Source organism: Puntigrus tetrazona, chromosome 20 (genome assembly GCF_018831695.1).
Source record: "Puntigrus tetrazona isolate hp1 chromosome 20, ASM1883169v1, whole genome shotgun sequence".
Classification (NCBI taxonomy): Eukaryota; Metazoa; Chordata; class Actinopteri; order Cypriniformes; family Cyprinidae; genus Puntigrus; species Puntigrus tetrazona.
In genome coordinates, this window is record NC_056718.1 from 9636471 (window position 1) to 9780649 (window position 144179).

General features: G+C 36.9%; 10 protein-coding genes across 16 annotated transcripts in view; 3 read left to right on the forward strand and 7 right to left on the reverse strand.

The window, feature by feature from the left end:
- The window catches only part of opn7a (opsin 7, group member a), a 21305-nt gene extending 9946 nt beyond the window's left edge, over positions 1 to 11359 (forward strand). The window contains exons 3-6 of the mRNA XM_043220110.1: positions 4061 to 4223; positions 5423 to 5550; positions 5914 to 6248; positions 7952 to 11359. Coding sequence (XP_043076045.1) covers positions 4061 to 4223; positions 5423 to 5550; positions 5914 to 6248; positions 7952 to 8620 — 1295 coding nt within the window. The 3' untranslated portion in view covers positions 8621 to 11359. The remainder of the gene's footprint in view (positions 1 to 4060; positions 4224 to 5422; positions 5551 to 5913; positions 6249 to 7951) is intronic.
- A 7841-nt stretch (positions 11360 to 19200) lies between these two features.
- LOC122325171 (E3 ubiquitin/ISG15 ligase TRIM25-like) lies at positions 19201 to 22223 on the reverse strand. Of its 5 annotated transcripts, none has more exons than XM_043220112.1 (6): positions 21613 to 22223; positions 21271 to 21366; positions 20931 to 21152; positions 20694 to 20850; positions 20013 to 20077; positions 19201 to 19883 (listed from the first exon to the last, which is right to left on the reverse strand). In XM_043220112.1, exons 1-6 carry the CDS (start codon positions 22189 to 22191, stop codon positions 19695 to 19697), a joined length of 1308 nt encoding a protein of 435 aa, XP_043076047.1. In that variant the 5' UTR covers positions 22192 to 22223; the 3' UTR covers positions 19201 to 19694. The 5 variants fall into 5 exon arrangements, with proteins under 5 accessions (XP_043076047.1, XP_043076046.1, XP_043076048.1 ...); XM_043220111.1 differs by having other exon boundaries at positions 20931 to 21164; XM_043220113.1 differs by having other exon boundaries at positions 20009 to 20077; positions 20931 to 21164.
- A 446-nt stretch (positions 22224 to 22669) lies between these two features.
- LOC122325172 (tripartite motif-containing protein 65-like) lies at positions 22670 to 29329 on the reverse strand. 3 transcript variants are annotated; one of them, XM_043220118.1, is made up of 7 exons: positions 29194 to 29329; positions 24850 to 25322; positions 24257 to 24352; positions 23913 to 24146; positions 23623 to 23818; positions 23496 to 23540; positions 22670 to 23253 (listed from the first exon to the last, which is right to left on the reverse strand). In XM_043220118.1, exons 2-7 carry the CDS (start codon positions 25222 to 25224, stop codon positions 23138 to 23140), a joined length of 1062 nt encoding a protein of 353 aa, XP_043076053.1. In that variant the 5' UTR covers positions 25225 to 25322; positions 29194 to 29329; the 3' UTR covers positions 22670 to 23137. The 3 variants fall into 3 exon arrangements, with proteins under 3 accessions (XP_043076053.1, XP_043076051.1, XP_043076052.1); XM_043220116.1 differs by lacking the exon at positions 29194 to 29329 and having other exon boundaries at positions 24850 to 26664; XM_043220117.1 differs by lacking the exon at positions 29194 to 29329 and having other exon boundaries at positions 23659 to 23818; positions 24850 to 26654.
- Positions 29330 to 29829: 500 nt separating this feature from the next.
- Positions 29830 to 43756, forward strand: b4galt6 (UDP-Gal:betaGlcNAc beta 1,4- galactosyltransferase, polypeptide 6). The gene is made up of 9 exons (XM_043220119.1): positions 29830 to 29962; positions 32652 to 32768; positions 34261 to 34374; positions 35657 to 35778; positions 35869 to 35985; positions 36523 to 36710; positions 38069 to 38191; positions 38393 to 38494; positions 39660 to 43756. Exons 1-9 carry the CDS (start codon positions 29848 to 29850, stop codon positions 39805 to 39807), a joined length of 1146 nt encoding a protein of 381 aa, XP_043076054.1. The 5' UTR covers positions 29830 to 29847; the 3' UTR covers positions 39808 to 43756.
- A 619-nt stretch (positions 43757 to 44375) lies between these two features.
- Positions 44376 to 47442, reverse strand: ttr (transthyretin (prealbumin, amyloidosis type I)). The gene is made up of 4 exons (XM_043220129.1): positions 47296 to 47442; positions 46045 to 46184; positions 45293 to 45428; positions 44376 to 44894 (listed from the first exon to the last, which is right to left on the reverse strand). The coding sequence occupies exons 1-4, from the start codon at positions 47377 to 47379 to the stop codon at positions 44787 to 44789; spliced, it is 468 nt and encodes a 155-aa protein (XP_043076064.1). The 5' UTR covers positions 47380 to 47442; the 3' UTR covers positions 44376 to 44786.
- A 7211-nt stretch (positions 47443 to 54653) lies between these two features.
- On the reverse strand, positions 54654 to 64068 carry si:ch73-74h11.1 (desmoglein-2). The gene is made up of 14 exons (XM_043220518.1): positions 64038 to 64068; positions 62703 to 62845; positions 60245 to 60403; positions 60006 to 60144; positions 59732 to 59901; positions 59503 to 59637; positions 59223 to 59408; positions 58338 to 59044; positions 57950 to 58092; positions 57540 to 57761; positions 56434 to 56673; positions 56231 to 56349; positions 55810 to 56136; positions 54654 to 55499 (listed from the first exon to the last, which is right to left on the reverse strand). Exons 1-14 carry the CDS (start codon positions 64066 to 64068, stop codon positions 54654 to 54656), a joined length of 3567 nt encoding a protein of 1188 aa, XP_043076453.1.
- Positions 64069 to 65428: 1360 nt separating this feature from the next.
- zmp:0000001074 (desmoglein-2) lies at positions 65429 to 75004 on the reverse strand. Its single transcript, XM_043220090.1, has 14 exons — positions 74905 to 75004; positions 73056 to 73178; positions 72130 to 72285; positions 71732 to 71873; positions 71462 to 71631; positions 71231 to 71365; positions 70060 to 70245; positions 69446 to 69840; positions 69072 to 69214; positions 68644 to 68865; positions 68219 to 68458; positions 68004 to 68125; positions 67638 to 67919; positions 65429 to 67396 (listed from the first exon to the last, which is right to left on the reverse strand). The coding sequence occupies exons 1-14, from the start codon at positions 74956 to 74958 to the stop codon at positions 66266 to 66268; spliced, it is 3501 nt and encodes a 1166-aa protein (XP_043076025.1). The 5' UTR covers positions 74959 to 75004; the 3' UTR covers positions 65429 to 66265.
- Positions 75005 to 76796: 1792 nt separating this feature from the next.
- On the reverse strand, positions 76797 to 88946 carry dsg2.1 (desmoglein 2, tandem duplicate 1). Its single transcript, XM_043220063.1, has 14 exons — positions 88679 to 88946; positions 86546 to 86674; positions 85438 to 85599; positions 85180 to 85321; positions 84188 to 84351; positions 83810 to 83941; positions 83529 to 83714; positions 82297 to 82688; positions 82071 to 82213; positions 80928 to 81149; positions 80301 to 80555; positions 79577 to 79704; positions 79199 to 79462; positions 76797 to 78837 (listed from the first exon to the last, which is right to left on the reverse strand). The coding sequence occupies exons 1-14, from the start codon at positions 88730 to 88732 to the stop codon at positions 77824 to 77826; spliced, it is 3387 nt and encodes a 1128-aa protein (XP_043075998.1). The 5' UTR covers positions 88733 to 88946; the 3' UTR covers positions 76797 to 77823.
- A 10764-nt stretch (positions 88947 to 99710) lies between these two features.
- Positions 99711 to 110724, forward strand: dsc2l (desmocollin 2 like). Its single transcript, XM_043220046.1, has 16 exons — positions 99711 to 100014; positions 101697 to 101799; positions 102570 to 102760; positions 102851 to 102964; positions 103114 to 103269; positions 103369 to 103510; positions 104445 to 104599; positions 104708 to 104842; positions 105041 to 105226; positions 105724 to 105971; positions 106341 to 106483; positions 107638 to 107859; positions 107980 to 108216; positions 109630 to 109745; positions 109829 to 110113; positions 110225 to 110724. The coding sequence occupies exons 1-16, from the start codon at positions 99973 to 99975 to the stop codon at positions 110435 to 110437; spliced, it is 2688 nt and encodes an 895-aa protein (XP_043075981.1). The 5' UTR covers positions 99711 to 99972; the 3' UTR covers positions 110438 to 110724.
- A 2621-nt stretch (positions 110725 to 113345) lies between these two features.
- Positions 113346 to 114913, reverse strand: si:dkey-5n18.1 (uncharacterized protein LOC570444 homolog). Its single transcript, XM_043218587.1, has 2 exons — positions 114418 to 114913; positions 113346 to 113639 (listed from the first exon to the last, which is right to left on the reverse strand). The coding sequence occupies exons 1-2, from the start codon at positions 114898 to 114900 to the stop codon at positions 113460 to 113462; spliced, it is 663 nt and encodes a 220-aa protein (XP_043074522.1). The 5' UTR covers positions 114901 to 114913; the 3' UTR covers positions 113346 to 113459.
- Positions 114914 to 144179: the final 29266 nt, after the last annotated feature.

Sequence of the window (144179 nt, forward strand, 5' to 3'; positions counted from 1 at the left end):
TGTATTGTGTTTTGCCTTTGCACCAGTGATAGATTAATTTATCCATTAATTTAGCAAATTGCATCCTTAATTAAGTAATAAAATATATTACATCTCGTTAATCATACTGTTGATGCTGAATGCCTGAGGTCTGTGATACTGAATGTTACAGATACAGTCATGATCATTGCTTTTGTCTTAACAAATGCAGTACTGTATGCCGTCAGCCATAATTCATTTGCTGTTTACATGCATCTTTTTGATTAGTTTAAGTGCCGACGTTGCAGTTATGAGGGGCTGCACTCATGACCCTCGCTAAAACTCTCACGCACAGCGCACATTTATTGATCTAGCCAACTGTCTAAACTGAATTATACAACCAGAAGAGTTTCACAGCTGATTTTTCTTTTTGCCTATTTTTAAATGTGCTGAGGTTACGGCCACGATGCATCTGGACGTGTATAGAGAAACCGAAATATTCTAATTTCAAATCAACTTTCTGTTCATCAAAGAAAAAATATTAAGCAGAAAAACATTTTCATAATTATTAATAACAACCATTATTAATAAGTGAGCACCAAAAGTAATTTACACTAATAATCAACATATTAGATTGATTTTTAAAGACTGGAATAACGGACGAAATTTAGCTTTGCCAAATTTATATTTATGCATATTTATTAATTATTAGTAGTATTTTTAAACCTGCAGCTTATATAGCTTAACAAGATTATTTTAGTGTTTTTTAGTAATACTACCATACTGTTTACCGCGTCACACACACATAAACCACACTCACACACACACAAAGGATCAATTACAGCTGTCATGTTCACTTAGACATGCACACAGAGGCCCTTCTAAATAAACTAAAAAATAAGCTGAGCTGACTGTAAAGCTAGGAGATACAACAATTTTAAGAGCAAATTTGCACTTGCTGTTTTGACCTTGTGTATTTGCATATGTGCTCCACGTATTGTGCCGGCTCTGTGTGTGTGTGTATTATATGTGATTTTCCTCTGACATTCATTCTCCTTTCAACAAAGACCTCTGCAAACATTCTTTCTCTCTGATGAAAGCTTGAACTGAAAGTAACGCCTAGACCTGTGCACAAAGCTTGAACGCAAGTAGGCATTTTTCATCTTCAGATTGGTTTTTTGTGCGCTGTCCTCAGTTTGCTTTGATAGAAAATCAAAATACACTGTGGATCTCTGCAGTGTTCGTTAATTATTTATGTGAAACAAACTGTCTGTTTAGCCCTACAGAACATCTTGCAATCCTCCTCGGTCTTATTTATTTATTTTTTATTTACTATTACTGTTCCTTGCGTAGCATAGCGTGATTAAAATAATTAGACATGTGGTTGATGAAAGTGTTCACTTTCAGCATCATAATTACTGATGCGTTGGGTGCAGAAACAATGGAGGTGGATTGAGTGCCAGAACACTTGTGTGCTAAATGCTAATTGGCTTTTTCAATTCGACATACAGAGCAGTGACCTTCTCCTTTATTCTGCCTCTCTTCTGTCTTGCTCTCTTTTATTCACCATCGTTGCCTCTGTACCTTTCCTCTTGTCCGTCTTCCTCTTCCTTTCAGTGATAAGACTGTTGTTTATATCAGGCTGAGATTAGCACCTCGTTATATGGCTCGATGGACTATTTGATTCTGATTTGCACACCACTGAACCATCAAATATCTGTGTACAGTGGCTGCTGAACTGTATATTTTTCTGTTTTCTATTACACCATTGCTACTTCAGCGTGTCTTGCGTTACTGACCATAGAGTTTTTTCAAATGGCGACGGTACATTTCGTGAAATAATTAAATCAGGAATTGAAACATTAAACTTTTATAGAGCGCGAGTGATAGTTTGCCTTTTTTTATCGAACTGCCATTATCCATCTCTCAGCATTTTCTCATTTTTTAAAAAAGTTTGTCAGAATACATCAGTGGAATAACGTAAGAGACATTAGCTGTGTTTCCATCCGCCTGTTACACAGCACTGTTCATAAAATGCAGGGATCCACCGAGCGATGATATTTTTGAAGTAACAAAAAGTAATTCAAAAGATTTAATGACAGATGAATGACACTGCTGTACGAGCACCAAACACCGACTGTAAGCCTAAACTGGTTCTTCAAATCTGTTGTTCCAGGGTCGACAAAAATGTTGATCTAGGAACACGTCGAACTCAGCAAAATCAGGTTCTGCAACAGAACTCATGCATTATGCATTAAAGAACTCGTGTTACATGCACTAAAGCTGAAAGTCGGCATGAAACGGAGCTTGAGATTGTCCTTTGTTCCTTAGTGTGATGTACATCCCAGTGAAATGGGGATAAATGTGAAAAAATGTAGGGCGGGGCTTGATTTTTTTCCTACAGTAATTGATTGGATCGTTGAAAGATTGTTGGCGTTGTTAACAAAAAGGAGGCTGATTTGAGCACATCGATAGTTATGCCCCTTGCTCCATCGCTTGTAACCAGAAGAGAAGATGCGTCATCTTGAGGGGAAGGGGAGATTTATGTTTTTGATTAAAGATTATGAGGGCACGTGAATTAAAAAAAAAACCCAATGAAGTGCACGTTATATAACAAACACTAAAGTATTCCATTCAGAAATAAGACGTGTCCATTTTGATTTAATGCTGACTGAAATTTATCACTATACAGTATTAAAGCAAGGTCTGGGCCGACCTTGATGACCTCTTACACAACCTCTGAAGCTCAGGCACTATCAGTGTAAATCTGATGAGATTTCCTGATAGTATTTCAGCTTTATGATCTAAAGGGAGATTTTTCAGAAAATTCTTGTCACAGGTTTCTTAATATAACTAAATGCACGTTTATGATGTAATTCCTATTATAATTTCATAAATCATAAATGTTATCCGTTCTTAAGCTGACTTAATAATAATGAAATCTGACTGCAATATTCCTTTAAATTGTTGTTATGCAAGAAAACTGAGAGCTCTGTATGATCTATTCTGTGATGTAGGATTCTGTAGAAAAGGCTGAACATTTATACAAAACTTACCAGTATAATATCAATCCAAATATTGTTAAAAACTAAAAAAACAAAACAAAACAACATTTAAAACTGTTTAGTGCGCTGTTTCTGGAGATAACGTTGTCATACACCATGACATTTAATAATTGTCTTCAATTATTATTATGTCTACAATTATGTCTTCAATCACTCTTGTTTACTGTGGCTCGCTCAGCTTTACAAAACAGAATTTGCTTTCAATTGTTTCATGATGCTACTGTTTTATCTAGGATGGCCAAAAAGTCATGCAGTGTGTTTGCAGTGCTTAAGGCTAAAATAACTTATACCTAACCAATTTAGGAGAAAATGAAGATGTGAAGAGGACTCCTAAGTCACTGTAAGACCAAGCCACAAACTATCCTAAAACCACTGTTGCCGTATTGTCGTATTAAGGCTATCCCAACTCCTCCTCCATTTTTTGTTGTTGCATGTTTTACTATGAGCCATGATTATTCCACTCTGTTAATTAAAAGTTTATATTCACTCATTTGTTTACAAGAAGCATACAGGCTTACAATTAGGTGAACATATACATATGTATTATATTGTTTAATTGTTGACACTTATTGCAATATTTTAACGATCTAAACTTAAAGTCTATGGCGCACGCCAAGGGGGCACTGTCCAAATCCATTTTTGCTATTTTAACGACTGGAAAATGGTCTGTGCTCTAGGGCGCATTGGATGGATTGTCCCTATTTTCTTAATAAGTAATGGATGTTTTTTGGGTGTAACGTGCAATAAACCAATCAGAGATGCATCTCCCATTCCCTTTTAAGAGCGAGATGTTATTCTCAGTAAAGTCTTCTTGGAAGTATGACTCCATGGTGTTCATTGCTCTACCCTTTCTGCCTCATAATTTGACCAAAACCCATCTGCTATCTGCTACTGTTTCACATTTATCAAGAATTTACAAATGAACATGGGTCAGTTCCAGTATGTTGGTGGATGAAAAATGTACCTTGAGAAAGGATCTTGTGGAATGTATCACCCCACCATACCACATATTCATCTCACATTTTTTGGTTTTGCAGGTGTTTGTTCTCTCTGTGGAAACAGTATGCTGCTGTATGTGTCCTACAAGAAGAAGCACCTCTTAAAACCAGCCGAGTTCTTCATTGTTAACCTGGCCATCAGCGACCTGGGCATGACTCTCAGCCTCTACCCCCTCGCCGTCTCCTCAAGTCTCGCACACAGGTACCCCAAAGAAATCTAAACTAGGAAAAAGAGAGGAAAGAGTGAACGGTTATGGACTAGCATGCAGGCGCCCTGCAGAAGAGTTTCAAGACCCCTACATTTTTTATATTGGTTTATCTTTAGTCTGTAAAGGTAGATTTTTCTTCGCTGTCCCTTTCGTTCTCTTTCTATCCCTCCGTATCCTGTGCACATATACGTAGCTGTCATTTAGCTTCAGCTTATCACGTTTCAAAGACAAAATCGTTCATATAATCCAAACCAAAAAGGAACACACTCATTCAGTTCAATGCTCCATCAAGACGAAACCGGCCGGTAAACGCGAAGATAATAATGATTTGTGGACACATGGAAAAAATGTGGGAGGCAGGCTGAATCCAAGAGGCTCCTTTTGCACTGTGTCACAGATAGAGCACATGTCGCACATAAATCCAGACCACAGCCATCAAGGTTAAACTGTCCTTCACTTCAGACTGTGGTAAAGAATGACAATTGCAGTCATTAGTTTATGTGACTTCATGCTACATCTGAAATGTACCGTAAGTCAGTGGTGTACCCAAGACTTTGTCCCTTATTTATGTCTTTCTCTTTTTGTCTGAGTGATGGATTGTACATCAGGAAAGAGCCACAAACCAACCCAAGGCACATTTGAATCCTTTGCAAGGGGGAATGTCTATTTAGGGAGGCCTTTGAAACGCTTGATCACATATTTGTAGGTTTTGTTCGATCAACACACTGGAAAAAATGCAAATGATCATTTAATTGTGCATACGCTGTTGCTACATTTATCTGTTGTGGTTGACATCAGGAGATGTGTGTCCAATTAAACAATTTAGCTTTCCTATTTAATCTATGCCATTTGCATTACTTCCTTTTTAATACATTTTAATCCTTGTTATATGATGTTATTTTTTTTTTTTTTTTTATTTATTTATGTTTTTTTATTTCTTGTTTTTCTTTCACCTTAACATAGTTATTTAAAGCGATTTGAATGATCAAATGTGCTACGTATTTAAACATGCTTTGATTTTTTAATATAGTGTAGTGGCGCGAATGGAGAATGCTGTTTTTAAGTACATTTGAAAGGGAAAAGCGATGATTTGGCTGACATGAATGCATATTAAGAAGGACTACTTTGCAAAGAACTACTAAAGATCCTTTTGGTCTTGCTTTTTCTTACTGAGTGCTGTTTCTGTCTGCAGATGGCTTTATGGAAGGACAGTGTGTGTGATCTATGCCTTCTGTGGTGTTTTGTTCGGAATCTGCTCTCTGACCACTCTCACTATACTCAGCACTGTTTGCTGCCTCAAAGTCTGCTACCCACTTCATGGTAACCTACTTAAATTTTTTTATTATGTTAAGTACTCTCCACAAGTGAAAAAGTGACTGAATTGCTATTGTTTTGACTCTTATAAACAGTTACTTGTTATGTACCTTTCTGAATTAATGCTCTGATAGAATGAACGAACAGTGACTCACTTACAAGTTACTTTTCCTTAAATGGAATTACTGTTTTATTTTATACTACATTATTTTACACTAATACGATGATTGGTTGGGTTGAGAGAATAACTCAATGACTTTCTCAGACACTTGTTTTGTCGCTGCGTGAATTAGAATGAACGATTAATTGCCTCGCTTTTACAGGTAACATGTCTTGAAATGAGATTACATTATATGTGTTTATCTGTAGGTAACAGGTTCACTTATGAGCACGGTCGTGTGTTAATAGCATGTGCATGGGCCTACGCGCTGGTGTTCGCATGCTCTCCCCTCGCCCACTGGGGTCAGTATGGTCCTGAACCCTACGGCACAGCCTGCTGTATCGACTGGGCCTGGTCCAATCACAACTCAGTCGCCCGCTCCTACACCTCTGTGCTCTTCATTGCCTGCTACATTGTGCCATGTGGCATCATCATTGTCTCCTACACACGCATACTGCTGACGGTCCGAGAGTCCCGCAGGGCAGTGGAGCAGCACATCTCAGCGCAGACGCGCATGGGCAACATCCAGGCCATCATCGTGAAGGTGTGTTTTTTTATTATTATTATTATGCAAGGGAAGAATGCGAAGCGTTTATACGTGCGAATGCAGAATCCCTTGAACCAAACATATAAGTAAAACGCATAGGCTAAGCAAAGAATGCAACTTGACTCTACATACATTTAGGTAACCCTGTAATTAGGTACCTTACTGCATGTTTCGCCACAGTTTTAATGTCTAGAGAGTGACGCTAAAACACACATTTGTTTCATAGGTGACTGTGCCATGTTTTTATTACATTCGCACTGGTACGTATTGCAGAGTTTTTATTATGCCACTTGAGGCATGCTTTGCATCAGTTCAGAAAAAAAGATAACAAGTGGGTGTCGCTAAAGATTAATGCTCTTTCATGTTGGAAATATCCTCTACCAAACCCAGGGTTACAATAGGGTTACAGATGCAAAAGTAATGTAAAAACATATTCGCTGATGCGGTCATGCAGTTTTTGTGGATTGGAGTTGTGTTGTTGAACTGTAGTTTCATTGCAGAAATATATGTAGAGGCACGTATTTCCAAGGAGCCTAGGTTGAAAGAACATGACAACATTTAATCTGCCAAATATCAAGATTTGTTATCTTTAAAAAATCATCATTATTTAGAAGTAATATGCTATTTTCTGTCTTGTTTTTTATCCCTGCGCAAGTAAACACCTAGTGCTACGGCTGACTAATGATTGTGTATGTTTGACAGCGTACAGTCTGTATAAATTTCGGGTTGAGTATCGGTTGGGTTTTTTCCGATAACGCTGACAAATCAATACTTTTTAAACATTTCCGGTGGCTACACAGTGCCTAAACTGATGCATTGGCCTTTAGTACTATAAACACATGAACACATGAAACACATGTTTCGTTCATACTGAATCCACCTATTCAGTCAGTCACAGAGGTAGGGGAACTCCACTTCTTTTTATAGTCAGTCGCTGTAACTGAGTAAAGAGATAAACAATTTGAATGATAAAACGAAGACAATAAACATTCGACTGCTACAATGCATAGTTTATCTGTGTTATTCAAGCCATCTATCTATGTATTCTTTTCACATAGATATGGAACATATTTTATGCCTTGTTCTGTGACAAAAAGCATCACACCACAAAAGGAAGCATTTGACTGGTGTTGTATAATTTAATAATAAGCCATATGTCTATCTGATGAAGGTTCCTGTGTGATTTGTTCAGGCACTATACCGAAAATAGCAACTAAGCAACGCTCAACTACATTTAATTTTTAATGCATTTTCCTGTCACACATTACTGTCACAATATTACTAAAATCACAAAATATGGAATCTTGAGACTCAGACATTTCCAACAATATGTGTCAACGTTTAGAAAAAAGTTTGAATTATAAAATACTGTAGTGAATTTTGTATAATGTAGTACACTATTGTAACAACATGTAGCATATAAAAGTAATGCAAAAGCTTGACAAAAGATTCAAGTCTGTGCTCTCTTTTATGATTAATTTAAAAAAAGTATGAATTTCATGGAATAAAACCCAATCTTTTGAACAGTAACGTATATATATATAACCCAATATTAATAATTTGTTTTGAGAGAGTGTTGGAAGAGCTGCCAACATGAGCCCAACATACATAATCCATAATGTTAGAACTGATATACCATGAAGATCCTCACGAGGTACCACATGAAGCCTCTATCATGCTCTTTCTGTGTCTTTCTCCAGCTGAGTGTGGCGGTGTGTATAGGATTCTTCACCGCATGGAGTCCATATGCGCTAGTGTCTATGTGGGCGGCGTTTGGCCATTTTGAGGACATCCCGCCCCTGGCCTTCGCCATCCCCGCGGTTTTTGCCAAATCCTCCACCCTTTATAACCCTCTCATCTACCTCTTGCTCAAACCCAACTTCCGCCACCTCCTCTGCAAGGACATGCGCTCCCTACGAGGGGTTTGCATGCACTACTGCCTGTGCCAGTGTTTTCCGCACTGGAGCTACCGCCCATCGCTAGCCCTCAATCTGCGGCCCCTGCGGCGGCGAGGCCAGTCCATCTCCGAATCAATGGGGGGGCCAGTAGGTCTGTTTCACTGCCCTTGCGAGAGGTGCAACGACCCGTTTGAGCAGTTTAAGCACTACCCACGCCGCTGCCCCGTCAACGTGAACACTGTGCAGCTGTCTCTGCAGGACAGCACCGAACCCGAATTGGAGCCGGAGCTGAAACGAGAACCTAGAGAGATAAAAGAACGCAAACCAAAGAGCCAATCAATGGAGTGTAAGAAATCCGTACGGGTGATTGTGAGGGGGCGGAAATGTTCCGAGATCGACAGTCTGGAGATCACTTTGGAAACGGTGCCTGCTCACGGCAAAGCTGCCAAAACGGCAAACTGTAACACCTGAGCCTATGCATGGGTGCGTGTGTGTATTCACCTGTCTGGAAATCGACTTTCACGTATGCCTCAATTAAGACCCTGACAACAAATGACTTTCTGAACAAAGTATTGTGTGTGTTGGTTTGTCTGTAATGGAGTGCAATGACTATTTTTTAAAAGTCTTTTTTTTGAAAGAAATAGTTTCTTATGAACAACTGAAACAATGTTAGCGTTTTTAACTCATCGAAATTTTAAATGAAGTCACGTCTTAGCTACCAGCCGAGGGACTGAACACATATGCATTCTTGAAGTCGCTTTGGTAAACATGAAGAGTATGTTTTTACAGTACAGCTGTTGTAAAAACCTCCTTTCAAAGCACTTTTTACACGTTCTAAACCCCAGGTAAATGGAATCCTGTGTTGTTTCATAATGCTTATAATTACCTGATGATGATAATTAATCCTGGGTATTCATATGCTGTCACCATTTATTACTAAACCCCAGGTTAATGTTCTTATTTGCATATTTGCAATTTCAGCGTCATTGATTTAATGAACATAGCACTCAACCTGTTTACATTACACCTTTCGCATTGTGCTTTATATTATATAATGCAGACTGTACGATTAGGTTTTTCCTGAATGGACTCTCTTCCTCGCGAGTTTTCTATTCATATTATGACGATAGGCGCAAATGACAGAAACAGTGGGTTTGGCGTCAGGTCCTGGAGAGTCATTAATCACTCACCCCCATATCGTTCCAAACCCGTAGGGCCTTCGTTCATCTTCACAACACAAACTAAGATATATTGATGAAATCCGAGAGCTTTCTGACCATGCATAAAAACCAATGCAACTGACACATTGAGAAGCCAGAAAGGTAGTAAGAACAAAATTAAAATCAACCTGGTCTCATAAAAATATGTACATCTGTGCACTTTTCGTGCAACATAGTTTTTACACCGGTTCAATATGTGAACCCTGGTACATTTTTTAATGATAATATATATACGTATTCAGAATTAAAATATCCGTGGACTGTTGCTAAAAGTTAATGCTCTATCATGTTAGAAATATGCCCTACACCAAATCCAACCTTAGTCTTAACAAATGCAAAACACATTTGTTAATGCAACAGATTTGAATTGTTTAGTTAAACGGTAGTTACGCAGGATTCAAACCAGAGCTCCTTGCCTATTAAACACGTGTATGTACTCCTTGAGCTACCAAATATACCTACTCTCTATGAAAACCCATAGATATGTCTCATGTAACGTTCAAAAGCATCAGTTTTCCAAAATCCCAGCATATTAGTATTGTCACAACATGATATTCTTCAAGTAAAGAATTTTGTGCAAAAATTACGCTTTATTAATTGAAACTTTGTCAATTTGTGTGAAAAGGAATAAAAGGTGTTAGAGTTTTACTGCCTCTAATGTTCGTTTCTTTTGGAACCTGTAGTGATATGTACTTGTACATATTTTGCGTCTCGCTAAAAACGTGCACTCAGGTTTTTTTTTTTATGCCATGAGACCAGGTAGATTAAAATTTGAATTTGAATGAAGCTTTGAGAATACTTGCAGAAAGAAAACAAAAATAACAATTTTTCACAACAAAACCCAGTCATGTTTCAAGGGGGTCCCCAGGTAAAAATGCATTCTGGAGGTGAAACACGTGGTTTTCTTCCAGCTTCCACTGGTTAAATCTTAATTTTAGGGGCTAAATATCACATTATTAGGGTCGCTTAATCTCAAGAAAACATGAAAAACATCCTTGGCAGACTTCTCAACACTGATGCTGGCTCATGCTGAAAGATATGAAATGTTGAATAAAGACTTTTTTCGGAGTTTTCTTTGTTCACAAAAAGTATTCTCGCAGCTTCATAAAATTACAGTTGAACCATTGATGTCACATGGACGAATTTAAGAATGTTCTTACTACATTTCTGGGTTTTGAACCGGGTAGTTGCTTTGCTCTCTATGCGGGATCACAACGCTCTCAAACCTATTTAAAAATATCTTTGTGTTCGGAAGATGAACGAAGGTCTTATGGGTTTGGGACGGCATGATTTTTGGATGAACGATCCCTTTAACTGCGACAGAATCAAGTGTACAGGATTGTGCGATAACAAAAAGGCAGGATACGACAATGCTATTTTCAAAAATCGTTCAGGTGAATGCATCTCTGGAGACAGGAAAGCTAACATTGGATTTAGACGTATAGCTTGATGCCTAAATATGTATGTTTTCTCTGATCATTCAAGATATATGGTGCCAACAGTGTGGGGTTAACATAACAAAAGCATCAGAGCAGGGTTTTACAATACCAGGTAAAAGGAAGTGTTAACCATTCTACTTAAGGATAAGTGTGAAACATTACTCTACCTGGGGGTATAATGATGTTAACCTAGGGTTGAAAGGCCCTATATGAGTGACTAACTGATATGCTTACAATTTTGACTATATTAACTTTAATTAAAATGAAAAAAGATGTTATTGGCATTAGATGGATGTTTTGTGGGTCACACTCAAGAATCTGTTTCAGAGCTATAGATTCAAATAGTTGAATGAGACTGTATGTATTATTGAAATATTTAATTTTTGTTTCTGACCCACATAAGAAATTTTGGAAAGCCTTTAAAATAACACTGATCTGAGATAAATATAAAATAAAACTAAAAAAAAGCAAAATACAGTTTAATGGATGGTATAAAATATTTATGACAGGCAAAATCTTTGTTGTGTGTATCTTATGTGATTGCTACAAGATTCTGGGTGTTTGGGATGTGACATATCGTAAAAAAAATTAAATTAAATATGAATTATATATATATATATATATATATATATATATATATATATATATATATATATATATATATATATATATATATTCATGCTACTTGTGCGTGTTGGATCACTTAAATGATCATACAGGGAATTGGTTTAAATTTTAATTTAGATTTATTAATTCACCGTTGTACATATTTATAATCTCTCTGTTATAGTCTTTGTACAAATTGTATTGTACTGCCAGCTTCATTCAGTGGCCAAGGAAGAGCTCATTTATTTAACATGGGCTCTTAATGTAAGATGTGCCATACACTTTTTTTCTTTATTCAAATATGTTTTTGCTTATTGCTATTTATTTACATTTCTTGCATTTGTTTATCTGTAAATTGCATTTTTATTTTTTTAAATCACATATCTGGGGAAAGTAATATCGGTGTAAAATATAATTAATGCTCATACTTTAATTGCTTAAGTATTTAATTACTTAAGTTAAACCCTTTAATTGTGGCTAGCGTCTGAGTGATATTTATTGCATGATTGAAGGAGTTCTCCGTGTTCTTGGTGCTGCTAATGAAAAGTTTAAACTTGGCTCTTTTTTTTACTACACCTGCAAAAACTAAATCTAAAGTTGTTTTTCTAAAGCTAAACTGAAAGTAAAATAAAATGGAGAAGAAATTGATATATAATGCATTTCTTTTCTTTTTTTCAGCGACGCAGCCAGCAGGTGCATACAAAACACTCCCACGCAAATAAAGAATACCACAAAAAAAAAGGAGTAAACATAATTATTTCACTTAATTAACTTTAAACGTATCTATTTCAAAGCTAAAACGTACTAAGAAGCCAATAGATATTAAATATGGCTGGTAGATACGGATACTGAAACAGTGGCAAGCTAAGATTTGGCAAACCAGATGTTGCAGATGTTTCCTGCGCTCTTTTGAATTGCTATTTTAGTAACCTTGCCTTTGTTCTTAGCATCTCTCATCTTTGTTGGCTGACAGCTTGCATGTGAAAGCTAATAAAAGTGCTTTTGCCGGTGAATTTCAGATGACTATACTCGGCCATGAACGCTTTAAGCAGTGAATGTTTTCTTCATAATCAACTATATTGTCAACATCTAACATGCGGTTCTTACGCTGAGCTATAAAGTAACCTTACGTTTTAATGACCATAACCATCTGTTAGATCTTGACAAGTGAAAGCGTAGTCAAATGCGTATGAATTTCATGTATAATACCTGCATATTACTTAAATTCTGCATTCGCTCACCCTCACAGCATTACAGAGCCAAATTAGGATATTTTTAATAAGATCTGTAAATATCCCTCCATTAAAAACAAGGTAACTTGAGATGCAATCACTTAATCATATGATGAACGCATTTAATGCAGTCTTTTAGTTGGAATGACATAAGGGTGAGTAAATGATGAGATGAAAGAAATACAGACTCATTTCATTTCAGCTTCCAGATCAAGTCCAGTTTCATCAAATCCAGTGCGACAAGGCCATTTCTGTATAAAGCTGCTAAGTAACGATAAGGCTTTCCATATACCGTTTGTAATACTCAAAATCTGCAGAATATCTCTGCGAAGTTCTAAAGATGTAATTCGCTGTAATCTTAATCCTGCCATATAGGCCTGTGCTGTTAGTCCCTGACACCGCGTTTCATTCCTGACACATTTCATTCGAGTTATGACAGTAAAACTTTAATGTTGAGTGAGAGCTGCGTCGACACTTCACTGCTCGAATGAATCAGCAATTTATAACCTATAAAGACTTTTAATTGCACTTATATTGGATATGGTTTTATAATCAGTTAACTTAAACTTTAAGGCAGTTGGCTTATAATGTACCATAAAGACTCTATTGTGTGTGTGTGTGTGTGTGGGGTGCAAAGCAGATGTCTGAACAACAAACATCGAAAGACGCTGATGTATATGGATTTAAGGTATCATCGCCATGGCAACCAGGCTGTTTATCCGCATGTGACATTTCTTGCCGAAGCAGTGGGATGAGAAGCACACACACACACACAAACCTGGAGGTAGGCATCCTGATTCAGTTTCTATTTTAAACCTAAATCAGGGAGTTTGATCTATAAAATCTATTTGGGTTCATCTGTTTGCATTTTTCTACATTTCAAACCTTTTTCTCCACCGTAACACCGTTTATATTACACAAAATGCATGTAAATTAAATGAATTACAACACTGACTGTGGTTCTAAAAGTGCTGTTGAACACTAAAGAGTGACCCAGATATTCAAATCATTACAGTGCGTGTTTGACAGCGAGGAAGCAGACGTGTGCTCGTCCAGTGGTTGTATATTAGCAACGTGTGTGTAAATGTGTTTGCTGGTGACTGAGAGACAAATGTGCGTCATTGGTTCAATTGATAAAATGCTCTCAACAGCAGCACGTGCGCTTGAGCAGCCCACACACCTCCAGGAGGAAATCTGCCAGGAAATATTATCAAATGCATAGCCCACACAGCGTTTATAGATCTTACAGAAATGATAAACATGAACTATTTTAATATCTTTATCGTGACCCGGCAGTTTCTTGACAGCAAGGTTAGCTGGCCTAATTATTGCTCCCTCCTTAGACAGTCATTTTAGTCATGATCTAAGGCATAATGTTATTAACTGGCAAAGCAATCCCAGAATGCAGCATGCTCTGTGAAATTGGTGAGATTGATTATAATTGTATTCATTACAGTTACATTACAATCATAATTTTATTCGCTAATAAAAAGTTAAACTAAAAAAGTGTAGGCTATAAAAAGTGTCATTTAATTAATCAGCCTATTAGAAGTTTTTAAGACCATTGTAGTATCTTAGCAACATAATAATAGAAGAGATTATTGAAATTGATTACATGCTACTGAAACTTATAGATCAGTGGAAGATTTTATTTATCTATTTTTTAAAGAGAGCACTCGTGCTTCTTTTAATTCTATTCATTTATTGCTTTGTTCGATCATAGAAACGATCAGGTAAAGGTTGTTACAACAAAACACATTATCAGCTATGCTGCTTTTTCAGTATTAAAACGTAGCTTAGTGTAAACCTTTGCTAAACTGATGCGTTTTGGTGCATTTCAACATCAGCGTATTGAGTTTTAAATAGTAAACTAAAATGCAACATTTTTTTTCCATTGCACGTACAGGTTCTTTTCCTCCACACTGAACCATGATTGCCTTTTTGTCACAAAAGAATAACAACTAAGCTGATGTATGATGGAAAATGTATTTCGCTATTATAAATACCTCTTATGCGCAGAGGGGATAACATCTCGATTTGCATTTTTAAAGCGAAACTTTTGACCCGCTCTCGCTCGTGCATGATATGCTGAAAAAGCAACGAGAAACGTCGTCGGTATACCTCACATTTAACAACAAATAAAGGCCGCGAGGCAGATTAGCTGCTAGGTTTTGAAGCAGAGTTAGAAATGAAACAGAACTGAGTTACAGTCGCGACGGGCAAAGGTTGGTCATGAGAGCTAGAAATGAACGCGTCGGTGATGTTCAAGGACGCGAACTGATTAACGACGTGCGTGCGTCAAACAGTGACGCCGGAGAAAAGTTATAGAGAAGGGCGAAGGAGAGAAGGATGAAGCGACAGGAACGGGGATATTTTTAGAGCAGCATTACCCCCCTGTTTCTCGCTGCCTCACGTGAGGCTAAATTTAGATCGGCTGTTGGCGACAGGAATACAAAGCAGTTTAACACAGAGAAGTCCACACACTCATTCATTAAAACGTGCTCTTCTGGGCAGAGCTACGTGGAAGCGAGCCATCAAAACACGTCTCGTGCCCGTGTAAGTCATTTAACAGCTTGCTTATTTGTGTGTGGTCCCAACTCTCGCGGGAAGTAGCTACAGCGTCTTCATTAGTAAGGCTAGGCTACCGTATGTATCTTCATCAAGTCTGCCTTCCTTTCGTCCATAATCACAAAACCACAACCACAGTCGTGTTACTGTCATATTGTTATTGTTTTTATCAAGTTGAATCGTTTGCTCGTTGATCGGTTTTCTGGCATGCGTGTACCGTTTAATATAAATAATAGTTTCATATAAATATGAAAAAAAAAAACGCAGAGATGTCATCAAAATACTTTTACTAGCGTCATTTTTAGAAGCTTTAAAAAGCTGTTATTTCACCTGGAGCAGGTCGCCCCCTCACGGACACCGCCATATTAACATAACATGACCAGCCTTGGCTACAAGCCACAGTTGTACAAATATAACAATATGTGCTTGACAAAGCCAAGCATGCCTTTCAAACTAAAACCGTTGGCCATCAAAACCCAAAGACACTTCTGAGATATTGTTAAACAGAAGAAGAATGACATTCTCAGCTCTCCTCAGCACAAAATAATGTTGTTTTAAAAAAGTTTAATAACTTTTGAACCGATGATCTAGTCTTGTAAAGAGGAGAGTCTCTATAACAATATCTATTCTCTTTTGTAGTTATCGCATTCTAGAACATGGTTATGTTCTGATCAGCGTTGATTTGTCAAAACCTATGCATTTTGTTCCATACAGGGATGATTTTTTATGCTTAATCCCACGTCATTTGCCAGATTTGAACCACCAATTAGTTTCTTCAAACATAAAGAGAAAGTAGGTGCGTCACGCATGCATCAAAACAAAACAACTATTTTTTTAAGGGTGTAAACAAAGAAGAAAATAGAAGAAAAAAATCAACTATAGTATACAGGAGATAATAGATCACTTATAATAATTAAATATAATGTTCTAAATATTTTACTGTACAATTTGTATTTATTATTGTTTATTTAATGGATAATTGACCAAAAAAAAAAATCTGAATCTGTACAAAGAAGGGCGTGACGTCCTGGGTGGGTGACGTCAGCGACCAGGGAAGCATAAAGGAATGAGTGGCGAAGCCGGCGTCAGCTTTCTGTCATTCAGATCGCGCTCTCTGTGTGTCTGTCTAATTTCATGTCCTGTGAGTCTTATTTATTGTTGTATGTCCCACACAAGCTGAAGACTAGGGCAAAAGGCCGAGGGCATTGCATGGCTTGCCTCGGAGAGAGCTCGCTGTTCGCTCTGCCAGTGTCTCGCTCTACTCCCAGAAGGCTTTCTTCTCAAGGGATTCCTCCACCAGCGTTCCCCGCGTTGCTAGTTTTGCTACCACCGAGGTGGAGCAGTCGCTGCATTCGCGGGGATCGCAGAGGGATCTGATAGATGAGATTGAGATGATAATCCCTATCTGTTTCTTTTCTGTCAAGAACCCTCAATCGCCCGGTGTGAGGAGTAAGGCAATGCCACGGGTTGAACAGACACTCGCGAGCTCTCTGTCAACCAGCATGGCTTTGCCTTTGCACCACAAGACATTATGTCTTATACTGACAGTTTGGGGTATAAGTACTCGGTAGCGGGTCATGCTAGTCTGTGTCTGCACACTGCAAGATGTGTCAGAGGCGTACTAGATAGACTTGCTCAAAGAGCTGGATTACGTGCCTTCGGTCTGTTCAGTGAACATAACGCTGAGACTATGACTGTCGGCAGACGCATTGGTACACGTGTGCATGCAGTGGCATTCCTTTGTTCCCCACCGCTTTCCAGCTCAGGGGTCTGCTGGACGGAGTAGCTCTCAACAAGTACCAACTCCTCATATCAGGAGGCTCATAAGAACTGTGGCACAGGACGTCTGAGGGCAGGTCCCTCTGGGTTAGAGCGGCATCCACCGCAGTCTTCGGTGCCTGTCTCTCCCCAGTGCCCTCGGCACTGCACCCAACCTTATCTGAAAAAAAAGATTTGAGGTTGTGGAGCGTGCCACCACCGAGGGAGTCTCATCAGCAAATGTGTCTCAATGGGTCCTGTGGACTGTAGAAAAAGGTTATTGAATCCAGTTTGAGTTTCCTCCACCAAGTTTTAGCAGCATTACGCCCACTCTGGTGGGCCTCAAGCAGGCTCTGGTGATGGAACAAAGAGTAGTAACTCTCTTGAGAAAGGAAGCCATCAAGGTGGTTCCTACTCAGGAAAGGGAGTCCAGGTTCTACAGCCGGTACTTCATAGTTCCCAAGAAGCATGAATGGCTAGGGCCCATTTTAGATCTCAGGCAACTGAACAGCTCAGTCAGAAAGCTGAAGTTCAAGATGCTCACACTGAAATAAGTTGTGTCACAAATCAGGTCAGAGGACCGGTTTGTCTCAATAGATCTAAAAGATGTGTATTTCCACGTATCCATCCATCCTTCTCACAGGAGGTCCTTCTCACTTTCCTAGACAGAAATTCCTGTCAGGAGGGATCTCCTCTCACAGGCAGGGGGCACAATCTGTCACCCCCACCCAGAGTTGTGGAAATTGTGGGTGTGGCCCCTCAGAGGTCACAACTCGTAGCTTCTTTTCTCCCAGCTGATGGGGTAGAGACCTTGCTCTAACCCAGAACTCCCTCAACAAGGAAAGTGTATGCCCTGAACTGGAATTTCATGGTGCAGAGTTCACCAGCAAGACCCAGTTAAACTGCCCGTTTGGTACAGTTCTGGAGTATCTGCAGGCTAGAATCTTGGCAGGGTTATCCCACTCCACATTGAAGGTGTTGAAGGTACGTGTGCCAGCTTTATTGGCTTACCTCTCACCATTCGGTGGCAGGACTGTGGGTAGACACCCCCTAGTAATACACTTCCTCTGCAGTATGCTTCCCTGTGTGGGACTTGTCTGTGGTGCTTGAGGCTCTCTGTGAAGACTGTATCTCTTCTGGTAATATCCTCTTTAAAAGAGTTGGGAATCTGTAGGCCCTTTCAGTGGCCCCTCTTATTTCGACTTTGTGCCCAGTCTGGCCAAAGCGTTTTTGTACCTTTGTGTAGGGTATGTTCCTAGGTCCCCTCCTCTTATACCACAGCCCATCATGATGTTTTTAGGAGTTCCAATGAGAATGTGCCAATACAGTGTTCGTCTACTGCTAGTAGCCCTATTCTGGCCAGGTCATGTATGTTTCTTGAACTTGATTTCCCTCCTAGAAGGCGCCATTCTGCACCCCTACCTGGAGTTATAGAAACTGTGGGTGTGGCCTCTGAGGGGGGCACAGCTCAGAGCTTTTGGTCTCCCAGCTAGAGACCTTGCTCCAACCCAGAACTCCCTCAACAAGGAAAATGTAATGTGAAAATGTTTTTCACTGAAAGGTGCATATAATAATATTGTAAATGGCTATCTCTAAACATTTCTAAAGAAAACAAATGGAATATTTGGGACTGATAGACTGAAGTTTCAAGTTCTCTTGTTTATTATCATATATGGCACTTTATGCCGACTGCTGAAATGGTCTGAAAAAAACTAAGAAGGTGCTCCCCAAAAAAATATTGTAGCTGTGTACACAGGAAGATACTAAGCATATCAACAAAACTAACAAGAAAAAATGCAATCGTATTTTAATGGGAGTTTTAATGGAGAATGGAATTAAAACACAAACCACATGCAAAATATGTAAAAGCGGTTTCAGTTGTACTCAAAATTTGAAATCGAACTGCTCTCCCGTTGCCTCCTGTCTAAAACATTCATTCCCAAAATGGACTGCAGCATGTAACCTGAACAGCTTTATTAACTAGCATTTATTTTAGTATTTAGTAATTCTCAGTTTAATCTTTACGTATATTGATTGTTGTGCTGCTTCTGCTGTTTCCACAGGAATGGCTTCTTCCATTAACCTTGGCACAAATAGAACTTAACAGGGGCTTTTCAGACTGAGTTTATGGAAGTGCAGTTTTTGCTGATTGAGCTGATTGAGCTGTTTTAACCTCTGTTCCTTACAAGCAGTGAAGATCAAGGACAAATGTATCTACTCTGCTGAAGTGGGTTAGCTTTGTGGTGATTTATTAAAATATTACAGAAGGATACACAATGTTAACAAAATTAAATTTATTCTGACAATTTATTACACTAATCATTTACATTATGTATTACAAAAAGCAGACAACCTGTGAATAATTAAATGGCCAATTAACATTCATTGTATGGATAAAAAAACAACAACACAAGACTTAAAAAATATTATATATTCCACAAAAGATAGAAAGTATGCAGGATAAAATAAATGAGCATAGAAGAGCTTATTTCCTAAAAGTTGCCAAATGTCAAATTACAACTTTTTCATTACTAAATATTGTAATTTCTTAATGTATATTAATATGTCTTTCATCTGGCTTTTTGCCCTTGATATAAAGTAGGTGGGGACAAAACTGTATCAAGAAATGCTCTGATATCTCATTGGAACTTATTTTGTGACTCCACCAAGGTACACTTTATAAAATACTGTATTTTGTCATAATGCTGGAACTGTGTAGGGTCTAAGATAAATCTATAAATCTGGCCTTATCGCAGGCCAGCAAGAGCTGTGCATGTAAACCTCTAGTGATTGTTGGATCCTTGGAGGGGAAACTTCCCACGCCGTACACTGTGATCTGAATCCCGCTCAGGGCAAAGTACAGGTGGAGGGATTTTAAACTTTCGGAGTTTAAAAGTATTATACTGTGACGCTGTGGAGAAAAATCCATTTCATTAAATTATGTGTAAAATAGTCAAACAAGCAGTAATCAAAGCTGCAAACTTTGTTATAGAAAACCAACCAAAGGCATGACCCATGAGATCTTATTGATCATACCGACCAGTGTGCATCCGATATTGTGCTTTCTATTCCAGTGGTTTTTAATCCTGAAGCTGCAACTGTACACTGCACACAATAAATGATGTCCTATAAATCAGGGCCTGTATTTACAAAATATTTGATCTTGGCACTGAAAGTTCTCCTAAATAGCAGGAAATGTTTTATTTGTGTCTTGATATCAACAAATGTTTATTCAGGAATAGAGAGAAGTCTAAGCTATGGGTTACTAAGATGTATGCAGAGATGCACGTGTGGAAATATTGTAGAGCATGATTTTATGATGCCAGATTCAAATATTTGAAAAATAAAAATGTTTATTGCCACAATAAAATAAATATTTTAAAATGCAGACTAAGAGTCACCTATTAAACTATATATATTAAGCTAATATATGCACATGTAACAGGCTATTAGATGAGGTAAATTCATCCCCTCTACACCCTTCCCCCAGCCTGTAGCATCAAGGTCCCAGCTCTCAGGCAGTTTTCAGAAAATCTAGAACCTTCTGTTCCCCACAGTTCAGAAGGACATGTGTTAGGCTCATATGCTGTAGAGAATATGGCCCTGTATGAATATGACACTGTATATATATATATATATATATATATATATATATATATATATATATAGAGAGAGAGAGAGAGAGAGAGAGAGAGAGAGAGAGAGAGAGAGAGATTTTTACCTGTACGAGATATCTTTTCTATCTCCTCTTTGCAGAAATGCTGGATTTTTTCTTTTAACAAAGAAATTGATTTCCCTACATCTTCAAAATAGAGGATAGATGTGTCTCTGACCTTAGGCCATTTTAAATATGGCATGACAAGCTCTTTATGGAAACTCTATAGACAAACAAATAGACAAATGATCAAATAAAAAATGAACAAAGTCACACAGTCCTGTTTTTCTCAAGCTCCGTTACCTGTAGGAAATGGATGTGATCATCTGTTTGTAAAAGCTTCTCCAGTTCAGTGTTTCTACTCTTCAGATCACCAATCTCCTGCTCCAGTTTCTTCATGCGTTCTTCAGCTCGACTCACTGCAGCTTTTTCCCGATCTCTGATGATCTGTGTGACCTCAGAGCGGCTTCTCTCAATGAAGATGATCAGTTCATTGAAGTTCCTCTCACTCTCCTCCACTGCTTTCTGTGCAGAGCACTATTAGGACACGTTACACACCTTTTGAACTGTTGCACTTTATGCAGGATTACTGTCCACAAAACCTATGGCTCCAAATCATGAAATGTTTCTATAAGTAACTCACCTTATAAGTCTTCACATCCTCTCTCAGCTCCTGAAGATCTGCCTCGATCTTCGGGATTTTCTGCTTTAAGATGTTTTGTATTTGCTCCAGGTTTTTCTGTTGAGGAAAGAAATGAGCTAAAAATATTAAAAATAAAGTTTATTTCTCATAAATATTTTACTATGTAATGTGTTTTTTTTTGTGTCACATTACACGGATGCTAGATTTGCTTATGATTGCCCTAAGAAAATCAGTTTAATAAACTGCTCATTTAAATAAGCAATTTAATGTCAGTTTAGTAAACCCAGCCAGTCTTATCGCAAGAAGTCAGTGATCAACAGTAATAATCTTATTTAGTAATACCTGTCTCCTCGTCCTTTCTGCTAGAGCTGTTATAGTGTCATGGTTTTTATGTTCATCCATTGTACACAAGTAACAAATACAGCTCTTGTCAGTCTGGCAGTAGATTTCCAGTTGTTTATGATGTTGAGGGCAGATCATCTGCTGCAGTCGTCCGGTGGCATCGATCACTTTGTGTGGTTTACCTGAACGAAATTCTTCATGACGGTCAAAATGAGTCTGACAGTAAGACTCCAGACACACCAGACAGGACTTGACGGCTATGTGTTTTGTTTCAGTGCAGATGTCACACTCCACATCTCCAGCACGAGCGGGAACAGGAGCTTGTAGTTTAGTCTTCTTCAGTTTCTCCACCATTTCAGTCAAGATGGTGTTTTTGCCTAAAACAGGCCTTGGAACGAAGGTCTGTCTGCATTGAGGGCAGCTGTAAACTCCCTTCTGATCCTCCTGATTCCAGCAGTGTGTAATACAGCTCATACAGAAACTGTGTCCACAGGGAATGGTCACTGGATTCTTCAGTAGATCCAGACACACTGGACAGGAGAACTGGTCCTGTTCCACCAAAATACTGCCTTCTGCCATTTTACTGTGAGAGACTCAAACAACAGCATAACAAGTTATGTGGCAGGTCCTTTCCGTGTTGAAGGGATTTCCTGGTTCGTAGGGTGTGGCGTCAGGATTATAATGTGCCACTAGATGTAAGTCATTTTGAAAAGTTATTCACACACACAATAAATATATATATATATAAAAAGAGAAGAATTCAATGTTTTTTTGTTTAATCTCAGAAGGTTAATCCCTGCCAGTACATGTTGTAGCCAGAACCCAGGTAGAATAGACCAACTGTACAATTGACTGAACTCTTCTGATAATCACAGTGAATGTATTTTTCTGATCAGTGGTCACTGATTTTTGAGCCAGTTCAGTTTCGATGATTCAATGATTTCTTTCAATCAGATTCATTTGGAAAGTTCACTGCGTGGTCTGGATTGTTTGCACTGGTTTCTCACTAAGTAAAACGCTGTATGACTGGATATTGCACATAGAACAGATCAGTAGAGCAAACGAATAAGAAATCTTTAATAACCACATCAACCAGCTTCACCTGCACTTACAAATAATTCATCTAAATAGAAAAACGACGGCATTGGCAAAAGATTACAAGACCAAAACAGATGACTAAATTTCTACCAGTTCTCTAGATAGATAATTGCATACATAGATACATAAATGCCTAAAGATATGGTAAATATATTTCCTGCAACATTTATGAAGTTATACAAAGATGATAATACAATGAATAAATATATGTAGATTTCCAACATTAAAATAGGAATATACCAGTAATACATTACCAGTAAGTACATTTCTAAAAAAATATTCTTGTGCTTTTAAACTAAATATTAATTTTAAACAAATATGCATGTGCTTCAGCTATGAACTTCCATTAACACAGCAGTTGAGCAGCGTGACCTCTGGAGGGTCTGACACACGATCCTGGTAAAGTGGAGGCTCTGGGTCGAGACTTTTATTCCATGAAATGCCAGTACTTTGAATCTGATAAGGATCTGCTTTGTGACCATACATTTTGGGGACGACCAGTTGGAGACCCTGACATCGGGGCCCGGGACCGTTGCTGTGGTGCTGTAGAGGAAAACAAACATACTGTATTATGTCACGCTGTCATGAAATAGTATAGTTAAAGCTTTCAAAACAAAGCCCCTCGATGAAAATCCTGAAGAAAACGAAGATATAGATTTACTCTCAGAGTGGGGCAGCTAATGCATGCGAAGGATCTCATTAATCACGATGAAAAAAGGCTGCATGTCGCATTAAAGGAGGTGCCAAACATCATGATTGAAGTGCATTTTATGAGTAAAGCTTACACTGTATTCTCTCCTCAGAAGTGGAAATGATCTGAATGTCTTGCACTATGGAAACCAAAAAGTGTTATTTTTACATGAAGAGAAAACTCACATATAAAACAAGATGTAAAAGACTTCCAAACTCAACTGTATGTTGCATGTGATGATTCTTCAGTGACTTTACCTGTACAAGATATCTTGTCTATCACTTCTTTGCAGAAATGCTCAAGATTCTTCTTTAGCAGAAGGACAGATTTTACCACATCATTGTACAAAAGGTGAGAACTGGCTGTGATTCTGGACACATCTGTAGTTTGTGGAGGAACAGAGCAAGACTCGACACTCTACAGAAACCCATGCAAAAAAAAAAATAAAACATTATAAAGGCTGATTGAGACACCAGTAGATCATTGTCCTGTTTTTCTCAAGCTCCGTTACCTGTAGGAAATGGATGTGATCATCTGTTTGTAAAAGCTTCTCCAGTTCAGTGTTTCTACTCTTCAGATCACCAATCTCCTGCTCCAGTTTCTTCATGCGTTCTTCAGCTCGACTCACTGCAGCTTTTTCCCGATCTCTGATGATCTGTGTGACCTCAGAGCGGCTTCTCTCAATGAAGATGATCAGTTCATTGAAGTTCCTCTCACTCTCCTCCACTGCTTTCTGTGCAGAGCACTGTTAGGACACGTTACGCGGTGAGCTTCAGTGGGACTGGTCTGACCTCCTCGCTGCTTAGAGGAGAGTTTTAACCGAACATGTAACTTTTCCACCAGTTGCCAACTCACCTGATGAGTCTTCACAACCTCTCTCAGCTCCTGAAGGTCTTTCTCTCTCAGCTGGATTCTCTGCTGGAAGTCTCTTTGTGTTTGTTCCAGATGTTTCTTTGAACAAGGAAATAACCGTAAATCTGAGAAATGTGGTTTTCCGAATTAAAAAGTTTTTTCTTTGGTTACGCAGTATTGTCCTCTAAACAATTCAGACTAAAAGGTTACTTCAGGAAAGTCAACTTCAGTATTAGCACCAAAAATATGAGCAGAAACCATTACTTTAACTTGACAGTTTGTCATATTCATAAAACACAATATTTACTTAATTACTTAACTTTACCCCAATTTTTTTCATCATAAAAGAGAAATCATTTATTTAGACCCATCCAGTGTATTGTTGGCTAGTACCTGTGGGACTTATGACTTACTTTTTGTGGTTCAGGGTCACACATATGATACATTTCCATACATAAAGACTATATTAAAAACAATTTTATTCAAGCGATCAGATAAATACATAGACTATTTATTTATTGTGATATTAAAAGACCACTTTGCTGTGCAGAACTATTTTTATAAACAAGCAAAAATTGGTCAATTTTTGTATTTACCTGTTTCTCCGTCCTCTCATCTAACGCTGCGACAGTCGTGTGGTGTTTGTGTTCATCCACTGCACACAAGTAACAGATATACTTCTGGTCAGTCCGGCAGTACATTTCCAGTTGTTTATGATGTTGAGGACAGAGCGTCTGCTGCAGTCGTCCGGTCACTTTGTGTGGTTTACCCGAACGAAATTCTTCACGGCGGTCAAAATGACCAGCAGGAACGGCAGCTTGCAGTTTAGTCATGTTTAGTTTCTCCACCATTTTGGCGAACATCACATTCTTACACAGGGCAGGTCTCGGAGCGAAGGTCCGTCTGCACTGAGGACATGTGTACAATCCCTTCCAGTCCTCCTGATTCCAGCAGTGTGTAATACAGCTCATACAGAAACTGTGTCCACAGGGGATGGTCACTGGATTCTTCAGTAGATCCAGACACACTGGACAGGAGAACTGGTCCTGTTCCACCGAAATACTGCCTTCTGCCATTTTAAGATTACAGACCAAACCACACAAACAACAGCTCAACAATAACTAACGCTGCTGGTTCTTTCAGCTGAATAGTTGAAACAGTTTCCTCATTCTGTATACTGTTTACTGCAGACGCGTTCAGGAAGTAAATAAAAACTGGTTTAAAAGGGCGCTGCGTGGTTTTAGGGAATTTGAATGTTTCGTTTTTTTTATTACAAGTGAAACTGAAAAAATTTGCCCAGTGAATTTGATTTGAGCTAATCATGCTCTTGTGAGAATTATATATACAAGATATTTTGCAGATGCAGTTTTTATAGCCAGTAGCCTATTAATAAAACTATCTAGGTTATTTCAGACTTTCGGGGTCAAGGTAGGGTCGGATAGTTGGAGAAAGTTATCTAGCTGGTTTATCTAGCCCCAGCTACGTAAAACTAATTTTACAGAAAAATCCTAGGCTGAAAATGATTGATTTCCCTAACAATTTGATCAAATGTGTGCCTGTTCTATTCTGATCACAGTCAGAACCGTGATTCACTTCTTTTAATGAGCAAATCCTTCCTGGATGATTAAGAAGACAATTTAATTCGGTAAACTAGTTGACATACTTTCCCATTACTTGCATACGGCTGCGTTTCTTGTAATCGTCCCTTCCAATTTATTACAAAGAATCTGGGCGCAAAAAAGCAAAGGAAGAACAAAAAGTAAAGTGTAGGAATGAAATATAATGTGAAATAAGTGACAATGGTTAATTAGAGAGCCTAATAAATGATCTTTGGTGGCAAACCCGCGAGTGACACTTGAATACGTAGCTTATTATTATACATCACGTTGATTGCTGCTTATTTTCGGAGCTCATCTTTCAGAGTGTGAATTTAATTATGCACCTGCGGAATCAGTTATTGAAGAGTTATTAGACTAACGACCTTATCATGTGATGCAGCCTATAATATGAAGTTGTTTGGAATTCAGATCAGGCTGCGGGCAAAAAGACTCATTTTATTTTATGAAAGTTAGACCACTGTCTTTTCATATTTAAAAGCTTTGGGAAAGCAGGTCCTTCAGGAACCTTATTGAAAGATTTATATTAGCTACTAAACCGTATTGTTTGCATATATCACTACTGAATTACCCCTTTAGAGATTTTCCTAGTTAAATGCATATATTTATCAGTATGGTGACTTGCCTTTTCCTGTCAGATTTATAAAGGAAATGACGGCATTGATTGGTTTGATTGAAGTTGAAGTAAATGCAGCAAAATCTGACCTCTTTGAGGGTTATCTAGCATTAGTGTGCATTGTCTCCATCTAAAGGTAAGAAATTGCCATTACAGTGTTCAGTTTCCAGCTGAACTTTGATAGACTATAGGCTGTCAGACTCTGTTTTTTAAAAAGACTGCATATAAAATTGCATAGACCAAATTATATAGTAAAAAGCACATATTTATAATAATAAAAACTGTACAATCATATATATATATATATATATATATATATATATATATATATATATATATATATATATATTATTATTATTATTTTTTTTTTTTTTTAAATGTGCAAACATTTATTAATCAGCGAGAGCTTAATTAATTACTAAAGCTATTCATTATAACTACTATCTATTTATTACATACGGACCGCTACTATGCTGTCCAATTCTATTAATTTTTGAAAAAATCTTTTTTGAGGCTGTGGAAAATAGTGAATGACTAGAGATACCATGACTGTGTTGTGATCTGACTAATGCTCTAGTGAACTAGGACTATTTAAGAGGCTGTTATCAGTCCTGTCTTATCATGTTCTTCCCAGTAAGATAAGCCTCAATTACTCTGAAGGGACTGTAAATAGCTTTAGATAAAAAGCTTCCACCACACTGTTATAACCCAGTTCGGATGTTGTTCCTTTCCTGTGCAATGCGTGCATTAAAAGTCATATCGCAAAAGAAAAAAAAGCAGCTCATGGCATTTCCCAGGTGTCCTTTGGTTTCCATTTTCACCTTGATCTCCAGTGGTGTGTCAGCTGTTAAAGGCACTTTGCCGGCTGGCGTTCTTCCAGCAACCCTAAAAGCCTTGTTTCTGAAAAGATGAAATCTGGAGCATTTTGTTTCTAGGACCTTGAAATGACCTTGAATGAAAATGGGATGACAATTTCCTTGTCTAATGACCGCGCCATCAGCCGTTAGTTTCTATGCTGCTTACAAGAATAAAAATGTATGAATAATACCATTTCTTGGTAGAAAGCCTATTTTTTATCATTATTTTGCTCATTCTAACTTCATTATAGCTATTTAAAGCTCTCTATATTATTCAGTCAGAATGTGTTGCACAGAAATATCAGTAAGACTGATGTTAGTGAATATTGCAAACGATCATATAGGCTGGTTCTTTAAACGCACACTCATTACTGGCTATAGCATCATTTTCCAGAGAAATAGCTATATAAAGAAAACATGACTAAATTCAACATGCTGTGTTCCCTGGAAGTGGGTAGTATCATACAGACTGAAGGTGCAGTATGTAAGATTGCCAGCTAGTGGTTGAAACGGGTACTGCACTTCTTTCCTGAAATATGCGCCAAACACATTTCCGAGTAGAATTACTGGATATTCTACAGCATTATTATTATTATTTATTATTTTTTAGAGAAAAAGCTATGCATATGCTATAGCGTTTACTGTGTACAAACACATTATGCTTCAGAAGAATCAAAAACTTACATACAGCACCTTTAAAATATTGGAATATTTTAGTTGCTGTGTTAGCGAATTCTCTATATAGACAGTATGATGTAGAGAAGAATAGACAGACAAATCAGACAAATCGTGAGGCTGCCACTTCACGCAACAAATTTTGAGCCTTCATAATCAATAATGTATGCAAAAGGATACAGCCTATTGTGCGGTTCAGTATGCTTCGGAAAATATTAAATGTTAAATATTAAATAAAATTTGTTTTGGTAGCTACAAGGTTAACAGGAGGGAAGAGGAGTTCTGGCTGGTTGCTATAAACCAGTATAGCTTATTTGATTAGCAGGACTAACTGACCCTAACTAACCATTTTGGGGTGCTATTGGGCCCCAAGTAAGTTCCAGCACCACAGGCTTCCATGAGGGCCTCTAGCGCTGATCAACATCTGTACCTTTAAATAATGAATGTGATTCGTTTCCATCTGTTAATGGGTATTTTTATTTATATTACTATATTATCATTTAATATTATAAATAAATATAAACCAAATAGTGAACTGATACTTCACTTTAAGTATTCTTCTAGCTATTTTACTTTGTGGATAATGAATACATTAAATACCTTATGTAGTTTTTTTTAATTAGTTTATTTATTTTAGGTATTTATTGTTTAGGTGTACTTTTCCAGCTACATACATACATACATACATACATGCTACTGCTATTACTTATTAATACTATTATGGATATTTGTATAGACCTATAGGGCTTAAAAAAATAATTGCATTTGTCTTCCAGCTTTAACGATACCTTGATAAAATAATAAATAAATAAGCCAGTTGTTTTGTTAGGGACCGCACTGTCCAAAGATGTAAAACAGTACCTCAGATGCATATATTCCACGCTACTGTTTTCTTTGCGTTTTTAGCACAATATTAACAGAGCGCTGAAAAACATTGTTTTACAGAAAGGCTCTCAAAAGCATGTTTATCGAAATTCTGCTAAAAAGAAGCCAGTAATTTTGCTTAGATTGCTAATTAGATATATTATGTGTTTCTGTCAGTCTTGGTTTTTAATCTAATGGTCGATACTTTTGCGCAACTTTTGAGGCTCGTCGAGACTTTTATTTTGAAAACACTCCTGAAGCGTGAACCATCATGACGGCACTCGCTGGCGGCCATTTTGTAGTCACGCCTACCGGAAACGGGGTCTGCGCCTTCACCGACAGCAGAACCGAGATCGAAGGAATCCCGGTCGAGCCCCGTCACGTTTCTCTCGTCTCTCCCACTCCCATCCCGGTCACCGCGGTTTCCTCTGCGGCTCTAGCGCCTTTCCACGCCTCCTTGCCGGGGGACTGATCGCTGGAGCGTGGGGGGGTTTTCCAGCGAGAGAGAGAGAGAGTGGGAAGAGGGAGGAAGAGCAGGTCCCTCATCATCATCATCATCATCATCACTTTCACTCCCTTCATCATTTCCAAACATCATCATCATCAACGCGACGAGGCGTGTCTGCGAAGCAAACCGGAACACCAAACCAGCAGCGGCAGCGGCGGCAGCAGCACCGAACAAAATGCATCGCGTTGACCGCGCGCCGAGCCCGGACGCCGTTTGATGTAGCACGTTTTATTATTTATTTATTTTTTCGATCTGGAAATTTCTTGACTTTGTTGAGAGAGCGAGCGAGCGAGCACCGCGGCCTTGCATCCAGCCGAATGAACGATGCGGACTTTACCAGCACCCTGATTCAGCTCCGCGTTTCCCACGGATGACCGTTGCACCGCGCCGAACAGCGTCTCTTTTCTCCGATCTGCGTGTTTTTATGGGAGTGTCGGATAGCTGGTAGCCGATATAAAATGTGGAAGTGGAGGCGGCTGATGCGGTTGTCCAACCGCTCCTTAATGGCCTTCATCTTTTTCTTCTCCATGTCCACGACCTGCCTCTACTTCATCTATGTGGCTCCCGGGATAGGTGAGTGCCTCTCATATAACACGCCGGCATCGCTCTTGCGTCTCGTGCGGAGAGATGCGATTAAACGTGTTTCATTCGTCGCTGACTCCGGATACCGATCGTCGCCCCCCGAACAAGCACCACTGACGGGTCGTGTTTAAAAACCCAACGAGCTGGCTAACTACCCAGCCTTCTTCATACCGCGATGCTGTGAAGACAAACAATGCTCTCCGTTTAGGCGGCTCGCTGCGTTTTGGGACGCGGCCGGTGTGTTCAGAGCCCACAATTAAATCAGGCTTGGCCGCTGAATCCACAATTAAATGGGTTATTGCTAGGTTTACGCCCTCCTTAGCAAGCAACTGTTCTGTCCAAGTTTGTGTGTACTGAATTATGGGCCTTTATTGCGTTCATGTGAAGCTCAGTTGGCTTATGTTTGATACGGGCCCATTATAAACTAATTTACCTTTATCTCCCGTTAAGCCTATATTAGCAGAGTTTTAAAAACAACGGAGATTTAGCATGTAAACACGCATGGTTTCTCATTAGCACATGGTTCCTGTAAAGCGAAGCGGTGCTTGGTGTGAAATATTCCACCCTGGATGCTTTTATAAATCATAAATGGTATCCAAATTCTCATTAAAATAAAGCAGGTAACAGTCTGCAATATTTTCATTTCAGCTGCCTGTAGACCCTTCTGGGAAAACATTACACAAATAATATATTAAAAGAACCCAATGTGATGTTGTTGGGCATATGATTGCACGTGATGACATAAAATAATGTTTGTAGTTAAACTTCATATTAAATGCAGACATTTTAACCCTCGTCCAGTAGCCTACAGCTTTATATGTAGTTTCATATTTACTTTTACGTTTGTTTTTGCTTTTCACGTCTTTTAAGGGACGTTAAAGAATCTACAGAATACCTCAATTTATGGTAGTCGTAAAATATACTTGTCATTTGACGCTTTTGTAATGTTTTGAAATATACTCATAATTACACATCTGTGGGGATGAGGCCATCTAGTGCAATTGAAATATTTTAAATGTACTGAATAACTCAATTTCCCACAAATGTGTAATGAGTTTAAGTAGCTAAATATATTTGAAATGTGATATCAAGTATATACACAGTACAGGCGAAATGAGAGCCTGTGTCATGTTGATGAACTCACTGAAGCACAAAGTTAAGACATGGTGTAAAATGTAGTTTAAAGTAATGTTTATATTGGCACTGCTACTAAGTCACGAGTGTAGACTCTTGTATTGGGATGCTCTCACAACCGAAGGGCATCTTGACCCATTTGCAGTTTGTCTGGATTTGCTCATGACGGGCTGCAATGTTTAACATTCAACCTGATCGTTGTTGTCCTTATTGACTTTTGAAAAAAAATAAGGGATTTCACAGCCGCCTTGGCAATCACGGTTTGGTGTTGATTTGTGGACGTGGAACAGATCACCCTCTCTTTCGGTGTCTGTGCTAAAATCTTTATCTAGAAATCCAGGCGGACTTCCAACGCATGCCACTACACCATCAACACACAGCCAAATCCTGTCTAATAGCTCTTACTGTGTTTGTATAATCAGTGCCCAAGAAAGGTAATGTTTTTTCCTCACCGTTGTTTAACCGGTCTTCACTGGACTGTGTCTAACGTATGAAGAGCTTTGGGCGCTTAGGAAGAACCTGTGTGTGTGTCTGTGTGTGTCTGTGTGTGTCTGTGTGTGTCTCTGTGTGTCTCTGTGTGTGTGTGTGTGTGTGTGTGTGTGTGTGTGTGTGTGTGTGTGTGTGTGTGTGTGTGTGTTTTTCTTTGTCCCTAGGCTTGGAGTTTTTTCTACCATTAATGGTCGCTGTTTGAATTCTGGCTTGAAGATTTGTATCAGCATTGGGAATCCACTGCCAAATAAACTTTTTTTTTAAATTCTAGATGGCATTAGTTGTTTTTCCTTTAGTAAAAAGGGACAAACTCTAAATTTTACATCGCACAGCAAAATATTAGATGACGGGACCATTATGCATTTGCATTTCTGTCTTTTGTTAATTACAGCTATTGGCTACTGCTGATCATTTAAAAATATATCTAATGTCATCTAATGTATGGCTTATCACTAGATTTTACAGACGAGAACAACAGATTATTGTTATACCATGTAACCCATATATGCGTGTATAAAACCTGTCCTTTATATGAAGTAACCTACTTGATTTTTGTGTTTAAACTTATGTGCTTTTATATATTTTTCCAGTCAGAGCATGTGAAAATTGGTACTGACTTCCATCCATACCTACAGTTGAAATTCAGTGGTAGGCTAGACATTTTGCTGATCCCTGTTCATTTCCCCTCATATATAGACTCATAAATGTTGGTCTCAGGAATGCTGACACAACTTTTGTGTAGTAGTTAAATTAAAATCGCATTACACTGACAAGAACCAAGGCCAAACCACAGACTGCCGTTGATGCTTGCAATAATAGGAGCTTGTAGTTTGCCATTTTTCTCACAACGCTGCTCTTAAAGAGGTTTTCTTTGAGAGGAAGGGATTCAAGTCGGCGCCTTCAGTTGGGTTGTCCGGTTACAGTTTTACAGCTTGGATATTTACATATGATTTACTTGTTTGATTGCATACTCGTTTGTTTCCTATTTTGGCCATTTGGGAAATTCATTACTCTCTCTCTCTCTCTCTCTCTCTCTCTCTCTCTTTCTCTGTTTCAGTCAACACATATTTCTTCATGGTACAGGCTCAGGGTATCATGTTGCGAGACAATGTGCGGACCATTGGTCACATGATCAGGCTATACACCAATAAGAACAGTACTCTCAACGGCACAGGTAAGAGCGAACGTCCTTTCATAATAACATTGGCCAGAATGATCATGATTAAACTGTTCATTTCGGTTATTTCTCCTAACCAACAATCGATGATAACCAACAAGATTATTTTAAATTAGAATTGAATTTAATTAGAAAGGATAAGCATCTGTGACCCCTTAAAAAAATACCAATACGTTTTCCTCGTATTCAGGTTTATACGAGAATTATATATTTTACTTACTAAATCAAGAACGAAAGAAAAACTGCAGCATGTAGCCTACTATGCAGGGTTTCTGGCCCATGTGTCCTGTATTTTTGTTGACTGAACCAGCCATACCATTAATTAATTTCTATTTGTCTTTGCACGCCAAAGTCAATAAATATTGAATCAAATGGAAAATCGTGCTATTGTTCAATGAAATAATTTCGTTTTAAAGTAGAAATTTAAATAATATGAAAGTGATGACAGCTGCACCTCCGAGTTTTGCCAACATTAGTTTCACTTTCGTTTTAGCCTAAATTTGTTTTGGTTTGTCATTTTATATAGGCTCGCTATAGCTTATAAATACAAATACTAATAAACTGATAGTATTGTTGTGGAGTGAAGGAAATAAACATTTTCTATGTTTCCTCTAAAAATATTTACATAGGCTATGAGTAGTAATACAAAAAGAGAAAAAATACGAAATAAATGAAATGACTTTTAATGTTTGTATTAATTGGTCAAAATTCTTACCGGTCGGTTAACGATTAAACTGTTAAAATAATCTTCCCCAAACTGAACGCTGTAGCAAAAGCTCAGGCACACTTAATTGTTTGCTTCATGTAGTGCACAGTTGAGTGGGCAACTCTTTCAGTGTGTACACTATTAACTTTAAGCAAGGATGAACATGCTTACCTCGTGGACTTGCGTTTTTCAGCACTCAGATCACTTGCACATACACCACTGTCCACATGGTTTCAAAAATCAATAAAAATCAGGACAGAAATGACACCATGCAGATTGTCCATGAGTCAGGAAGGGATGTTTATCTTTGTCCTACTAGATCATGTTTCTTGATGTTTCAAAGTCAACATAAAACCAGTTTGACCTTATTTCCTCACTTTATGAATGTCACTGTCCACAGCACTAAAAACAACAACAATAATAATAATAATAAAATAAAATTCTTAATGATCTTAACCAACAGCCAAAGACCTGCTCATTCAAATTCTACAACGACTATAGACAAATCCCGATGGACAAAATCATGTGCCGTTCCACTTTTTATTTGATTAAATATAATTTTACTGATAAGTCGTGTTTTATTAGACTGTGCCGTTTTAACCCTGATAGAGAACTTTATTCAAAAATCTGATATAGTTTAGCCAGACATTTTTCTGGCCATGAAAATAGCCACAGAAGCCGGGATGGCATTAAACGCAAACAAACAGAATGTTGAATAAGTCACATTATGGAAATAAACTGGGAATAGCAAGTCACATTGACTCTGTGTCTTCGTTTGAACAGATTATCCAGATGGAAATAACTCTAGCGAGTATATCGCTCAGCCAACCACATACCTCCCTGAGAACTTCACATATGCTCAGAACCTGCCCTGTCCCGAACGGTTACCTTCTATGAGTAAGTGTCTCGAGTTAAACGGTGCTTTGTGTATTTGACTCAAACGATTTGAATATTGTTTGGTTTGTGTGCTAATAATGCAATATTTAAATGAGCGTCTAAATGCACTAAAGGGAACACATACTGGGTCAACTTGTTTGCTTTAATTAAATTGGCTTTTGGCTCTAAGAGTGCATACTTTCCTGCTATATATTAGATACAAGGGTCTTTCTCACAGTACTGGGGCGATTTTTTTGCAAACTATTTTGTCGCATAGGGTTGCATTCGCTCTCACAGTGATTACCGAAAAGTGACAGTGGCGTCAACAAAGGAAACGAAGAAGAAAAAATGTTAAAACTTTAACAAAAGCCAATTATTATGTGAGTTATGTGTTTGTTGTGTGACGCGGGTTTTACAGTAATGGACGTGGAATGTTGATGTGTACGTCAAGCGATTGAAAGAACTGGAACGAGAACTAATAATCTCCAACGTATGTGTTTACACAGCGTTTTAAATCACGGCGGGTGAGAGTGTTTTTGTACCCGTTTAGCCAGTCAGCGTACACACATAGTTCCTAGTACTTTTTAGACCCTACTCTGAAGTAGAAACTAATTTAGTTCCTAGTTCCCGTGGTGCGAGAACACCAAAAGTACTACGAAATGGTTCCTGCGACGCGAAAGGCCCTACGAACAGTATGTGAAAAGACACGTTTTTCTGAATTCGGAGTATTCATAAAATAGTTTGCAAAATGTGTACAAATGATTACCATTTCTGGTGAGATTTTGAAATGTGCATTCACTGGGCGCTTTACTATCCCATAACGCCACAGAAGAGAAGTTGAGTGCCTGTGAATCAATGGAACTTGACATATAGGTCACATGACAAATTGACTTTAATTGTATAGATTACATTTATGCTGTATAGAACATACTTTTTAACAGTCTAATTCCTTATTTAAAAGTTGTACCTAGTTGAACCTTCGCTAAACTTCATTGTGGTAGGACAAATCTGGCGCTCCTTTAGCTTTTGGCCGAAAGAAGGCATTCTAAACAGTCTTAGAAGGCAGCATGAAACAGCCTTTGTTTGGCGACTTTGCCTATGCTGCCTCTCTCAAATCTCCCTTGCCACTTAGCTTTTTAATCTTCTCAGGTTTAATATGCTTTTTATCTCATTCGTCTCTGTGAGGGACACCCATCACATTGGGTGTGAATTTTTTGGCTGGTCTTCACTCACTTTTTCAGGTTTGCGTTTCTTAGCGCTAAAGGCTTTTTTTTTGCTTAGTTTCTTGTCGTATGTCTTGCAGAGGGTCAGATGGAAGTGAACATGACAGAGGTTCCTATGGAGGAAACTGAACTGAAGCTCAAACGTCTGGATATTCAATTTGGAGGCCACTGGAAGCCCAAAGATTGCAAACCACGCTGGAAGGTGGGACATTGTTGTAGTTACTTTATCAAAAAAAAGGTCATTCGGCACATCAGCATGACCGGCTTTGTGGTTTTTTTCTCTTTCTCTCAGGTGGCCATTTTAATCCCCTTTAGAAATCGCCATGAGCATCTTCCCATTCTCTTTCAGCACCTCGCCCCTATGCTCCAACGCCAACGCTTGCAGTTTGCCTTTTATGTCATTGAACAGGTGTGCATATCCACCGATGGTCTACTTTAGTAGTCTGCATTTGACCTCAGTGTGTCAGTATCATGCACCAATGATTGAGAAGAATAAATCAACAATCATATATATATTAGGGTTTTTTTTTTTGGTGCTGTCAAATGGTTTATCATGATTTATCACATTAAAAGCTGTACTATGCATATTTATTGTGTGTGTATGTATAAATACACAAGCATGCATGCATGTGTATTTAATATAAATGTATATATTACATTACATAATTTATATGAATACTAATATTCTAGTGCTTTAAAGCAATTAATCGCATTCAAAGCAAACGTTTTCTTTATATATGCATGCATATTTATGCACATATAAATACAAACACACGTGTCTAATTATTTACCTTTTTGACACGAAGCCGTGTAATAAGTGGGATAATGTACATCCAGCAGGTTATCGCAAAATAATGCCCTTTAGTCTTATACGGTAACGATTCAAACATTTAACGGCACTAATTTTTTTATTCATTTATTTTTGTTTTAAATCCTGTGATTTCAGACGGGTAGTCAGCCGTTTAACCGTGCCATGCTGTTTAACGTGGGCTTCAAAGAGGCCATGAAAGACCTGGACTGGGACTGTGTGGTGTTTCACGACGTCGATCACATCCCAGAAAACGACCGTAATTATTACGGCTGTGGTCAGATGCCTCGACACTTCGCTGCCAAGCTTGACAAGTACATGTACATGTAAGTTAGTCGTCACTGATGCAGTTTTCATTTCTCTTTTGATTTCATTATCCCCCCCCTTTTTGTCACTTTTCTGGTTGCTTAACATTTATTTTCCTTATTGCCCAGCTTGTTCCAGGTTTTGCAAGCAGCTAAGGTGATTTCAGTTTGTTTTCAAAGTGTGTATTTGAAACAATTCGACTTGTGTTTTCAAAAAATAGTTTTTTTTTTTAGGTTGTGTGTGAGTGTTTAAACATTTGTGACATTATCCACCACCTGCAGACCCTAGTGTATGTGATCAGTATGTGTGTGTTTGGTTAGTTAGCTGGCGTGTTTGTAAGATTTCTTCTAATTAATGTGAAATTATCCCGGTCACTTAACCAGTAGATAAGAACAACCTGTAACGTTCAAATGAATTCAACCAAAAGCCTGCTGAAAATATAGTCCGTGTTTTAAGGCTTAACCTTTAGTGCCAGATGTTAAAACGCTTTCACACTTCACATGCTGCGGTGTCATTTTGTGACATTTTTCCTCTTGGTGATCTTGCATTCGTTCAGTTGCAGTGTCACTTCCTTTACCGCAAGATGTGAACTCTGCAAAAATAAATCACCATCAAGCTTGTTTGGTCATCATTGTCTCCACATGTTCATGCCATATTTGAGACTTTTTCTTTACATTTCAAAGAAATGTTAAAACATTACCGCTTTCCTCATTCATCCGTACCGTAATGTCTGTCCAAATCATTTTGATTTCAGTAAACCTAATAATTTTTAGTAGACGTAAAGGACCTGCAGTTCTTTAGGCAAATGCGAGGGATATTCTTTGGATATTCACAGCGGTTCATAGAACTTTGAAGTTAGGTAGGAAAAGCTGAAACGTGCAGATTTTTAGACTGTTTATTATGCAGATTATGTCATTTGTGTAATGAGGTGTAAACGCAGCTCTAGTTGCCTCTCAAAAAGTGTTTGAGGTAGTTGGAGAATTTAACCTTGTTTTGCATGTGACTGATTAAAGACCCCGTGGTGCAGCTTTGCATTGATTGAGATTGAAAGCATAGCTGTTCCTTTAAACATATTCCGGTTGAAACCAAAACTGTTTTGCGGAGTCTGCACGGAAATAAATGTGTTGTCTCCTTATGGCCTTGTGACGTAGTCTGACAGTCTGTGCTATTAAAGGACTTTTTTTGTTGCCTATTGCTTTCAAGTGATTTCTGATGGTAAGGTTTATGTTTCTTCTTTTTATTTTATTTTATCTTTTCTTTGTTTTTGTTTTTTTAAGTTTTTTTTTTTTTTTTTTTTTTTTTTTTTTTAAAGAATGGTTTACAAATGATTGCATATTTGTAGTTAATTTAGCTAAGTTTGAAGTGTTTGTGTTTTCAGTCTTCCCTACAATGAGTTTTTCGGTGGAGTAAGTGGACTTACTGTCGAACAGTTCCTCAAGATCAATGGCTTTCCCAATGCATTCTGGGGCTGGGGTGGAGAGGACGATGACCTCTGGAACAGGTCAGTTTTAATTGGTAGTACGTGTTTATTCGTAAGAGCGGTCTTTTATAAGTCTTTTACAACTATCCAGTTGCTTTTGTACAAGTAGTTGTTGCTTCTCCATGATGTTGATGCATGATGCTGTTTAAAGTAATCATTTTATCAAAAACAAATATGTATATGTGACACAAATATGTGTGTGGCTGGGTTTCTTGTTCTCAGGGTTCATTACGCAGGTTTCAACGTGACCAGGCCAGAAGGTGATATTGGGAAATACAAATCTATCCCCCATCACCACAGAGGAGAGGTGCAGTTTCTGGGGAGGTCAGTACACACACACACACACACACACACACACACACACACACACACACACACACACTCACTAGGGGTGGATTGTGCTTGCAGAAATCTGTACTAATATGTTAACTAAAATAAACTACCATTCAAAAAAATTTACAATTTTCAAGAACTTGATGCTTTCAGTAGTAAAGAGGCATTAAATTGATCAAAACTGACGGTAAATACTTTTACTTGATAACAAAAAGCTGTATTTCAAATACGTGCTGTTTCTTTAAATTCTGTTCGTCAAAGAATACTGAAAAAGTATATCATGAGAACAAAATAGTAGGCGTCTAATTAACAGTTTATTGCTTGCAACATTGCAAACAATAAGCCATGAACAAGTTGTTTATATTTTAATATTTTCAAAATATTACCTTTTTTCTCTGTATTTTTAATAAGGTAAACGCTGCTTTGGTTTTAAAAAAAAAAATGACCGAAACCAAACTTTTAAATGGTTGTGATATAAAATATATTACCCCAAACAATGTTCAAAGTAGAGGCTTAATACGTTCAAATGGAAATAACACTGTTTAGTAGCATTTTTTGTTGTTGTTGTTATTCCCATTTATGGTCTTTTATGGAGTCTTTTCCGTGGTTTCTAAAGCAAACCTTGCTATTATGCTACTTTTGACTTGTTGAAAAGATTTCTTGGCAAGATTTTATTACTAAGTCTAGCTGAATTTTTAATCCAAATGTTATCGAATAGATTTTTTGCCGGTGGCAGAAGCGGCACTAGTAGGAAAGTCTGACATAAAAAAAAAAACAGGAACTACGTGCTTAGGTGTGGGGAAGCCCCTTTTTTTGTTCTGATAAGCACTTTGTAAAGGAAAAATTGAACTAAACCACCTTCTTACTCGGTCTCCCTTTTGTTTCCCCACAATTTTGGAGGCTAGTACTTCAAGACCCAAGATTTGTAAGGAGGAAAAGGTCTTTCTCATCACCGTTCCGTTCGGTCTTTACCTCTTACCTGCTTACGCTTGACCTTAAACAAAAGTTGAATTCATCTGTTTCTGTGTAACCCAGAGTGGATTGACCTTTGCGTGACAAAAACATATTTGCGGTCATACGTGTATAGATCTCTGCGTATTGTAGCCGATTATCTCAAGGACACACTAACCACCGGTTCATCTCGCTTTCCCTTCAGGTACAAGTTGCTGAGGTACTCTAAAGAACGACAGCATCTGGACGGCTTGAATAATCTGCAGTACTCTCCAGAGATCTCTCTGAGCAGCCTGTATAAGAACATAACGGTCAATCTGAATCCCGAGCTGGCCCCCATAGCAGAGTACTGACAGGCTGTGACCCCCCGAGTCAAAAAATGTGATGTATCGATGCCAAATGCCCTTAAAAAACAGGAGCGAGGAGGGCAGAGGCCTGTCTAATGCACAGTTTAGTTGCGTGACGTGAGTGTGCGTGAATGTGTGCGATTACTGGATCATATCTGTGAAAGTGTATTTGCGTGACTGCGTGCGTTTAATTGCATGTTCCTATGTCCATGCTGGCTTTAGCGAATCAGATCACAACACATTTCAAAACAAGGTGGGGAGTGCCAGCGTCAACAAATCAGATGTTTACTGCGAAGCCTTAATTGAATTTTATAGGCTAACTCTGTAGATCCAGTCATCTGTGCTTACATTGTAGAAAGCTTGGTTTTACATTGCAACAGCACTCTTGGCGCCAATAGAGTTTTTTTTGTCATGTTCTGTTAGTATAATTTTTTTATACATATCTATGGTTTTTTTAAAAGAGAAAACTGTTTAGAAGACGTCAATGCAGTTTAAGTGGATGTATTTTAAACCTGTCCTTCACTTCAGATCGCTTTGTTCTTGTATTACGATATACATTTCACCTTGGTGGTGTAATGTTTTTTTTTTTTTTGTTTTGTTTTTTTCCCTCCCTTTCCCACTCGATATCCCATGGCTATACAGAAGGCTGTGACAAGTTGCTTGCATGACCCAGACTTCCCTGTAAATATCTGGCCTTTTAAACGATGCTTTAGCTTTGTCCCCCAAAAGACGCCTGTGATTCCAGTGGAAACACTCTTCTTTTTGGCAGCTATTTGTTGATTTTGATTTGTTAATTTTATTAATGATTTTTTTTTTTTCTTCAATGGTTTGGGACACATGACTTACAGTGGACAAAAAAATATCAGCGATGACCATAGAATGCAAGAAACTGAATCAGAAATTACATACAGATATTATTTGCTGCATGCCTTAATTTATTTTTTGTTACGTGATTTATTTTGTCTTAAACTTTTACTTTTAGTCACATTGAATGTTTTTTTTTTTTTTTTTTTTTTTTTTTGTCTTCGCTTTTGTTAATGGCATAATCATTCTCATGTCTCGTTTTTGAAGTGCACTCCACAGTAGTGAAAGAAGATTGAAACGATAGCGAGGTGTTTGCGTGGCAGGTCGTTCGCAGGAAGACCTGGTGGTCAGTCGGGTTTGCAGCTGCTAAAGCCAAGACGGCCTTCACGGGGCTTGGCGCGTGTCTCAACCTGTGTGTTTTTGTCTGTTTGTGTGTGTGTGTGTGTGTGTGTGTGTGTGTGTGTGTGTGTGTGCTCTCGGTGTGAAGTACTGGGTGACGTTGCGCTCCGGTAGGGCCGAGATGAGAGAGCGACGTCGCCGTTGCTCTTGAAAGGCATTCGGAGTACACTTGGGCCATGACGACTTTATGCTGTTAAAGTTTCGAGCATTACAAGCTGTTGGAAAACTTTTTGTTGGTACATGTTTGCCTTTTGTATATAATTTTAATTTGTTGGTGTTGTCGATATAACATGTTGCATTAATTTTTTTTGTGTATATTTTAAGTTATCATATAAATGTCCTAAAACTGCTGTTTCATATCAGCTCGTGCTTTCTTTGTGTGGCTATGTGTTCGTCCACTCAGAGAACTGCAGAGGGCGAGATTTTGTCAGTGGCTTAGTTTGCGGCTAGGGCTTGGCTATATATATATATTTTGATACATTCGTGCGCATTTTGTCAGTAAAGTCGGTTCTTTGATTAGCCGTAAATCTCCATCGCCTTTTTTTAAATAGTGCTACAGTTAATGCACTGAGCCGTAGATCACTGACAAGCTACGCAGTATTGCGTTCAGTTCAACGGGTGATGGATTTGCGACACCGAACATGACGTCGCGTAGCATGTCCGTTATCTACGGCTCTGTGTATTAACTGCAGCTCCATTTGAAAACAGGTGGAGATTTACCGCTAATCAAAGAAGCAGCTTTGCTGACGAGATGCGCATGAATATATCGAAAAATATATACCCCAACCTTACTTGCGACACTAAATGGACTTTCTGAAGTTGGGCCACTCTCACACCTCACTTTATCGCGCCAGCTTTCGAGGCTTTTCATCTGCGTGTCTCTGAGGTGTAGACGAGCCATGGCTTCTCTTTGGTCGTCCGATTGCATTGTTTCCTTTTTTTTTTGAGTGGATGTCTTTTTTTAGTACACTCTCCTCCCGTTTTATGGTGTCCCCGACGTGATCTCCAACGCCTAGTCTGTTGTTTACAGTCTCTTCTTAAACCATCAGATTTACAATTAGGTCTAATCAGACCCGTTTACTGAGGTTATGGTTTACAAATAAACCATTTGACCAACTTGAAGAATACTGTCGTATAATATACTGGATACTATATGGAGGTTACTGGTGCCAAAGTCCACTTTTCCTTTTCCTTGTCCCGTTCGCTCTCTTCATCTTTCAGCATTGGATAGTGAAATGTAGCTCTAGGACAACAGCTCAATCGAACCCTTCGATCCAGTCACTTTGAGTGTTTTTTGACATGCGTGAGTTTGTGTATGTGTGGTGTCACGTTCATGTGCAGTCCAGCGTGAGAGGATTGCCGTAGGCTGTAGAATGACGTTAAACACGGCTGAAAACCCTTTCTCCTCGCTTTCCACCGCACAGGGCCAACAAATTTGCATAAGCAAAGTCGGAGTCAAATGTGCTGTTTGTTTGCGCCCTGTGTTCGCGTCGAAGCAGCCGGCGAGATATAACCACTTAATAGGTGTTGTTTAGTGTAAAAAAAATAAGCTTTGTAGATTGGGTTTTGGCCCTGGAAGAGGGAAGTGTGGCTTATGAGCACTAGTTTCCAGAATGCTCAAATAAACGAGTATCATTCCACCTTCACAGTGCACTGTTTTTGTTTTTTCTTTGTTTTGCAGGCACTTTAACAGAGTAATGATTAGTCTTACGCTGCAATACAACGTCGGATAGGCCTGTTTCTATTTAATCATTAGCTTTTGCACCACAGTGAAATGGTTTTATTTGGAAACGCGGATTGGAACTGAACATTACACGTTATTCTTAAAGTAAGGTGGGTTGCAATACTGAATGTTAAGTTTATTTTCATTTTCTTTTGTGGTAGTTTAATGCCCAGGTCCCATGATATTGAAGAGTGTGTGTGTGCGTGCGTGCGTGCGTGCGTGCGTGCGTGCGTGCGTGCGTGCGTGCGTGCGTGCGTGCGTGCGTGCGTGCGTGCGTGCGTGCGTGCGTGCGTGCGCGTGCGTGTGTGTGTGTATGTATATATTTTTTTTGTTTTATAAAATGTAAAACTTACCGGTGAGACTGCTCTGGTGTGTTCGGATCTGGTGGTTAGTCAGTTGTAGCCTTTGAGGAAGCTTTGTTCAGTGCTGTCTGCTGATTTAGATTTATCTCATTTTCACCCCAAACCCCTCTCTCATAGCTGCCCCATCCTGTTCAGCTGTCTGAAAAATATCCAGAAGAAATAATAGATAGAGAATTTTAAAAGATGATTTATTCACCATTACAGATCTGTAATGTGTAGAGTGTTACATTTTTGCAGTATTCATATTTGTGCCTTGATTTTTTTATTATTCTTTTTTTTTTTTTTCGCATTGTTTGTTGAGATGTGCAGTGGGGTGTGTGTGGATGGTGTTTGAAAATAAAACTGGGTGCACATTTACATTTTTTTTTTCTCTAAAGTTTTTATTTGGATCTGGAGCTGTGTCTTTAGGACTGCAATGTCTGCTGGTCATTGAATGGGAACTGAAAACCATGAGGATCTTCTCCTGTGTTTGCCTTTCTCCAATGTTGCGGGTCCACTTTAACTGTAACATCAGTATGAGAAGCAAATTGTCTTGAGATGCCAGCTGCTTTGACTTGTACAATCCTGGTTCCAGATTTTTTTTTTTTTTCTTTTTGTTGTTGTACCGGTCTATTCACTGCGTTTCGCTCTGTAATGATCATTAAAAGACTTTATAGTTGAAAACTTATTCAGAGCCTGATCTCTTTAATTGGTCTGAGGGAAAGTGGCTTCAATCAACGTCCAAAATTAACACTTGTCAAGCTCCTTAATGCAAGTAAAAACTGGCTTTGGTGGATAAAGTTTCAGTATTATGTGGAGGCCAGTTTCCATCACTGAATAAAACGTTTTGTTTTTCTCAGAAAAAGTTACAAAGTGAGATATAAAGTCACAATAACTTTTTTTTTCATTGGTGGAAACTGGCCTACATGGTATTGAGAAAATGCAGCGGTGTCAAAAGTGAATAACTCTAAGGTTCTTTATGTGATTAATGTGTGTTGTGATATATATTATATATTAGAAGTCAACATTTTAATTTTTAATTTAAAAAATAAAATCCAAAACACATTTTGGATTTAGGTTTTAGGACAACTATGATTAAAAAGTATCGATTCACTTCAATATACCATACAAATGATTTGGTACTTGAACACTTATAATGTATAATACATTAGAAAAGTATTAATAATATAGTCTACAATGCATTATATAATTTCATAAATAATTGCTAACTGTTATATATTTAAAGATTTTTTTGTGATGTTTTTAATCCATTATACTTTCTAAATATTTAACAATAAATGTTTGAATTATGTACACAGTCATAATGTTTATTCATGAGATCATACAACACAAGCCATAATTAATGCGTTAATACTACTATTATAATGCATGACATTATATATATATATATATATATATAGGACTAGACCTTAGTTAAAAGAAAATATTTAAGCAACTTTTACAACAAGAAAACGTTACAGGTTTGCATCTTGACACAGAACAGAACAGCGACGCTGACACATCTTAAGATATGTCAGAGCCAGACAACTCAAGCATGCATCTCAGACCAGCTTAAGCCTTGTCTGTAAGCCAGGGGATAATATTTCCAAACTTTTGACGAGCACTTTTATCAATCAAACTGGCATAGCAAGGTGTGGCAAATACTTTAAGTTGGACCCTGGATGTAAAGTAAGTTCTCTGTAGGTGGTTGTGTGCTGTCACTCGTGTGCTTTGACGACCACAGCTGTTGTGGTGTACGAGAAGGGGCTCAGCAGAAGAGCCAAAGTGTAATGACGATGCCCCTCAGCGTGAGCCTCAAACACCACCTGCGGAAAACACCAAAGAACCGCTGAGAAACAAACTGTATCTGAAAGATTCAAGTGCCTTTACATACGTGTACGTCTGTCGGTGCCTGTGTGCTCGGTATGTTTGTGCATGTATGCATGTGTTGTCCTTGTGTGCTCTGTCCTCTTATCTAAATCTGTCCATTACTGTGTGTCTATAGGATCTTAAATATTTACCTCCCCACAGCTAATATAGCTCTTGGTTCACATCCAAGACAATCATTCAGGGTGTTAATATAGACATATATAGACATATAATAATAAAAAGTAGGAGGCTATGTGCGTCTTGTGGTTTAGGTACCGTGATGATAACAGTAACCCGTCACTTAGCAATTATTAATTGCTTTTGAATATAAAAGCGCCATCAAAACAGTGCTTACATCGGCCACCTGGTGAAAAGGTGTACGGCCCTCCGCCTTCCAGTAGGCTTTAGTGTCAAACTCCACCCGATACAAGCCTGGAGTGAACTCCTCCTCGCTGATCAAGTTGTGCACTTCTCCGCTCATGTCCACTTTCCTGTGTGAGAGGAAGAGCTCATTAATAATAATAATAATTATAGTGACAGGAAAGAGGAACCGTGACGAGAATAGGGCTGTTTGTTCTACGAAGCCAAAGCGACGTTAGAAGAAACTGTGTGTGTGCATGCAACAATCACCGTCATAGTTTTGGTTCATATTTTTCACATTTTGATTAAACGTTAAAAAGGTTTGTTTAACTAAGTAGTTTTTTTTACACACTCATATTATGCAAATAAATATTATGTTTTTAGATTTTCAATGCTATAATGCTACCACCGTCAGTTTTTTGACAGAGACCATTATCCCCCTTTAACAGTTGCTTATATATTTTCATTGAAGCATCAGGTTAATATTTGACTCAATTGACTTGAAATACTTATTCATACTACCCAGGGTCAAATCATGTTAATAATTTGCATGGATAAGTAAATATAAATGTCATTACTGAGGTCAAATTGAGCCTAAACAGAACGTACATTAATACAGAATTGTTATGTATCGTCCACTGGGTTCTAATTAGGTTAGATGAAAGATCTGAAGCGCAACTGATGTTAATATAATTTTTAAATTTGCATCATAAGTTTTATAGAGCGTGGCGGCTATTGTGATCTTACCCACTGGCAATCTTTTCCCACGCCCCACCTTGATCTTTGCGATAGATATCCAGAACTATATTTCCAGCAGGAGTCCCTTTCACAGCATCCAGGATCTTTACTGTGAGAGGGCAGAGAGCATCGGAACCACCATGAAAAGCCTGAAACACAGTCAATGTACATAGAAATGCTCCTAAGTTTTGCTCGTTCTGAACATGAGGCTTAAGTCTTTCCGTTTTCTCATTTCGGACTGGAAATAGAACCCTGTGCTTATCTTAAGATGAGTGGCTTTATTACTTAATAACAAGTTGCTTTTGGATAAAAGCATCCGTTAAAGTTAAATAATGGAAGCATCTTTATCAGCTCTGAGCCGGTTGTTAGGTCGTTGACCGCGTGGACGTAAAGCTGTGTATATGTGTGTTTTCCCAGTAGAGTTTACTGCATCACTTTGTAGTATGGCAGAACGCAGATAACACCGTGACCCATATGTTAGCCCGTCCAACAACTGAAAGTACCTTGTCTCACCCTTAAGGGGCCAATTTAGGAGACATCTTGTCTTTAATATACATTTCATAGATTTTGTGTCACTGCCAAGTTAAATATAACTAAAAGGTGCTGGAAGAGATTTCAGCCGGTACCCCTCTTCAAAATTCACCCTTCCAAAGACCTGAGCATGCAAAATCAAACAGAAAGCATTTCTAAATTGGCAGATTTTTTTAACCTAAAACCAGATCTTAACCACAGCCTACAGCTGACATGAAGACAGGTGAGATCTCGCAGATAGTTCAGTACATTGTGGTTCTTAGAAACGAAAGCTGTCATAGTCGGTAAACTTTTATAGTGAGTAGATACAACAGATTTTTTTGTGTTCCTGTTTGCTTAAGTAGGCTAACAAAAAAAACACATCGTAGCATTAATATATAAACGAGAGATTAAAAAATAGCATTTGGACAAATTTGCTGTATACATATAATTTATACAGCATGAAGTATAAAAAGCTTTGAGAGATTTGCAGTGTTAATAATTATGAAACATCATCACAGCCTGTGAAAAGGGTCTAAAGTGGATTTTTATGGAGGATATTATTACGAATAACTAATAAATTCCATTTACACAGTCAGAACTTTTTATTAGATATGACATTTTATTAGATATGCACTTGCTCTTAGCCTTGAATAGATCGCTTTAATGAAACTGAATGTCAGATTTATTGCTTTTGAAAATATGCAAGTTCCAGTTATATAGCTCTATACAAAAAGCAATTGAACTTACCACTGGTGCAGTTCTATAGCAGGCGAGGAGAGATGCAAGAAGCATACAAATCACTGCTTTAGCCATGTTAGAGCTCAAGTGCATGAGATAAAAACCCAGAATGCCCTTTATACAACGGCCGACCCTGTCATCAGGTGACTCAAGGGGGTATCTGCGGTGCCCTGTTGACATTGTAAATAAACAGGGGAATCAGTAACTTCATACAACTTGGTTTATCCAGTGGAAACAATCAAGGACATTTGCCCGTATTTATTAAACAACCCTGTACCGTCCTTGGAATTTGTACATTTCATGATTGTTAATTCCCAAAGTTCCTCCGTTCTGTGAGAGATCTGATTCACTGCTTGTTTGTTTTCTGAGGACATTAGTTCAGGCCCACTGGTGAAATGTTTCTAGGCAGCGCGGATTTGAGGGTCTGAGCTATTATTGACAGTTCAAAGAAAAGTTTACAGTTATCCCCTGAGAGGCAGGTACAAGCTTGTTTTTAACATATTTTCATGTGCTAGCTGTATTGCTAAAGGCATCAAATCCCTGAGCAGAGAAGAGCAGAATTCTTTTTCTTGTGAATAGATTTTTTATCAAATTCATAGCAGGCCCATGGTTGGGTCATGCATTCTTTTAAACTAAATCTACATTATTCAGACACAGTAACATGGAAAGAAAAAGTATAATAATAATAATAATAAATAAATAAAACTACTTCAAGCTCCAAGCTAATATTAATTTAAAGCAAGTCTAGCCAAATAATTTTTTGGCAAAAGGGATTGCTCTGCTAAAAATTCTGTGTGAACGTGAATAACCAAACAGTTGATGGTTCCCACTGACATCCATAGTATTTACTTTTTAGTATAGTATTACTATTTACTATATATATATATATATATATATATATATATGTGGTCACATGCCATTTCATTTGTGAGTTCTTCTCCATGCTGCAAGAACACCGTAATGCCACATGTTCATGTATGAGGACAAGTCATAGCCTCTAGGTTACATGCTTAGTGAAATGTTTTGTGTTCAGTAATCTGGCCTAAAAATAACATACATTTCCTGCCTGTTTCTGTCAGTTTTATTTATTTGTATGTGTATATATATATATATATATATATATATATGTATATGTTTATTGACTTTCACATTAATAACAACTGTCAGTTTTATTAACAGTTTGTGTCTTTGCCAAGAATTATTGTTGCAATAAACATTTCTTGAGTAGTTCCTGCAACTGGCAGGATTGCATCCTAGGAATTGGTTTACTTCGTTGGACTTCACCGATGCATATTTTCATATAACAATCCACCTGAGGCATAGAAAATTCCTGAGGTTTTCCTTCGAGGGGCCTGCATATGAGTATGGGCTATTCTGAGAGCAGCTCATCTTTACAAAGTGCGCAGAAGCAGTGTTGGTTCCGTTACGACATCGTGGCATGAGTGTGTTCCCTTATTTAGACGACCTACTACTGGCCGCAGGCAGTGTTGCACACACAAGCACTTGTTTTACATTTGCGAGCTCTGGGATTCTTGATAAATGTCAAAGATCTCCATAGTGTTATATACCCTATGAAACAAAGCTATGCTTTCAGCATGGAGGGCCGAGGATTTTCACAGATGTCTGAGAGTTAGTATTCGCTTAGTGTTGTGACAGTTGAGGTTCATGGGCTTGATGATAACGGTTGTCAGTATCAGTTGTAATAATCAGCTGGAAATGTAGGTGAATGGATGCATAAGTGAAGTGAGGTCAGCATTGGTGAATGGATGCAAAACAAAACATAATGCCACAAAATTAGAGCACGGCTCTGGCAAACTGCTCGAGCAACAAAAGAGCAGCAGCACTGATGAACTCTCGCACCAAGTATAAATAAGAGCCTAGACAAACCTCATGTGTGCTCAGGTCACTCCCCAATCACAGAACCTGAAACATAGAAAAGAAACCAAAACAACCCAAGCCAACAACTCCATCCTAACACACCCCTCTTAAAAAAAATCCCACATCAAAACTAAATAATACTGACTAATACATCAAAATAGGTCAACTCACATCACTTGGAAACAGAAACACCATCTTACCACTCCAACACAGGGACACATGAAAGGGTGTCCAGCAAAACATACTCAACTTCTTTAATGTGTTTGATCATCAAGTTATAGGGCTGTAAGAAAAGTACCCATTGCGTCAGACTCTGTAGTGAGTGAAGGAACGTCAAAGGATTGTGATCGGAATAGATGACAACTGGAGACTCTCCCCCCACGTACACATCAAAATGTTGAAGTACCCAGAACAGTGCCAGCATTTCCTTTTTTAATAACAGAATCATTTAACTGATAGGAACTGAACTTATGTTAGAAAAACTAATTGGATGACTAATACCATCTGCATGCTTCTGGAGAAGAACCGCTCCTGCTCCCACTTGACTTGAGTTCTTTAAAACATTAGTTAATAGACAAATGACCAATAAAAATCTGTGATAGTAACAGGCAATCACGAAATACCTCATGAGCTCTTTTTTAGTGCAAGGAATAGAGAGGTTCTCTATCGCTCTAACTAGCGCGTAAAGGCTAGTTGGCTACCTTGGCCCACCTCTTTTCACAAGTAAGAAACTGTTGCCTGTGCAAAATGACATTTAGCTAAATTCACGGTCAAATCTTGTGCTCGTGTAACATGCTGGTCCCAGCTGTCACTGTAAACTATCACATCAAGGTGTTAAAGGCACTTGCCAGTACCTCTTAAATAAATCGAATTTACTGACATATTGCACCGAGCCAACTTAATCAACGCAATCCTCCATCCTCTGGCATGGAAATACATTACGCTTAGTAACTTTATTAATGTATCTAAAATCTGTACAGAACCTAATGTTCCATCCAGTTTTCTAACCAGCAAACATGGTGACAGGAAGGTTTTGTGATGCTACTGTTCAACATATACTAAATCTCTGACTCCAACTTTAGACATTTTTCAAAAGGAATGTGATAAAAGGTCTGCCGTAAAGGTGAAACATCACGCTTTTAGTGAGTTTATGACGTAACATCCCCAAACAATGATGGAAATTTGTGTATTAACTGTGTCAGCTCTGCTCGCTGTAAAAGCAGTTAAATGGGACAACAAACTTTCCAAATACTTCAGAGTCTCCGTTTTTAATTGAGGTTGCATTACAGAAATTTTAGATGTAAATTTTAGGTGGTATTAGTCATTTTAGATGTAAAATTTCTCCCCTAGTCGCTTTGTATGATCTTAAGGATAACAAAGTTGGACATAAATCGAGACAGGTTTTTTTTTTTTTTTACTAAGGACCAAGTAGTAATGTTGCGCACTGCATATGCTGGTGGGTAATGAGTACTTTGACACATTACAGAAATTTACATACTGACTTAGAGGGAGGTAATAGACTAACACAGTCTATTAACATATATTCAAAGGACTGCGCCACTGGAGGTATTGCACTCAGTGGAACCTGTTTTAACAATTGATTAGGTTTCTGATCAGTCGGTACGTATGATATGTTCTAATAAACTGTGAGATCTCTTTTTCTAACAGTGGCCAATAAAATTGCTGCATCAGGAAAAGCAGGTGTGACAGTTGGTGAAGTGGCTTCTATTGGCCACACACACTCACCAACCAAGTTGCTGCCCAAAATGACCAAAATAAACTTGTGCAAAGGAACAGACAATGTTTAGAATTAAGAAAAGTACCCATTCCTATCAACATATGAACTGGACTCCAATTGTGGAATCCATAAGAACCTAATCTAAGGTTTAGGTTCTTATGAGTCAAAACTAAATCATCTCCTAATGATGCAGCTTCAGTGGCAGTGCAAGGTTTATTTTCATTAAAAAGCACTTCAATTTGAAAGATGTTCTTTACCTGTTCACCAAATGATTGTACATTCGATGTTGCACATCATAGATCAAAATGGCGACTTAACTCTTGGTTAACCTCTGTGTGTGTTTCTTTAATTTTTTTCTCCAATTACGAAATTTTTGGTGAGAAGCTTCTGTAACTAACTTAAAAGCTTGTAATACAGCAGATTTCACACTATCATACCTTTTTCTTTCTTCCATTGCTAAACTCCTATGCTTTCTCCACTAAAACATATTGCAGCATAATCGTGCGATCTGTTTCAGGCCATCCCCATTTCTCTGCTATGCAAATGAGAAAAATACATCTGGATCTCTCTCATTGAATGCCGGCAACAATTTAAAATGATTAATTATATCAAAAGAACAGTCTACACCCTCACTAGATGACCTGCCCTCACCTTGAACTCTTGGTTTTGTGTTTCTGCAGCTAATTTTTGCTTGTGTTTAAGTCCATCTCACGCTGTTTCATCAAAGCATCCAATTTACATTTTTCTATTTCTATTTCATGATCATGCATCTCCTTTTCATGCAATTGCTGCATTTTTTATGAGCTCTTTCTGCCGCTCAAACAACAAACCAACAAATGAAATTGATTTTTCAGATGCAGGATTAATCGCTCAATTTGTTTCTCTCGCCTCATCTTTTTTCAATCACCTATCAACATCACTTCATTCATATCATTCTACTATTTCCCACAGCTGTTTCTTCGAGCACAGATTTAATATCTCATCTGAAGGATAATGACATTTGATGATAATTTCAAATGATCTCATAATGAAAAACCCTGAAACTAAACTATTAAAAAATTAATCCAAGCAACAGTTAACCCTACCAAATACTTCTAATTACAATTTAGCTCAGATAATTCTTACGGTCAAAATTTGTGCAGACATTCTCAACCTCCCCACATAATTTAATCTAACTGGGGAGTGTTAAGAAATACAAACCACAAGATATTTTTAAACCACAAGAACTTACCTTTTCAGAGCTGACCAAAAATATGAACCAACGCTTCAATCAATCAATCAAAAATTTCTGCCTCCTAGACTTTCCAATCTATTAATTAAATAAAGTTTTAGACCATTGACCAAAGTAAAACAAATCTAAACTGGATGAGCCCCCATATGTTACTCCTGGCTAAAGGTTCATGGGCTTGATGATAACGGTTGTCAGTATCAGTTGTAATAATCAGCTGGAAATGTAGGTGGATGGATGCATAAGTGAAGTGAGGTCAGCATTAGTGAATGGATGCAAGACAAAACATAATGCCTGGCAAACTGATCGAGCAAGAAAAGAGCAGCAAGTTTAAATAAGAGCCTAGATGAAACATAGAAAGGAAACCAAAACAACCCGAGCCAACAACTTCATCCTAACAGTAGTTATATGCATAACTGAACATTACTATGCAACACACGTGAGAGGTTGAAAATGAATGAAATGGAGAAACAAAAGCTGAGTGTACCTGCGTGACTTAATTTCTAAGATCCATAGCCTATGTTAATAGTCTTATATAGAAAAAATGGCAATGAGACAATGATGCTTATTTACAGGCTCAGAACTTTCTGAAAAAAAGTCAAGGCAGAGAGCAAAAGCAGGCTCTAAACGTACCCTTACAATGACGCCAATCATGTAACATGGTCTAAAAACGCCCCAAATGGGTAACTCCCATTACCTTGCTGCAGAGACCTATGCTTGGATAAGTTTGAACATGATTAAAGGAGGTCAGAAAAACTCTTTTTATGGTGACTCTCTTCATGCATTTTGAATTGGGCAAAGCGTGGGAATTGGATTCCTTTTTAATAATTTTAAATCACATAAATGACAAAGTCTTAAGTTTGCTGAAAAGGTTCAGTTGAGTTGTCATTCTCATTCTTCAGCTCATACCCTGTGGCGAGTCCTCATGTTGAAAACTAGTTGAAAATTTATGACTGCATTAGAAAACTGCTGGTAAGGCAGGTTTCAGCAAGTAGCGTGAAAGCAGAAAATTTGATTTTTTTTTGTGTGTGTGAAACATCTCCTCAGGGTTAACAAGGAAACTGTCAAGCTCACAACATGACTCAAAACAGTAACAAATGAAAAATGAGACTCTGCAGAAATGGAGTGTTAAAGGATTTTATTATTTCTGTCAAAAATCCCCATGATTAAAGATTATCATTAAGGCAGAATAAATCACCACTGGGTAATCACGAAAATTATCACTATGTAATTAAACAAGAAAACAGATTAGTCAGTTTGCACAAAAATACATTTCGGAAAAAAATAAACATAAAAAAAGTTTTTATTGTATTTTTGACAAATGTTTTTTTTTTTTTACTTGTTATTTATGTTATTTTATTGATGGTTAAATACGAAATAAGAAAGGATCCTGAGAACGGCAAGAGGACAGGATCAAGACAGATTTACACTCTCATATCCTGATTCAGCACCTGGCACACATATTCTGCTTGCATTTTTTACTTTTCTTATGCTTATTTTACAGTTTCATCCCACAGGCCATCTCCATCTGTAACACCTAACTCTTTACTGCTCACTGTCCCTCAAACTATCCCTCCATCAGCTGTCAGAACATCTGGCTACATGTACATCTGTCAATGTGAACGCAGATGAACATCAAGGCCAAATTTTCCAGACGGTGTCTGCATAGACATACTTCTCTGACTGAGCGAACAGTGTGAGATTTTTTAGCAAGGACATTATAGACAAATAGTAACTTCAGCTGAAGAAAAAGCTGGATTTTCAAGTTTGTTTCACAAGCTTGTTCTTTACTTATTCTTGACATTCTTTGAGAGAGAAGCAGACTTTTGCTTCAGGGTTAAACGTCTTTTGATCTGAATCTATGATCTTATCTGTTCCAAATAAAAAAAAAAAAGATTCTTTGCTTTTGAGACTTTGTTCTTGTCATGCATTGATTTCTTTTGACTGACAGACATTGGCTGTGTCTTCAAACCTTGTCAGCTGTTTAAAGGGAATTGTCTTCTATGTAGACATCAACCAAAATGGAACTTCATGAGTGATTAATTTGATGTCTTTCATAGACAGCAATAGCCACTCTTAGAAATACACTATGCTTCTCATGTTCATGTTTACAAATACAAAACAATAAAAAGAAAATATGTAATACATAAAAACATATTTCATGAAAATGAGAGGAATAATTCAAAATATTAATATATATGTATATATGTATGTATATATATATATATATATATATATATATATATATATATATATATATATATATATATATATAATTACTTTCTTTCTAGTTTTATCACTTCAATATAACAGTATCCACAAAAATTTTAAGCAACTGTTTCAACATAAGAAATGTTTCTTGAGCATCCCACTTGCATATCTATCTATCTATCTATCTATCTATCTATCTATCTATCTATCTATCTATCTATCTATCTATCTGTCTATCATTTTTCCCTTCTCAAAATGGGATTTAATTTTGTACCCTGTCTTTGTGACTTCTCTTCTTGGACCTTCTCACATCTATTTAGATGGCACAGTGTCCACTTCTTTTGTACCAAGTGGCTTAACTGGTGTCTTCTTTTTCTTTTGTTGGCCCAGTGCTGGTACATCAGCAAGCAAGACTGGTGGTTTGCTAGTCGCCCCTTGCAGTTGGTTCTCCTGAAAATGGGTCTGCATTAGCAGTACTCCTCCAGGTGATCCAATGGGAGATGAGACAGGGCTAAATCCCAGCAGAGTCTCCTGTTCCTGTCCTTCCATTTGCAGCTGTATGGGTTGATTAGCAGCTACAGGGGCTCCATTTATCACATACATTGCTTGTTGTCCTCGGTTCAGAGTCGTCTGTGAAACGTTTCCACCTTGAAGGATCAAACCTTCCGTCCCAGGGTTCCCATTTATTACATACAAACCCTGAGTGGTACTCTCAACAAAAACTGTGTTTGGTATTTGCTGCTCCACCAGGTAGAATAGAGGCTGCTGTTGCATAAAAAGCATCTCACTTGCTTTGGCACTTGGAAGCGTGGATGATTTATTAACCGTCTCAACTCTGGTTACAGAGCTTTGGTGAACTTCTTGTGGAGGTGGGGTGGTTTTAGTAACCTGGATGGTGCTAGTACTGATGGAGCTCTCGGTTTTGAAGTTGGTTTCAACTGATTTAACTACTTGAGGGGGTACAGGAGTTTTTGGAGGATGGCATAGTTCTGCTAATGTAAGGAACTTTGACCCAAGGTTGTTGAGGAACTCCAAGTCATCGTCAGATTCAAGTAGGCTGCAACGACCAACAGAGCCAGCTGGACTTCCTTGACCCTCATACTTGTACAACAGAAGACCATCTGTCAGAGTAGGGTTCGCTGCAAGACAGCTTGCTTTCTGTAATTAAGAATCACAAGCCATTATTTTTAAGGAAGGAAACTGTTTCTTGGAGGTTATAGTGCATTAAAGAATAATCATATGATATTCAGATTTGGTAAACTGAGACAGCTGATTCATTGAAAGGAGCTTGATTTTGATTTTTTCCAAAAATTGCTATGTTCTTTCCAAGAAGGACTTGGACAGATATTCATCAAATAACATTTGAAAATTTAATTGGTTTGTCACACAAAAGGTACTGTATTACTGTAGAAGACTTTTTGAATATGTTGTTTGAAAAAAAAAAAAAAAAGATTAATTAATCTCATACCTGAGAGAAGTAATCATCGAGAAAGGCATCTTCCAATGCCATATCCTCATAAATGTCTTGTTTTTCAAATGTGAGTGATGTAGAGTAGAGAGCACTGTTACGCTGGTTGGCTGTAGAAAAGGTGTTTTTCCGGGACCAAAACCTTTTATTGTCAGTTTCTGTAATTCCTTCGTTTATTTCCTGCTTGTATGTTCTGCTTTCATTAGTGACTCTTGCTTGAAAGGGCATTGAAGATACATTGTTGGATACATAGTTGGAAACTATTCCATCCTGAAGCAGTTGTTTTTGGTCTATTGTAGCAACAGGACTGCTGAGAAGAGGAACATCCTACAGGACATACAAAATCAAATTCACATGATGTAAAACCAAAGTGTGTTTTATTATATTAACCAAGTTCTAATTTTAATTTAACATAATTTACCTTGTCCTCCCCTATGCCTTCAGTATGATATGCAATAAGAGATTCTTTAGCGTCAAAGGGCAAATCTGTGAATTCACTCACATTCCTACACTGGCAGAAGATCAGGAGGAAGGGTACCACTGAAAATACAATGAGCAAAGACTTTTATAAGCACTTTTAGGATGTCAAGCTGTATGAGTGTGTTGCACACATGAATAACTTACACAGGAGCAAAGCTGCGCCACTGAGGAACAAGCCAATGGCTGGTGTTCCTATTTTGAATGTTAAGCCACGCTGTGCAGCCAGTCTCGGCCCACATGAGCCTTTTTTCTCACATTTGCAAACTTCTACCTCAAACTTTTGGTTTTCTGGACAGGCCAGACCCTGAGCATCTGAGATCTTCACTGCCAACTTGTACATGCCAGCCCACAAGGCCTCCAGTGCATGAAAGCTGACTGTTGTTCCTGTAAATAGAAGAGAATTGTACTCTAGTAATTCATACACATTGCATTTGAGTGTTAGTTAAGTGTTTTAAAGTGTTAGTTCACCCCAAAATGACAATTCTGGCATTAATTACTTACCCTCATGTCGTTCCAAAGCTTTAAGACCTTTGTTCATCTTTGGAATGCAAATTAAGACGTTTTTGATTAAATCGGAGAGTCATTTGACCCTCCATAGACAGCAACTGACATGATCCAGGTCCAGAAGTATAGTAAATACATTGGTAAAATAGTCCATGTGACACAAGAGGCTCAACAAAGAGGCTTTTGCAATGCTATGAGTGATGTTTTTTTGTGCAAAGGAAACAAAAATAACGTAATTTACTTAACCATTCTTCTCCCGAGTTACATCTTCCGTTATTATAGAGAGCATTACAAAGTTTATGCAAGCTTTCCCCTAGGTGCAAACAACATTTATTACACAGATTCCATTCATTTGCAAGCTTTCCCTCCCCAATTTAAACAACACTATTATGTCAAATACATTCATAAGTCCTCTCCAAAATGGCAGAAGACATAATCTATATTAATCTGTTATTTTTGTTTTCATTGCACAAAAAGGTATTCTCTCAGCATTGCAAAACCGAAGTTGAGCCACTGATGTCACATGGATTGTTTTACTGATGCATTTACTGATGTTTCTGGATCTGGGAAAACGTCAGTTGTGCTGCTATCTATGGAGGGTCAGCTAGCTCTCCCATGTCAAAATCAAAAATATATTAATTTGTGTTCTGAAGGTCTTACGGGTTTGGATGAGGGTGAGTTTAATGACACCATTTTAAATTTAGGGTAAACTAACCCTTTAAGTGAATAAACCTGCTTCGTTTTACCATTTATAGGAACCATCTCCCATTTTCCAACACTTTCCTCTTCTATTAGAACAAATTGATAAGGTGCTCCATTTGGATCGGCATCCTCATCAAAAGCTGTGACGTTTACTACTTTATTATTATCACAAGTTTGAAGATAGTTGCTGGTCAGTGTGGGGCAGTGATCATTTGAGTCCTCCACCTTTAATGCTATTGTCCCAGTTGCTGTCTTAGCTGGCACATCTAAAAAAAAGTTAACATTTTAAGAGAAAACATATATCTATACCAAAAAAAATGTAAATAACATTACTTAGATACTTATTAACATTTACATATTTTGCCCTGGACCTCAAAACCAGTCATAAGTAGCACAGGTATATTTGTACCAACAGCCAATGATACATCGTATTTTTCAAAATTATGATGCTTGCCTTGAGTCATGCAGATAATCTTTGCAAAGTAGGTTCCATTGACCAAAAACTTTGATTCTCGATCAGGAGCCTTGGTCAGTTTAATCTCAGCAGTTTCCTCATCAATGCTTAGCCAGTTATCAGGATCATGACCTTTAGCATATCTGGATGTTTAATTAATAATAAAAACAATGAAAAAATCATCTGATCAAAGATTATCAGGCCTCTTTATAAACAAGAACAATGAAATCAATGAACTGCATTAATAATCGCAATCAGCAATACCATTAATTACAGATAAAGTCAATGAATATAATTCTCTCTCTGTACATGTGTATATTTAAGTAATACTATGATTTATAATCCAAGATAACCATATATTACCTTAAAAAAACTAATCAAAGCTCACCTAACATTTTCAGCTGGTTCTCCAGTGTCACCATCCAACGCAGCATATGTTCCCAGCACTATTGGGAAATCTTCATCATCTGGATCTTCTGACACTGGGAAGTCTTTCACAGAAGGTGAGAAGCTAGGACCATCGGGTTGGTTGTTTACACTGATCTTAACTGGGTAACCTTTCCCAGCTGGTTTTTTATCGGGCTCAGATCCAGGTTTACCAGATGGTTTAGTACCAGGTTTTGTTCCAGGCTTGACACCAGGTGAGGGGCCGGGTTTGGCTCCAGGCTTAACTCCAGGTTTAACTCCAGGCTTACCATCAGGTTTAAGCCCTACATCACCACCTGCATCCACTCCCACATCCACTCCAGCACCCAGATCCAATCCAGCATCCAGTCCAGCATCTATATCCAATCCAGCATCCAAATCCAGTCCTGCGTCCAGTCCTCCACCCAGTCCAGCATCTAGTCCTGCGTCTAGTCCAGCGTCTAGTCCAGCGTCCAGTCCAGCATCCAGTCCTACTCCCAAACCTAATCCTACTCCTAACCCAGCTCCCAAACCTGCTCCCACCCCAGCCCCTGCTCCTAGCCCCGCACCAGCTCCTAAATCCTTGTCTAGATTAACATCCAGCTCTAAAGCACTTCCATTTATGAAAGGGGCTACATTTGAAATAACCAGACTGAGGTCCAGTTCTTTCACCTTTTCAAAATCAACAGGCTTCAGAGAGGCATGGAAAAGAAAAAAAAGACAATATGAATAAGATACATAATGTAGGCTACCCTAACAGGAGAAGTGACTCTGAGTCAGACACAAAAAAAAACAGTTTAAAATACATTTGACATGTTCTTGGAAGAATTCTTGGAATATGGTTTTAAAAAAACATATTTGCAGTTACCTTGACAAGTTTTAGAATTCCCTCATTTGTTTTAGGGTCCGTTTCAATAGAGAAGAGATTGTCTTCATTTCCTTTTTGGATATCAAACACTGCCAGCCAGTTATCAGTGAATTCCAGATCCTTGTCCAGAGCTTTAATCCTCATGACAACCACATCAATCACACCTTCATCAACACTGCCTGAATACTAACAGGGAAAAAGACTGATACAATGCCAACTATGGCACAAAACACATTTATGTTAATCCTGCCATTCACAGCTAGATATTATAAGATCTTACCTCGTCTTTCTCAAGAGTGGGAACATTGTCATTTATATCCAAAATATGAATCTTCACCGTGCCTGTTCCTGTGTTACCAGAAGGAGCTCCGTTCATATCAACACCTTGAACTATTAAAGTATATGTGTCGTGTCTCTGTAAAAGACAGTTTGTTATGAATCTGGATTTTAAGGGTCATGTTGCATGTTTTCATTTTTCATTTCCACATAATTTATAACACACCAGTTACCTCTCTATCCAGAGTTTTTTCCTTCACATAGAGTATCCCAGTTGCTGTATTAATGGAGAACATATGCCCGGATTCGGCTGGGGTTTGTCTTAATATACTGTATGCTATTTTGGAATTAAGAGTGTCTGGTTCATCCGCGTCAGTAGCTTTTATTCGCATGAAAGGTGTTCCTGTTGTTTCAGAAACATGATGACAGAAAAATATAGCCTATTTCAGTTAAGTATATAATATCAAGTATTTGACTATTTAAGGACAATATGGTAATGCAACCCACCAATCTTGCTGCTTTCTTTCACAGATCCCCTTTGTAGTTTGAATATTGGTGTGTTATCATTCTGATCCTCAACTTTAATTTTCAGCTCGATGTTTTCCTCTGCTATTGATCCGTTACGAAATTTTGCTATGCCAGTCAACTACAGAGGAACAAAAATGATTTATGACTGATTAATTCAATTATCATATCAACAATAACCTCATTTCCTGTATGTGTCTAAAGTGTGGAGCACAACTCACGTTATATAAGGATGTTTTCTCTCTGTCTAGCAGGCCGGTGACCCTAACAAAGCCATTTTCAGGATTGATGACAAATAAGTTATAGGGTGCCTTGTCAGCGCCGTGACCTGTTAGTCCATATTCCACCATCTGCCAGTTAATGTCTTTATCAGACCGGATCTAAAAAAAGAAAGCAAGACAATATTGAGAATGCCTGTGAATATTGAGCATTTAAATATGTGAATGTAAAGGCGCAGTCACATCAGGCGAATATTAAGTGAAAAACATCAGTCGTTAGGTTTGAGGTTCAGGTAGTGATGGCTTTCGTAAGTGTTAAATATGCATATTGTGCTGGTGTCACACACGTGGACTGTGTTGTGCCATGTGCTCCGTGTGCCCTACCTGCCGTTCCTGTTAATTGTATCATTGTTTTCAGCTGTGTCTTGTTAATTTAGTCGATTACTATATTGCCTGTATTTATTCCCTGTGTGTTTCAGCTCCGTTTGTCCGATCCCGTCGATGTTTTATGTGGTTTAGTTTATCTGCCTGTCTGCCTGTTTGCCTACCTACCCGACGTATTATTCCTTTATGTGTGCATGATTAAAATCGTTAACTTTATATTCTCGTCGTGTGCTCCTTCTCTCTAAACCACACCGTGACAGATTTATGTGTAAATCGCTTTTTCATACATATATCTATATACGTTTGTTATATGTTGGTAAATAATGAGGGTAAATCAATAGCAAAACTCCAGAGCTTGTTAATCTGAACGTGAAATTGAATTCGAAGTTGCAAATTATTATTTAAATTACAAATGTGTAAAATGACATTCACATAAAGAAAGTGACACGCACAGATATGTACGAGATATTTCCTCGATGTACAACTTCAAGTCAGCATTTACCACGTCTCAGATCTGGCTCTACAACTTCCAAAATCCAAATCCGTTTGACTTTTGGTACTCTTCATTTTTTTTTTTTTTTTTTTTTAGCTTAGTTATATTTAGTTAATTTCAAGAGATTTTGATACTAAATAATATGAGCAATAATTATGATTTATGGATGACCAATTAAAATATAACATTTTCTAATATGCTTATTTATATTCTAGTTAATGTAGTATTGTGGGTTTTATTGTATATTGTTGTTTGTATTTTGTGTTCTTGCACTAATTATGTCTTTGCCTTGCACTAATTTTGTCTTTGCACTGTTTGCACTAGTCTGCACACTGGGTTTGCACGCTACTCCCCTGCTGTTTGCACTAGTCTGCACACGTTGCACTTTATGTGGCTAAGACACTGTCTTAGCTCAGTATGTGAGTTCTTTTGTATTGTGTTGTAAGTGTGACTCCATGTAGCACCAGGTCCTGGAGAAACGTTGTCTCATTTCACTATGTACTGCACAGCTATATGTAGTTGAAATGACAATAAAAAGCCACTTGACTTGACTAAAATAGAGAAAATATTTTTAAATTCCAGTGCAAAGAGGCTAATTAGAGGCACGGTGGGCAGAAAGATTAATATGCAATGACCTTATGTCTGTTCAATAAATACATTAATTAATCTCTACTCTAGTTGTACAAAACAGCAGCAATTTATTACAGCAATATTACACTGCGATACGAATTAGGATATACATATAAAAGATGTTTTATTTGTATATCAGATAATAATACCTGAATGACACATTGAATGCAGTCTTAAAATCCTGGAAAAGCTAATGATATTCAAGGAAACAGTTTGCAGTGTTTTACAAATAACTGATGCATATACATAAAAAAGAAGATACGTTTCTTCTGCACAGCAAGTCGTGATGGCTCGCGTTGTTCATTAGTCAGACATCGACCAATACAATGTCTGTATTCGCACTCTAGTCCCACCCCCAACTCTGATCTTTCTCACGTCTGCATTTGCAAAGTGCACAAGTGAGTTTTACAACAGCAATATTGCAAAAAGTGTAGCAAAAGTCAAAGCAGTAGGATTTGGAGTTGTACAGTCAGATCTGAGATCCGAGTAAATGCTGACTTGAGCATCGAAGTGCAAAAGTAAATATGTTGGGCATATTTATGTGGGTTTCTTTTCGTTATGTGAATGTCATAAATTCTGTCGCAACAGAGAATATCTTTAAACACATTTTAAAATACTGTGTAGGTAAGCAATATTATATTCACATTTTATTTAAATAATTTATGCAATTAAATTAAGCAAAAATATGCAAAATATAAAGATTGTAGAGTTAAAATGTATAATTAATATATATATATTTTTGTTTAGTCAGGAGGACGTATTAAGCAGTATGTAGGACAGCTTATGAAACAGGTGAAAAGGTCAAGCTTTAAGAACCAGTAGATCCAGATCTCAAGTTTTTTCAGATGATAGCACAAACAAAAAAAGATTGACATTAGGACCACCCATTGCAAGCATATGCAAAATATGTCGTTGGGTTAGGTGCGAGGGAAAATAAAGCTGTAAAATGCTTACTTTTGCCACAAACTCCTCTTTTGTATAGTCAACATTCTCATAAAGTCTCGTTGGTGGAAGAATCCACTCTCGTTTTCTTCGACTAGATCTGCCGTTGGCTCTCGATGCCTGAAGAATTAGATTTTTCCAGAATGTTAGACATACTTATATTTAATGCACTGGCATTACTTATTAGTACTCTTATTAACCATCTTTTTAAAATCACAATATTTCATAAAACTGTATTATCGTCAAAAGAAAGATAAAACACGCTCAGAAAAAATGTACAAAACTGTCAATGCGGAGGTAGACAAACATGCTTATTAGTATCTTCAAGGGACATATAATGTACATATTACTACCTTTTAAAAGGGTGCCACTTTAGTGTTGAAAGAATATATCTAAATATTCTGCATATTAAATATTGCGCAATTCATGTGAAGATTTGTTCTTCCTATATTTTAATGACCTTTTCATCAATTTTAGCGTCAGCTGGTCAAATCCAAAAGCTAACAATAATGGATTGCTGTAGCACAGGTGTGAATCACGTGAAAGCATGTATCCTTTTACATGCTTTCTCTCTATGCTTGTAAATGCTTTTGGGAATTATTTATGGCCTGCCATCACGGCACTTCAGAGGTGTGCATAGGAATGAACAGAATTGAAAAAGGCAGTTAAAATCGATCTGCTTGGCTGAAAACAACATGCAGCTCGTTTAAGCCACACACACACACACACACACACACACACACACACACACATATATATATATATATATATATACTGTAAACCTTTCCACTTTACTGTAAACTGAACTAGTACACATTGTTCCAAGTATATGCTGAGGTGACAGTATGCTTTCTGCTATAAGAACCTGCTGCTGTAGCATAGAGGGCAGGTTTTAACTTGAGACTATACTGCCCACAGGCGTTTTTCATATTAACAAATTATAGACGCTTCTGTTTTCCAGTGGTTAAAATAACAAAAGGCCACGGCAATTAGTTACTATTACGATACCCATTGTATGGCACTGTAGCGGTTTGCTATATAATATGCAAAGATATAACAATGGGAACACAAAATAACCCGATCAAACTGAATTAATCAGACCAACTCTATCCATTTAACACTGTCACATCCAAAAGCTGTAAAATAAAAATAATAATAAATTGCTTCTGGTGAAGAAAACAAAACGGCTTTAGAAGTGATCAAAAACAGCAAATTACTATAGTATGCATTGTATGCTATGTACGTGTAATTATTACATTTGCTTAAATATATGTGAAAGAGACACAACCGAGCTTGATTTTTTCGTTTATTTCATGCCAAAACACCTGTTGGTTCGGTGTCACTTACCACAATCCCGCACAGCAGCAGAACCAAACATATTCGTCCAAGCCAAAGGGGAGACATGAGGGCTGTAGGTCAGATGTAAGCAGTCAGTCCTTGTTCCTCGTATCTTCTCAGTATTGACCCGTTGATCAGAGCTGAGCTTGTGTAGAGGGTGGGAAGTGGGGGGCAGGTAACTGATCACTTTTTGGGTGGGGCATTTGAAAGAGCACACCCAGGCGTGAGACTCGTTTGCTGTAGAAAAGCCCCCTACCACCTCTCTCTCCACTCTCTGCTTCAAGTAAGCGCTAAATGAAGATATTTCAAATTCATTTTATATAAAGGCAGGTAATGCGGCAGGTTTAAACTGTAAACTCAAGATATAGTGACCATGACAGTCGTATGTGAGGCGTGTGCGCGTGAACATGAAAACTATAGTATGCTTACTTTGCATATTGCAAAAAATGATTCATACAGATGTCCTATTAGATCATTACCTGTTAGAATCACATTACCTATGAATGTGTTCACAAATGTTTGAAATACACAAAGAGTACTTCAGTATTGAGCACAGTGCAAAAAATGCTTTTCTAGCCTAGATTTTTTTGTCTTGTTTCCAGGCAAAATGTCTAAAAATAAAAGTAAAATAATGCTGTTTTCTGTTTGAAATATAATTATTTTGCTTAACCCACTAGCAGATTATATGGCTTGTTCTAAGCACTTAATTTTGACTTCTTTTTTTGTGAAAACTTGAAGAAAACTTGTCTAGATTGATACATTTTTTTAACGAGACAAAAACCTAGGCTTTGCAGTTTGTTGTTTTATCATTTTAAATTAGACAAACCTCTTTTTGTGAGATTTTTGGCCTGACATGCAATGTTTCATTCAGTCATCTGGAACTTGTTTTAATAACTTGATATGCAAAACAGTTATAAAAACTTCATTAGTGTAGCTTATGTGTTCAAATACTTTTCAGTTCAAGTAAATGTACTGGCCACACTTTAAAGAACTTTGGGAATTCACCTGTGCTACAAGTTCATGTGCTACACCTCTCACCGAAATGCAGTCCGCCCGAAGCAAACCATAAACAATCAGGAAACACCCATCCAGGGGTGCGGTTCCAAGAAGCATCATTAGCTATGTATGGTCGTTAGTTCCACTGAACTCTGTAACGACCAAAGTTGTACATTTCCTACAGTTTCATACCACTAGATGGTGTGAATCACAAAACAAGCTCTCTCTACCTCTCTTTATTTACTGCTTATATAGTGTTGCAGTAGTAAGTAACGATAAAGGTAAGAGCGGCTATGCAATGCACAACACACCTAATTACTGAGCATTAAAGCTGGAGTAATGATTTGAATAAATGATTTGAATAAATCATTACCCTTATCTGGGTTACAAAGGATTTTGTGAACTGTTCTTTAGTCATTTTCAACTTTATTTAGAGCAAAACACCACATGTATTTTTGAAACTGTTGAAACTACCGAAAAAAAGAAAAGAAAAAAACATCATTGCCATAAAACCCCCCACAAAACCTAACATTAACTTAACAAGTTTTTATTCACAGAATATTAAACCAGAATATTAAAACAGTTGTACATTCACATAAGATTGACTGTTGTTCACCATAATGCTAATATAATGGAAGTCTATGGAATTATGTGACTGAACTGATTAATAATAATCAACACAATTACATATGATAAAATTTGATTACAGAATTTACAGAAATAAAAGCTTTAGAACACTACATAATCAGAGTGTACCTTTTTTGTTCATTTTAAATCATGTAATCTTTAATCAAGTTATTTATTGTTGTATACAATGTACGTCAATGTGTTAAGGTTTTCCTTGAAATCTTATCAGTAGATTTAAGATGTAACACAAACTGCAACATGTTTAACAATATCGGTCTTGAAATAGGTTCAAAGCACCTAGGCCAAGTAGATATTAAAAAATGCAAAATATATATAAATATATATATATAAAAAGCTCATACTCACTTATTGTTTCATTTTAATATTGCATACTAATAACTCATCTAATGCTTAAATTAGTGCTCCTCTGTGAACAATCCAATCCTGGGAATGAATAAGGTATTACTGACTCTAAACCGAAAATTAGATTACTGCTTAACGTTCATCTGCCCATTTGTTGTAAGTTCTTTGGATTTTGGCTTCATGAAGTTCTAACTTTGGACGATGTAGAACGAAATAACTGTCTGTTTGCTGCCTGAGGAAGTTCCACTAGACTACTGGACAAGTGGGAGCTGGCTTGAACCCTCTAGAATTATGGGACCACTAACCAATGGTCTGCTCTGTCCACCTTTCCCTGATACAATGTTCTGAACACCATTTACTAATAGCTCACTTTTATTAACCTGTCCTGTTGGAGCTTGAGGCAGTCTCACTATGTTTGGAGTTCCTGGGCCTCCAGTCAAAACATTGCTTTCATTGACAGGACTTTCTATAATTGTTACTGTCCCTTTATTCTGTGCACTGGAAAGGGAGCCATCAATCACTGTTTGGTTCATATGTACCATTCCACTCAACTCTTGAGAACTTACTGGGTAAAGAAGTTGAGGGCTCAAGGGATGATGACTTGGACTTAGACCTGCAACAAATACTTTGCCTTCATTTGCTGAACCATCAATAAGAGTTACTCTACCCTGCACGTTATCTCTTAACAACTGCAATGAACCGATTCCATCTAATTGTTGCTGTGCCATCATTACAAGGTTTGCAGTTGGTGAAACATTCTGAATGACAACAGAATTAACTTCCCCTAAACTTTCAGTAACCATGATCGGACTCTGAGGTACAATATTTGAGTACAAGACTGAATCGCCAATGGTGTTGTTTGCTAGAACAGCCTGTTGTCCACTACTTAAATATGCAAGTATATGACTGTTACCTTGAGTCTGAATACTCCCAGCTTCTGGAGTTCCATTAATTATGTACAAACCTTGCCCAAGCCCATCCTCTGACAGCAAAACACTGCTTGCCACTGGCTGGTTGAATCCATAGTACATAGGTTCCTGTACAAAAATCCCCTGATTAGGTTTGGATTGGACAAGGGGTGATTTAACAGGTATCTCTTCTGGACTGGGCTGGACAATGTTGGTCACGTGACTGGAAGTTGCAGCTGTGTTTGGTGTTGTCTCAACAGTATTAACAATAACTTTTGGGTCAGTCTGTCTGAATCCACACACCTCAGCCAAGGTGTTGAACTTTGAACCCAGGTTGTTCAAGAACTCCAGATCATCATTAGACTCAATGAAGCTGAGGCTGTCATTTGAACCTGTAACAGATCCTTCACCTTCATAATCATAGTGCTTCAGTCCTTGCTTTGGAGAATCATTCTCTGATATATAACTGGATTTCTGCAAAAGAATGAGGAGAAGTGAAATTTTACATGGATTTTCCTTCAGAAGACATTAACTGATTGACTGGAGTCTGCAGCTATTTGGACTCTTATTCTGATGGAACCAATCTATTAGTGAGTACGTGATGTAATGCTTAATTTCTGCAAATCACTTTTTTCTGCAAATGTACAATGCAGAATTTGGGGGAATTGTTCCTTTAAGTACACCTCAATACAAATGTAAGAAAAAAATCACATACATGTGCAAGGTATTGTTTTAGTAATGAGTCGAGTGAGATTTGTTGTTCCTTCCACCTTGCAGAGTTTTCCACATTTATGTCATAGTAATAGCCTCCAAATACACTCTTCTGCATCATTCCAACCATTTTAGGACTGTTATTTACAGCCTGGTTTACAGCCTGAGTTTCATTCACTGGGATATTAGAATCAGCTTCCATCATTCTTAAAGGTTCTTTGGATAATTTAATGTCATTGCTGCCTTCATTGTGGAGTTTTGGTGGCATGCTCATCATAAGATCACCCTGCAAGAGAAAAAGAATCAGTTATCATATAAATGTTCTACACTTTCACTTCTTCCCTGTGCAAAATCACAAAGGTTTTTTTACCCCATATGTTACTTTTTCTTCTGTGCAATATGTGATAAGATGTTGCTTTGTTTCAAATGGCATTTCAATAAATGTTTTTCCATGATTCCCACATTCACATTGCATTATAGCCATAAGCGACACTAAAAGAAGAGAAAGACAATCACATTTAAAATGTATGTCTGTTTTACCCACTAATAATAAATGTACACACAGAAAAGTAAACTCGAGGTTACCGATGAGGCAGAGGAATCCTAGAATTAGGAAACTAATTCCTGCTGCTCCAAAGTTGGCTGATGTAGTGCGTACGCCTGCCACTTTTGAAACACAAAACGTTCCTTCAGAGCAAGTGCAGACTTCTAAATGGAGGACTTGCTTATCGGGGCAGGCCAGTCCTTGCTTGTCTCTGATCTCCATGGTAACTTCATAAAAACCAGGCCATAAGTCATCTTCAGCGTGCAGTGAAACACTTACATCTGAAGAGGTGAAAAAGGGTGAGAAACTTGACTATTACATGAAAGTAAACAAGAATGGTTATTATCTTTGTAGGCCTGGCGGGATTGCTATCCGTTTATTGTAAACAACAAAAAAAATGTTCTTAGTATTTTTCATCATTCAGACCCTTGCAAATAAATAAATAATACTATCTGATTGGTATCACCATTTATTTGCTGGAGATTCCATTTGCCCTTTGTCTTCTCTTGTATCAATCTGAACTCTAGCGGAGCTCCGTTGGGATCTGAATCTTCATCTGCTGCTGTGACATTGACCACTCTGGCATCCCTGCAGACAGTCTGCACACTATCAAGGAGTTTTGGGCAGTTATCATTCAGGTCCTCTACTTGCAAAGCTATAGTCCCCGTAGACGTCTGAGCATGCAGTTCTAAAATGTATAACAAACACAAAACATACTGCTAACCTTTACTATTTAACATGTACACTCTGTTACAGTTAAAAAAACATCTCAGGATGCATCATGTGCAAAGTGTGGTGACTGCACTATTTGTTTAAATTTCGATAATGCCAATGAAAAACATAAGTATGTATGTCCAGTGTAAATATGTGCTTTGGCTTCTTGTTCCTACTAACCATCTGTAATGCAGAGGATCTTGGCATAGTAGGTCCCATTTACCACAAAAGGAGACTCACGATCTGGTACCTTGTTCAACTTTATCTCAGCTGTATTCATGTCAATAGAAATCCAGTTGTCAGGGTCATATCCCTTTGCATATCTAAAGAAACATGGACCACGACATTATTGCAATTTCAAATGCTTAAGGTTTAGCAGTTTGAAGGATTAAAGTTTATAACATTAAGATTCTGATTGGCAGTATAATACTGTAAAACTGAATAATGCCAAGGTGTATTAATGCACGCATTTGATATGCATGTCTTGAGTTATGTACTGCATATTCGAAACTCGTAAAGTCTTAAAACTGACTTTTTGTTCATGAAAAACTTACTTGACTTTTTCTGCAGTTTTGCCCGTGTCTTCTTCTGTAGCAGTGTAGGTGTCAATTACTCTTGGAAAAGAATTTTTGGTGTTTTCAGATACAGATATAGGCTTGATCTTTGGCTTGAACTTTGGGGCCTCTGGTTTGTTTTTGACACTGACATTTACTAAGTATTTCTTTTGCTTGAGCACACTGGAGTTTCCTCCATTAAACATATGTTGGCCACCTGCTCCAGATGCTCCACCTGCACCTGCACCTGCACCTCCTGCTCCTGCTCCTGCTCCTGCTCCTGCTCCTGCTCCTGCTCCTGCTCCTGCTCCACTCACTAGAGGTGCTCCTGGAGGGGCTTTGTTTGCAACAACTAGATTCAGCTTCATATCAGATGCTGACTCAAAGTCAACAGGCTAGTGGGGAGAACAAGGTGAAATTAATTACTCCAAAAGTTTTTTTTTTTTTTTTAAATAAACAAATGCATACATACATTTATAGAAATAACATACATAAACAAATACATAATCTTCTAACTAATATGTACATAAACAGCACACCCTTATTACATTTCAGTCCTGATCTCCTTGCTTCCACCACATGATCTTTAAACTGTGTACAAAATAAGCACTGACCTTGTTCAGGTACAAAACACCCATATTTGTCTTCGAATTAGTTTCAATAGAGAAACGTCCATCCTCGTTCCCCGAGACTATTTCAAACTCGGCCAACCAATTGTCTGACATTTCTTCATCGTTATCCAGAGCCTGGATCCTCAAAACCTCAACAGGTGCCTCATTCTCATCAATACTTGCTGAAAACTATGAAACCAGATAAACAAAAAAATGTCCACACTTTTTTCTGACCAATTTTTCTTATACTATAGCACTTAATTGAGAGGAATACCCTCGAGATAAAGGAGTACAAATACGAATAAGCAGGCTTTAAAAAAGTGCCTAATCATAGTGGTAAACTAAGAATATACTTTTAATGTAATGTTTTCAGACACTGTTACTGCATGTTGTTATAAACAAGTACTTTATATGTTAATTAGCATTTGGTAGTCAATGCATCAAATTAAAAGTATACTTTTAATTGATAAAGGATACCCCAAAATTAAGGACTTTAACAAATTTGTCTTCTTCGTATCACCGTAAAAAGGCTTTCCACATTGTTTGCGTTTTGTCGCAATGTATGCACATGATGCAGCTGACACAGAACAACATACACTATTCATGTTCAGTGGATATTCTCCAAAATGGCATCAGGGTGAATCAATTTTACATACAAAAAGCATTCTCTTAGCTGCGTAAAATTACGATTGAACTCTTGATGTCACACATGCTATTTTCAATCTCTAATATTCGCTCTTATGAAAATGTGTATAAATATTACGGCAAATAAAAACAAAAACTTGTGGTATTGATATGCAACATGCACTTTGGCGTATTTATGACACGCATGTGTTTGGCGTGCATATAATGCGCAGTTTTACATGCATATCATAAGAAATTTGATACACGGTTTATACTCCACAACTCTAATCCTACACGTCACATAGCATAAAGACGCCAAAGTCAATTTATAAGGTCCGGTAGACTATTTTGCAGTTGTCCTTGCTCTGTTTCTGGACCTTGATTATGGCAATTACTTTGGAGTCTATGGAGGATCAGAGAGCTTAATATCTTGCATCTTGTTTTCTGAAGATGAACAAAGAGAGATTGATTTGATTCTTCTTTACAATGGTATTAAAAAAGATTTAAATGTCAGATTTAATGTCAAAACTGTGACACATTATACAGTCACCTCATCCTTCTCCAAAGTAGGAACATTGTCATTGACATCCAGGATATCTATAAATACAGTAGCTGTAGCAGAATTTCCTTCAGGACTTCCATACATGTCAGCAGCTTGCACCGTGAGAACAAAAGACCTGTGTTGCTGTTCGAGAGAAAGGAAACTTGAACATCCAGACGGTTTGGTGGCAACCAACACACAAGCACACATACAAATATCAGTATAACTAGCAACAAATACCTCTCTGTCGAGTGTTGGGTTGCTCACAGAGATTTTTCCATTGTCTTTATCAACAGCAAAGAAAAGCTGGCCATTGTTCGGCTCTTGCTTGATCAAGCTGTATGCTATCTTAGTATGAAGAGTGTTTGGCTCATCTGCATCTTTGGCCACAACTTGTGTTACAAAGGTACCTAGAAAGCAGAGAGTTATTACAACATCACACAAGCTCTTTGGGGTGAATTATTGATCATTAAAATCTAACAATTTTTGAGAAGAGCAATGCAGGCTCACCAACTGGGCTGCCCTCATAAACACTGCTTCGTTCTGGCTTGATGAAAACCGGCGGGTTATCATTCTGGTCCTCCACAATAATGTTGATTTTAATATTATCTTCAGCTATGGTGTTGTTAGCATGCCATGCAGTGCCGATAAGCTACAAGACAAAAAACAATGATAAAAATACTATAGAAAATAAAATTCATATTAGCTAGAAAAATCAGTGTGGAATTTGTGGATAGCATAAAGACTATTAGCAATGTATTGACATTGGGTATTTAATTGTAGTCAACTCTGCCAATCACTTAGTACAACATTTCTAGTTGACTAAACTAGAACTAAACTATTTTTAACAGTCTACAGTATAATGCATGACCTATACTTTGTATCTTAAACATGATTGTAATCCTCACGGTGTAGTATTGTCTTTCCTCACGATCCAGGGGCCGTGTAATGCGAACAAATCCTTTGTAAGTGTCTACTACAAAGTAACCAACAGGTGGCTGGTTGGCTCCTGGTCCTCTTAAAGTGTAGTGCAGCATTATCTTGTCATCGTTGTCTGATCGGATCTGAGACATTTCACATTGCATGGTTAAATTGCTCAAGTCAATGAAAAAGCAAAACAAAAGTTCCCGTAAAAAAGATATAATTTATACATGGAAAGTTAGTTCCGGCAATAATTTTAAAAAGTAAATAAAAAAAAAATTATAGAGGTTAAAGCATCCACGTCATAAAATTAAATAAAACCTACTTAACTTTTTTTCGCATCATGCACTAGAGCGATGTATATGTTTTTTTGGTCTTTTCTTTTTCAAATAATTGCATTTTTATCATTGCATCGCAACTTGGTATTTTGCTACATATGATTTTTGCTAGATTATTACTCAAATATGATTCAGAGAATACATATTTTCTTTGCTAAATTTTGCTCAACAACAACAGGTAGATTGCACACAGCAGTAAAACCGAATGAAGTCATCATCATTTTTACATCAATCATTAAGTCATTTTTTTTCACAACCCCTTCCTTTTTCCTTTTACCTTACTGTAAGAAAAATCATTCATTTATGTATAATAAATTAATTTGTTCCTAAACCTAATTGCTCTTGAGTGATACCTTAATTTAGACACATTTTCAGTCCTGTAGTCTTATTGCCTATATTCTAGTAGTAATAGTTTGTCCTCTGTTTGTGGAAAGTGCTGACAGCTGCTGTGTAACACAATTATCTTTAAATAGAAAATAATAATAAATAAATCAGGAATAACTTAATGTTGATACTGAAGCTATAATTGTAACGAGCTGTACATGCGGTGAGTATGGTATGGTGTTATCTATTACCTTGCCGACATAGTGCAGATAACTGTAGTCTACATTTTCTGTAAAGCGTTTGGCGGGAACGACCCATTCCCTTTTATGACGTTGCTTCCGTGAACCCGTCCGGCAGTATCCGGTGCTCAGGATCTGTTTAAAATAAATAAATAAATAAATAAATAAACATTCCATGCAGAATAAATACAAAAAATATATATTTTATATATATTTTTGTAAATTATAAGAATTTTATTGCACTTCGGGTGAGCGGAGTCCTTACTTGAGGACCTTTCCCAATGGCATTTACTTCAGTATAAAGCAAATTATATATATATATATATATATATATATATATATATATATATATATACATTTTTTTTTCTTTCTCGTTAACTGCTCTATATTTATGTTTAGGGGGCTGCTATTTGTAGTCCAGATGTGTTCATTTAAAATTATTTAAAAAAAAGACTTGTATGGACTTGTAAAGGCTTGTTTTGAGTTTTGAGATGCTTGGCTCCGTTTGCTTAACTTTCAGGCAGAAGTTGCTTGAAATGTAAAGACAGTTTTATTTTGATATTTACATGATTACACAATATTTTGAGTACAAGATTATTTTCTTAATTAAGAGGTTTTTATAGCTAAATAAAAAAGTGCTAATATAAAACAAACAAAAAAACGAAGTTCATAATAATTTAACTAGAAATTTATCTAGAATTTTCTGGAAAAAATCTGCTCCAGGTCAAAATGATTAAAGTACAACTGTCACGTGTTTGGACTGTTTGTTGTTGTTTTTTCTCGTCCCATGTGCTCTGTGTGCCCTACTTTCTGTCCTCTGTTAATTGTCTCATTGTGTTCAGGTGTGTTCAGTTAATTATGTCATTTTCTTTGTACTATATAAGTTCCTCTTTGTTCTATGTTAAATCGTCTGGTCTCGTCTCTGTATGCGTGAGGTTCCGGTCTGTCTGTCCATATTGCTATTTACTCTTTTGTGGAAGACTAAAAGCTGTTAAAGCTCACTGAATGCTCCTTCCTGCAACCACACCGTGACAACAACATGAGGGTTCATCGCAACATTTACTAAAACATTTTTAAGATGAACAGTTTTATCTGTTAACATTAATTATGTTGACATGTGCGGACAGATATTACAAACAGATTTTTTTTGGTGCCTGCAAATGTATGTTATAGAATTATAATATAACAAGCTTTGAAGTATTAAAATGATTAATATTTCACAATAAAAGTACATTTAATGTAATAAGCTCCCATTAGTTGAAGTTAAAGCTTAACACATTTCGGGGTTATGAGAAGACAACCATGAAAATGTATTAAAAATGGCATATTAAGGGAACAAGCATTTTATATAATATAAGATTAATAGACTGACTGGCTGATTAATTGATTGATTGATATCATTTTTTAAACTGCGCAATATGATGGGTGATGGGTAATGCGTAAAAGCAGTAACAAAAACAAAAGGAAACATGACAATATCATGGTAACATTCACGTTTTATTTTCTTTACTCATTAACGAGAAGTTGCTGATCAAATAGAATATAGTTTTAGTTGGAACTATTAAGCTATGGCTTTTTTATAAATCAGAATCAAAAAAATCGTATGCAGATTTTCAACGCGTTACGAAGATGAACTAAAAATGATCAATTATTATCGTAAAGAAAATGATCGAGGTTTTAGTAGATGCTGAAATAACATGAACTAAGATTAATAAAAGTTTTAGTAAGGGTTTTTCATGGTTAGTTCACGCTCCACTAATTTTAACAAATGGAACTTTGGCAACCTTCATCAAATAACTCTATCAGCCCGATTTTTCCGAAACAGCGTTTACCTGCAATATCCACATCTGTTTCTACTCACCTGCACAGCGAGGAACAGCAGCAAGGTCAGAGCCAGCGAAGTGCGTGGGAACATCTTCTAGAAAAGAGTGAGAGACCTTATCAAACTGACACTACTTTTGGCACCGCAAAAATATGCCTCCTGTATCTTTTGTTCCGCCCAGAAAAAAAAGCCTCATCGTGTGCCTCTTCCACCCTGCGTTTATCTGTGTGGGTTGGCGAATGACATGTTATCTAAGATCTGCTTCTGCGTAAAAGATACCACAAAACAAAACAAAAAATCATTACTACATGAAGAATTGTTATTAATTAGTCATTACTAAATGAATTACGGAATAATCATGCTCGATTTTAAAAATAGTCATTGACTATGTGTTACTACGGAAGCAAAGTTAAGGAATTGTTCTTTAGAAGTTTGGCTTTTGAAAGTTAATCATCCTGTCGATGCTGTAAATGGTACAGTTCTGAGGAATTCCGCTCATTAACATTTAAAGTTAATAACTTAATGAGTTATGCAGATGATTGTCACCCGTACAGTTCTGAGGAATTCCTCTTGTTAACATGTTGCATGCATGTTTCCTGGGACTTGGCCGTGACAACTGCAGGGCGGTTTTGCAAAGAACCTGATCAATATGAATTTGTTTTACATTGACTGAATGGAAGGAACGCATTAAATAGATGCGATTCATTTCTGAAGAAGAGGCCCTAGATACTTTCTTTTTCCAAGGTAAGAGTCGTGACACGTTTTCTTTAACAGATGTCTGTCTTTGATTTGAACAGCTTTTATACCTAATAGTGTCAAACCCACAAACCAGTTTCTAATGAAATTTCCTAACATCTCCACTGTTCATTACTGAAATAAAATATGCAACTCTATATAGTGTATTGTCTAAAGTAATTTTTTTTTTCTTTAGGAATTTTTATATCCGTCATGACAACTTTCACATTGATTTGCAAGGTAATGTACATGACAGTGTTAATATGTGTGTGGTCTGCTACGCTCTGCTATAAATCTTCTTTAGACCGGCTACTGCCAGTACATCCACAACATGTTGCTGTGAGCATGTAAGAAATACTGCCGCTGCACATAAAACATATACGAATAACCCCCGTAACAGCATACATAGACAGGTGGAGCTGAGGGAGGTGGAGGCTTTTTTTTGTAGCAATTGCAAGTTTGAATCTTCATATTTTTTTCACAGTTCTGACTGTATATCTCGCAATTCTGAGTCAAAAAAAAATGTAAATGAACTTCTAAATTATAATTGTTTTTATTCTATTCCTGAATCTGACTTGAACCCAGGATATTATTACATTAAAATATGAAGCATTACACTATTTTCCCGGAGATAAAATAAGAGCATGATGGAAGTGTACAGATCATTCACTGGTGCATAAAGATTTATTTGAGTTCTTTTAAGTGGTATTTAAGTATTATCAAGTATTTTACAATCACAAATCGCTAGCTTTGATTCAGCATTCTGCAAGTCATAAGCATTTTTTATGCTTGTTATGCACCGTGACAAACGTCATGTTCACATCACCTTTGCACTTACTCCAAATTTCTCTCAACATGGCAACATCAGATCTGTCAATAAATATAACAAAGTAACTGGTACAAATAAGCTGTTACTTTTTTAAAATAGTAACTCATTCTCAATTGATTCTAAATTAAAAAGTAATGCATTACTTTTCTAGTTACTCAAGAAGTAATCTGATTATGCAACTTGTAAGGCGTTCAGTTCATTATAGAATTGTGTTTTCCCGATTGCCATGGCTTGTTTTTGCCAATTTCTTTCTTTGAAACTAAACTTGTAAAATCGCAAGAGGAATAACTGGCCTCCCTCGAATCACTACTTTACAGATTCCAGCTTTTGTTGACACTTGCCCACAGACACAGTTCTACACAACGGATGACATTAAAACAACGTTTTTATTGTCTTTAGGAATTCTTTTCCACAGTGAAACATATGAAACATTTATAAAATCTGCTTTAAAAAAAGAATTTCTAAACAGCCTTAAGCAGCTTTACAACATTTTGAATTGACCCCTGAACAAAGTTTCTCTGTTAAAACCAGCAACACTTTCCCAACATGTAGCTAATGAGTCCATTTCTGGGAAAGTAGGAAACCACTGCCCACTGCAGAAAAAAAAATGTACCAAATTCCATCAAAAAAACAAAAGAAATGTGCTTTAGCTACTGTATTCATGAATACAAGCATTCTGAGAGAGAGAGAAAATCATAACATTTCATACACATGATCATTATTGCTTGGAATGTAGGTTTGGTCTTTTCGTTTTAACCACACTGCAAAGAGAAACCACAAGCTTCTTGCTAATCAGGCTTCTTGTTTACAAACAGTAACTAAGAAGAGTATTAAAAAATACTGTAAAAATGCAAACCATACCAGTGCTGGTTAATGAAACACACTTTTCATTTTTTATAAAAAAGCTACCCAAAATATACATTACCACAACTTTTCTAAAAACAAAACCAAACAAAATCTGTCCTTCCATAGTCTTTAGAGGTGACTCTGCTTGACTGATTTCCGGCTGTGTTTATCTTCTCATATATCTGCCTTTTACTAAAATAGCTTGCAGACGATTTGCATAAACTGCACAGAAATGGCCTGAGGGCAGCTTGTGCATATTTTCCGCAAACAACAGTCTTTACAGAGCACACGCTGAATGCAGTAACATAATATTTTAAATGCAAGGGATAGACTAAAAAAAGAAAACGAAACTCGTACAGTGCACTACACAGACAGAGAAGTAAACTCAAATGCATTAAAACCAGTTTTTCAAGCATTATTTGCATATTCTTTGTGACCTAACATGTTGAAAACATGAAACTCTAATGATTTGTATACATGAGCTATGAAGGCATGATTTATGACTTTCTAAACACTTATGACTGTACAACTACTGAATGAGCTCTGCTTTATTGCTTAACACTTTGTGTTGACACAACCTTTCTCTCCTGGACAACGACTTTATGTGACGATGGGTTTTGGTTAATCTGGATAGATGACCCACCCAATCCTACGCTACCGAATGACCCTTGGGTGGACACCATGCCCTTTTGAAGGCCCACACCTGATGCCCCTTTGCTCTCCATATAAAGGACATTTTGAGATCCACCGTGAGTGGAAACGCCTTTTTGGAGGGACCCCTGAATCACGTGACCCCCTTGTCCTTCCACGACCATCAGGCCCTGAGATCCAGCAACCCCTCTCTGAAGCGTCCCCTGAAGGACTTGACCGCTCGCGGCTCCCCCATCCACCAGGAGCACTTGTGATCCAGAGAGATTACCGGCGTGCAGCATCCCAGCCTGAACAGGTGCCCCTCTTTCCACAAGCACCATTCTCTCTCCGTGGGACAGGGTATTCGTTGCTATGTTGGCGCCCTGGACTACAACCCCCTCGGCTACCGGGCCGCTGTTCAGCACGTACATGTTCTGTCCCACGGCGGGCCTTTCGGCGAGCAGTACTGTGCTGGGCTGAGGCTCCACCATGTAGTACATTGGCTGCGGTTGCACCAGGAGCGTTGGAGCCGGCTGGACACTCGTGATCATTGTGGGGCGGTTGTCTGTTACCATGACGTTCTCCACACGGGTAGATGCGTTGGAAGCTATATTCAATGCGTTTGAAGATATAGCTCTGTTAGTGGTAATATTCCCAGGGTTTATGATGTTAGTCGATGAAGACACCACCTCGGTACGGTCCACGATGGGTTTGGGAGGGGGGGGAAGAGGAGCGGGGACCTCAGGCTTTTTACCTCCACATATTTCAGCGAGAGTAGTGAACTTGGGCCCGAGGTCATTGAGAAACTCTAGGTCATTGTTATCTTCGAGGATGCTGCAGCAGCCCACAGAGCCCACAGGAGAGCCCTTTCCTTCGTAATCATACACTATAGACTCATTCTTAGCAAATCCATCCTCCATTCCTCGGCTTTTCTGTAACACACATAGAACAACGCAAATATATAAATGTGATCCACATAAATAATACAATACAGCGATATAATAATAGTCACAGATTGAACAATGACATGATAGGATGATGAAACGAAAGAACAGTAGATGCAAAGATGCAATGATTTATTTAATGATAAATAGAACAATATCTATTAAAACTGAATGATCAACAATAGGTAGATTGATAGAACAATAAATAAAACAATAAAATGACAATGCCAAAACAATAGAATGAAAAGAGATAGATAGATAGATAGATAGATAGATAGATAGATAGAGATGCATAATTAATCACACTGAAATTAACTTTATATACACTATTCTATAGGTATATACTAACATTTGAGTAGTATTGACTCAGGAACTTATCAGATGCAGCCAGTCCATCAAAATCTCCAGCTATAGTCATTCCTCTACTCCTTCTTCTGCTCGAGTCCATGTAGGACATTTCCATATCATTATAGCCACGGCCACCCATTGTGGAAAAGGAGTCCATGAAGGCTGCTCCTCCTGCTCCTCCTGCTCCTCCCATGCCACGCATACCACCCACGTCTCTTAAACCATACCCTGACCTTCCATCAATTGCGTCGACTATTGGAACATCCTATCAGAGACAAAATGGTACGATTTATTCAGCTTTGAGATAAATTTGAATAAAAATAACACTTTGATCAGACTTTTTTCCTGATAACATACAATCAGAAGTTCTAGATCTTACCCTGTCCTCTCCTTGGCCCTCAGTATGGTAAGAGATGAGATGCTCTTTAGTGTCATAGGGCATTTCTGTGAAAGCTCCCCCCAGTCCAGCAGCTCCACACTGACACAACAGCAACAGGAGTGGGATGACTGTAACAGAGGAGAAATAAAGCAATTATTTTCAATCATAACTAACATTCATACTATCTTTTGTGTTCTCCAGAATAGCGATGACAGAATAAGGTTGTTAGAAAAGCACGATCAAGCAAATGAAGGTAAGGCAAATTTTGTCCTGTTTGGTCAAAATAAACTCTCAGACACCATCAAAACATGCAGAGCAGTGATAGTTTGGGGTGTGGCCAGAGTGGGACTGTGTGACACATGGAAAATGAATTTGGTTTCAGAAGTGAATGACAAGATTTGAAGAGACAGACATTAACATTCTTTTATAAGATGAAGGAATTAACGAGTGGTTTCAGTCGAGGTGACAAACCTTTAGAGCATCTTTTCGAGAGGTAAACCCATGCTTTTGTGTTAGCTCTTGAACTGTGAGTAGTTTGAAAATATGCTTTATAATATCTATTTTTGTATTTTTGTAATGTAAATAAAATAGCTCTGCAGAAACTGCATACTTTGGCTTTAAACGCGGCAGAAATAAAAATCAGGCAATCGACTAAATGTCTAGAGAATGACATAAAAAGTCAGATTTCCATGGTAGACTTTGTTAAGATATTAAACAAACTTACGCAGCAATGCAAGGAGTCCAAGGAAGAGCAGGCCAATTCCGGCTGCTCCAAACCTGGATCCCTTCTTTAATGCTCCTGCTGCTCCACTTGTTCCACTTGCTCTGGCACAAGCTCCCTGGTCGGTACAGGTGCACACATCCACCTGAATCTTCTGAGGTTCTGGACATGACAACCCCTGCTGGTCCTTGACCTCCACCATCAGATCATATTGTCCCGGCCACGGCTTGTCCTGGGTTCTGAAGATGGCAGTGGTATCTGGTAAGAAGAAAAACAGAAGATCTCAACCACTCAGTAGTGACAGAGTGCCAGCAGAAGCACACGTGTGTGTTATGGTAGTCTTGTGTATGTGTGGTGAAAACTGTCACGGAAGAGAAGAAACAGTTGAATAAAGTGGTTATTTACAAGTATTCTAAGTCAGAAAGTTCTCGTATTTCATCTCATTTGTGGCATGAAGATGAACAAAGGTCTTGAAGTTTTTGAAAAGATGTGGCAAATGGAGGTACTGCAGCAGTAGTTTTCTATATCTATTCATATTTTTAATTAGATTTAACTGCAGTACAGTTTTTATTGTTATGTCAGTGAAGCATTCTTGAGGGTCAAAAAATAACCTGGCAACATCTGGCATACCATTTAAATGCTCAACTGTCCATTTGCCCTGGGTTCCTTCTGGGACAACATTGAAGGTGAATGGAGATCCATTGGGTGGAGCATCCTCATCCACTGCAGTGACTAAGACCGCATCCTTATCAGTACAGAGTGTCTGGACTTTGCTTGTAAGAGTTGGGCAGTGGTCATTAAAATCCTCTACTTGAATGGCAATGGTGCCTGTTGCTGTCTTTGAAGGCAAGTCTGTAAGAAAAAAGGAAAAATGTGTTTAACAAATAGTATTTTTTATTTACATTCAATACACAAATATAAATGCGAGATGTTATAATACTGTAATATATATATATATATATATATATATATATATATATATATATATATATATATATATATATATATATAAAAAGAGAACAATATATAAAAAGAGAATGCAATATAAATGGATCAATTAAATTAATTAAATCAAATAGTTTTTTACAACATAACTTGCAGGTAATTCTGCATCCAAACATTGACTGTTTTCAGTAACTATTGTTGTTCAATGTGAACATGGCGCCATCTTCAGGACAGGTTATGTTTTTGAAATGTCAATTACATTACACTATGTGGCCCACTGGAAAAATGATTGGTCTGTAAGTTAATTAAATATATTATCACATATTATGGCAGTGAACCGTAACCTGGAAACATTTCGAAGCAGTTAAAAAAGAAAAAAAAAAAAAAGAGCAATTGGATAAATAAAACAACAAAGACTTCAACAAAGAAAAGTTCTCCCTTTTCCTTAGAACCACTGTTATTTTAATATTATTTTTACTGTTATATTTTTGTTACTTTTTAATTCGATTTTATTTTTATATTTATTGTTTTCAACTTACTTTTAATTAGTGATTTTGTGGCCATTTTTACTTATTTATTTACTGTATTTTAAGTCTTAAACAGTTTTTAGTTATTTTAGTACTTTAAATAAAAATGAGAAATGTTGCCTTGGCAACTAGCTGAAATAAATGTAAGTTATATTTACATTGCTGGTAACCGAAAAGTCGCTGGTAGCCACTGACGTCCACTATATTGAAAGAAAAGACTTCCAGCACCTGTATGGTTACCAGCAGTCTAAATATAACTTATTTCTTCAAAATATAGTTAATAACCCTGCAGAGAACTCGCCTTGAGTTATGCTGTAAATCTTGGCGATGTAAGTGCCGTTAACTAGATACTTGGACTCGCGGTCGGGAGCCTTGTTCATTTTAATGGCTCCAGTCGTCTCATCTATGCTCAGCCAGTTATCTGGGTCGTATCCTTTAACATACCTATAAGAAAAGAGAAAATAGTTAGCTCAAGCTCATTTCTCATTGTTTTCCATGCCGTTTCCTCTATCTTTCTTATAACGTACTTTACATTGGTAGCTTCCTTTCCAGTGTCTGTATCAATGGCGGGGTATCTTGCGATGACCTCATTGCTGTTAAAAGTCTTGCCTTCTGAGATGGGGATGGCTTTCGTTAGGGGCATGAACTTGGGTCCTTCAGGCTGGTTTTTCACCTTGACGTTCACATTGTATATCTGACCCCCTGAGGTCGACCATGAACCGCCAGAACTGCCACCAGCGCCGCCTCCAGCTCCACCAGCGCCTCCTCCGCCGCCTCCTCCTCCTCCTGCACCACCACCGCTGCCCCCGAAGTTGATATTCATTCCCTGCCCTCCTCCAGTCACAGAGGGGTGGTACGGAGCAATGTTCTCTACACCAATGCCAAGATTTAGGTCTTTGACATCCTCGTAATCGACAGCCTGCAGGGAAAACAGACAGTTACACGCTATAACTATCCTTATCAAACGTACCGGTACTTTTAGAGTAAGCTGATACTATAACAAGGATTCAATTTATCACCCGAGTGCTGTCTGACTAACTTGATGGTAAAATGCACATTTCAGAACATCTTTTATTTTATTTAGTAAAATCATTAAGACATTAAGTGAAGAGCATGCTCCATATAGATATTTTGTAAATGGCCTACTGTAAATATATCAAAACTTAATTTTTGATTAGTTATATGCATAGCTAAGAACTTAATTTGGACAACTTAAAAGGTGATTTTCTCAATATTCAATTTTTTTTTTTGCCACCTCAAATATTGTCCTATCCTTACATCAGTGGAAAGCTTATTTGTTTCGACGTATAAATCTCATTTTCAAACAACTGACCCATATGACGCAGTTGTTTGAAAACACAATTCAGCTTTGCCATAATAGGAATAAATCACATTTGAGAATTTATCAATATAGGAAACAGTTATTTTAAAGTATAATAGTATTTCAAAAAGTTACTGTCTTTTTATTAAAACAACAATACTGAAAAGAAAAAAAGAAACTGCCATGCTATTCCTTTTTCATCAACTGCTTATCTAATTATTTTAAGCAATTATTTATTTACTTGAAAAACGATTTCAAACTATCAATATTTCTATTAAAAAATAGCTGTTATAGTAACAATTTGTTTTTAATAATTAATAACAAAGGTTTTTCCTGTGGTGTCAAAATTGCCATTGAGAGTTGTGACCAACACTGGTATGAATACTAACATTTTGGTATCCCAAAAAAGAAAAATAAGCAACAAACATCATTGCACACCTTGTCAAGCATAATAACTGCCTCATTGGTCTTAGGGTCCGTGTGAATGCTGAAGTACCCAGCCTCATTGCCTGATGCAATATAGCACTTAGTCGCCCAGTTGTCCGTGCCTTTAAGATCCAGGTCGGTTGCTTTAAGTCTCATCACCTCTACGTTCTGTGTATTTTCCTCAATACTGGCCTCAAACTATGGGAGAAAGACAAAAGAAGTTGCAAAAATTGACTGGACCACCACAGCAACACAACTGTGTGAAATGAAACATAGCATGGACGTCTTCTTACTGGGCCTTCCAGCACAGGCACATTATCGTTGACGTCATTGATCTTGATGGTGACCGTCCCTGTGGCGGCATTGCCACCTGCAGCTCCATTCAGGTCAGACGCTCTGACAAGCAGGATGTACTGATCAATAGTCTGAAGAGAGAGATGACGTGTGAATAAAAAGGTGGAATCGTCTACATGCTGCTCATTACGCTCAACAAAAGCAGCCATTGTGTCTTTACACGTTCCTGCTTTTCTCATTTAAACTGAAACAATAACAGAACATCTGGCTCTGGCCCAATGAAGTGCTGCGAATGAAGAAGAGCCAGGGCTGTGTGTGTGTGTGTGTTATGTAGCATGTGTGATACCAGAAACACATTCGATACAGTGACGTCTCACCTCTCTATCCAGGTTTGGACTGACAACACGGACCGTGCCGTCACTGTCAACTCTGAACATATTCTGTCCAGCCGGCTGCTGCTCAATAATCTCATACTTGATTTGAGAGTTTGGGTTTCCTGGCTCATCGGCATCAAAGCAATTCATCTTCATCACTACCGTGTCTGTATCAAATAAGAGTACCCATGATAGTATTTTAAAAAACATGTGATTCTTTTAAAATCACTCTTTATATATGTTTATAAAAACATTTGAATACTTTTTAGTACCATGCACTATGGCGTATGATGAAAACAGCAAAGATGCGTTAAACTGACCTAATGTGACAGTTTTACTAATATTTCTATTTAAACAAATATTGGTCTTTTGAACTCTCCTATTATCATGAAAAAAGCATCACTGTTTCCTCAGAGATAACAGCAACTGTTAAAACTGATAACATATATTTAATATTCATTGTAATAATATTGTAATAAATTGTAATTACATTTTTATACCATATTTTTGCTCAAATAAATATGTTGGTGAAATTCTTTCAAAAACATTTAAAAATTGTCCAGACCCTGAATTTTTTACACTGTAGTGTATATTTGATGATTTTATATTTTTATTAAACTATTAATTCATAAATAGCATTATCTTTTTGGGCGGAGCCACATTACATTTTACAATGAACCTCATAATTACGAAACATTACTAATATGTGCAGTTGATTTTGCAGTTGAATTAATTCCTTATTACATTCCAGTTAACTAATAATAATAATAATTATTATTATATATAGTATAATAATAATATATTATATTAGTTATAAAATAATTAGCAAAAGAAATGAATTATAATACAGAGTATACCGAACATCAAAATGAGTATATAAACAATTTTTAAATGAACAGATTAGTTAATTAAAAGATCCAGTAACCCACATGTAAACTCACATTAAAATCCTCATAAAGTTTTTTTTTATTCTTTAACAACTGCAGATCACATACCTACTGGACTGAGCTCGTCTACAGCCCCCGGATTCATCGCGCCAAAAACAGGGGGGTTGTCATTCTGATCCTTTACTTTTATTCTCAGTCCAATGTCATTTTCTGCAATCGTGCCATCTGTGAACATGGCGACGCCTGAAAGCTACAGAGGAATAAATTCAAGATCACCATCCGTCATAATCAAGCGTAGGTCTTAGAGCCGCCTTCATCATCGTCATCGTCATAAATCATCATTGTCATCACGGCCATTTCACTTACATTGTATTGTGCGATGGACTCCCGGTCAAGGATCCCCGTTATCCTGACGTATCCAGTTTCAGGATTCACCACAAATAAATTGAACGGCGGCTGGTCTGCGCCGACGCCCTTCAGTAAGTACCTCACATTTTTCAGCTTGACATCTTCTTTATCTGAGCGAATCTAAATAAATCGGAAACGCATTTATTTAAGCCTGCGGTGACCTGACACGTGAGGCATTGTAAAATTTGTTGATGATATTGTTGTACTGTACGTCACATTTCTATGCATAGCATAACAAAAATGAAAAATTGCAAAAAATGCACTCTGTCGAAGACGAGATTTAAACTCATTTTTAATTTCGTCACTTACGTCCACTGCAGTGAATGGGTGCCGTCAGAGTTCAAACAGCTGATTAAAACATTGCAATAATTTACTATATCGCAACTAATCCACATGACTCCAATCTATCTGTTAATGAACTGTAAAGCAAAACGTTTATTTGTTGTTTGTAAAAAATAAATCCACCATTAAGGTGTTTTAACTTTTAAACATTGCTTATAGCTAAAATATCGTAATGAAAAAATTTTAATGAATGGAAAAAATCCATCCCACCGTGTCCTTTCACGTCAAAACCCCCAATCTAGTTGTATGGAACTGTTTTGATCTGTACCTGTTTATATCCTGATTCAAATGAGAAAGAAATTTTATGGAGATGACGAAGTTGAAAACATTATGATATATGTGATTATGACAAAAACAGCTTTTCACTTCACAAGCCATTGATTTGTTGGAGTCATGTTGATTACTTGTGGATCATTTGATGTTTTTATGAACAGTCCGGACTCATTCTGACGGCACCCATTCACCGCCTCTATTATGCATTCACTAAGATCTATTGACGAGCAACTTTTTCCTGCAAATCTATTCTGATAAAGAAACAAACTCTTCAGTACGTTTTCACTTTTTTTTGGTGAACCATTCATGTACGTGAGATCTTATTTTTCCCTTTTTAACTCCCTGGTGAAAATAAAATTCTGCCTTACTTGTCTTTTTTATAGGCTTCGATTGCGCATTAAGGTTGAGCATTGCATATTAATGCGTCCGGCGCAGGAAAAGTTTCACTTACTTTTGCAATGAACTCTCTCTTGGTGTAATCCACATTTTCCTCCAAGATTTGGGGAGGGACGATCCATTCTCTTTTCTGCCTGTGGAGGGCCACAGAGTGCTGGAATCTGGCTTCAACCTCAAACACATGCTGTGGGAAAACAGAAATGCACATCAACAATTCGTGAAGACATTCTTATCCTGCCAAACTTCTCACGCAGCAGAAATAGTAAACCAAGAAGTATTTGTTTTTATATTTCCTGCCCTGTCTGGTGAGAACGCTCTCGTTAGTAGGAGTTGTACGTGATTCACTGATGAGTCATTATAAATGATCGAAACTGCGTTTTCGACTTGCACAGATCATACCTCAATCGTACAATTTCATGCGGTTTTTGCTAAATCTTACGTATTGTACGAGTCGCCGTGAATTTGTACAAATCGCCTAGACTTAACCCCCGCTCCTAAACTTACCCGTCACTGGGGTCTTAGACAAATCGTCTAAAAAATGAGTATTAGCCACAAATTTGCCAACTCTTAAAAAATACGGACAGTGATACTATGCTGGAGTTTGACACTGAGCTCAGACAAAAGGAAACAGATGCTGTAATTTATTTGAAATGAGTTGAAAGTGATATGATAATATTAACCTGAAAAGATTTGCAACCACAGAAAAAAAAACAAAAAAACCAACTAAAACCTCGAAGGGTTCCGATGATTTAATTCAGCAGACCTCTAATTAAGAAAGATAAGATGAAGAAATACTTGGCGAATGCGAAATGCATTCCATTTAAGTCGAGATCACCTTAATCGGACCAAACACAATTACCGTGAAACATGCACACACACAGCAGAAAGCAAAGAAAATAATATACGGTGCTTCTACAAGTGTTTATAGTGATATAAGATGGAGATTTTACATCCTTTGTAGTAATTATACAAGATTCGATACATTCGTTATGTTGCTTTATGTAAACTGTAGACCCGATGAACATCATATAAGCAAGTATGCATTTGTAAAATGGAAGTAGAAGGTATTAAAAACGGTTTATGAACCAACTGTGTATAAACACACGCTGATGTATGATAGGGTGTAATGCATGCATGGTAAAATATTAAACAACCAAGACGTATCTACCAGCACATGCTGATAAAAGCAGTAGCCTAATATATACCTTCACTGAAATTCTCCAATGTTAACTATTCCAGCTAAAGCCATTTTCTCTTTTAGTAACCATTTTAATCGATCGATGGGTGACTCATCTTCATTGGAACTAGAATAATTATTACTGAGAAATGTCAATCATTGTGGTGCCAGGGGGCGGGGATTTTTACACACACCTGAAATAGGAATTGAATAGAATAGACTAGACTAGACTATACTTTCTCACACGTTAGTTGCAGATCCAGCCTGACTGCTGTTATAACACGGTATATAGTGGAAGTAGGCGCAAAAAATACAATAAAATAAATAAATAAAATACTACAGTTAATATGATAACACCATACATCTCCAGACCAATAAATAAAAATACATAAAAATTAAAAAATACGATGAATGTTTATTTGTTAATTGACATAAGTAACATTAATATAATAGCCTATTATAATACTGTATATTTAATATTTATGTTCAATATGTACAAAAGTACAACTTCTACACAATGACTATATCGAGTTTCTTTATTTTATTCATTACCTTTGACTTTAACCACTTATTACATAAAACACCAGAAATATAAAATCAACTTTGGTATAACTTTGGACAAAGGTATAATGCATAATGTATCGTTTTACCACGTCTCTTCTTTTTTTCTTCTTCTCCACATTCAGCTGGCATTGTGCGTTTCTGTAAAGGGCTGGACAATTGAGGCGATAGCCCTCGGGCTTTTGAAGAGTTAAAAACAGTAAGGCCTTTTTCACGCAAACTTTACTAAACCTAAATAGTGTTGCTTCCCACATCGACCGCGCTATTAAAAACAATAAATAAAAAGTAAACAGGCTGCCACACAAACAAACAAACAAACAAAAGCAGTTGTAGTTTGATGAGAGTCGTGGCGATGCTTTCGCTTTACGAAACGATACTCTGCAGAAGAAGAAGCGCTAAAGTCCAGAAAGTTAACGCGGACATCTTTTGACAGACATATATATAACTTACCGATAGTCCAAAACAGAAGAGGAAAGCGACAGCGGGCGGTACACGCCGGGCCATGGCCGGAGGAGCACGGTATTTCCTGATCACCTGAGATCCGCTGCTGTCACCAGCTGCTCGGGGGGGAAACTTTAGTATATATCCCGCCGCGGGAGAAGTGTGTCCCGGTGCTGCTTGATGCGCGGTAATGCGAATGAGACCTTTACACTAACTCCTTATTCATTGTTTCTTCCACACCCTCACCTTGCGGGTTAAAAGGAGAACAAAACGTCACAAAGATGGGTGTGTGTGTGTGTGTGTGTGAGAGAGAGAGAGACAGAGTGCGAGAGAGAGAGAGAGAGAGAGAGAGAGAGAGAGAGAGAGGTGGGTAATGGATCATTTTCACAATTACATTTCATGTATCATAAAGGGTGGCAAGTTTTCTCACCCAGTAGTATCATCCTATATCCATAAGACCCATTCTTAACCCGTTATGTACTACGAGTAACAAAACTTTCAAATAAATACACATTTACGTTATTATATACATGTGTTATTGTATATGTTACAGGCAATCGTTATGGAATATAATTATATATTTAAATGAGATATTTGTAATTTTTTAAATATTTTTGCCTGATAAAGATTGCCTCCGAGTGTTATACTGCATTGCTTGCACTAAATTAATACATTTTAATATATTGTGTAACTTCGGGTTGTAGCTATGCTTTAAAAGGCACCGGGTGAAATGGTTACTGTTATGTATTTGATCATTTCACAATGATGTTTTCAGCAGGAGGTGAATCTGAATGCTGACATTTCTCTAAATGTAAGTTTTAGCGCTTTGGCTGCTTCTCGTACTGATATAATGAAGCATAAACAAAATATGAAGTACAGCGAGAGAAGAGGAAAAATGTACTTGTTCTGAAAAGTTTTCAGTTTATGGGTTTCTGCATAATGTTTTTGATAAGCAAACGTGTATGTGTATTGTGTGTTTGTACATTTATTTAGGTTTTATACATGCATATACAAACTAATGTAAAAAAAAATTATAAACACAGTGCGCACGCACGTTTGCCAATCAAGAATTTGGGTAAAAATGAATAAAGATGGGTAAAGATGGGTTTTTTTCCGTTGGCATGCAAAAATACCTTTTAAAACACATAATATCTCTATTAAAGTCACATAATTCGCGCATACAATATGCCCGTTACACAAAGGTATGCTTTTATAAATATGCACACATCTATTGCTCAATAACTGTGTGATGCTGCGTGTGAATGTTTCGACACCATCCATTTTAAAGCTTGTTTAACCCCGAAATAATGCCATTCATTTTGAAATCACAAAAAAAAAACTTGTGCTGGCTTAAAGATGGACTTCGTTAGAAGATCAGAAGCAATGCTCTTCGAGGTGCTCTTCTCTAGAATCAATATAAATAACAATAACGCTCAGCATAAACTGATTCCCAAGAAGCTCACACACCTTAACATGTGCTTCATTAAAAGTTGGTCATACTTAAAACAGCTTAACCGAAACGTGCCCGAGGGTTTGCCCGACCAAACAGCTAATCAGCAGATAGCTTTCTATTGTCTTATATTAGTAATGCACATGTGAATGTATGCTAAATTATTTTGATCGGTAGTTTTTGCATGTGACTTTCACGCGCACACTTATTTGGCCGCGATAAGACGTACATATTCCAATGTGCTCTGTGACGCAGCTTCAGTGGAAAAGGAAAGAGCGTTTTAATGAAAGGCGAAGCCTTGGAATACATGCTTGCTTTAAAGGAGGTGTAAGAAAAGAACAAGAGAAAAAAAAGAGATTGGGGCGAGACGGCTTTAGCTGTTTGTTCTTTCCTCCTGTCTCTTTCACTTACTCACTCCCGCTCAGCTCCTCTTACTTAATTGTTGGCTTTGCTGACTTGCCTCAATTTGAAAATACAAGTAATGTAAATCCAAATCATCGCGTTAAGCGCGGTACTTCAGCGTTAATATGCTTTTAGAGGCGTTAAAAAGGCCTTGGGGTCTAGAGTACGAGGGCTAAGAAAATTCAAAGGGTGTTTCGGAGGCCCTTTAGAGAGGCTCTCGATAGCCATTTGCACACATTTAGAGAAGATCCTGAATGCGAACTCCATTCAGATGAAGCCCAAGCTGTCCGAGACGCCATAAATCTGTTTCTCAGATGAGAACAAAGACGCTGAAAGAGAGGAGAAAAGAAAGAGGGATTCCACCCCGTTTAACTGGAGGGCGAACATTCTCTAGAAACGTTCATGCAAAAACGTAGAAATGCTCTCGATTTTGATTTAGATATTGTATTTTGTACACTGAAAAAGCGTAAAATGATGTATATAAGCATAAAATGTCACGGTAAATGTCACAATTAATTAGGAACGGCAAGGAACGCCATGAATTAAATTTAAGACTGAAAGGGTATTTTATCGTGAAATGTACTAAATATTTTAAATATAATAAAAAAAAAAATGACAGAGTAATAAAATTAATGTTTTGTTTTCTTCAAACAAGATAAATTTACTTGAGAAGCAAAATTACGCAAGATGCTCAAACTTCTTTTTTAAAAAGCTCAAATTGTTTGAATTTTTCTTACCGCATTGTTATATTATTGTTATTATTGTTAAATAATAAAAACACAAAATTTCACTCAAAAGTTACATGGAAACAGCAGGGAACACCATGAATAAAATTTTACATCTTAACCATATACTGGTACTGTTTTACACTAAATTTAGTGAGGTTTGAAACATATGTTCTCTTAAAAAGCCGTAACCCTTATACCCAGCTTTTACCTTCTTTTACAAATAACTGTATATTTTTGTTGTGCGTGTGCTAATTTTGTCCGGTGGTGTTCTTAGATGGAGAATGAGTACATAAAACCAGTCGTGCAGGAAACTCCCTTGAGTTTGGACGGTAAACAGTCGCAGGTCTGTATCTGTAGACGCTGCATGCACGCGCTTGTCACCTGTGCACAATGATCGTATGAGTCACGGTGAAATCAGTGAGGGTGGTTGGGAGTGTCTGGCTGGCTTAGGCAGGGTGTGTTCGTGGAAGAGTTCGGGCAACGCCTGTTCTCCACTCTCACATGGCAAACCGCCGAGCCTATAGGATGCAGGCCCACTCATCAAACACACTGTGCGTTGCTCAAATGGTATATCTCATGCTCATTTTTAATTTGCAGTTGTGGAGGCGCACATCTATCACGCCCCACTTACGTATGTTGGCCAAAATGTTTTAGGTTACAGTAATACAGCACAGCTCTCAAAGAAGTGCAAAGGTTAGTTTCAGTCAGCAATGCTTTTTTATGTATCACTAAGATACAAGTTGTTGTTATTATCACTGAAATGATTGTAATTAATCTTAATTATATTTATATAATTATAATTTATATTTTTGTATAATTTTTTCTAATGTTTTAAAATAATTTTTATTCATAATATTTTATAATAATATTATAATATTTTGTATTAACATTTGTAAAAAAAAAAAAAATAAAATTATATATATATATATATATATATATATATATATATATATATATATATATAATATATATATATATATATATATATATATATATATATATATATATATATATATATATATATACACAAACAATGATTAGCTTAAATTAAATAATTTTATTTGATTTAACTATAATAACCCTGGTTAGTATTGTTGTTATAGTACAGTTTAGTACAGTATGGCGTTTAAAGGAAACACTGGGGGGGGTGTGAGTAGTGAGAAAAAGTATTACGTATACTCTTGTAAGGGCAGGGTTAGAATAGTTTATGTTAGGTTAGGTTGTGGATTTCCATTTCCATGAAATCTCTACCAGTTCATTTAGTTGGAAGAGAGGGTGAAGCATTATATTCAGTGTTCTTCTTTAGTATGTAAGGATTAGTTCAGGCATACTTTCACAGGACTGCGCAAAAGTGAAAAAAAAATCTAAACTGTTGTCTTTTCGTTCATAATTGTTGTTTGAACCATAAATTGGCCGCACCTTTGTCATAGTAAGGAGCACACAAAGCATAAGGATAACAGTTTACAGTCTTAATAATCCATACAAAAAAGTTGAATATCATGAAACACATACATTTTTGTTTATTGTTATTTCAAAAAGTGAAACTTTACACTACATTTTAAAAGTGCTACCTGCTGTTTGTATATGCACTGCACTACAAATGCAAAAGAAGATCATGTTCATCTATAAAGTAGAGATCTACTTCCTCTTTCTTTTCATAGATTTACATGCATCCGTTATAGTTTGAGTGAAAACTAAAATGAAATAAGCAGGCTGGGAGTTTATGATGATCACTTGGCCTCTGACACACCCTTGCATTTCACTCACATTCCTGCGACTCTCTTTTTTTTCCTTTCTGTCTTTTCACCCCACAATTAGTGTCTTTCTCTCCGTCTCGCTCTGTCACTTCCACTTCCCTGTTTTCTCATAGTTAGTCTCATAGCAGCATTTCTAAACTAATGCTAAATAATGTTACAGTTTTTCGATCTCCACAATCTCCGTTTCCCTTTCTCTCCTGCGCGCTTTCCTCTCTTTCTGTGCGGGCACTCTTTCTTTCACCTTCATTCTCTTTCTCTCTGTGTCGCTTTAAGAGTGAAGTCAAAAGAAAACAGCTCCATGACAACGGCTGGGAGTGAAACCTGAGCGCGGCGATAAGGCCGGAGAAACAGGAGGCGTGTCCAGAGTCTCAAATGAACAGTGTTTCCCAGCACTCGGCCATGCAGACCTAAAACTTCAGCCATCCTTTTGCTATTTCTATTCACTAAAGGCTACAACCAGCAAATCTTCATTTATATATTTTTGTTAGGCTTGGGGGGAATAGTACAGCACATTAGCCCAGCTTATTTGGGATACATTAATTACAGTAATAACAATAACAACTAGTGTTTAGTTCATGTTTACTGCATTATACTACATTAAACTTCAAAATTTGGGATTGGTAACATTTTTTTTTGTATGTTTTTGAAAGATGTCTCTTATGCTTATTAAGGATGCATTTATTTGATCATTTCTTGCTATTACCAATGTTGAAAACACTTAATTATAATTATAATTACTTTTGGAGGAATCTGAAAATCGTCATATAACCTTTACAATCTTTACTGCGACTTCAATCCAATTAAAGTGTCTTTGCCGATTTTTTAATGAATTTTAATGAATGAAAATAAATTGAACAATGATTTGAGTTCCTATATTTGAATTGAGGCAGCAAACTGGACTACAGATCAAAGCAGAATCAAAATGTAATAAACCGCTTTAATTTTAATTAGTGCTAACGATTTAAATAATATATGTGTGTGTTCTGTGTATATTTATTTTTTATATATAAATACACACACAAACAGCATATAATTAGAAAATATTTCCATGTATTTCCATGTATATATTTATATATTTATATACATGTACATATTTTTTAAATATATTCAAGTATAAACATTTTACTTAAATATACACATCAATGTGTGTGTATTTATATATACATAATAAATATACACAGTGCACAAACATATATTATTTGAACAAAAAAAAATCACGATAAATAATTTGACAGCACTAATCGGAAATAATTTGCTTACAAAAAGAAAAATGTATCATTTCCTACCCTAACACTTTGAAAGGTAGAGTACAAAGCAGATTTTGGTTCAAATATATTAGTCTCTTTACATCATATCACTTTAATGAAATACATAGTAATAAGTTTTAGAATACATAATGATTTTTTTTTTTTTTTTTACCGACAGTTCATCCAAAAAAATGCTTTGGAGCGTATTGACGCACAGAGATAGTGTCAGAAAGCTTGTTGTGACACTGACTGAATGCCATGAGAGGCCGACTGGGGTGAAACCACTGACTCACTGTCTGACTGTCATCACACGTACCTATCTGTCACACATCTGTAAAAGTACGACACACCCAGAGTACAAATAATGCTTTCATGGCAACTTCCAGTGCCCCAAACTATATTTTAAATGCACTAAAAATGTCACGTTCGGGTCAGAAAATATGTTGTTGCAATACATTTTTGCACACGCTGTTACAATGTTCCACACGAACTCGATTGTCGACATTAGGTTCGTTCCGGTGTTTATTGAGAGATGGCAAAATGAGGGAAAGGAAACAAGAGAGAGAGGGTTGCATACCTGCGCTCTGAAAGCGAACAAACAGAGCGCAGAGTGAACTCTCGTGTTGAATTACATGCATGCACCGGTGCTCATGCATACAGAATGCATTATCTTAAACAAAGCCGTGCCACGCAGTACTGAAGTATGTTTTTATGAGCTGTCTGAAAATGAATCAGTTTGAGAGGGAAAGTGCTTTATGCTTGAGGTTGGGATGCATCTGGGACGCTTGCTGTCAGCGTGTATCAATAGCAGCCGTACCGTCACTGTCAATAGTTATCACATCCCATCTCACACTTGGTTTAGTGACTGGTATCTCTTTCTCTCGCTCTCGCCTTCACTCTCTCTTTCGTCGTTTTCTTTTATACCGGGACTGTGCACCATTCAGAATGGAATAATGATTTGAGTTCCTAAATCTGAATTGAGGCAGCAAACTATGAATCTGATTTAAATTGAACAAAGTAGAATAAAAATGCAAGGAATCTGTAAAGTGTAGATTTTTATAATACATCAATATTTTTCATAATACATTTATTTGTTACTGATTTTTCATTTTTGTCCATCTGAATATAACACATAAACATGTAAATATATACGGGGCATCCAGAAACGTTCATATAATAAATTATATATATATATATATATATATATATATATATATATATATATATATATATATATATATACAGACACAATTTATTTATGGCAATATTTAATTTTATTAAGTCATGTGAAAACAATGTGGTAGACATTTTTAGTGCTGTATGGCAAAATAAAATCATTACTGGAGGATGTAGATGGAATGAAAAGATAAGGATATATATATATATATATATATATATATATATATATATATATATATATATTTTAAATAACTGATTTTTTATATATATATATATATATATATATATATATATATATATATTTTTAAATAACTGATTATATATATATATATATATATATATATATATATATATAATCAGTTATTTAATATATATATATATATATATATATATATATATATATATATATATATATATATATATATTTTTAAATAACTGATTATATATATATATATAATCAGTTATTTAAAATATATATATATATATATATATATATATTTTTTTTTTTTTTTAATAACTGATTATATATATATATATATATATATATATATATATATATATATATATATATATATATATATAATCAGTTATTTAAAATATATATATATATATATATATATATATAATCAGTTATTTAAATTATATATATATAATTTTATTTAATGAAGTAGACTGAAAAGTCATATACCTGCTTTAAGTCTACATTTATCACATCTTTGGACTCTTTTGTTTTTGTGTGCCATGTGTTCAGTGTGACCTAATTTGAGTTAATTGTCTTATTGTGTTGTTAATTGTCAGCTGTGTCTTGTTAATTTAGTAATTTACTTTGTGTACTTAAGTCCAGTTTGTTTCAGTTCAGTTTGTCTGAACGTCTTCTTTAATACGTGTGATTTTTGTCCTACCTGCTTGCTTGCTTGCTTGCTTGCTTGCTTGCTTGCTTGCTTGCTTGCTTGCTTGCAACGATATTGTTTATCTTGCGTGTAGAAGATTAAAAGACTATTTATGTTATATTCTCGTCTAGCGCTCCTTCAAACCACACCGTGACACTATTTAAATAATAAATAAACTTAATAATCTATTAGTATTTATATATAGATATTTTTTTTTTGACCGTAGAAGGGCAATTTGTTCCCATATTTTTCTATTTAATTTACACTGTCATCTGAAAACAGTGTTAAAGACCGGAGACTGTATTTAACTAGCTCAAGGATACAAATATTTAATAAATATTAAAGTTCAGAATATTCTGGAGTACAACAGATAATTCCGTAACTTTAGTACGTTTCTTGCGCTTCATTCAGTATGCTGAGAGAATTCAAATTACAACTCATACATTGATATCACGCCAATTCTCGGATTGTGATTTTGCCCCACCTTGTTTCACACACTGATTTTCTCATGATCCAGTCATAATGAGCGAGCTTGATGTGATTTTCATCTGTCAGTCAGGTGTGGGGCGGTGTAGCAGGAGCTCACACCCAGACTCAAGACAAGCTTCAGGGCTTCAGCATCACCCAGCACTCAATGTGCATCACCGCATCGAGAAGATCGGGATTTTTATTTCTTACCATGACACAGTCACCGCACCAAAGGATTATTCACGATTACATTCACAAAGAAAAAAAAAAGAATAATAAATAAAGTTGAAATAAGGAATTAAAATATATACGCTGTTGAAAATTGTTCTGCTATATAAAGTGAAAATAATATTTTTTTTTAACTGAGGTAGTGCATTTTAGATACTAATAAGCACGCTTTCAGCACTAATATGTACCTTTAGGTACAAATGCGCGCCTTCTGAAAAGTGCCACCCAAGTGACAGCTTTTGTACCTTTTCTCTGAGAGTGCACATCTCTCTGCTGAGAAATACCTGTGTAGTTTCTAGCACGAGTGAAGGAAAAATATTAATGAAAAGGGTAAAATATGGTCAGGGGGTGGAGGCTGGAAAGTGTACATGCTGTTCACCTGGGGACTGGGTGCTCCTCGGGGACATGCGTGGCAACAAACACAGCTATTCAAGCTGAACCCATCTACCTTTGCTGTTTCAATCATTGCTATGGCGACAGAACATAAAGGGACTCCGAGAGCATTCACTATAATTATTAATTTAATAATTTCTTCAATTTCTGTCAAAAGGCTCGACGTGTTTCATGCTGCTCTTTTTCTGTGTTTTACTCTTTGTATACTTTCTAGCAGTCAGGCTTTAGTGTGCAATTAATTAAAACACTTCACCTGTTGACTTGAAAAAATGATTAAGGAAGACAAAACAGCCTGGTTGCAAACTTTTTTTCTAAATATCGTCCTTTCTGTTCAGCAGAGCAAAGAAAATCGTACGGGTTTGGAACTAAATGAATGATGACAGAAATTTCATTTTGGGTGAATTATTCCTACCATTTATCAGCTGCCAATTTGGTTAAATTTTAGAGAGTCCCACCTATTTAATGACAATGAGCTGTTCTTTTAAATTAATTAATGAATGTGCTGTTTTTAGTGATTCAGACCTAATTGACCCCTATAGGCCAATTATCCACTAACTAGTGCTAATAAAGTGCACTTGCATGAACTAGTCACCTAACTTAGCAAGATGTCAGCTGTTTCTATATGCCCTTCTCTCTTGACCATGCAGTCACTTCCACAACAGGCATCTATCCGTGCTTTAGTAAAATGCAGAAGAGTTGAGCGAGCTGTACACAATAGTTCAGACTCAACACTTACTGACGGGACTCTGCCAAATTCCTTTCCGCCCAACCCAACCCCATCCTCCACCTCCCCTGCACACAAACACCGTCATATTGCAACACGCTCATCTCCGGGGCTGTCGGCTTCTCGGCTTCCACGTTAACCCTTCACAGAAGGGTCTCAAAACCTGACAAATGACCTCCAGAAAAACGATACCCGCCTTTGTCCATTGTTTGCCGCTAATCTGTGTCTCTCTCATCAGTTTTTTTCTGCAAAATAAACCTGACTAGTTTAGAAAGCCAGAAAGGATTTAAACAAAGCCGATCTCAGGACAGTTCGTGCATATTTTACGCCAAGTGGCGCATTTTATTTATTAATCTTTTTTACATTTTTGCGAATTCGTATGTCGTACCAACACCTAACCCTGCCCCAAAACCTACCTGTCACTGGGGTTTAAACGAATTCTACAAGTATGTATGAATTCGTATAAATCAGCCACCTTGTAAACAATACGTAAAATCTCACGAATGTGCATATGAATTATACACCAAATAAAAACAAAAAGACTTGGTATAGTTGATTTTGTGTGTTCTTGCTATGCGATGGGAAGGATTAGGGCTGCGGGGTAGATGCATATCATATGTTCGCGAAAACTGTGTATAATACGCAAGCCAACAATTATAATGCCCGGATTAATTTCAATGGAGCGTAGCATTGTTTTTCATATAAACAAGTACGTCTACTTAGCATGCTTCTTAAATATCGGCAAACATATTATGGAATTTGTAAATCAAAAACTTACATACGGCACCTTTTATATAATTAAATAAATACTAAGTTGTGTGATTTGGCTATCTTTTAGCGATGGGGCGAGTTATACTGTACGATAACAAGGTTGCACACATTTTGCATAATAATATTGCTTTTCATTACAGTTAGCTGACGTTCTTGAGGAAGGATTTATTATTTATCATAGTGTGCACTACAAAAAAATCAGTTTGGAGGCTGATGTTAAAAAACAGAAACCCCACGCAATTAAATGTGGTCATGATTTCAATTAGTGTAACAATTTGAATACTTCCCATATGTTGCTCTTATAAATGTTTCACATTCACAACTGCATTCTGTGAGGCTTCGGGTCAGAAGGTCAGGTGTTTTTCACTTTTAAGGCCTAATGCACCACAGTTACCAAGCGGTGCAATGCAGAGCACTCGTGCATGACCAGGTAATTCAACACGAATAAATCATCCCACGTGAACAAGGCGTGCACGCGTGAGTGGTTTCAAGCTGGGATATATAAATATATATAAAGAAAACTTTATTTTTGCTAAATGTAAATGTGATGACTGTCTATATAATCACCAGCACCTCCTGCACTCCACCCACAGAGATGAAGATTAATTGTGTCACGCATTAATCATGTCTGAAAAGTCAGATGGTCTAACAGGTAAAAGTCTGTTCTGTTAAAGAATAACCTCCCTCACTCTCTCTCTCTCACACACACACACACACACACACACACACACACACACACACACACACACACACACACACACAGTCAGAGGGAGTTTCAGGGGGCAGTTTGGGGTGGAGTCTAAGCCGTCCAGAGCTTCCCAAGCTAAGGAAGTCAGGGACTAAGCATAGTTTAACGCGTTTAGTGTACTCGCGACTAAACGTTCCGTCTCATTGATATAAAAAGTGAGAGGCTGAGGCTTTGGCCACACCCACGTTAAAGACTTCAATGGCTTGAGAGCCGCACCGCGCCCAGAGGACTTTATCCGAGCACGTCTGTCAGATCCACGCAGAGTCCAGAGAAATCCAGCACACACACACACACACACTCACTCACACACACAGCAGGATGTACGGACGCCCGCGGCTCGCTCTCTGCCTGCTCGCTTCGGTAAGTTCAAGTTGAAGTCACGGTTGTCAATTGTTTTTTTGGGGGTGTTTTGTCATTTCATTTCAGGACATATACATGTATCGTAGGCCTGCCTGAATATCCTTGCCGTATCCTTTCCTATTTACCTTGGTAACCATAGTTTCCGTCAGATTGCTAGTTGTTCTGAAATGTACAAAATGCGAGCAAGCCTGTATTGCGAAGATACTTTATTTATCGATATTATGTTACGTCTTTCCCTACCTTAAAAGTTCTAAACGCTCTTCGGATATGTAATGATAAAAAAGTGCGTTTTTAATTGTTAGAGGGTCATGGAGGTCAGTGAATTTTAGGCTAAGTGAGTATAGCAAAACTAGCCAGTATTTTGAGCACATTTTTTACTGAAAAACAAATAAACCTGAATTTAATGAATAAAACAGTACGTTCTTCTGCTTGTTAGCATATTCATGTTATTCTAAATGGCATTTTCCCAGATTTCTATTTGGAAATTATTTAGGTTGGATTTTGGTTAATTGTGTGTTGTGGATTTCAAAGGCATGAAACGCCATGAAAATGAACATTTCGGAATAATGAAGTTTTCACTAATTAGTTTGTTTACATGCATTTAAATAGTCTGATTCCCCCATTACACAGTTGTGTTGCTGTTTCCCTTGTATCATCCGGGGAGGAACTAAGCTGCTGACCAAGTAAATCAGTTATAAATAATGTAAATAGATTTGTTTAAGAAACCATAGTGCTGTTGCAGATGGCTTCATTCATTCATTCATTCATTCGCTGATCACTAACGTTCACTAAAGAGAAAGGTGCCTCTAATGTTCACTTGGTGGGTCAGTTATTTGTATATTTTTTAGTGATGCATTCGTTAAAACCTGAGTGCAAGCTTTAAACTTTGCGATCTCCTGATATTATCCAGGTTCGTACAATGTGATGCATGTTTTATTGACTTATGTTTATTGGTTCCATTGTTCCGTTTGTCGAGGACAAAATAAACCCTTAAGCGTTCAACTAAAGAAAAAAAAAAAATATTTTCACATACTTTTAAGTCTTTAACGCTACAGGTTCTACTGGACAGATAAGCCTTGTTTGTAGATAAGATAAACCTACAGCATTACACCATATAATGAGACAGAATACCGCATAACTGTATGTACTTGAAATCAGCTATGTGTTTTGGCTTATGGTTAATGTTTCCTTGATGGTGCTTTTGTTTAGCTATGTTCTTGTACGTTTATCACCTATACAGTTTCCCATGTCATTATTGAGTTATGCGATTTCATTGTTTCGGTTCATTGCTGTTTGTTTGTCGCACAAACAATAGCACTGCGGCGCGTTCTTTTTTCGTAGCTGTAGGCTTTTAGCACCTAATGTAACCATCAAGAGTCAGTGTGAGGAGGATTTCTGTGTAAAACAAGAAAATACGACGCTGATTGATCTTAGGACCCCCTGTACAGCGTCCCGCATTACAACAATACAGAGCATCCTGTTTTAAATGTTTTAAATATGCATCGTAGTTCGCGCAACTGACATGAGTCTGGTTATGACAAAATCGCAATCCTCACCTGATTCATTAGGATCTGAGGTCATTCAGGTGTTTCAAAATGCATTACTCAGCTTTGCTCAGTCACACAGGGTAATGCAATACCCGTTTGATTCTCCCTTTCACTCACTTTGAATTCCTCTCTAAGGTGCTGTTTCAGAGCGCCGCGTCTTGTGAGTTGAGGCCTGTGCTCGTTCAGGTTCCTACGAGGCTGCCCGCCGGTTATGTCATCTCTGAAAGCAAAGAAAAATGTAAGATGTGTGGTTTCACTAAGTCTTTTCATCCCGCGTCACTTGAAATGACCTTTTACGCAGATTATGCTTTTCCTTTATTTTATCTGTCTAATTAAGCTGCATATGTGCAAAAATGTGCTCTTCGAAAAATGTTACATTTTGTCATCTTTACCTCATGTCGTTCCAAACCGGTGTGCCTTTTTTTTTTTTTTTTTTTGCTTCAAAGAACCTTCAAATAGACACAAAAGCAGCATAAAAGCGTCATAGAAGTCAAATGAAAAAGAAAAGTCAATGGTGTCTGAATGGGAAGATTATCGGTGAACAATGAAGGAATTGCATTGGTTACAATAATTATATTACTTCAGTAGACTTTTTTTATGATTTTATAAATCTCTATTTTACTATCACTAATATGTTCTATGTAAGCTTCTGTTTTTATAGTATGTAGTTTTATAGTTATTAATTTTTATGTGCTTTCAGCATGTATTAGTTTTTGTTTGTTTCCATTTAGCTTTAATTTTTAAGTTTTAGCAATTGTATCTTATCTCAGCCATATTCCTAATTTTCTTTTTTTGTGTGTGTATTTTTATTGCTTCATTATTTTTATTAAGTTTTTGATACAAAATTTATAGTATAAAGTTTCATTTTGAAAATTGAAAATGCTTGAAGCTTGATATGACCGTGTCAAAAACAGCTGGTAGATTTAAAATGCTTTGATTTTGGAAAGATACACGGCTTACCTGTGAAATAATTACCTGCCGTTGTGTTTTTTTTTTTTTTTCCCACAGTGAGTCTTAAAGGCTGTGCTGCCAAACCCGTGGCCTTTACTTCCAGTGACCCTGACTTCGCTGTAAATACAGATGGAGCCATTATCGCAGTTCACGGTTTGGAGATTACAACAAAGCGGTTCTCTGTGCTGGTGCAGGATGAGAATGGAATGGATTGGAGGGTGGACATAATCCTGTCATGTAAAGATGAGGTAAAACTACAGGCTTGTAATTCTTAACTATAAACCGTATCATCTGGATCCGCAGCGTGGCAAATGTTTCTCTATATGTTCTGGCTTCAGGCATCTCAGAAGTCTAGCAGTGCGACTCGCAAGCGCACCAAAAGAAGATGGAGACCGCTGCCTTTTTCTTTAATTGAGAACGACAAGCCTCCGTTCCCAAAAGATTTGGAGATGGTGAGACCGAAGCTATATATCTACATTACTCATTCCATTACTCCCTTCCCGTTTCCTCCTCCATTCCGTGCTCTCAGTTTAACCTTTTGTTACACTTCCTGTTTTCAAATGCTCACTGACATTGTTACGATCATCTTTTTTTTTCTCAGATTGCATCTGATTCTTCAGTAAATTACACAGTGTATTATGAAATTAGTGGTCAGGGTGTTACTGCAGATCCTGTGGGCCTATTCATTCTGAACAAGAACACCGGCATGTTGAGTGTGACCAGAGCTGTAGACCGTGAGCAGTACCCACAATTCAACGTGAGTCTGAATATCTTAGGCTTTATACAGAAACGTGTGCATGGAGCTTACGGTCTTATAGCGCAGTACAACTAAATTTGTCTGCTTCTCTTCTTGTAGTTTATTGCACGTGTGTTTGACATGAATGGCAGAGAAAGAGATGAAAATCTGCCCATCACTGTGAACGTGGAGGATAAGAATGACAATGCCCCTGAATTCATAGGAAGCCGATTCTTCACTGTTGAAGAACGGTGCAGGGCAGGTATGAAAAGATAGGAGAAAAGTGATACAACCTGTGTTGTTAAAAGCGCTGTATAAATAAAAATGATTGATTGAGAAAAGATGCATTTTCAAATATCAAGTTCAGGCCACATATCCCGTCAAAATCAATATCAATAAGAAGTTGTATTTTAGATTTGATGGAAGATGTTTTTAGGACCATTAAAAACATTATTATTCCCATAATAATAATATAATCGCTCTCGCTCTCTCTCTCTCTCTCTCTCTCTCTCTCTATATATATATATATATATATATATATATATATATATATATATATATATATATATATATATATATATATATATAACAGTATGTAATATATATATATATATATATATATATATATATATATATATATATATATATATATATATATATATATATATATATATATATTACAGTATGTAATATATAATGTATTACAGTAATAAGAATCATTATTGAAAACATTGAATTGAAAATATTTATAATAGTCCTAAATTAATGTCACAATTATTGTTTTACTATTGTATATAAAATGATGGTATTTATTAATATTTAATGAATTTATGAATTACACGTTAATTACCTATTATATTATTAATGTATATTACTTAATAATATAGCATATATTAATTTTAACTTATTTATGCTTAATTTGCTATATTTAATTCTTCAGTTTTTAAGTTTTAGTCACTTTATTTGCTTTTTTTTTTTAATTTCAATTTTTAAAATGTTTCATTTAACTTTTATCTTTAATAAATCTAAAGATGTGACTCTTCATTATCTTTAAATTATATTTTGGAGTGCAATATGACATTCATGACTATTCTTGAAATGATTTTCCTGTACGTTTAATATGTTGAGGAATGCAGTAAATGATGCTAAACTGAATCTGAATGTACTGAAAGGGAAATTGTATTGTTGTTTTTCAGGTACCGTAGTAGGAAAAGTAAATGCCACAGATAAAGATCAGCCAAACACACTCCACACCAAGATCAAGTTTACATTGCTCAATGCTACTGACATGTTCCACATCGATTCTTCTTCTGGTGTAATAACTGCTAAAACCAATACCTTAGACAGAGAGGTATTTATCTGGTTTGGTGCTTTTTCTACAATGACTTTCTTTATCGTGTATTCAGATGATGCAGTCTGCCAATACTACAAATGTTTTTTTTGTTTTTTTTTCTCTTAGGCTCAGGACAAAGTCTATGTCGAAGTAGAGATCAGAGATATGGATGGTGCCTCTACTGGGCTCTTCAGCAGAGGAACAGTTGTGATTACCCTCACGGACGTTAATGATAACCCTCCTACATTTAAAGAGAAGCTGGTAGGGGCCTTTTATTGGCTATACAGCAATAAAACAAAACAAATAAACTACTAAACCATTCAGGAGATGAACAGAATTGTATAGCTCTCATCTTAGGACATTAACATCTACTGTATAACTAAATGTCTTATGTTGTAAATTGTGGTATCTGAAAATATACCTTATTATTTATTTCTATATATTTTTTTTTGGAAACAGTACAAGGCCAATGTTAAGGAGAACCAAGACAATGTGCTAGTTACTAGGATCCCAGTGGAAGATAAGGACCTGGTGAACACCCCTAACTGGAGGGCCGTGTTTGAAGTCACCAAAGGAAACGAGAGTGGGAACTTCAGGATGGAGACGGACCCCAAAACCAATGAGGGGCTTCTGTATGTGATAAAGGTGACTGGTTTTAAAGGCATTAAAATAATAGCCTGTACATGAAGTTATTTGCGGAAGCATCTGCAAATAACCTTTTTGGCAAGAAACAGACCGCTGATGTCCTTGATGAATCCGTTGAAATTTTGCTGAATTTGCTAGTACGTTCTTGTAGAGATAGCGATAGGGTCACAGTCATTATCTTGAGAGCTCTCTTCACTCTCTGACAGGGTTGTGTTGGTTTTATTTATAGCGGCATTGCAGGGTTAGCTCACTATTTTAGAGCTGTGTGTGAAAACGCTTGTCTGTTCGATATGCATGTGTGGTTTAACCACTCCCTGTTATATAAAGCACATCCATCAGGCAGGCAAACACAGGTTCTCCTCTTCAAGGAGAATTCAAGGCAGAGCTTTTGACAGCTCTTCACAGTATAGGTGCTTTTGGGTTAAATAAGCAAGTTTTATGTAGACGCACTTGAGTGAATTCTCAGTGTTCTCATTCCCCTTCTATTCTACTTTCAGGGATTGGATTTTGAAAAAACTCCATTGGTGAATCTGGAAATAACTGCCCGTAATGAGGTTCCACTGGTTGGGCCTGACAATAAATGGCTCTCTGTGCCGCTCGAGATCAGTGTGGGAAATGAAGACGAAGGACCAGAGTTCAACCCTGCCATTCTTTATCTCAAAGTCAAGGAGAATGTTGCCAATGGAACCGTCATTGGAACCTATAAAGCTCTGGACCCAGAAAATAAGAACAGTGATGGAATAAAGTAGGAATAAAGTTCTTTCATGATAAATCTAAATAATTCTCTTTAAAGCACCACCTCACACATTCAGGATGTCTTTGGTCTTTCGTTCTGTTATGCTCCGACTTGCTGTTTTTTAAGGCAAGCGAGAACACGTCTTATGTAAATGCTTCCAAAGAATTTAATAAGAACACCATTTAAATTATACTGGGATTTAAGAGTGATTAAAATAGTGGTTCCTGTAATCTCCCTAGATTTGTTTTTATATATATCTAGTGTCTATGCATATGACATTAGAGTGTATTATGGCAAAGTGTGATAATTGTACATGATAAATCTTTATACTGTATTTTGAAACCACTTTCTAAAATTATTTTTTTTTTTACATGTAAGGTACTATAAGTTGACTGACCCAGGCAACTGGATCACTGTGGTGGAGAACACTGGAGAACTGAAAACGGCTAATACTATAGACCGAGAATCACCTTTGGTCCACAAGGACATGTACAACATAACCATCAGAGCAGTGGATCAGAGTGAGTCTGGACTTCTTGACATAATAATTAGATTAAATTATACTTCACTAAACTTTATTAACCTGTGGACATACTGAAAAATTGGTGTGTTTCTGAGCACACACTTATTCTATTGTTCTATGGGTGTGTGTGTGTGTGTGTGTGTGTGTGTGTGAGTGTTTTCTCTGGCTATTAATGAAAGACCATGTGGTTGGGTGTGGTTGGGTAGAAAAACCTTCAGGCCTCTGCGAAGATTTCAGGATTTTGTAGTATGATGTAACACGTTTTTTTGATGTTGATCAACATGTCCTACCTGACACTACATGTTCTAAACACTAAATGTTGTTTATTGGCATTCCAGGAAGAACAGAGTACATTTGTCTCTCTTTAACTTTTATGCATAAATGCGTAAATGTTTAGATGTATTTAAAATTGTGAGATATACGTTCACAATTGTGAGTTAGAAAGTTGCAGTTATGAGATGAATAGTAACAATCTTGAGATATTGTGATGCAGTCACAATTATGATGGACTGTAAAGTTGCCATTATGAGAGTTTAAATTAGGAGGTAAAAAGATGAACAATGATGAGCAATGAGCAATGATGAGACATCACAATTGTGAGTTAGAAAGTTGCAGTTATGAGATAAGTACTAAAAAATGTGAGATAAAATTAAAATTTAATATATCCAACGCGATCCAAAATCAAAAGAGCAATGCTATGCAAGTGCTATAACAATACTCAGTTTAGTGTAGTACACATAGCAAAGGATTTTTAGGACTTCTAGGTGAAGTTTCAGTTGTAAATGATAGTCACAATTATAAGATATGAAGTTGCAGTTATGAAAAAGCTGCAATAATGAGATTAATAGACAATTATGAAAAGCATTAACTGTAAGAACGCCACAACTGTGGTAAAGTTGTCAAAAAGGGTTGCAGTATGTGAGATATAAAGCTGCAATTGAGATATTTAGTCATAATTATGAGATACATATTCACACTTATGAAATAAAAGGTCACAGCTGAGCTGTAAGAAAGTCTTAATTGTAAGAAAGATTTTGCCACGATTATATTAATTGTTGTCCCTTTTGTCAGCCATAAAATTTGTGCATTGTGCGTTGTATTCTGGTAGTTTCTAAAGTCACATAAAGCTCACTAAAATGTCTCTTTCCTCAGGTAAGAAGACTGGAAAGGGAATGGTTATAATCCAGATCGAAGACGTGAATGATAACATGCCCATTATTACGAGCAAAGACCTGATCATGTGCAGCAAGAGCGATACGCTGAGCTCTGTTCTGGTTGAAGCCGTGGACATGGACAAGCCACCTTACTCTACTCCCTTCATTTTCGAACTTGGAGCAAATCATGATGGGAACTGGAAACTAAAGGATACTACAGGTAAGGATAGAGGGAATTGATGTTTACATTTTTTGCTCAGTATATCAATAACAAAGGAAGGCTGATAAACTGAAAGTGTTGAGGTATGATCACAGACGTGTCTCTCTTCCTCTGATACAGATTCCTCTGTGGTGCTGGAACAAGCCGTGGCCATGCCCAACGGTCTCTACAGCGTTCCTCTCTTGGTGAAGGATCTGCAGGGATTCGGGGAAGAGCAGACTGTGACTGTGCGCGTGTGCACCTGTGAGAGAGAAGACAATGGGTTGGGAGTATGTGGGGCTCGGAGCGCCTCTTCCTCTTTGGGCAGTTTAGGAATCCTTGCCTTAGTTCTCTCTGGCCTGCTGCTGCTACTTTTAAGTGAGTGCTCTTTCTGGCTGTGACCACCATATATTACAAATATTTATTTACATATGCATGCTACAGGTGCATCCCAATGAATTAGAATGTCATCGAAAAGTAAATTTTATTTCAGTTACATATATATGGTATGACATGATACCATCAAAAAAGTTACAATTATTTTGAATGTTTTTAAAGAAGTATTATCCTCACCAAGGATACATTTTATATTGTTTTAGATTTTAATGTTTTTTTTAAATGTTACTTTTATGTTTTAATGGCCAAGCTGAATTTCTAGCATCATTACTCCTTCAGGCTCACATTTTTAAGCTTGAACATTTATTTGAAAAATTATTTTTGTCACAATGTTAATGACTTTTAATATCAATTTATTGCATTCTTGAATTAATATGGTCCTTGAAATATAAAAAAAAAAAAATGATCAAAAACCTAATACCAAAATGCGTCTCAGGACAACTTTTTTGATGCGCTTGACTACTGGAAATGCTTATTTTTAACACTTATTTTTTATTTTACAAATTATATACCAGCCTAATAATTAACATGATTTTTTTAAGCATTCAGTCTTTTTTTGCCAAAACCTCTCAAAGCTGGTTGGTTTAAATTATTTAAATATATATATATATATATATATATATATATATATATATATATATATATATATATATATATATATATATATATATATATATATATATATATATATATATATATATTTAAATAATTTATGTATGTAATATATAATGTATTACAGTAATAAGAATCATTATTGAAAACAATAGAAATTGTAAATGTAATGTAAATGTCATATTCCACAATGCAGTAAGAAAGTAATAAGAGTAAAGGTAAAATATTTATAATAGTCCTAAATTAATGTCACAATTATTGTTTTACTATTGTATATAAAATGATGGTATTTATTAATATTTAATGAATTTATGAATTACACGTTAATTACCTATTATATTATTAATGTATATTACTTAATAATATAGCATATATTAATTTTAACTTATTTATGCTTAATTTGCTATATTTAATTCTTCAGTTTTTAAGTTTTAGTCACTTTATTTGCTTTTTTAATTTCAATTTTTAAAATGTTTTATTTAACTTTTATCTTTAATAAATCTAAAGATGTGACTCTTCATTATCTTTAAATTATATTTTGGAGTGCAATATGACATTCATGACTATTCTTGAAATGATTTTCCTGTTCGTTTAATATGTTGAGGAATGCATATATATATATATATATATATATATATATATATATATATATATATATATATATATATATATATATATATATATATATATATATAATTGTATCAGATTTTTCATTTTGTACCCATAAATGATTCACAGATGAAACACCGATAAATTAGCCTTCTGTTTTTCTTGTCGTATCAGGTCTGTTGCTCATCTTCATATGCAGTACTAAGAGAGACAAGCTTTACATCAGTGATGACACAGGAACAGGCGGAATGCTGCTGAAGTCCAACACTGAAGCTCCTGGGGAAGAAGTGGTAAGAAAAACCTCCTCCTACAAAAAAACCCCCCAAAAACGGTTAAATTAACCAGAGAAACTGAGTTGTCCTTCTCTTTTTAGAAAGATGGAACGTTGATGATAATTCCCGGGGGAGAGGTGGTGGACGGGTCACTACAGAGCGGCCTCATGGAGAGTAAGAATGTGACTTCATCTTCGGGGCGCTACGGGCAGTCGTTTTTCCAGGGAGGAGGAGTGTACAACAGCACCACTCAAGAATTTGGGACAGAGAAGTACTACTCATCCGGGCGCTATGATAACAACATGTACGGCAACGCCGCGATACAGAAATTCTCCAATACAAGCGCTCTGGACACATGGAAAACCAACGGGCGCTACCTGGACAGAGTGAGCTGCATTTATACATAAACTCAGATTTCACATTCTCTCAGTTTTTCTTTCATGTTCCACTGAAGTTATCTTTATGTGACCTAACTTGCGACCCTTATTTTGTGACAGAAACTGACTTACTTCGGAGACGAGGAGGAGGGGCGGTACGCGGACGACCTGCTGAAGACTTACGGGCATGAGGGGATGGGGTCTCCTGCGGGCTCTGTGGGATGCTGCAGCATCGTGGGTGAACAGGAATCACTGGACTTTTTGAACACTCTCGGCCCCAAATTCAGACCACTGGCTGACGTCTGCTACACCACAAATCGAACCGGAAACTGAATCGAGACGTGACTGAGATGAGAGAGTACTGTATGCTGTTTTCCAGGGGATCTTCAAAGCACACTGCAAAAAACCCCCCAAAAAACATGTCCCTAATCGGTATTTTTGCCTCATTTTCCAGTAAAAATACGTCCTTAAAACTGGATGAATTTATTAAGAAGCAAAATTATGTAATTTGTAATTTTTATAAATATCACTGGTGTGCATCTTAAGACAAAACAAAGGCACTGAGATGTTTTAAGATCAGTCAGTGCAAGTTTCTTTCAGCTAAAACAGCTCAGATTTACGTTTAGTCTAGGACTAGGTTTTGAGGATATGTAGTTATTTTTTTTTTTTTACTGAAAAACAAGTCAAAAATGCTGAGCTATTTTTGCAGCACATGCCTTTCTGCTGGATTAATCAAGTGCCTGTGTTTTTCTTGTGTGAGTTGAGCTTGTAAGTGTGTGAATGACGAAAATAAGCTTTTCTGTAATTGTTTTGCTCTGCTTCGTAAGCCTCCTCCTCACAGAGCCGAGGAAGGACAGTTTCAATATAATATAAGAGACATTATTTTCTCCCCCGATCGATTGCGATTCTCAGCCATGTGAAGTATTAACTGAGTCTATATTTACAAGACCATGATGAAGTGTGCTCAGAAACATTTTTTGGGCAACGTGTGGAATTTAGAGCGCCCTTCAGCTCCGAAAGCACTGACACCCAACATCAACTCTAGACACTGAACTCATCCTCAGGCCATGATGTATTACTGAAGTTTGTGTTTTTTTCTTACAACATTGACAGTATAGTTGCTATAGGGATTTTTAATTTTACTGAAAAGAAACCAAATATTTTGTATGTAAGTCACTTTATGCTTTAAATGAAGATAGAGGTGAAAGGTGAAAGAGCAGGTAAATTTGGGAAAACAACTAGTTAAGTAATTTTTTTATTTCTTTGATATTAGTTTTTGTTTTTTTTGACAGCACATTTTTTTTTGTATTTGTGGTAAATATTACCAGCATATCAGACATTTAAAGGGCAGTTCTGATTTTAAACAAAGGGATGATGTTTGTATATATTTTAATAAAAATTGATTACACACCCTTTTTTTGTAATTGTCTTGTACTGTCTTTATGCTGCAGAGGCACATTTATATGTGTAAAATATACCTTTTCTCAGATTTAAAAGCAGGTTTTAGAACGATAACCCAGGGTTAAGTACAAAGTGAAAAAGCCCTGAAGTGTGAGCGTTCATCTACCTGCGGTTAAAAGCACGTTAAAAAGATGATAACGTGGGGTTAAGTGCAGTGCAGAGCCTTTTTAATGCTGAATCAAGGTGGCATAAATGCACAGAGACTATAATGGCTTTCAAAAATAAATGTGTGAAGTATGAAATTCTGAAGTGCCCCTATAGATTTTTGAAAATGATCTTTAATGCGGAGTGTAACACTTTAGATCTGAAAGTTCACTGTATATAAAGTTATTGTCTCTCAAAAGCAAAGGTTGACTCTCATTGAAACGAGTCCCAAGCCATTTCATGCTCCCGTCAACATGAAATATTAGTATATCTTTTAGCCATGGTCTGAATGAAAATGCGTATTCATATCTTTGCCACTAGGTGCCGCTTTTGGGGCGTTGCAAGCTCACAAATATTGCTTTAAATTAAATCGACCAATCACTTGAGGGGTTTGGAAAAATGAATAGTTTGGCAGTTGTTGAACAGATAAGGTAAAAATAAATTGCATGTTATTACTGTAGATTTTTAGCAAAATTTAAATTTGTGCCGAGGGCTGTTTTGCCCCCTAGGTGGGATAAAGCGCCCCCTTGGCACAAATCCAATTTTTTATGTGAGTGGGGTAAAATGCTCCCCAGTCTGACAAAGCAATTTGCTTTAAACATTTACTTAAATATGAAGTGCAAATATTTTTATTCGAACAAGTTATAATATATTTGGTGAAATCTGTTTTCTCTCCGGTACATCTCCGGTAAAACTTCTACATCACTCTTGTCGATGTAGTCCGTATAAACTACAGTTAAAATACAAATGTATCTTATCATCACCTTGTTGTTATTTTGGGCTGTTTTTAATCCGTTCTACAACACACAGTTTGTAGCATAGCGTCTACTGCTTTTTATGTGTTTTAATAAACTGGTGTTGCTAACAATGAACAATGGACTGGAACATGGTCCACTTGGGTGTGACGTCATTCCCAAGTCCGGCATCCGACATCTGAAGCAAATGACCTGTTTTGAGCAAGTCCCGGTTAACCCTCTCCAGTGCCCAAAAACACCCTCAGAGCCCAGGGGCCTCATAAAAAGCTGTGCAGAAACATCTTAAATTTGATTTTGCGATCATTTCTCGAATATGCACAGTGGGTCAATAATACTAAAAAGTGCCTTTGGCTTCCCCGTCATAATCACTCAATCACTGCAATTCTGAAAATTCAGAAATGTTTTGTTGGAGGGTCGTTTGATGATACTCTATGAATTTGTCCCACGACAGAGTGGACATATTTAGTGGTTTGCTCGAAAATTGTCTGCTTTTTTGGTTATTGTTGTCTCAAAGGCACTTTTTAGCCATACTGACCCACGCGCGGTTCATATAACGTACGACTAGAAAACAACTAATCTTCATTCAGCGGCTGGAGGAATGTAAAAGTATTAAGTGTATTACTTCCTGTCTGCTGTAGGTTAAGTGAAATCAAAAATCCGGGCTTGGATTTGGTCCCACTACTCTCTTACGGTGAATCTGTTAAAGAGCTGTGTCTGAGCTGCTGTTGCTGAGTGTATATGTCTGTTGTGTCATTCTCGGTGTCCCTGAAGTCCAAGTGTAATATCTGTGCCAGTGCCCCGTGAAGTATCTCGCCAAGGTCTCTGCCTTTGAAAACGGAGGAATTAATTCAACATTCAATGAAAAGTCTCAGTCAGGCAAATTGCCAGAGAATTCATACTTTATTCAAGGAAACGCGCAGTCTGAACTCAAAGAGGCCTCTTCAAACTACCAGAAAGAGGTTAAAGCTGAAAGACATCATGTTTGTCTGTTGGTCTCAGATCTCATACAGCAGGTAACCAGAGAAGATACTGAAGCGGCTCTGTGAGTCCCTCTTGCTTAGTTCGCTGCTGTTCAGCCGGACGTACAGCCGGTCCCCAGCTTTCAGCTGCAGCACTACGCTGTTGCTTGCGGTGTCTGTGTGAAGAACGTCCACTGCCACCGCACTCGCCACAGCCTGCAACACACAGCAGCAGATTTATCACACTCATTATGCTCAAAATTCCTCAATGTTTTATTGAAGCAACAAATCAGGAATTTATAAATGTATACATCTGAATGCTGATTAAACAAGCTTTCCGTTGATGTATGGTTTGTTAGAATATGGGAAAATATTTGTCTATTAGAGATGCAATTATTTGAAAATCTGGAATCTGAGAGTGCGATTAAATAAGAATAAAAAAATAGCCTTTAAATTATCCAAATGCATTCATAAAATAAAATTATCATTAATAAATGGTGTTGTTGTCTATTGCTACAAATACACGCGTGCTACTTATGACTGGTTTTGTGTAAATAATTTTTTTTTGTGTTCTCTCTCTCTCTCTCTCTCTCTTATTTCTGGTCAGAAATCATTGGATTAATTCCAGTTATACTCTTCCCGGCTTTAGTTTTTAATAGGAATAGAAATAGATTTGCATAAGTTTTTGTAAACAAATAAATGTTTAACTTTTATATGCATTACATATGTTAAACATTCTAAAAAGGCATTTTGGTCGAATTGATGTACAGTACAATACATAGAAAATAAACATTTTATCAAAAGGATGTAGAAAAAAAGCACAATATTGATTTCTTGTCACACTGAAGAAGACTGGAGTAATTGCTGTCGAAAATATAGAATTAAAAGTATTCTTAGTAATTCTAAGTAATTCTTCAATTACAAATTGGTATTTTGTACATGAAATATAGAGCAGCTTTAGACTTTTATCATGCTCATGTTGAGGGAAACTCACCGTTTGGTCATTAAGAAACAAGTCCACTCGTAGGTTCTGGCCGGTCTTGACAATGCTAAAGATGAAGTAGTACACTCCCGCTGTTTTACAGGTGAAGGTCCCGGTGGAGGAGTCATAACCTCCTCCCAGATTAGTAATCACGTCGTTAAACTTTATCACATCGTTCTTGGCGATGGCGTCCTGCAGCGCAGCGCTGAACGCCACACCTCCCGTACTCGACGAGCCTATACCCGAGGGTCCGGCTGGCCCCGCGGGCCCTGCTTTACCCGGAGGACCACGTGGCCCGGGAGGTCCTGCCGCAGATGAGGTGAGGGGGATGACAAAGCCATTGCCTTGGTCTTTAGAAAGACCTGAGGAGGGGTCACACACGATCCTGCAGGAGCCAGGCAGGGTCTCACAGACGCCTGCTCGGGTCACAGACAGAAGTGTGAGGAGGACCGCTGTCCAGTGCTCGGCCATGCTGAAGTACGGCTTCAGAGACATGAAGGGATTTAAATGTGAAACCCAAGGTAAGAATTCACACAGATTTTGGGCTCCGATTGGTCGAGTTAGCCGGTCACATGAGGAAGTTGAGAAACTGTCTGTCATCTGACATTTTTTCGCATCAGCAAAAACTAATGCTTCCCTATGAGTCTTACAAAACTGTTCTTGTGCAACAATGCTGTCAGAAGATTAGACCACTGAACGTATTTTACCAGTGATAGTGTGAATGGGTGCCATCAGAACGAGTGACCAACCAACTGATAAAAGCATTGCAAGCATCCGCAAGCAATCCATGAACAAACATGCAGTTTTAATTGATGGACTGGATTGTTGTGATGTTTTTTATCAGCTGTTTGTACTCATTCTAATGCTAAATTTCTCCAAAACTGATCTCGGATGGCCTGTGGGGGATGCATTTTCAGCACAGTGTGAGCTATTCCTTTTTCTAACTATTCCGGAGTGTTAGATGTTAAAGTTTACGCATTATAGCAGAAAAATATGGATGGCTTTGGGTTGGTATGTGTTTCACAAGTGGTGTAAATGTTCAGAATCCTTACGCACAGATTCACAATATATACCCTCACCACATCTTTCAAGAAATGTCACTGAAAATAAAACTTCCCCAAATGTCAGCTTGAATGTCAAGACCTACAGTAAACATATTCAAACACCTCCACACACACACACACACACACACACATCAACACAGTCATGACTATGTCTATTACTCCCTAGTAGGGTGTCTCTTTTTCATGCCCTGTTTTGATAGTTTGTATTTTTCTTTTCATAGTTTGATATCATTTATTTTAAGAAAACAGATGGTAATGAGGACCATGATTTTATTTGTTGTGACCCCCATCTTATAGCTACAGCTAAACTCATTTCAGTAGGGTAGAATTTAACACAATAACTTTAATAGCTTTTGTTTTCTTTTTAAATGTTTAGTTATACTTAATTCAAATTGAAGTAAAATGTTAATTAATTTTGAGCCTGATTAAAGATAAAAAGCGCCTTACATAAATTAGATGCTGTCTATTTACAAACGTTAAAGTTCTTAAAGGGATGCTTCAAAAATGGTCATCATTTACTCCCCATCACGTCATTCCAAATCTCAAGAAATTCAACTAATTTCTGTACAGTAGAATACAACAGAAATCAATGGGTTTGATCAATTGGTTCCACGCAGTCATACAGGTTTAGAACAACACAAGAGTGAGGAACTGACAGAATAGCATGACACTTTCTGCTTTCCGTCTCAAAATCATTACTTTTGAGTTTCTTTTTGTGTGACAAAAAGGGAATGTGGAATTCATTGCTATCGATCATTATTTGTTTCTGTCCTATTTATTTCTTTAATCCAGTTTAAGGCCCTATAACCTAACAAAACATTAATGAGAAACTCGTGGGCCGGATCGGACAGATTTGTCCGGGGGCTGAATTTTAACCCCAGTCCAGCCCTGCACACACACACACACACACACACACACACACACACACACACACACACACACACACACACACACACACACACACACACACACACACACACACACACACACACGTTGAATTATCATATTTTATGGGGACATTCCATAAGCGTAAATGCTTTTATAATGTACAAACTGTATTTAAATCTACCCCTCACAGGAAACTTTCTACACTTGTAGATTTGCGTGACTCATAGGCTTGTTTCTTCATGGGTACCATCATGTTTCCTCACGGGGAACATTGCCATGTTAGGATCAGGGTTGTGAAGTTAATTTTCCACTAAGGCTTTTAAAGACCAAATTACCAAATACACCAATGGATCAAGAAATGCAACACAACATAATAACTGCAATATAATATAATAAAGTTAATTAACAATTCCTATCACAAAACCCTTACTTTCAAATAAATAAATGAATAAACACCCCCTCCCACACATATACTGCGTTCGAAAATTCTCGAATGATCTATTTTTCGGAACTTTGTTTTCATTATTATTATTCTTAGCAGTGTTTTAAGTATTACTATATTGTTATAAATGCATTGGGGTTAACAAAAACAAACAAACAAACATTTCAAATGGTTTTAAGAAATTAAATGCACTGACAAGACTATTTCCGCCCCACACCCCTCCGGTTTCGGTTCTGTATCGCTTAATGATTTCTGCTTAAACAACTTCTCTTTGGGAACCATTATGTGTGATGCAACTGCTAAAAAGGTTTTAAAAGAGAACATACCCTTAAATGTTTTGACAGTTACTACATGGAGTAAATACAAAACAACCCGGTGCTATGAATACAAATATAACAATCACCACGATTTTCAAATTTACTTTCAACAGAATTTCCCCATTAGATTTAATTAGTTGGCATCGATTAAAGGCCGTTTGTGTAAAGAGTGCTTTAGGAATGACGAATTAAACATGATCACTTTAACAAAATAGATCTTTAGCGAGGAAGAGTTTTCTGCTGTTTTAGTCTCCCAAAGGATCTCATTAAGAGCTTGAAGAAGGTACTTTTAACATTCACTAAAACATCCAGAGAGAGTGTGGCAGGAGAGGGAAAGTAAAGTGTTTAGTAAAAACGTCTTCAGATGTGCATATCATGGATGTTCTGGGTCTGCATGTGTGTGAGAAATAAATGCATCCACAATTGTCTTAAATTTCAAAATTATTTCAGTGTGTAACACAAGTCTAAGCGAACGAAAACGCCATGCGAAGTTTAACGTTTGAAAATGTACCGCGTATAAAGTTATTGTCCCTCAAAAGAGAACGCTGAGTTGGAGTCATTGAAACGAGACGATTTTAAAACAGATTCCAAACCGTTTCACGTTGACCTTAAAATGAAACGTTAGCATATCGCCTTATTGGTCTGAATGAAAATGCAATTAAGCGTTAAATTGTTCACAAAACAGCACCTCGCTCTCAAACGATGCTTTATAATGAACTATGAGATGAAAATCAGACCAATTATTTCAAATCAGCATCATGCGAACGATGAGCGAATCGTTTGGGCAAGTAAGGTGAAAATAAATGCATTGTGAGAAAATGAAAGTGTTTTGTTTTTTTCCTCGCATGCGTGGACTTCCAAAACCAAACCTTTCATTACCCACGATATGAGCAGTATGGGTTTTAATCAGCTGTTTGGATTCTCATTCCGCCGGCACCCATTCACTGCAGAGGAAGGATGTCGGTGATGCAATGCTAAATTTCTCAAAAAAAATCCTATAAAAATGCGCTTCTCTACATCTTTAACATCTTGGATGGCCCGAGGGGGAATACATTTTCAGCGGCCTTCCCTTCATACAAAATGTAAAAATAGTTTCATGGTTTACTCAATGATCCTCACGTCATTGCAAACCTGTACGACTTTATTCTAAAGAAAGAAAAGGAGATATTTTTAAGTATGCCGGCCTTTTTTTTTATCACTTGCTTCGATCGCACAGACAGTTAGATTTTAATTGACAAAACTTGGTGGAATTTTGCACCTTGACCGAATCGCGCGTCAATTTTTCAGGAGAGTACGGACGCATCCAGTTAAAAGGGTCCTGTAAATGTCCCCTCAGCGGGACGCCTCCAGATCCCTCAGTGGGACGGCTGGATTTGTCTATAAATCTGACTTAATCATGTTCCTCTCCATCCTCCCTCAGCACAGAGAGACACATCATTTTCTTTTTATTGCCGTGTGCAAACATTCAAAAACGTCTCCAACGGCTGCTGTTCATGCCAAAGAAATATCAGCTTCATTGAGATGATTTACGCAGACGCTGGGAATAAAGCCGTGCGGGCTGGCAACTAACTAGCATTTTATTCTCGAATGAAGATCTTTTTTTGTGGTTCATAATAAAAATGATGCAATCGATGAAACCCTTATTTAATGTGCTATTTCCACCCCTAATGTCTAAAGAGCCTTCATGGCGGCGATGTGCCTTATTAAAACAGAAATGTTACCAGAAATCTTTATTGCTCTGAGACCGTGAGAGATGTTTCTCCGCTTTAAAGAGAGCGAGGGAGGCTGGTGCGAGCCGAATGGAGGCATCGTCAGATGAAGATAACATTATCGCTCTGCTAGTTTGAACAGTCTGCTTCAGCCTGCAGGCCTCTACTGCTGTAGGCTACACGCTTTGGATAAATGCAAGTGTTTAACAAGATTTTGGAGTCTCAGGTGTAAAGAAAGTGTTTATAAGCTTGCATCTCCTTCTATATATTGTGCAATCCTTCATAATGCCATATTTGCACCTGAGACTGTAAAATATTATTGAACATTACACCGTGGAGTTCAGCGGGTTTGTTTTTGTCTGCGGTAAACAAGTCAACTAACAAAGTAACATGGTATGTTACAGTTTTATTAGAATGCCTTCGATACACTATTATGTTAATATTTTGAATTAGATTACTTTTTTATGTTTTCCGTTGTGATTAGTTATATAATCATTTTCATCGTCATATATATATATATATATATATATATATATATATATATATATATATATTTTATTTTATATATATGTATATATATATATATATATATATATATATATATATATATATATATATATATATTTTTTTTTCCTATGTTTTAAATATTCAAACATTCATGTTTATTTTTTATTGCTCTATTATCATGCTACATTCAGCCATAGGAATTTTGATGCCGCTGTAAACAAACACAATAAATAAATGTATAAATTAATAAGCGAATGCATTCTAATATTCTTTGACGTGCCTTGAGGATAACAGGCATGAGATTTTGTGTTTTATTTCACTGCCAGTTGTACTCTGTTAATGTTTTTCAGTGCAGAGCTTTATATGCATTAAAAGCATTTTAAGTGTATAGGGCTTTGGCGTTGACTTTGTTTCTTATTTTAAAAGTATTGGTTACGTTATAGGTTCACCAGATTATGTTGCTTTAAAACACTGATGGCTTCTGACTACATAAAAAAAGCAAAAGCAAAAACACACACACTTTTTTTTCTTAAGGCTATGGTCCTGATCTAAGTTTTGAAATCAAGTGTTTTTTGGATACAGGTGCTTTGTCTTGTACGGCCACCTGATGGCACTGTTGTTCCTTCATGCTTCTTCCTCGCTTTTTGTCAAACTGCAGGGACTGCTGTGAAAAACAGATCAGATGTGTCACGGTATGATATATTTTCACAAACAGGTGCTATAGACTATTTATTTGATTGTGAATAAGGCTGACATAGCAGAAATGATGAAATCCAAAAACAAAACCTCTTTCCCAGCTTGTGCGTCATTTGCTGTCCCCATATTCATTCTCCATTATGCATTTCATTATTATTTTGGATACGGCATTAACCATATGCAACTTATATATAGAATTCATATTAACTTTCTTTTATAACAACGTAACAATTTTTAATTAGAAAACAATATGTGTACTTATAGCACGGATTAATGGATTTAATCAAACCTGTGATGTAGTGTTAATCGGTTTGTCTGTTTCTAAATGCAATTACAGACATCTGCTTGACTTCAACAGTTCAAAAATGGTTAAAAATACGTAATCGGTTTTAAATCGACCTCCTTATGTAAAATGACTCTAATTTCATTACAGACCAATGGCCAACTGTACATCTTTCTTCTATTCTGGCTATAATCCTGTTAAAGGTTTTATTTCCTTTTTTCTGTCAGGAATTAAATTCATTTTCATGCCACTGTGAACGAAACAAAAACAGACCAACAAAAAAGAAAGAAAACACACACACACACACACACACACACACACACACACACACACACACACACACACAGGCGTGCACACACACATACATGCCAGACAATTAAATTACATTTTAATTAATAAATATGTTATGTTTTTTCCTGTTTGGGATTCTGTTATTGTCCTTATTTTGAACAAAACAAACAAAACAAATCCAAACTTGTTTTCTATTTTTTTACACACACACACACACACATACAGGCACGCACACACAAACACACACACATACAGTCCCACACACACACACACACACACACACAAACACACACACACACACACACACACACACACACATACACACATACAGGCACACACACACATACAGGCACACACACACAAACACACACACATACAGGCACACACACACAAACACAAATACACACACACAAACACACACACATACAGGCACACACACACAAACACAAATACACACACACATACAGGCACACACACACACATACAGGCACAAACAGGCACGCACACACAAACACAAATACACACACACAACACACACACATATAGGCACACACACACAAACACAAATACACACACACATACAGGCACACACACACACACACATACAGGCACACACACACAAACAGGCACGCACACACAAACACACACACATACACACTTACAGGCATGCACAAACACACACACACATACAGGCACACACACACACATACAGGCACACACACACAAACACACACACACACACACATACATGCCAGACAATTAAATTACATTTTAATTAATAAACATGTTTTTCCTGTTTTTGTGGATTCTGTTAATGTCCTGTTACTTTGAACCAAATCAAACAAAAGGAAATTAAACTTTTTTTTCACACACACACACACACAAATTAAATTACATTTTATTTTGAACAAAGCAAAAAAACCAAAACAAAAACAAATAAACTATTAAATGGCAACACAAACATTCACATTTCAAGATAATGACACGACTCACACACACACAACATATCTGCCTCTCTCTTTCTCCACTGCTTGATGGAGTGCTCGCATTACAAGAGCTGTGACGACTCTCTACCCGAGATGTCTGTTTAAACACAGCCATTTATTAAAATCAATAGGACTGAATATGTTATTAAGCGATATCAATCAATGTGACATCAGTCTGAAAGCAAGATACGGTAAGGGCTTTCTCCGATGCTCTGTCAAGTCCATGGGATGATCTCTGCATGCGGTATTAGGATGGAGAAAGATGGTTGGCAGCACCCGGACTGCTGGGTGTTCACACGCCATCGCTGTACATCAGATGCTTTCCCGCTGCTTGAGAAACTCAGGGAGTTTATTACTCTCACTGGCATGTTCTTTTGTTTGTGTGTGTGACAGTGAGAGAGTGAGAGCATGCGAGTGCTTGAAGTCACAGCACAGAATCTGTTTACTTGAATGTGTGTTTCCACAATGACACTCCATGGCGAGAATCCACAGTCAGAAACAGAAACAGACAGAGAAAAAGACCAGCTTCGGTCTGTGCCTGTGAGCGCTGGCAACAAGGTCATGTGCTGGAATACACGTTTACTATAGAAGCTCCATCTCTATATATATGCTGCGTGTCTCTTACGCTCTTACGCAAGGCTGCATTTTCAAAAACACGGCAAAAAGTAGTATTTCGAACGATTACTATTTACAAAATCGCTTTGTTCTGTTTGGAAATGGGGAGCTGACTAATAAAAATTGGACTGTGTCATATGGTGTGGGCGGGACAGCAAAAATGTAGAAAAACGTAACGTACAAATCGTATGAGAAAAATGTATCTTCGTTCTGAGAGTTACAAACAGCATGAGAGAGGTTCATCTTCAGTGTTGGAGTTTTTTTCATTTTTTTCCGTCACACCGTAGAAGACACTGATATGTCACCTACCCATATATAGTCTTCCACGTCACATGATCCTTCAAAAACCATTTCAGTATGCTGATGTGGAGCTTCAGAAATTATCAGTGTTACGGTGCTGTTTCATATTTGAGTTCCAATCATATTTTCTCCTAATATTCTCTGATGAATACATTCAGATATTCTCTGAATAAGTAACATAATCACACACACACACACACACACATAATATATAGTATATTATTAATTTTACTTTGCATTGTTACTCTAATGTCATATGCTGTAAAACTAAACTATACATTTTTTCCACCTACTTAAACTTCAGTTCAAATAAATTTGCTGCCTTGGATTTTTACATAAAATGAAATTAGCTGTACATGTTAATTCTACTTAATATATATTAAACTTAGGAAACTGAGTTGAACCTGTATAGCTTAGTTGATGTAAGTGTAGTAAGTGAAAATAATTATTACATATTTATCTTACTTTTTGCAATCATTTCGCGATAATGGCTGGTTAATTTCATATTACCCCTTACTTGCTACCAATTTAGGGGAAAGTTAAAAATAATGTATCACATTATTGCTTCACTCCATAAAGAGTATCGGTCACACTTTATATTACATCAAAAAATAAGTACAATGTACTTACTATGGTCATAATGCAATGCAAAACGCTTTTGCTGCTGGGATATGGGTAAGGTTTGGGACAGGTTTGGTGGGATGGATAAATTTAAGGGTGGGTTAAGGTGTAAGGGATGAGACAACAGTGTCATTATAAACGTAAATACAAAAATTCATTACAGATGTAATGACATGTAGGTTAAAAAATATATATAAGTACAATGTAAAAACATGTATGGACATGATACATAATAGTTCAGGCCATCTAATATAAAGTCGGACCAAAGTGTCTAATTGCATTTATTATTTTTGTGGGAAAAAGTAATCCGATTAAGTAACTTGTAACGCGTTTACTCCCAAAACGACTTACTGCAAACTTAAAAACCTGACAAGTAAGCACAAGCATGTTTTGCATTTATGAACTGATTTGTACAGGCACTTTTTTCCCCTCAAACTTCCAGTTTTTGCCCTCACTATAGTAGTAAATAAGCTCACGCAGAGATGAGCTCCACTTCGTTCCTGTAAACACTGGCACTAGGACAACACCAGACAGGCCTTCAGGGACGCATCTCAGAGAGTACACTGCACACACTGAACAGCATATTTAACCAGCAGAGGCTTAAACCTGGAGATTCATTTGGAAACAGCACAGGTTAGGTCTACCTTGGAAACAACGCGTCAATTTATACGCACGTGCACTTACACGTTAAATCGTCGCAATCCGTAGCTTTTTCCCTCCAGGAGTCTGATAGAGTTCAATATTATGTGCTCTGCCAGACAAACGGCAGAGAGAGCAAATCAGCAGATGAGCAAGTTTCATCGCTCGGAAAATCAGTGTTGGAAAAATGTCAAACATTTAAATCGACGGGGCACAGCTAGCGTTCATCAGAAGGAACCCTATACAATCACAATCACATATTCTGAGACGTACAGAAGTTTGACCGCAGAAAAATGGGAATCAGACATGTCATTTAAACCTGAAAGTAAAGTCTTAGGTTAAAGAAAAAAGTTTAAAATAAGAAAGTTATTCAGCTTTTTCAGAGTGCAAACATATATTTTTTTAGTTAAGAAAAATTATGAACATTTCTATTCTGTGGTCATCACTGACCCGTCCAAGTCCAAAACTATACAAGTTTGAGGCTGATTTAATATCAAATTTTTATATCAAATATCAGCATTTTTGTTAATGGCTTAGCACACAAAATAATCTTTTTCATGTCATGAGATCAGAATCATGAATGTAAGGATAAAAAGCGGCATGAACATTGTGCTAAACTTTTCCAAACTTTTCCGAAACTTTTCCGAAACTTCACCTCAACGATTTCCACACAAGAAAAACTCTACATTTGCAACAACATGATTAAATTAAGATTAGATTAAAAGACAAACGGACGTTTTTTTTTAGCTTGTACTCTCGGAATTGATCCTAAAGTGTGCAGACGCAATCAGAAACACACCATGAAATCTCTTCACACGTGCGTGGATAATCAAGTCCTCAGATCCAGGGTCTGCATGTAAAACTTGCTTTATCTTCCAACAACTTGTGAGTCCAATAAGCAAAAGTCCATATTTGTGATTGCAGCGGCTTCTTTCCATTCCGACACCCACGTGACAATACGCTGACTAAATTGATTGCATTGTAAACAAGTGAACTTAATGAAAAATCTCTTATCAGGGCCAATGCACTTGCCGGCGGGGACCACGCACCCTTAATATAGCAATTAAATTTTTGCAAATGAATTATTCCAGGCAATATTTTCTCCCATTAGCACAACACTACATCCATTATGTGTCTGATAGCGTCCGCGCTGATGCTGAGGAGGCCACTACCTCTCAGTGTAGCAAAGTCAGAGTGAGCCCACACAAATTAACACAATGTGAGATTAATTAGTCAGACAAAATCCTAAACACACACACACACACACACACACAGCGACTGAGGTTTGTGACTACAGCAAACGTCCGTAGGCTCAGAAATCACAGATACTGGTATATCCAATATTTTACGTCTTGCACTCATTTGCAAGTGCGCACAGAGGAAAGAACGGCAAAGTTTGTGGCTATTCATCTGATTTATGTCTGTGAAATAATGAACACTTACTTTTGAGATGAACAAAAAATGAAAAAAAAAAATTCTGTAGAAACAGCTTTTCAGTTGCTAGATTTTAAAGAAACAGAAAGTATCACATCGAATTAAATGCAAAATTTTGAAGTATTTAAGAATTACACCACAATAATCTTCATTTTATGTTACGCTAACTATGAAGGACGTTCAACATTTAACTTTCTTCTATCAGCAGGTAACTAATCATGATGACAAGCTTTCCTGCGGTATCGCATTATGATGTTTAATGAAAATATCTTATGATGTACCGTCTCATAATATAATAATATTCTTGCAGAATCTAAAACTATTGAGAAACATTCTCATAGCAATGACTTAGTATCTCACAATTTAGAAACTTTGTCAAAATGATATAGAGTAGGATCTCATATTGAGGGATATTTCCACAGTAGAGATATATATCTCGTAATACTGAAAAATGTTCTATTTATTATGGCTTTGTATGCATGTGCAGTGTGGGCGTGCAAGAATCTGGTCCCACTTCATATTAAGTTTTCCTAATACCTATACTTACATAGTAACTTGATGTGTACGTAGTATGCAACCACAGTGTAAGTATACATCGGTACATATTATCTACAGTGCTAATGTTTGTGTAACACATATGTAACAGCCCACTGAATGAAATGTGTAACACTTAATTACACTTTATTTTAACCAGTGTGTACTTGCACTGTGGCTACATGCTATGTGCACATCTAGTTACTATGTAAGTACATAGGTATTAGACCAGAATCTTTATTTGCATTACAGTATTTTATTGATCTTACATTTAAATAATAGCTGTACTGAAATTGCTCTGAGAATTGCTCCGTTTTTTTCTAAACTGCATATAGAAAACTACAGAACAAAGACAGTTATTTTTCATCTGTCTTAAAGTGTAGATGCTGTCAGCCGAGTTATTGATTTCCGCTGCTTGGTCCAAAGTTGACACGAGTTGAGTTATGATGTGTTCCATCATTCAGAAATTTATGTATTTCTATGACATAAACACCTCTACTGCAGGATCCAATTTTACTATTATTTGAGATAATTTAAGTTTCTCAGAAGGACAGGATAACAGCTACACATATAGCGCCAAGAAAAGGTATGTGAACCCATTGGAATTGGTCGGTTTTCTGCATTAATTAGTCATAAAATGTCATTAGATCTTCATCAAAGTCTCACTGTAACAATAGACTATTATAATCTTTTATGTCTTACATCATATTTAACATTCACATAGTTGTTGAAAGTAAGTAAGTTTACATTATTATTGTCACCTGGATGATCCACAGCTATGTGTGTTTTGAGATGAGCTCTTCACGAGTCCCTGGTTTGTCCTAAGCAGTTAAACCGCCAACTGTTCTTCAGAAAAATCCTTGATTTTCCAGCATAATCTGCATATTTGAACCACTTATAACAGTATGATTTTGAGATCCATCATTTTACACTGAGGACAACACATGGACAAAGGGTGAAGACATTAGCTGAAGTTCAAGAAAGAAACACAATGCATTAAAAACTGGGGGGTGTAAACTTTCTTAATACTTGCAACTTGGATGAAGATCAGATGACATTTAAGAGCCAAAAACCTGAATCCGACAGCTGTATAATATTGCTTGCATTTCAACAGAACAAAGTGCATATAAGCAACAATGGCAGAGTTCAAATCACATTTTTGGGAAGTCCTGCACCAGCTGAGCATGTGCCACTGAGAAGAATGGGAACGATAGCAGATAGCTTTCTCCAGGTATTATAGAGCTCCTGGCAAACACAGATACATTCACTGCCACAGAGAATAAAAGAGCTTGTCAGATGAATAGAAAGAGAGAACAGAAGCATTGCTTGCATTTTCACCCTTCACACGCAGTAAATCGTGGGCAAAACCTGAATAATGTATGTAGAACAGCACAACTATCCAACTGAGCATGTACTTGATTAAATGTACGACAGCTCTTTACCCACGCCGGCTCTCTATCCTTGAATGACTAGAAGTTCCTAAGCTGCTCTGGCAAGCGAAATGTATTTTTGTTGTGACAAAAGGTGAAATGAAAATCTCAAGGCTTCATTAGGCAATAGAAACACGGAGCGAAAAAATATAATGGAATGTCTAATAAAAAAAAAGTGTAACATTTTGACAGCCAACGATGAGATCGTATCTGCCGGCCGGTCTTGTATTTAAGATTTCTCCAGTTAAAAATATAGATGGTGGTGGCCTTCACGCACGGAGAGCCGTGGTTAAGAATAATGAAACCATGGACAATTCTCACCACTTTTCTGCATATTTAAACACCAAAAAAAGACGTAGAGAAAACAGCACTGCAACAAAAACAGGCCTGTACAGGTAAGTGTTCAATGGCAAATGAAGCACCTGTACTGTGGTATTGAGTGGTGCACCCAAATGCTAGTTATACATTAGTGACACTATACTAATTTGATATTGTTTAGTGCGTTGACATAATCTGTATTGTTATTGTTAAGCACTATAGAAATAAAGGCGATTGATTGATTGATTACTGTTTTGACACTTTTTAGTATTTAGACGTCTTCACCAGAAGTCTTTCACTAACTGCACGCAGAAATTGATGGGACACTTTTGTAGTTTTGCTTTAATTCATTGTACTGTAGGTGATTTTAAATATTAAATGAATTCAAAGATTGTGTTTTTTTCTGTGTTTTGCATTAATGTTTTACAAACTGGTAAATAGCTCCAAACGATTCAGCATTGCCAACCGAAATTTAGACCGTTTTGCAAAATCCGCTTGGTCAAATAATAGAAATGAACTTAAAAAAGTAATTGACTTACGAACCGAGCATCATTAGTTCTGATTCAGCACAGATGGTGTAAACAATGGACGTACGGCATATACTGTTCGGATATCGTCAGGGAAAAAATATTCAGAATTCAATGGCGGAATCCATTTTTTAGCCTATTCAACTCAACCCTCTACATTTCACCAAGGTTGGATTAAGGAACCACAAAGATACAGATAATAATGAATTTTCTCTCAACTGTGTTTTGTGTTCAACTACATTTACAGTCCATACATTGGAAGGTAAATAGCTGGCATTCAGGTGTTGTCCTCAACTGGCTTTAAGATTGCAAAGGAGTCTTCCATGCTTTAAGTGTTTCACAAGGCCTTAAGTTGCCCTTGCTCATTATGTTTCTTTCACTTCCTTCCATCTGTATTTTTTTGTGATACATTTTTTAAAAACTTTGCACAACATTGTTGTCCTTGTACAGTGTGTCCATTAATGTTAAATGTGATGGTTTGAATGTGAAACCTTTTCAAACAACAGCCTTGAGCAACAAACAATATGATCTGTGTGCGCTTGGCTCAAAGTGAGAGCACTTATCCACTTAACACTGTGTGTAAACACACATACATACAGATACCTTCCAAACCGTGCTGTACACACACACACACACACACACACACACATATACATGTCTAGTTTGCTCTCCTTGTCGGGACATTTCATAGGCTTTTAACACCGGATATTGTATCGCCCAACAACAACCCTACACATAAACCTTGAATGTATCTTGAATTTGTGCTTTAGCTCTCTATTTAAATAAATAACAATTATAATACAATTGATAAATAAAGGAATATAGATACTTGAAAATATATATGTGCAAGTAAGTAGCCTTTGCTGTCCATGTTAAGCACACCATGCTTAAAATGCATTTCTGAAAGCCAGACTGGTGTTGATTAATGTTTTATTACATCACTGCTGTTTTCCTTTTTGTTTGCAAACTCCGTTTCTCTCTTTGCTAACTCTGCTCTAGCAATTTTCTGTTTGAGGTTCATTACTTTCATGCTAGTCTGAAACTTTGAGCTTATACAGGTGCTTCTCAATAAATTACAATCTTGTGGAAAAGTTAATTTATTTTAGTAATTCAACTCAAACTGTGAAACCTGTTTATTAAATACATATAATGCACACTGACTGAAGTAGTTTAAGTCTTTGTTTCTTTTAATTGTGATTTATTTTGGCTTACATTTAACAACAAACCACCAATTCACTATCTCAACAAATTAAAATACTTCATAAGACCAGAAAAAAAAAAAAACAATTTTAGTGAATTGTTGGCTTTCTGAAAGAGATGTTCATTTACTCTATGTGTACTTGGTAGGGGCTTTAATTACTGTCTCAATTTGACGTGGCATGGAGGGGATCAGTTTGTGGCACTGTTGAGGTGGTATGGAAGCCCAGGTTTGTTTGACGGTGGCCTTCAGCTCATTTTTTGGTCTCTTGTATCTCATTTTCCTCTTGACAATACGGCATAGATTTTTTATGTGGTTCAGGTCTGCTTTGCTGGCCAATCAAGTACACCAACACCACGGCCATTTAACCAACTTTTGGTGTTTTTAGCAGTGTGGCCAGGTGCCAAATCCTGCTGGAAAATTAAATCAGCATCTTTTAAAAGCTGGTCAGCAGAAGAAATGAATGAAGTGCTAAAAAAAATTCTTTAAACAACTTGGACTATGAGTTTCTCCACCCTTCCTCCAGACTCTAGGACCTTGGTTTCAAAATGAAATACAAAACTTGCTCTCATCTGAACAGAGGACTTTGGACCGCTGGGCGACAGTCCGGTTCTTCTCCTTAGCCCAGGTAAGATGCCTAATGTTGTCTGTGGTTCAGCAGTGGCTTAACAAGAGGAATGCGACAACTATAGCCAAATTACTTGACACGTCTGTGCGTGGTGACCCCATTCTCAGTCCATTCACTTGAATCGATTTTGCTTGACGATCCTCATAAGGCTCCTGTTGTCTCGGTTGGTTGTGTATTTTTTTCTTCCAAACTTTTTTCTTCCAGTCAACTTTATGTTAACATGCTTGGATACAGCACTCTGAACAGCCAGCTTCTTCGGCAATGAATGCTGGCTTACCCTCCTTGTGAAGGGTGTCAGTGATTGTCTTCTGGACAAGTGTCAGATTAGCAGTCTTCCCATGATCGTGTAGCCTAGTGAACCAAACCCGATTTCCAGGTGTTTTGAGTTGATTAGCTCATTGACATATCACCATATTTTGATTTGTTGAGATTTGTTGGTTTTTGATAAATGTGAGCCAAAATCATCACAATTAAAATAACCAAAGACTACTTCAGTCTGTGTGCACTGAATTTAATACAAGCATTTCACAGTTTGAGTTTCACAAAGTGAACTTTTCCACGACATTCTAATTTATTGAGATATTTTTTTAGCAGTCGCCTGACCTTCTGTTCTTCATTTACAAATATGAGGTTAATACACACATAAACGCAAAGGTATTAAGTTTACCACTATATCCATCCTGACTGCTCTAAAATATAAATATAAAATATTACAGGCTAACTAAGTGAAAGGCATCGAAAAAGGTTCGGAACATGGGTTTATAACATGATAGCTCATTATATAAATGTGTTGATTTAGAACAAAAACATGTACATAGTGAATCAGTACTCATAATGAAAACATATTTTACATATTTTTCAAATATTTAAAAAAACAAAACAAAAAAACACTTGGTGAGTGAATTTTGTGCCTGCATAGCTGAACCTAATCAGAAAAATGTGAATATTTCCATGAATTTTTAATGACCTTTAACATGTTACACGTATAAAGCACAATTGTTTCCTATAGGCTTCCTATGGCTGTTGAACCTTGTGTAAGGGATGAAGCACGTTCATCAGAAAGTTTCAGATCTTACTCATAAATCAAAAAAACATTATTATAAACTCCATAGGGAACCGTATGGCGAATTAGTTTTCTGAATTGGCCCACAAATTAACATCATTATTGCGCAGCTCTACTGAGACCATTTTCATGCTAAAAACTGATTTCAGATGTTTTGGAACAGCCCTTTAATTTTCATGCATTGTGTGTAGCAGCATATTGATGTGTCAGAGTAAGAGCGTGTGTGATTGGTGAGGTTTTGAGGAGCTCCCACTGCGAGCTGCGCTGAGTCTGTCGATCAGTCTGGCTGAGGGGAGTCTGATGTTTTTGATGTCATTCGTGTCTAAGCTCCGAACAACAAGAAGAAACATGTACGGCAAAGACTCGATCAGTGACACCACCCTTTGTTTTGTTCACCAGTCACAGGAGAATCAAACACCAAGACATGATCCTTGTCACTTTGCAGCTTTCTGTCATCTCGCTCTCTTTGTTTATCCTGAAGCCCCTTTAGGACAGTCTTGTAAGGTTTTTGAACCCTCTACCAATCCCTGCCTCCGTCTTTCTTCTTCATCCTCATTCTTACTCTGCTTCGCTCTTTCTCTCTCGCATGTAGCTGGAAGGCCTGAAGCTTTGTAGCTGTTGCACAATCTTTTGCCCTGTTTACTTTTCAGAGGAACCGTAGAAAGTAAAAAATCAAAAGTGGCTTAAAACAGCTCAAATTCAACTCCTGAAGAGCAGAGAGAAGTTCATTTAGTTATATTAACATCATATTGAGAGATTTCTTTTCAAATGGTATATTTCGTTTTCATTGCGGACAATCTTGGCAGGCGATATTGAGATTTCTTCAGAACCTCCAGTTCGAGCAAATGTGACATAGCTTTTTTTTTTTTTTAATATGGAAAAAAAGGCTTAACATCCGGCAGGCTACAGCAGACATCCGTTTATTTTCATAGCTGTGCAGGAGAAACAGCTGAGCTAACAAGAGATCTCATTTGTGAATTTATATGGTGCCATTAGACTTAAAACGTCCACTTGCCCGATCATGCATTTATTTTCTTTTTGTATACGTACATGAGTATTTCTGTTTTGCACATTTTTGTAAGCTAGATAAAATTAGAATTGGCTACCACTGATAAAAAAAAAATTAATGTTGAAACTGCAAACTGAATTGTAATAGTCTTAGTAGAAGCTAAGCTAATCTGCTGCAGATTTGCTTTTGTAAAAATATGTGTATATTAAAAAAAGTAACATACCATTTTAAATGATAATCGTGTGAGTAAAATATCATTATACATTTGCAGTTTTAACACATTCATTTAATGATTTTAACAAACTAATTCGCTTAGTTTACAGTATTAATTGATTTATTAATATATCGACTGCACGTAACATATAGTAAACCTTTTTGTTTAGATGGCTCTTAAAAGCATAAAATAGACATGTATTTCGATTTCAGCTGATTTATCCTTACATCTACCCCAAGTTAAGCCTTGTCTTAGACTAAAATCTGAGCTGCTTCCACTGAAAAAAACATGATTTAGACAGATCTAAAAACTCGTCAGTGTCTTTGAGTCTATGATATTACAGTAGAATACTGTTAAATGTGTAATTTTGGAAGTAAAAAACAAGTTATCTTATAATTTACAGTAAAAAATTGTAAACTGACTTCCCTCTGACGTTTACGCATTTGTGCTGAAAGTGTTAAATATCATTATAATATGATATTATTAATTCATTTGTTGAGTGCAAATTACAGTTTTGAAACGGAAACTTCTGATTTGTAATTATGTTCACAATTTTACTGTGTTTGTACAGAATTATTATGGCAACAGCAGCTAATTTCATATTGCATATTGCACTGAAATCTCATAGAAACTAATACTGAGATGATTGGGAATGCAACGTATTCATCTAAGACTAGAAAAGCAAATAAAGAGAATCTCATCTTATTCTAACTTTTATCCACACGCTTGAGAAAAAGACCTTCTTTCCAAGACAGCTGAATGAAAGCAAAGCAAAATCAATCAATAAAGAAGCAAAGTCTTTGAGCTCTTTATACCCTTTGTGTTTATCTTTTTTCATCTTTAAAAATACCTTCTTGCATGTGTCCTCTCTCTTTTATTAAGCATTTCAAGCAGCTTCATTAATGTTCTCAAAACTCGTTCTCCTGGATTCTGATCATTTCAAAGAAAGTCGTAATATATATTTAGCTGTCAGTCCATGATGCACTTTATTTTTCCCTTTTTTCTTATGCCTGTGATTCTTTGTACTCAGATTGCGTCTATTTAGTCTGCAGCTTTTGAAGGTGCGTCTCAGATTTTATCGGCCGCTTTGATTAGTCGATCTGACAGCCGTTTGCTTTCATTTTACTTGAGTGACTTAGTTTTGTTAGTTTGACTGTCATAATGTTTGCGGTTTGCAATCTGAAGTGTGTTTAAAAGACTTGGGAAGAACCTGGAGAACCGTTTTTTTTTTTTTTTTTTTTTTTCTTACAGAGGTTCGAGAGGGAGCGTTTTTCAGTCGCTTCAAACTCATTCGAACTTTATTTTTTTTAAATGATTCTGCCAGGAATGCTTTGTTCGTGATGTTTCGTTTGGGCGGTTTTTAAGCGATATTGCATGCAGGATGCCAGCTGGATATTTGTCACACTCTTTCCAAATCTTGGAAAGAAAATAAACCCCACACCCCATCGGTGTCTGTCATCTCCATCTCTGTTTCCGCATATCTTGGCGCTCTCCGTTCCTGTTGTTTTGACAGGCATCTTTGTTACTTGAATTTATAGCTGCTGTTCTGCCGAAGTTCGTTTGCTTTCTGTCAGCTGTCAATCATTTTTCAATCTCTGAGGAGTCATTCGGTTAAATTACAATGCGGCAAATGCAATAAAACCCAGCGGTGGCATCCGTCTGCGGGGTCGGGGGAGAGTTGTCAACCTTGTAACCTCTGCACTGTGAGCGGAGACTCACTTCCTGTGCTGTTGTCAGCAGACAATGTTTCTGGGAAAGAGAGCAAGATTGTAGGATGAGTTCACTGACGGCGAGCCAAGTTTGTCTGTGTCTCAGAGCCTGGCATCTGTCCACGCCGGGCCTTGTGATGGAGAAAGCGCCGTCCATTTCCTTGCTTCCGTTTCCAACCAATCAGCAAGTCTTTGCCGGTCTCTCTGGCCTCCAGGCACATCTGCCCTCAAAGACACTCCAGTCCCTTGATGCAGCAGTCAGCATGTGTGTGTCCCCAGCACTCCATCAAACGGATCGCTTCTGCCCCGAGAGCACTGATGGCTGCTTCCACGGCGCGCAGACTATTAATGTGCGCAGAATACATGCAGAGTGTGCCGAGAAACGGACTGAGTGTACTTGATTAAATGCATCTGCTGCAAAAACGGTCCTGTCTCTGTTTCGCGGTTTCTTACACACACACACACACACACTGTAACAGATTTTTTTGTACTCGATTATTAAAAAAATGGAGATTTAAAAATGTTTTAATTTGTTTTAAAATGTTTTAGTGTGGAAATGTTGACGTACATTTTTTTGTTTTAATTCATTTGTTAGATTAATTAATTTGATGACTTGCAATGATTTCAGGTTTACCATTTTTGTTTTGTAAAATAATGATTTTCTTCGCAATAAATTATATTTTTTTCTTTAAATTTTTTAATAATGCATTTTTGCAAATAGCATTTAATGGAGACTTTATTGTGTAAAATAATTAAAAAATGTAAAAAAACTTTTTAAGGCAAATTACTAGACATTTTTTTAAAGCTTTTCTTCTTTTTATTTGAGTAAAATAATGAACATAGAGTTTTTTTTAAATAATGAATATTTGTGTAAATTATGAAATGAAATTGTTTTCTATTTTATTTTGCTATTTTCTGTTTTTCATACCAAATATGAATCGGAGACTTTGCATAATTATGATTTTGTTGTTGTTGTTGTATTTTATTTAAAAAGTAAACATCTGAAAGCTTAAATTTATGTTTTGAAAAACAGTGTGAGTAAAAAAAAACAAGAAAAAAGACGAAGTGATGCATTATGATCATTATAGGGAAGCCTCTGAGTGACTGTTCATGCTCGTACGGTGTTGTAAATTAACCTATTAATATGATTTTTAATCATTTTACAACTATAAAAAAAAACATTTGTAGAAGGTCGACAATAAAAGTGTGGGTGTGCCAAGCTTTTTATTACAAATAGTCATTATCTTTTAATAAGCTGGGCTGTAAATTTTCCATCTCATTTTTTTTCTGTGTGTAAAATATAACCGTTATCACTGTTAATGTGACATTAATTTAACAAGAACATCTGTAGAAGGACCTCTTAAATCTTACCGAGCACCGTGTTTTGATTTCTTCTTCTCCTCTTACGTGAAATAGACAGACTAACCCCTGCGCAAGTATTCCACGTCTATTTTCGCAAGAGCTCTTAAATTGAATTACTCTTGTTTTTTCCTCTTTCGCAATTTTTTCTTATTGAGAAAAAAATAAAAATTGCAGCAGAGCTCATACCCGCCCGACATTTATTTGATCAAGAATGCTAAGAAATCGGATTGAGAAGATAAAAAAAATAAATCAAAAACCTATTCACTGTAACAATTAGATCGCCTTTAAAGAAGACGACAGTGACAGAGTTATCTGGCAACAGCCGAGCCACGTCTTCAAGCCTAATGAGAACAGCGGCTAAATTAACACGACGGTGAGATTAATTACACCAACAAACTAATTCATGCATTCCGCCTAAAGTCTCTCTGTTTGTGTAGATGTGAGTGTTTGCATCTGCCTGTGTGATATCTCAATCATCTCTGATTGATCTTAAGCATGTTGTTGAACGTGATGCTGAATGCCGCTAATGCACAAAGTGTCCCGAAGTGGGCGAGAGACGAAACTGTAATGGACTCGCAAACATTCACAACTAAATTAAGCACTCCCCCTGACTCCCATGAAATTACAATGATGAAATTAATGGAGTTGTCACATGGACCTGTCAATCACGTTTTCCCCCGCTCACGGATCCGTCCGCCGAGATCTGCACTAGGTTCTATAGAGGCCTGTCAGCTATTAATAGTAACAAATCTGTTTAATGTTAAAACGCTTTCTGAGCATGCCATCAACAGAACAAGACGTCTCGTTACATTCATTTTGTCAGACTCTGAGGCATTCTTTTTAGATTTAGCAAGGTTTGTTTTTAGAGCGTTTTGTATATTTTTATAGTGTCGTGGTGTTGTGAGTTTTAAAATATTAGTGATAAGTGTAGTGATAAGTGCAAAAATAATAAAAGGAATAGTTCACGCCCGTTTGTTGAATCGCTACTGTTTAAAATTTTGTTTGTTTACTGATTTTTTATTTGACTGATTTTATTATTAACAATTGAAACAACATCTAGAGTAGTTCACCCCAAAATTAAAAAAATGCTTAATATTTAGTCAAAGTTTAGCTTGTTTGTTTACCGTTTTGAATTTTGTCTTAAAGGAACAGTTCACTCAAAAATGAAAAATGCTGAAAAATCACTCAAACCAAGACGTATATGAGTTACAGATTTGGAGAAACTGATCATTACATCAATTAATGTCTTGAGCAGGAAAATATGCATATTTGTAAGAAACAAATTCATCCTTAAGATTATTTACTTATTATTTACTTTTTTTGAAACACCGGAGCATTGCTTCTAGATATGGATTATTGATATTTTAGACTGTGGTGATACGGTGATATTTTTGCTTTTTTACTTTTGCAAGATGTTAATTGTTGTAGTGGATTACTTGTGGATTATTGTGCTGTTTTCATCAGATGTTTGTGACGGCGCGGTGATAATGCTAGATATAATCTGTTCCAGTGAAACAGACTCACGTCCATCTTGAATGGCCTGAGGGTTTTCAGCACAGTTTCATTTCGGATGATCTATTCTTTTAAAGGTAAGTGATTTCATCCATACTCCCACAGCAGTGCACCCGTGGCCTTCCTGACTGCTTTCGTACATGACACTCCAATCTTTGTTACATTTTAACGATAATAAAATTCTGCCACGCAGAGGCTATCATTTGGGTGTCTTTAATAAATAAATTTGCTTTTTGAATGTTCCTTCTCCACACTGTAAGCCTCTACAGGTTGATTGAACTTAAAAAAAATGTGTTGCCCTAAAAAAGTTAATTTTGTCATGTTAAATGAACAATACATTTCAAATTCACTGAACTAACGGTTTTTACTTCAGCGCTAATGACATTTTAGCTGCTTTAAACTCGTAATGTATTGTTTTTTCAACATTTTCAAGTTTTTTTCCATAAATTTTTTAAGGTTATGCACAGCAGAAAACATATCTGGACGAAAGTCGTGAGCAGACCTAAAACTTGAATTTAAATATAGCTATTTACTGTCATATATTCATCGATGAAACACATGCATTACTTAAACGTGACAAAAAATAACATTTTATATCTTTAAAACAGCATTGTGAAACATTTCCAAATACTAAACAAGCACAGTATGTTATTGCGCCGTATTAATATGGAACACGAACACAAGTTTAATGAACATCTGCCGTAATGAACTCTGAAAAACAGACATGAAGAAACATGCACTTATATTGAACAGAAACTTTGTGGTTTAGCAAAAGCACAGATGTTCTGAACGGGCTTTTAAAGAAGATTTTAATATAATACAATATCCCACTTTCCACGCCAGTGAATATTAATATCTGTAGCTTAAAGTCTCGGCTACAACAGGGCTATTCGAGATTTCCATCTCTTCCCATCTCTCCTAGCCCGTGAACATTCAGGAGAGTATTTTGATTGGCATTAGGTCGGCCGCGACCCAGGTACGCTGCTCGTGAGAGCCCACGACAGATGTTTGTGTTCAGGCTTTCTCTAATAGAGCAACAAATAAATGAATGTTTTCAGAGCAATGAAGCAAATCAGAGAAGCAAAGTACTACAAACAATTCAAGTCTAAGGCTGCAGCAATTATACTATTTTAATGAATACCTGCGGGAGTTTTAAAACGGAACGTTTATCTTTGAAGACACAGATTCACGCAGCGTTAAACTCATACCATTTCATAGCAAGTGGAAAAAAAATATCATTGCCTTATGTGAAGAACCATTAGCTTTCTACCCAATCGTTGTAATGGATGTTTTGCAGTCACAGCTAGAATTTAATTGACTGACAACTTCTTTTTGCACTGTACATTTTATTAATGAATGTTGTGTGAGAAGTTTGTGGTTAGTGTAAGGCGGCTATAGCTAGTAGTATACTACTATATAATAATATACTACTATATAAGGCGACTATGTAGTAGTATACTACTATAAAAGATACATGTTGTAGCACTGTTTGTTTGCCTAGCGTTGTTTTATGCGATTGTCCTGTATAGTACTGTGCGGGATTATTTTTGATAAATGTAATGATTTTGAAGTTAATTTACAGTTTTTGTACGCATATAGGAAATTTTAAAAGCTAGCATTTAGAAATGTTTGCTGTAAAAGTAACTGAAATAATAATATTTCAAACAAGACAACTTCAAACAACTTCTAAAAAAGAATTTTTAGATTTTATTTTCTTTCTCCAAATGATTAAAAAAAACAAAAAACTAACTATAAAAAAAATAAATAAATAAATAAATCTAACACTATATATTGTAATTGCATGGCATGAAAATTGTTTTAGCAGTATTAATTTACATTTGTTAATGTTACTGAGAAGAAAATCTATCAGCTGAAGCATTTACTGCAAATAAATAATATATTAACTATTAACTACGTTTTTTTGTTTTCCAGTAAAACGTGAAACAAGACAACTTAAAACGAAAACAATTAAGCAGATATAAAATAAGATATTTTTTTAATTTATACTATTACATATTTTTAGATTCTTTCTCCAATTGCAAATTGCTTTCATCGTTCAGAACAAGACAAAACAAAAACTTAATAGAAAAATCTAGCGCTATATATTTTGTCCCATTACACAAGTAATAACATAGATACATATATTAATTAAAGATGGTTTTACAGTATTAACAGACATTTTAAATGAGATAAAAAAGGACATACTTATTTAACATACTTGTTAAATGAGTAATATTTATGTAGATTTATGCAAAATAAAACAAATATACTACAAAATTTGTAATATAATATACACTTTTAGAAATAAAGGTATAAAAGCTGTCAAAAGGTACACTTATGTATTTATTAGGTTCAAAAATGTACACATTAAGTACTAAAATGCACCTTTAAGGTACCAAAATGGGTCTTTGGGTAAAACATTTACCTTTTGAAAAGCTCCCCAGTTTCCTATCTTTATTTCTGAGAGTGTAAACACACATTTTATTATTAAATGCAATTACGTTCAGATTTCAGATTATACTTATACCAAATTTAGTGGGGTTCCTGCCAAAAACAAGAAAAAATCAATGCGAGAAAACATGTCAGAGGTGATAACACCAGTGAGAAAAAGAACAGAGGTGCTCATAAAACAGGAAGAACCGAGACAAGCATGCTTTTTCATTCGTCTCAAGCAGAAAAGTTAACAAATTTCACTGAGGCTCATTGAACAAGTTGATAAGTACGTTTCACTTCATCTCCTCCTCCCCCCCGGCAAAGGTGAAGCCCCCGACACCTACACACACACACGGGCACACACACCAATTCCAGCCCTATGCATGAGCGCCTCTTGACACCAGCACCATGTGCCACAGAGGCACAATGACAGCAGCTTTAAGTGCAGAGCTAATTAAAGCACTGAAAATAGAGGAGGTGATGAATGTGCTGTCAAAACCTGTGTGTGTGTGTGTGTGTGTGTACGTGCTCCAGTGAGAGAGAGAGAGAGAGAGAGAGAGACTGTATGAAGGTAGATGTAGTGTGAGCCGAAGGAGAGGACAAGGCAGCAGAAATGTGAGAAGCGTGTTCAAGGGAATTGGGTTGTGTGCATGCGTGTGTGTGTGTGTGTTTGTGAGTGTGTGCGCACGCGCATCTGTAGGGCCGTGTGGCAGCGGTGATCAATAGCGGACATCAGGAGCATGACACAGCATTTTTCCGTAATGAGGCAGACATTGTTATCAGTTTAATTAACTAGACTCCTGCTGCAGCTATTCCTGTCCGTCAGCGCTAAAGCCCACAGCGGGAACATCCTGATGATGACACAAATCTCGTCCTGTTTATGTTTTAACTTATTAAATAAAAGCGAGCTAATAAGGTTTGGACTGTATGATGCTTCGTTGCGGTGATGCAGGAGACTTCAAAGACTTCTAATATTACCGCAAGAGTCATTGTTTTCGTCTCGTTTTCCAGTAAAAATATCTTAACATCATTAAAACGAGACAGATTTTGCTAGAGAAGCAAATGTTTTTAAAGAATGAATATTAAACGCATCTTGCTTTTTTTTCTTTTAACCTTTGGGCATCAATTAAAAAACTTAGAGGTCCTGAGAGGACAAAAAATGTTCATGTTTATTTCAGTATTTTTCCAACTATTGCTCGTATCTAGTGTAAAATTGATTTATGAAAGTAAATTATGATAATGATAAGATATGATGAAAAATGAACATTTTTATTATGGTCAGTATTTTTTTGTATTATTTTAATTTTTTTGTATTGTTTTAATTTCGGGAAGCATTACATTTACAGTAAACAGTAAAGGCATGTTGTACTGTCACAAAAGATAATAATGCAATGATTATTATATAATGATCTAAATAAATAAGTAAATAAATATGAATACATTTCTTGAGCTTGCTCAAAATCAGCACGTTACGATGATTTCTGAAGGATCGTGTGATTGCTGAGGAATCGTAGTGAAAACTCTGATTTGCATCATAGGAATAAATCAGGTGTTACACCATTTGGAGTCATTTTTTTTTTAAATTGTAAAAAGTTGTACTGTTTCTACTGTAAGTTTATTAAAGGTGCAGACATCAATTTTTTAAATGGTAGTTCATTTCTGTATAAAGATATTTTCCACCTCAACTTAGTTTAATGACAAAAGTCAAGTCCATCTGCTGCTCTGATAACAGTGCATCACGGTCTATTTTAAAGGCCAGACTCATTACCGAGTCTTTATATAACTGTTGCTTCCATATCACGTTTGCTGAGGTCACTCCAAGGAGTCGCAAATTGAATTTCCAAATTTGATCTGGCCTTTATCACTTCAGCCTTAAAATGATTATCATCATAAAGGTTTGTTTTAGCAATGCCAAGAGGCAACACTACAAGAAAGTCAAATGCACCTTTTTTTTGTATGTGGTATCACAGCATTAACATGTTTGTTTGGATATGTTTCATGATGATATCTTTTCATCCTTTAAAGTGCCCTTACTAGGTGTTTTTGAAAATCACCAAAAGCTGCTTTGTCAGGCATTAAATGATGAAATAAAAACCAGACCAATCGGATGAAAAATGAATCGTTGAGAGAATCGTTGAGCAAGTATGGTAAAAATAAAAGCATATTATAAGTCAACGAAAGTGCTTTTTGACCTTGGAATATCAACCTGTTGTTATACGACCTCCTAAAACCAAAATTCAAACCTTTTATAACCCATAATAAGGACACTTTAAAGTATATCTATCGAGTGGTATTACCATCTGATGTTACATGCAATGTAATACATTTGGTTTGTCCAAAAGCTATAGCATCGCGTCCAAAAAACATGGTACCATCAACCCCGTCTTGTGAAAAACATGCATTTTATTTATTTTCTTAATACAAAAAGATAAGCAGGATAAGGTTGAGATGAATGAGATGCTGTGAACTGCCAAGAGAGTGTGTTGGGTATATTTCAGTTAGCAAAATGTCAATGAATTGCTTTGACAATGCGCACAATTAAGGTCACAGTATTTCAACCATACTTAATAAGGCTTTAATTGCTGTTCAAGTGTAAGAGGGTACAAGAATTGCACTAGAAAACATCATCAAACCGCTGAGAGTAGAGAGTCCCTCACTAGACCTTGCTAAGAGTGTGTGTGTGTGTGGGAAGCATGACAGCTAACTCCCCATTGTACTGCGAACAGTATTTTTAGTCATTATCACACTTTTAATGGAACTCGTGTGAGACTGTGGAAACACCCGCCGCCACGAGAAAGGCCACAGTCTGCAAAAGACAAAGCGAAAGTTACTTGTTGTGTGCTTTCCCTGTAAAAGCCTGATGTTCTTTAATTCAGCTCCAGTCGGTTGTTCTTTTTAGCTTTCATTTCCTTCCTCCTCAATCAGCGAGACACATTTGGAGATAATTGGGGGGCAGGAATCAACTCTGGAAGCGTCTGAGGTGGCCACGTAACACCAGAGTCCCGCATCAGTATGCATCAGCGCCGGGTTTACATTATGCATCCCTAATCAAACCTCCACTTCAGGTTCCGAGACCTTTCCTGCTCCAGAACCGTCATCTAATTATGACGCCAGACGGAAAGCTTGAATGCAGCGGGCATTCGCAGCTCCCCTCTAATCAAGAAATGATATTCTCCAGCGGCATTTATGGGGGTTAATACGACGGTTCACTTCATGTTAATTTCAGTTCTCATTAGGCTTGTTGTACGCGACTGTTTATCGGTTTAGTCTGGTGGATGTATTAGGATATGGTCAGCGTGCCGGGCTTTCATAAATATCAAAATGCGATGTTATGATTGAAAAGAAAGCGCGTACGTGGGGTGTATGCATTATTATTTGAAGCCTGTCAGATTCATTGAGGTGTGAGCTGTACTAAGTTTGACCTGCAACGCTTGCCAAAAACTCTTCCGATAAAAGATTCACATCTGTCTGATTAATGCAGACAACTTCAGATGTGGTTGGGTACGGCGGAGGTAGCTGACGGACTGCATTAATGAAGCGGAAGGACAGAGCGTGGCCTCTTTATTTGTCTCTCTACTGTATCTCTCTGTCCTAGATATTGAATTAGTATGTACTGTACAGAATTGCGTATGTAAGTGCCCTACATTGTTTTTGTGAGCATTGTAAGCTGGATAGATCTTGTTAAATCTGTAGATAATCTGTAAGACAGGTCTGCTTTAAAGGGGTCTTGGACACTTTATTGACTTAATACCAGTTTGGCCATTTTGAGACACTAGTTAATAGAAAAACAAAACTGGTTTGAAGTTTGAAGGGTGAACTGCCATTTACAACTTTGCTTCTGTGATATGACTCATTTTAGAGCGAAAAGAGACATTCAATGAGTAAAAATGCAGGGCATGATGTGAAGCATCAGGTATTGATTGGATGGTGAAAAATGAGTGTTACATACCAGAATAGAACCAGAACAGATGTGAGTTTGTGATGATGGTTATTGAATGTTGATGTCAACAAAAAATAATAGCCATGTCATGATTAAGGTTGTTAGATTAAATAATAATAATATGTAAATTATAATTAATTGAAATAATAAAATGATGAAATGAAATAATAATTAATTATGAAATTATAAATTAATTATTAATAAAAATATTTAAATGTAAGCTGTTTCAGGCTGGTTTCATACCTTTGTTATTATTATTATTATTATTATTATTATTATTTTATAAAGAATAAGAAGATAAATAAGAAAAGGTGTATTTTTAAATACACTTTCTATAAAACTTTGATTTGATTACTTTAGTATGTCAAGTGGTGTAAACATGAAGTAAAGAAACTACTAAACTTACTTACTTGGCAGTCAATTGGATTTATTGAATCTAAAATAGCTTTTACGGTTTGGAACAACATTGGGGGAAAGTGATTAATGATAAAAAGTCATGGCGGAGTACCCCTTTAATGAATTACGTTTTTGATGAAAACAACCAATTCTCTTTAGTGCAGAAATTAAAAACGCATTTACCAGAAAGCTTTTCCTTTTCTTCATCTAAATAGCATTTTAACATGTTCTTAAATAACTCTTAAAAGGAATGTCAGGCCACTGACCCTGTAATATTTCCGGTAAAGAATTTTGCACCAATCCATCATTCACGTACCAGGAATGTGCCCTGAGAAAATAAAGAGGGTCAAATTTGATTCGATCAAGCTGTTTTCTTCAACAGGTGTGTGAAACTCTGTTTACGTTCACCGCAGCGGAGGTGGAGCGTACAACGCGCATGTTCCTTTGTGTTTCTGTTTTCACACAGAGCATCTGCATTCCAATTGTTGATGAAGTTCTTAAGCAGGCACCATGCTGGCGCAGTCTAACCTCTGCGCTTTTAAGGCTGTAGCAGGCATCGTCTTTGAATGCATTCACCTCGCTGTCTGTTGCCTAGGCCTGCGGCGAGGCAGCACGTCTCTGCTTTTGGCATTGTGTGAACAACCCTCCTCCCAGAGCTCTCCTCGTTTTTCTCGCTTTGTCTGTCCTTCTGTTTTGCTCTGTGCTTCTC

Excerpts from the sequence above, each read along its gene's own strand:
- dsc2l (XM_043220046.1), top strand. The coding sequence starts at position 99,973 with ATGTACGGACGCCCGCGGCTCGCTCTCTGCCTGCTCGCTTCG. Across the intron at positions 102,761-102,850 it reads TCCTGTCATGTAAAGATGAG|GCATCTCAGAAGTCTAGCAG; the intron begins GTAAAACTACAG and ends TTCTGGCTTCAG. Across the intron at positions 105,227-105,723 it reads GGCTTCTGTATGTGATAAAG|GGATTGGATTTTGAAAAAAC; the intron begins GTGACTGGTTTT and ends TTCTACTTTCAG.
- dsg2.1 (XM_043220063.1), bottom strand. The coding sequence starts at position 88,732 with ATGGCCCGGCGTGTACCGCCCGCTGTCGCTTTCCTCTTCTGTTTTGGA. Across the intron at positions 84,352-85,179 it reads AGACGAGCTCAGTCCAGTAG|ACACGGTAGTGATGAAGATG; the intron begins GTATGTGATCTG and ends TATTTGATACAG. Across the intron at positions 83,942-84,187 it reads GTCCAAACCTGGATAGAGAG|ACTATTGATCAGTACATCCT; the intron begins GTGAGACGTCAC and ends CTCTCTCTTCAG.
- ttr (XM_043220129.1), bottom strand. The coding sequence starts at position 47,379 with ATGCACTTGAGCTCTAACATGGCTAAAGCAGTGATTTGTATGCTTCTT. Across the intron at positions 46,185-47,295 it reads GCTATAGAACTGCACCAGTG|GCTTTTCATGGTGGTTCCGA; the intron begins GTAAGTTCAATT and ends ACTGTGTTTCAG. Across the intron at positions 44,895-45,292 it reads CTTTTCACCAGGTGGCCGAT|GTGGTGTTTGAGGCTCACGC; the intron begins GTAAGCACTGTT and ends TGTTTTCCGCAG.
- si:dkey-5n18.1 (XM_043218587.1), bottom strand. The coding sequence starts at position 114,900 with ATGTCTCTGAAGCCGTACTTCAGCATGGCCGAGCACTGGACAGCGGTC. Across the intron at positions 113,640-114,417 it reads TGTTTCTTAATGACCAAACG|GCTGTGGCGAGTGCGGTGGC; the intron begins GTGAGTTTCCCT and ends TGTGTGTTGCAG.
- LOC122325171 (XM_043220111.1), bottom strand. The coding sequence starts at position 22,191 with ATGGCAGAAGGCAGTATTTTGGTGGAACAGGACCAGTTCTCCTGTCCA. Across the intron at positions 20,851-20,930 it reads ATCACATCCATTTCCTACAG|AGTTTCCATAAAGAGCTTGT; the intron begins GTAACGGAGCTT and ends GTTTGTCTATAG. Across the intron at positions 19,884-20,012 it reads ACAATATCGGATGCACACTG|CGTCACAGTATAATACTTTT; the intron begins GTCGGTATGATC and ends TTTTCTCCACAG.
- LOC122325172 (XM_043220116.1), bottom strand. The coding sequence starts at position 25,329 with ATGGCAGAAGGCAGTATTTCGGTGGAACAGGACCAGTTCTCCTGTCCA. Across the intron at positions 23,819-23,912 it reads ATCACATCCATTTCCTACAG|AGTGTCGAGTCTTGCTCTGT; the intron begins GTAACGGAGCTT and ends GGGTTTCTGTAG. Across the intron at positions 23,254-23,495 it reads TTCTGAGGAGAGAATACAGT|CACCACAGCAACGGTCCCGG; the intron begins GTAAGCTTTACT and ends TTTCCTCTACAG.
- zmp:0000001074 (XM_043220090.1), bottom strand. The coding sequence starts at position 74,958 with ATGTTCCCACGCACTTCGCTGGCTCTGACCTTGCTGCTGTTCCTCGCT. Across the intron at positions 71,874-72,129 it reads AGGAAAGACAATACTACACC|CTTATCGGCACTGCATGGCA; the intron begins GTGAGGATTACA and ends TTTGTCTTGTAG. Across the intron at positions 69,215-69,445 it reads AAAACTGCAGAAAAAGTCAA|ATATGCAAAGGGATATGACC; the intron begins GTAAGTTTTTCA and ends ATGTTTCTTTAG.
- b4galt6 (XM_043220119.1), top strand. The coding sequence starts at position 29,848 with ATGTGGAAGTGGAGGCGGCTGATGCGGTTGTCCAACCGCTCCTTAATG. Across the intron at positions 38,192-38,392 it reads GACGATGACCTCTGGAACAG|GGTTCATTACGCAGGTTTCA; the intron begins GTCAGTTTTAAT and ends TCTTGTTCTCAG. Across the intron at positions 38,495-39,659 it reads GAGGTGCAGTTTCTGGGGAG|GTACAAGTTGCTGAGGTACT; the intron begins GTCAGTACACAC and ends CTTTCCCTTCAG.
- si:ch73-74h11.1 (XM_043220518.1), bottom strand. The coding sequence starts at position 64,068 with ATGTTTGGTTCTGCTGCTGTGCGGGATTGTG. Across the intron at positions 59,638-59,731 it reads AAAAAACTCTGGATAGAGAG|AGACACGACACATATACTTT; the intron begins GTAACTGGTGTG and ends TGTCTTTTACAG. Across the intron at positions 56,674-57,539 it reads GGAGATGGTTCCTATAAATG|GAACAACAGTCAGCTTTCAT; the intron begins GTAAAACGAAGC and ends TTCTATTTACAG.